Source organism: Sorex araneus, chromosome 6 (genome assembly GCF_027595985.1).
Source record: "Sorex araneus isolate mSorAra2 chromosome 6, mSorAra2.pri, whole genome shotgun sequence".
Taxonomy (NCBI): domain Eukaryota; kingdom Metazoa; phylum Chordata; class Mammalia; order Eulipotyphla; family Soricidae; genus Sorex; species Sorex araneus.
The window spans coordinates 1,023,192-1,165,726 of NC_073307.1; the positions used below are offsets into that span (position 1 = coordinate 1,023,192).

Below are 142,535 nucleotides of genomic sequence, written 5' to 3' on the forward strand. Positions count from 1 at the left end.
AGATCTCATTCCCCTGACCCTGAAGAGCCTCCAATGCGGCACCGTTGGGAAGGATGAGTAAAGAGGCTAAAGAGGCTGCTAAAATCTCAGGGCTAGGACGAATGGAGACATTACTGAGACTGCTCGAGAAAATAGATGATCAACGAGATGATGATGATGATGATGATGATGATGATGATGATGATTGTATTCTTTTCCATAAAGTTCTGTCAGTGACTTATATATCTTGCTATTAACCTCTTAATCAGGTTAGTGTTGGGTAAATAATTTTTCCTATTCCATGGGCCATATTTATGTTTATATTCTGGTCAATGTCTCCTTTGAAGTGCAGAAGCTTCTCAGTTTAATGTTGTCCTTCTTGTTTTGCTCCATTTGCTTGGCCAGTGGTGTTTCATCCTTGAAAACACCTTTAGCTTCGATGTTGTACAGAGTTCTGCCTCTGTTTTCCTCTCTGTACCTTATGGATTCAGGTCTCATATAAAAGTCTTTAATCAATTTTGATTTGATTTTTCTTTGTGGTGTTAGAAAGAAGTCTGCCTTTATTTATTTATTTTTCACATGTAGCTGACAAGTTTCTCAGCACCACTTGTAGAAGACAATTTCTTTACCCTCTTTTTTATTTTTTGATTCTTTATCAAAGATAAACTGATCATATACTGGAGGGTCTGTCTCAGGATATTCAAATCCATTCCATTGTCCTGAAGGTCTGTCTTTATTCTAATACCATGCTGTTTTAATTCCTACTGCTTTGTAGTACAGATTTAAGTTGGGGAAAATAACGCCTTTCATATTTTTTTCCCCTCAAGGACTGCTTTAGCTATTCAGGAAGGTTTATTGTACCATATGAATTTCAGAAGTGTTTGATCGATTTCTTTAAAAAATGACATGGGTATCCTTATGGGGACTGCATTAATGTTTTGTGAAGTATTGCCATTTTGACAATATTAACCCTTCTAATCCACGAGCAGGGAGTGTCTTTCCATTTTCTCGTGTCCTTTTTTTTTTTTTTTAACTTTTTGGGTCACATCTGGTGTGACCCAAATTTCATTATTTGGGTCACACTCCTGGCTCTGCACTCAGGAATTACCCCTGGCAGTGCTCAGGGGACCATATGCTAGGAATAGAACCCAGACTGGCCGCATGCAAGGCAAATGCCCTACCCGCTGGGCTCTTGCTCCAGCCCCTCTAGTGTCCTCTTTTATTTCTTGAAGGAGTGTTTTGTAGTTTTCTTTATACAAGTCCTTCATCTCTCTAGTTAAGCTGATTCTGAGGTACTTGATTTTCTGAGGCACAACTTTGAATGGGACTTTTTTTCTTCTCTTTCATTATTTGTGTCTATGAAAGCCATGGACTTTGTGTATTAATTTTGTAGCCTGGCACTTTGTTGTACAAACCTATTGTTTTTAGGAGCTTTTTTGTAGAGAGTTGTTAGGATTTTCTAACATAGTAATCACTATGATGATAGTGAGAGTTTGACTTCTTCCTTTCCTATCTGGATGCCCTTGATATCTTTCTCTTGCCTAATTGCTATGGCAAGTACTTCCAGTCCATGTTGAGAAGGGTGGAGAGAGAGGCCAACCTTCTCTTGTGCCTGATCTGAGCAGGAAGGCTTTAGTTTGTCCCCATTGAGAACAATGCTTGCTGTGGGCTTGTGGTAATTGGCTGTGACTCTATTGAGGAAAGTTCTTCAGTTCCCATTTTGGCAACCCAGAATGGTGACTGAGTAAAATGCAGTGTCCTTCAGGTCGCTGAACTTCGTCCTGCCTGGTAGTTTTTGGCCAGCCCGACCAGTGGGTCCGTGCAATTGCTGGTGGATGCTATGTTGTTTGGCTTTGCAGTTCCAGGGATTACTTGGACAGCCCAGCAGTGCTCTGGGCCTCTGGGGCTAAACCCAGCACTCTTTGGAGACCATGCAGTGCCAGAGACTGGACTAGGCTTGGCGAATGAAAGGCAGGTGCCCTAAGCCCATATTCTCTTTCTGGCCCCTCTTGTTTATAGTTCAAGAGTGTGAAGTTTATCTTGTCTTAGTCAAATGCCTTCTTGACTGGTGGGACTCAGGATAAGGGTATCTTTCCTGACCTTTGGCTGAAGCCAGATCTAAAACAGACCAAGGGCAGGAAGTGCAGCCCTGGGTTCTTGAACTGTCCCCCGAAGGATGCCCGACCACACCATAATCGCATATGTATGCTTTTGAAGCTGTTCTTTATGGGATAAGTTTTTCCTGTTATCTTTATTTGAAAAAATAATTTAAAAAGAAAAAGGAAAAAGATCTGTCCAAACGGTTCCTTACCACTGTAAGATATCACTTGGCTGAATGATATTTTGGGTTTCTTCATTGCTTATAGAAAAGGCGACAAGACAAAGCTTCTCGGGATGTGCCTTCTCTCTGTGCCTCACATGTGCACCATGTGTGTGTGTGTGTGTGTGTGTGTGTGTGTGTGTGTGTGTGTGTGTGTGTGTGTCTGAATCAGTTCTCTGCTACATTTAATTTATTTTGTTTTGAAGTTTTTGTGTTTGCATGTTTTTTGGCTATGCATTATGCTAGATAATTTGCGTTTGTCATTTTACTCTCCTTTAAGCATTAGTACTGACATTTTAGAACTAAGAGAACAAGCAGGAGCCCGTGCTACCGCCTCGACTCTTCAAGTTCATCTCGTTCTCTAGACGCTTGCCTTCACTGTGTGCTGACAAGCAACCAGCACTGGCTGCCTTGTAGCCTCCCGGGATTCACTGCATCTGCCCACACAAGCAGTCAATAAAAGCAGCTCTGCCCCAAGACCCACCCGCTGCCTTCTGTGCCGCCAGCAGCTCTTGAAAGGGAGTGTTCACTCAGGGTAGCATTTTGTGATCCCTGGGCCTAAAATATTACCAGGATTCATAAAACTTTATTGGTGATGCTGCTGGTGATGATGAAGGTAGCTTTGGGTATTAATAGAGGATTTTAATTTCGGTTCCTTCCCACACACCTTCCTTAAGCCTTCAGCGTTTGAGTGCTTCCCACACTCCCTATCCACAGTTTGACTCCAGCTCTGCACTTCACACCCGGAGCCTCCACCGAGTGGGATGTTCAGCTCTCAACATTTTGGAACTACTGTTCTACTTTTAAAAAATGAGCATTTCTGCCAGACCCCGGGAGAGGCCTGGGCATCGTGCCAGGGAGCACAGGGGCTGTGTAGACCGCGGACACCAGGGTGAGGTTCAGTGCTTTTCTGAGCTCTGTGTAAAGGGACATTCATTAAAGTCTGCCTCTGTCACACACATGGCAAGCGGTGGTCCTGCACTCCTCGGACAAGTGGGCTTTGCTTCAAAGCCAGAGAAAGCATCATTTGTGACTCTTCCAATTTATTAAATTGTCTCTACTCGTCAAGACAATAAAATGGCATTGCAGCGGGAATAACAATGTCATGGCTGACAGTTTTTGTCTGGAAAGCTCTCATTTCTTGCTTTTAGTTTCAAGCACAGCAGCACTGTACCGTGCTTACAGACATTGTTCAAGTGCACACGAACACTCGGCAGCCCACAGCACAGGCAGGGGGAGTCGTCTGCTGGTGGGTTTCCGGCACGCCAAGGAAGCCCTGCTGTAACCAGGACACACACGCAGGGCTGGCGTGCCTCAGGAGAGCACGGCATCCCTGGGAGCTAGGGAAGGCGATCAAGGCCAGAGAGACCTGGGGAGGGAAAGAGAAGCGAAAGTATACAGATAACGATAGCAGACCGGCAAGCTTCTGCACAGTGAACAAGCCACAGTCTAAGAAGGCGGCCCAGTGAACGGGAAAAGGTGCTTGTACATCGTACCCTTGATACGGGACGAATGTCCGGAATATTCAAGGAGCTCATCAGACTCAATAAAAAGACAAAGAATTTGGGCTGGGGAAATGGTTCAAAGCGCTGGGTGCCTGGGCCGGATTCCGAGTGTGGCCCCCCAACACTGCTGGGTATAGCTTCCCCAGGTGTCCCCGAGGTCTGTGAGCGTCACAGGATGGTCTTGTTGGGTCCCCCGCATCCCTGGGCCTCACATTTGAACGGTCTGGTCCTTCTGGCCAAGTAGCTCCAGCGGAGGCCCTGAGACCCCTGGGCACTGCTTTGGCAGACCAGGACAGTTTGACTACGAAATGGGCAGAGTGTCTGCACACTCACGTCTCCAAAGAAGGTAGCTCTAGGGTTATTTATTGTCTTAGTTATTGATTCACTATTTATTTGGGGATTTATTTTTTTTTGCCAGATACAGCAGTGCTCAGAGCGCCCTGGCTCTGTGCTCGGGGTCTGCACGTGCCCTGGGGTTGAGTTTGGGCTGGCCCCCTGGCAAGGGATACCGTACCCCTCTCATGGCCCCAGAAGTAGTTCTTTGGTATCGTGTTTTATTAAAGTGGAGTTTGGCCTTGGGAGGACTTTACATACCTTGTGGATTAGCACCTGTGTTTTTTCAAAGTTGCTTCCGTGCTCCTTGGGTTCATCTAGAATGTTCTTTCCTCTTGGGGGGTTGTTCAAGCACAACTCTTCAAGTGAGACTCTCCTGGTGATCAGTGTGGGTTGCCCAGTGTGGCCGGTCAGACCCGCTGGTTTCTATGATCCGGGTGAAGTCCAGGCCCTCTCGGCATCCGCTCCTCACTGGCTTGTTCTCTCCGGCTCACTTGGCTCCGTCCCCTTCTGCGTGGCCTCAGCGTACTACCACATCACCCACAGACCCCAGTTTCCCTGGAAGCTCTAGGAGGTCTTTCCCCTGATGGCTCTCTCCCACCTACTGACTCCGTGAGTTCCAGCCTGCGTGTTTCCCTGGTCCCATCTCGCCCTGCTCAGCTCCGGGGGACACGGCCCCCTCCCGCTGCCGGTCTGAATGTCTCCACCTCAGTCCTATTCCCTTTCTCCTGGCCACCGCCCGGACATTGTCCACTGTCCGAAACATTCTCACTGCTTCATTTAGTGGGATGACGATCCAGCCAGTGGCTTGCTTTTCTTTTCTTTTCTTTTCTTTTCTTTTCTTTTCTTTTCTTTTCTTTTCTTTTCTTTTCTTTTCTTTTCTTTTCTTTTTTCTTTTCTTTCCTTTTCTTTCTTTTTTTTTTTTTTTTTGCTTTTTGGGTCACACCCAGCGATGCACAGGGGTTACTCCTGGCTTTGCACTCAGGAATTGCTCCTGGCAGTGCTTGGGGGACCATATGGGATGCCGGGGATCGAACCCAGGTCGGCCACGTGCAAGGCAAACACCCTACCCGCTGTGCTATCGCTCTGGCCCCTTCTTTCCTTTTCCTTTCTTTTCTTTTCCTTTCTTTTCTTTTCCTTTCTTTTCTTTTCTTTTCTTTTCTTTTCTTTTCTTTTCTTTTCTTTTCTTTTCTTTTCTTTTCTTTTCTTTTCTTTTCTTTTCTTTTCTTTTCTTTTCTTTTCTTTTCTTTTTTCTTTTCTTAACTTTGACTAGGAATAAAATGCTTTCATTTCTTTTTATAGGTGAATTGAGCATGGGGAAATCTAAGAACGGGGATGAAAAACAGGGATTGGAGATTTGGAAACCAAATTTTATCATCTATTCTGCTTGTACACACTTGGCTTTTATTTACTTTTTGGTTTGGTTGATGGCCAAATAGTCAGACAGTGTGCACCATTAGGGACGGACCCACTGCCCAGCTCGACTGTGACCTGCATGGTGACTGCAGGCTCCGCAGTGCCTGGAAGAACAAGCCTTTGACATGCTGCTCGCAAACTAGCCATACTAGCGGGCTCGTTGTGGTTTTAGCCTTGATTGCAGGAGTGTAACAGCTATAGGTACGCTGGATTTCCCCCATTACTTCACAAAACCCCTTTTCCTCTAAGTAGTGTCCATAACAGAAACAGATATATTCAGGTCCTTCAAAGGAAGGACAAAGTCTGCTTAGTAGAACATAATGGTTGTGCATGTATGTGTGTGTGTATGTGTGTGTGTATATACATGTGTTTGTGCATATGTACATGTGTTTATGTGTGTGTGCATGTGCCTGTGTGGGGGGCATTTTAAAAGGGAATATCTGTATAATCCATACAGTTTACGTGTTTAATCGTATGATGAATGTCTGTTAGCTAATAATGGGAAGTTTTGTAGTAGTAAGACTGTCATTCAGAACACAATATTTTGAAATGAAGGTATCTAGTTTTCTTTTTAGATCCCCAGAAAGCCTTGAATGACCACGTGTACAGTCGGAGAAACATGGGGGAAAGAAAGAGTTATCCTGGAGCCTCTCTGACATCCTCAATATGGCAGGTGGAAAGATGAGACTCATCGGCTATGGAATGGCTGTGACACTTTAGCTCAGCACAGGGCTCACTGCCTGTGTGTGGCCACCACCACCACTGGCTCTCAGCTGGCAGCGGGGCCACTTAATTAGCTCTTGCTTTTATTTTGTTTACTGATTGACATAAATTATATTTATATTGTCATTCAGAGAAATTAAAAAGGTTTGCCCTTGATCTAAATTAGTCATTCAGTGACATTTAAATTAGATATCACACACCAAAAAAAAAAGTTATAGTAATCCAGGCCAAAAAAATAACATCTTCTGATCAGATAATTTAAGAGATCTGATTAAGGATAACTTTGGCTTGGAGACAAATTCTTTCTTTTCTGGGGGTGGGGGACATACTCTCAGAGATCACTCCTTGGGGGTTTGGGAGCCAGGGACCAAAGCCAGCCGGCCGTGTGCAAGGGGAGGGCCCTACCTCTTGCCAAAGCATATTTCAATAGAAGTTTACTTATTTATAAAAATGCATTCATCACCTCTGGGACTCATGGTTCAAATGCTGCGACTATCTCTTAAATTCCTCGATCCTCTCATTCCTTCATTCTTTAAAGATTGAGTCCCAGTTGCTCATTAAAAGAATATTACTTACGTACAATTCTCGAATGGAATACTTTTCACATTTATACACCACCAAAAAGCTTTTTTCTCTTCCTGATTTTTATAAATTCTCTCTATAAGACTTAGGAAAGGCTGAAAACTGTCTTTTCTAAAAGGTGGGATGGCACATCATGTTGATAAGCGGGGTTGGTTTCCCTCTGAGGCTTCTGTGGGGGCCCACCCAGCACGCTCGAAGCGCTGACATGTTCCCAGTGGGGACTGGCTCCTGCCTGGCATGTGTGCCAGCCCCGCCCACACCAGGGACTGGCAGTGATGTCCAAGTTAAACACGGGCAAAGGGGGCTGATGGGGGCTCCACCTACTAAAACAGTGTGCATGTTTTAGTTAGCCCACCCTCTTGCTTTCCTCCCCAGCCCCCAATTCTCTTAATTCTCTTCTCAAAAAAATAATAACTAAAGAAGAAGACACTGTTCTGAAGTTGACATCTATAGGATAACATGGGGTTTGTCCTTTCAGCCTTGCCGCAGGGAACTCAGTTTACCTTAAAGCAATGGCCTTTCTGTATGGACACAGGAAGACAGTTAATATTATGCTTTGTAACTTGGGAGCTGATTGACTCCAATAATACTTACTTCCAGGCATCTGCTTTCTCGACTCAGTTGCCCTTAGTTCCTAGCACCCCAAAAGCAGGATTCTGATGAGGGACAGAATGGACCCAGGGTAAGCTGTGAGCTACCCTGGCATTGAAATGGGTGAGGACAAAGTGCCACAATACTCAACTATAAGTTGAGAGCATGGTCATAGACAAATGCTGTCATGATCCAAAAGTTACGACGAGACTAGGACCCTGATGGGGTTAGGAAGACTAACCTGGCCTGAGGACTATGGTCTGGAATATATAGCGAGATGTTCCCAGGAAGAACCAAACTTGAAGTCTGATATACCTCTTACTGTGCTCATACAGAATGACATTGCTAGAAATATTAGAAGTAAATTTACTATAACTATTTAAGCGGATTACTAGCGGAGGAAGGAAGAAAGGGACACATCCTGACACATCTTTGTTTGGACCCCACCCTTGAATGGATTTCCTAGTAATCTCCTTAGATGAGATTTTGTTAATCTCCTCGAGAAATGGTCTTACCCTTCTTTACTGATTTGTTAATGTTCAACCCACCTTTGTGTCACCACCCTATGTAATTTGCTATACAAACTAAGACTGTGGGGGAAGATGGGGGAGACAGAAGAAGAAGACAGAAGAGACAGAGGGGAGACACACGAGAGGACACGGGAGAAGAACAGAAAGACACATGAGAGGACATGGGAGAAGAACAGAGAAGACACAGAAGCAGGGCAGAAGACACAGGGAGACGACACAAGAGAAGACACAGAAGACACACGGGAAGACACAGAAGCGAAGGAGACAACACAGACAGAAGGAGACACAAGCAGAGACAGAGAGAGGTCGGAAGAGACCAGAGGAGAGACTACAGAGGCAGAGACAGACAGACAGAAGAGAGCACAAGGAGGAGCCATCCCGACCTGGTCCTTACTCAGCGGCTCGAGAACACCGAACGCAAGTGGTGCATTCGAGAAACAACAGAACAACACGACACATCATATCGTCTCTCCCTCCCGCACGCGCCACCTTCGTAATTTTTTACAGATGTCCTCTTGCCTGTGTCCTTCATTAAAAGCAGTCAAGGCAGCAATAAGTTAGAACCAAGAGGATCATTTGTGTGTTTCTTACAGTTGCAAGTTTTCAAAAACATTTCAACAAAATAAGTGTTCAAAAACTGTACTAACACATTGTTCTCTCTTCATTCTGCTGCCATTGCACGTCACTTGGCTTGGAACCCAGCACAGGTCACCATGAGATCCAGTATAGGTCACCACAGGATCCATGGTAGGCCACTGTGGGATCCAATGTAGGTCACCATGAGATCCAGTGTAGGTCACCACAGGATCCATTGTAGGCCACTGTGGGATCCAATGTAGGTCACCATGAGATCCAGTGTAGGTCACCACAGGATCCATTGTAGGCCACTGTGGGATCCAATGTAGGTCATCATGGGATCCAGTGTAGGCCACCATGGGATCCAGTGTAGGTCACCACAGGATGGTCACCACGGGATCCAGTGTAGGTCATCATGGGATCTAGTATAGGTCACCATGGGATCTAGTGTAGGTCACCACGGGACCTAGCGTAGGTCACCACGGGATCCAGTGTAGGTCACCACGGGATCCAGTGTGGGTTACCATGGGATCCAGTGTAGGTCACCATGGGATACAATGTGGGTCATCATGGGATCCACTGTGGGTCACCATGAGATCCAGTGTAGGTAACCATGGGATTCAGCATAGGTTATCATACATGCTACATAGGAAGATTATTATCTCTGAAGCTTTCCACAGAATCTCAACCTTCTGGGCATTTTTTTGTTTCTTTTTGGGTCATACCTGGCGATGCACAGGGGTTACTCCTGGCTTTGCACTCAGGAATTACTCCTGGTGGTTCTCAGGGGACCATATAGAATGCTGGGAATCGAACCCGGGTTGGCTGCGTGCAAGGCAAACGCCCTCCCCGCTGTGCTATCGCTCCAGCCCCCTTCTGGGCATTTTGACCCTATGCACAGGAACTATTCAAGGGCTCCTGGTCAGTGTTCAACAAAGAATTTGCTTCTGACGGAGAGGCAGCCTCGTCCTAGGGTACCTTTAGGAAAGGGACTTTCTGGAGAGTAATGGGACAGTCCTGTACCGCAAAGTACGGGTGCCACAAATGGGAGATTTAACAACGCTTGCTGGAACAGATAATCACATTTTAAAAATTATACATAATACAAAGAAAGTATCGACCAAACGGACTGTGGAACACCCAAATCCAGGTATGCTCTGGCTGGAGCATCCGCTGTGTCTGCAGGCTGGCCCGGCGTGCACACGGCAGGCAGGCAGACACAGGTGGGCTTCCGCCTCCCCTTCTCAGGCCTCAGTCCAGCTCCTAGGGAAACGCTTACCAGCGAGTTCTTAGTTCACAACCAATCCCTTAAGTGCCCTAGTAATGGGAAGACGAAACATCTCCAGGTTCACCGTCCTACTATGATACTTTTAGCCTGTGACTGTGGTAATCATCAAAAGTAGCACTTGAAAACAGAAAGAAAAGTTTGTACAAAACGACACAGCATAAAGTCCAGAATTTAATCACACAATTGCAATTTTTCTCCTGCATTAACATAGTGGAAAACAATAAATACAAAATTTAGGTGATCTGAGAACATGAAGAAGGTCCGGGTTTCTGAAACTGTGGGCTCTGGGAACGTCTGTGTCAGAGGGACCTGCCCGCTCCCGGGCGTGAGGCTGCAGTGTGCACACGCCCCAGCAGAGACTCCCTGTCGGGGGCGGGAGGTGCATGCCGTGGGATTCTGTGCAGTTACCACAGACCTGAGGAGCACTTCCCTGGACAGGAGGCCGGTGTGGGCGGGCGAGCCTGGGTGCCTGGCAGGGTCCAAAGGGCCGTCTCCCTTTTTACCCCGGGACCAGAGGATCTGAAAGTGTTGCCTGTGGAAAGAAGGAAAACACAAAATTTCAGATCCCCCGAAAGTGGAGAAACAGATGCCGGGGACACCATTTCTCAGGAACGTGTCAGTGACACTGAATTTTCCACTTGGATGTTTCACAAGCTCTCGAGTCTCGGCACCCTGGGGAGGAGAGGAAAGCCCTCCCTGTCTCCTGGCCTGCACCCCTCCTCCTGCTCTGGCCTCAGGCCCGTCTACACGTGAGCCCCCAGGGGCGGCTGGCCTCTCTCCTGCACGCCCACCCCTCTACTGTGTCGTCTCCAGCTGGGGCTGCACGTAGCCCTTTGTTAGTATGCTGCACAAAGGAAACGGGGATTGAGTACACCTAGAACTTTATTTTGAGGTGGACATTTTTAACGAGGTGAATGTTTCTGTTTTAGCATCTGCTGTCGGATCAGACCTAAGACCTCTCAGCTTCTTTCCCCAAATCTTCTAGGCCTAGTGACTGCATGCCTACTCGTCTGAATATGAGGAGATATATAATTTCTAGCTGACAGTCTAGAAAGTAATAGCTCACTGGCACTCCATTTCAAACATAATGATTGCTAGGAGAATTTTATTAGAGAAAGCAAGAAAAATAGAGTAAAATTGGCAGATGTCAAACTTGCTTTTTCTTACTTTCCCCTTCAGAACATTGTTATGTAATTCCAAAATTATACAGAGGAGCCACAGAAGTTACTCACCTCTGTAAATCAAAGACATAAAATCGGAGGCAAGGGATTTTTTTCCCAAGTACAAAACTGCAAGGGGCTGGGCGTCGAGCAGAATTTCCCTTCCTGAGTGTCTGTATCCCCTCTGCCCTTTGCCCCTGAATCACTCCTCCCTCTTCCCCACTCAGCAGAGGGCCAGTTCCTCCAGGCTGGCAACTGGCTGTTGACGCTGCAGCATCCTGCTAACCTACAGAGAATTATTTCCCGAGCTGCAGGGTTGCAAGGAAGTCATAACCGGTGCCGAGGGAAGCTTCAGGGGTCCTTCTACGGGCTGGGGGCTCCATGTCCAGCGCTCCTGTGCCCACCATATGCCCACATTGTGCTCGGCCCCAGCCCGCGTGGGCACTGACTGGTTGTTCTGCTTTCGTCACTATTCATCGCCAAGGGATACATTCTCCCTCAGGTTTCGAAGAACATCACACCCTTCACTGTGAGGGGCACTTAGCCAACGCTCCTGTGACAACTCAATTGGGTTCAAAAGGAAAAAATCACCCAGTTCTTGGACAAGCAGGGGCTACCCTGTGCGAGAAGAGGAGGTCTGCATGCGTGGAGTGACCCGGGCTGGGGGTGGGTGGCAGCCGTGTGACCCAGAGATCCCCGAGCCATCACGGCAATGAGATGGGCTGTTCCCTCTGATGCTGCCACGTGTGGCTCTGTGCAGGACTGTGCCCAGGACCCGTGTGCCCAGGGTGTGAGAGGCCGTGCTGAGGTGCGAGTTTCCACGGGAGCCGGTCCCTGTGCAGCCGTGCTGAGGTGTGCGAGTTTTCATGGGGTCTGCTCCTCTGGACACAGCTCCTATTCCCGGGCCCAGAGAGAGAGTGCTCCCTGCAGTGCTCCTCTGAGAGGAGCAGCTCACCCTCCCCCGGCTTCTCTGGTCCTTTCTGACGCTTGTATCTACTCTAATGCAGATACTCTGTCATTTCGGGTCCCCTGGAGACACGGCCCCGGGAAGCAATGGCACCTGGCGCCTCCGAGTGTTTTCGGGAAGTAGGTGTGCCTGGGTGCCCTGCAGGGAGGGCAGACCGGCCAGGGAAAGGCAGCTCCCAAGGAATTTCATCGCAATCCTGTCTTCTCCGAGGTTGGCAAGGCAACAGGAAGAATCTCTCGCAGCCCCCGGGACATTCCTCCCTCTGCAGATGCTAGCAACTTGTTTTTAGATAAATGGACATTGATGGTTTCATTGACACAACCCATTAACTTTTCCGTTTATGGGTTTTTAGGAGGAATCTAAGCTGCAGCAGGCTAATGAAGCAGATATTAACAAGTATCTGGGTGAATGAAATGGGGAAACTTACGTATTTATTGCTCGGCTGTGGGAAGCATTTATCAGGCTGTCAGTTTTTGCTTTTTCCTTGTGCGGAGTGCTCACCTAAAAGCAGAAGAGACGTTTTCATCTGTAAGCTGAGAGTGAATAAAGATGAGTCTAAAGTTGTTGGCTTGCTTTATGTTTTTCAAGGAAAGTACAATTTCTCTGCACGAATGTCATTAGAGCTACAATTTGCCTCTTGGTATTGCCTGGAAACTGTTCTCCAAGATTTATGAGCTTTTTTTCCCCAATCATCATCTGTTTTTGCTCTAAAGGAGCAATGCAGACTCTCTCCCTGGGGGTGGGGATGTGCACTGGGAGGTGATAACGAGAGAATAGTCAGGGAATGAGTTATTGATCCCAGCTTGTTCCGTGAGCTGGCTCCCCCCAAGCTGACTGGTGCCATATATCTTAAGTGTCATTTTTATCATGGAGACATTCTGTGGTCCTCTGCATAGAGACTCGGTGAGAATTTTGAGAAAATGAATTTACAGGGCAACTTGAGTATTTTGGTGACTTAAAAGCAGCATGGGCATCACTCAAAATAGCAGTGTTATATTGCCCCCCACCCCAAGTTAAAGATAAGGTGCAGAGAGACCCTGAATTTCTATGTGCTCGGGGTGTGGGCTCAGTGCAGTTCCTGTCAAGTAAAAAAACGTGTCATAGCAGCCACCCAAGAAGACTCAGGGGCCGTGGCCAGCTTTCAGAAGAAACCTCTTCATTTTGTCCCAGCTATCTCCTGCTGCTTGCTCAGCCTCAGTGATTAAAAACAGTGCCAGTGACCGCCAACCCAAACAGAGCACGTGCGAAGGCCCGGGGTCCTGGGCTGGAGAAGGGGGCGTAGAGCCCTGGGCATGGCTGTGCAGTATGGGAGGGAGAAGACCCCTGCGTCACAGCAGCAGGCACGAAAGCCGTTTCACCGTGAGTATCTCCCCTCAGGCTCTGCCCAGCAGGGAGTGGGAAAGTGTGGGAGCAATCCCGGATGATCGGGAGTTCTGAAGCGGCGTCTACGGACGAGACAGAGGGAACACGGGAAGCCAGGGGCCGTCTCGCTGCTTCTATCAGCGGTGCTTGTGCAAGTGTTTAGTTTTCATTCTCCTGCCCTCTGTTCCTCACCACGCCTAATTCGGACCGTGGTCAGGGTCCTGTTACTGTCCAGGGAGCAAACGCGAGCCCGTTTGCTCTCCCCAGGACGTCTGCCCCGTGACTGGTTCCGCTTTGAGTTTCCTGCCTGAAGCCTTTGGTAGCTTGCTCTTGATTTTGAACAATAGAGCATTTTTGCTTTATGAGCTTGTTTTTACTATCTATTTATAACAGGTCTCACTCCCCTGACCCTGAAAGAGCCTCCAGTCGTTGGGAAAGATGAGTAAGGAGAGGCTGCTAAAATCTCAGGGCTGGGACGAATGGAGACGTTACTGGCGCCCGCTCAAGTAAATCAACGAACAATGAGATGACAGTGATACAGTGATTTATAACGTGGTTTATCGTCATCCAGCACAACTTTCATTTGACATAAAACCTTCCTGGGACTATTTGTGGGTTAGAATTGGACGGGGGAGCTGGGTACTGCAATTGCACTCAGATAACTTGATATTTCAGTTAGAACCTTGAATGTTGCTTTGTAAAACTAACTGTCGCTAATCTGTGTAGAGAGAGCAATGTTTTAAATATTCAGTGTAGTCAAAATAATCTGCATTGTGATTTTAAAAAGCTATCTAGAGTCTTTTCTCATTGCTCTTGGTAGAGATGTACAAATCAAAGTGGTAAGATCTGAAAAATAAATTCTCAGATATTTGTTTTCCAAATGAAATCAAGTCCTAAGACATTAGAGAAAAACAAATGTAAGTTTTACCAATGAGAAATTTTTGTCTTCTTCGGAAGCTCAGTTGAAATGATACAATGTGATATAAAATATGATTCAGATGATGAACCCTGATGAACTGATGAACCCATTTAACTGATGAACCCTGGCTCCAGCTGGCCATACACAGCCATCCCTAACATACAACAGACCACAATGGTAATAAAAGTTACACAGCCCAGTGGCTGCTTCTCTGCCCCTAATGCGGAAGGAGAAGCTCCAGCCCCCACCCCCAGGGCCTCGTTCCTAGTTGGTCACAAACCCAAGTAGGTTGTGGAGCTGAATGTGGGACTCAGGAAAAAATCATAAAATTTTGTTTTAAAATAAATTACTTAATGATTTGTTATCGGTAAGTGTTTTACTTATATGCTTTAATTGCCTATATATGGGGCTCACATAATAATTCCTCAGGTGAAAAGAGGTCACGAGTGAAAAACAATGAGAAGTTCTCTAGAGGGTAGCTGCACCCCCACCCAAATCCACAAGGTTCAGTGATCTTACCAAAAATATTATTTCTAGAACTAATTTTTTCTTCATCGGAGAACTTTGCATTAATTAGAAGTTACTAACTGATGACTTCAAAAGAAGTTGCACTTTTCAGTTACGTTTCACATGAGCATAAAATAACCATTTCACATAAAACAACCCTTTTTCCCCTGATCAACAATTTGGGACCTTACCAGGCTCATGAGAAATCGTCTTCACAGTGAGAAGCTTGACGCTCTCCTTGTCTGACTGAGGTCTGTGGGAACAGAAACATCAGGTCAGCACCGAGATCGTTAGCGGCTGCGGGGAGAGAGCAAGCCTGAGAGAAACAGGTGAAGACACCGTGCACGTATGGTCCTTCCTCCCTCCCTTCCTCCCTTCCTCCCTCCCTCCCTTCCTCCCTCCCTTCCTTCCTTCCTTCCTTCCTTCCTTCCTTCCTTCCTTCCTTCCTTCCTTCCTTCCTTCCTTCCTTCCTTCCTTCCTTCCTTCCTTCCTTCCTTCCTTCCTTCCTTCCTTCCTTCCTTCCCTCCTTCCTTTCCTATACCCAGACGTATTAGGGCTTGCTCCTGGCTCTGAACTCAGGGCCTCATTTGGGTGCTATGTTTTCTATGCCACTTATCCCCTTGACTTAGGGTTGCTTATCTCTCTCTCTCTCCATCTGGGTTTCTAATTTTATCATTGTGTATAGGTCTTTGTTTGTTTGGGGGCTGCACCTGGCAATGCTTAGGGCTTTCTCCTGGCCTGCACCCAGAAATTACTCCTGGCGGTGCTTGGGGACCATATTGGGGTGCCGGGGACGGAGCCTGGGTCGGCCGCGTGTAAGTGGGCACCCTCTATGCCCATTGTCTCTCCAGCCCTTTCCACGGCTCTAAGAGCAGCTGCCTTGCTTGGTGCCTGGACCCTCCTGACTGGCCAATCCTAACCCGCTGGTCAGCCCCAAGCCCAGGGCTTTGTGCACAAACTCTCTGAAAGGAGAAAGGGGGCGAGTGCGGCAGAGGAGAGGTGCTTCCCCGTGGGAAGGGTGGGGCCGAAGCTGCGTCAGAAAGGCGAGGCAATACTCACTGGTCGTTTCCGTTTTCCTGAGTGCCTAGGAGAGAGGGATGGTTAGAGCTGCAGGGAGCACGTCACAGAGCCTGTCGTGACACGCCCGCCTGCATGTGTCTAAGGCCCGAGGCTTCCCTCCGTCTCCCCACGCCTGGCCAGCCGCCTCCCCAGGAGCCCTGTCGGACCCGGGCCTGTCCTAACGCCCCCCCTCTGAGCTCAGTTTCCCACCAGCTGTCTTAGTCACCTGTCGCTCAGGGAAGCCGCTATCCATTTTGGATATCCTAGAGACCGACGCTGGGAAAAAATCTTGGTTTATCTTAGTATCTCTATTAAAAATTCTCTCAAAGTGGTGAGCCACCTTTTCACGTCAGGTGATTGAATTTTAAACCTCCCTTCACACTTTTCAAATTTCAATCCAGTGCTTGACTTTTTCTTTTCTCGAGACACAAGTCCCTTGCTGTGGTTAGCTGGGCTGTGTCTACAGCTCCTAACTGCACCTGGCACCCACAGACTCGCCTCAAAGAGGCTGCAAGTGTCCTGGGGCCCAGATCAGCTCCTGCTCCTTCCCCGGTGCTCGCCGGGACAGAGACGCTCCTGGCTTAGGGTGGGATGCGGAGCCACCGTTTGCATGGGGCAGATGTTGGTAGCAGCCCCGAGCTCATCTGCGCCCTGCATGTGGAATGCCAGCTCTGTGCCCGGCTTCCTGGCCTCACTGCTGTAGAGACCCGCAGTACCCACCCTTGAGTTTTCTTTTTCTTCTTCTTTTTTTTCTTTTTGGGTCACACCCGGTGATGCTCAGGGGTTACTCCTGGCTCTGCACTCAGGAATTACTCCTGGCGGTGCTGGGGGGGGGCATATGGGATGCCGGGGATCGAACCCGGGTGGCTACCTGCAGGCAAACGCCCTACCGGCTGTGCTATCACTCCAGTCCTCCCTGCATTTTCCTTTATCTTTTATCTATCTCTTGTCATCAGAATATGACCTTTAATAGAATTCTTCTAATTTTAACAATCTTTGCTTTATAAAGATCTCAATTTTTAATCTTTGGCTATGTTGTTTCTAGTGTCTTGGCTAAGAGACCTCATCATGCTTCCGAATCCCTGGGGTTTGATTCAGGCGCCACGCTCACCACCGCATCTCCCCTCCACTAGTTAGGAAGGTCTTGATAGTGCTTTGAAATTCCTATTTTAACAGTCAAACATAATATCATCCATGATGCTCATAAGCCTGTTTCAAAATGTCTTTCCCTTTGGCTGGCCTGTTTCTCCATTTTTGCTTCAGAATGTTCTAGAATGGGTGTGTTGGCGAATGAGGTGCCGTATCAACAGGTCACAGATCACTTTCTGCACCCAAGCCCTCCCATTTCATTGAACATTCAGACTGCCCCTACCCTCAGTTTCGTATCAGGGTCCGATCCACGTAGCCTTCCACGGCAGGGCGGCCCACCCATCTTCTGAGCCTCACAGAGTCTCACCCCCACAGGAAGAATGACTAACTGCGGGGGTCAAACCTTGCAGATCTAACGATGGGAAGGTAGGTTCTGTTTGGAAAGTGAAGCTGACAATAACCAATAGACTCGGATCCTTGCATCACTTCCATATTAGATAACGGAGTACTGTTTGCCTCCGGAGTAGCTCTCAAAGGTAGGAGCTTCATACGCTTCATTTTTCCTGAATGATCTAAATCATTCATAGGGTCCTCTTTAATAGAAATTGTTAACTTTTCTGTTTGGGATTCTTGGGCACATCCAGCAGTGCTCTGGACTTACTCCTGGCAGCCTGGGACCATGCGGGGTGCCAGGGAAGGGCCCTGGTCAGCCCTGTGCAAGGCAAAGCGCTTTACCCACTGTTTATTACTCAACTTTTAAGTGACTTATTTGCAAACTTTCTAATGCAAAGCATTTTTTCAGTATAGAATATTTTCACAGATGAACTTAGCCCACCAAATTTTTCCCATTATATATTCTCAAAATCCACAGTTTTTAACTTGGATGGTTGGTTTCCTCTAAAAGATAGGATTGCTGATTTAGAAACTAAAAGAAATGAGCGGATTTATGAAAATGTTAAGACCTGAATAAATGGTTTGAGGCTCTTTGTGTTCCTGGAGTGAGCAGACGCCATTGGGCTACACTAGCACGGGACAGGGACGAATGGTGAAGTGACATTACTGGCGCCCGCTTGAGCAAATCGATGAGCAATGGGATGACAAGTGATACAAGTGATCAAAGTGCTACTCCGAGCCTGGAAACTAAGAGAGCAAACAATCTTTGGGCACTACCAAGAAGTTTCATTTACTAACTCCTCGGGGGGAAAGATGTTGATTTGCTCTCATTTTCCGTCCCGGCTGACATGGACAAGGCTCCTCATGTCTCAGAATCCTTCTCTGCACGGTCGACTCCTGTGCCCGCCTGTGTGTGCCCGGGCTGGCTGAGGGTTGACCACGGGAGCTGTGGTCACTAGCGCTGGGGGCATATTGTCGGGCAGGAACCAAGAGCAGTGTGACTTACGCGATGTACAAAACAACGGCTCGCTTCTTTGATGCTGTTTGAGACTCAGTGTCCTGTTGGTGATATCTGAGTTGGACGGGGAAGGGGATGTTTGGTCTTACTGAAAATTTAAATAAATTCTTGTGGTGTTGACCACACCAGGCTATGCTCAGGGCTTACTCCTGGCTCTGTGCTCAAGAATCACTCCTGGTGGGCTCAGGTTCGGGGGCCATACGGGGTGACGGGGCTTGGTGGACCATGCGTGGTGCACGTCAGCTGTGTGCAAGACAAGTGCCTCATCCGCTCTACGAATCCGGGCCTGAGAACGGAAAATTTGTAACTAACTCAACAAGTCTGTCTGTCTGTCTGTCTCTCTCATATATGTGTGTGTGTGTGTGTGTACACATATGTGTATTTTAAGGCTCTACATTGTGATTTATACAAAGTTAAGTGACATTATGTGGCCTGGCTTAGAAAATCTTGATGCTATGGATTGAACTTTGGTCCCCCCAAACTTGTATCTTAAATCTTCATGCCTCATGTGATTCTATTAGCATGTTAGCTTGGGAGGCAACTAGGTGCTGGGGCTGGGGTCCTCCTGAGTGGGTTAGTGCCCTTCTAGAGAGACCCGGGCCCCCTTGGTCCTCTGTGAGCACACAGCCAGGAGACAGCCCTCTGCGAGCCGGGCGCAGAACACCACAGTGCCTTGGTGTTGAGCAGTGAGAACAAGATGCTAGTGGTGTGAGTCTCCCCGGGTGCTTTGCTATGTAGCCGGGACAGACTCTGCACTCGGCCTAGTAGCCATGTAGAGAACTGCCCCTGTGTGCTGAATGGGTCAGGAAAGCCGGAGGGGAGGTAAGTGAGGAACCCCGGTCTGCTGGAAGGAACTGCATGTTAGGAGAAGATGCATGAAACCGATGTTTGAGTCTCATCCTAATGTGTAACTGCAGAGCCACTGGGTGGGCTGAGCACTGTGGAAGGGGCAGCACAGAGGGAGGGCATAGGCTGACTTGGAGAGAGAGAGAATGTCAGGAAGCGGAAGATTCTGATGAAATGGTGACGGAAAGAGGGCTCAGAGGTACTTGGGACGGAAAATACCGGAAGGAGCGTGAGTGAGTCAGGACCCCACCAGTAGCCGTGTGCTGCCTTGTCTCGCTCGTCGTGACGGATGTATGACAATGGGCCCTAAGGAGACGGGTGGGCTAGATGGGCACTCCTGAAGCCTCTGCGTCTGTTCCTCAAACCTAACTCGTAGGGTGTTAGGAAAGAAAATTCTTAAAGAGGCATGTAATCGTGGGGCCCACGGCTGCTGGAGAGGCCGAGAGCCAGACGCACACATGAGGGAGACAGCTTCCCTCTCACAGGGAACAGACCCTGGCTAGGGACACGCAGACACTGAAGCTCTTCTTCCTGCCAACGTCCCACCACACACAAAGCAGAGGCTCTGCATGAAGGACTTGCTTGTATTGGAAAATAACCTGCCACTGGTGGTCCATCCCCCCCTCACCACTGGGAGTCCATCCCGTCCTCACCACTGGGTAGTCCATCCCACCCCTCACCACTGGGAGTCCATCCCCCCTCACCACTGGGAGTCCATCCTATTCCTCACCACTGGGAGTCCATCCCACCCCTCACCACTGGGAGTCCATCCCCCCTCACCACTGGGAGTCAATCCCCCCCTCACCACTGGGAGTCCATCCCCTCCTCACCACTGGTGGTCCATCCCCCCTCACCACTGGGAGTCCATCCCCCCCTCACCACTGGGAGTCCATCCCCCCTCACCACTGGGAGTCCATCCTATTCCTCACCACTGGGAGTCCATCCCACCCCTCACCACTGGGAGTCCATCCCCCCTCACCACTGGGAGTCAATCCCCCCCTCACCACTGGGAGTCCATCCCCTCCTCACCACTGGTGGTCCATCCCCCCTCACCACTGGGAGTCCATCCCCCCCTCACCACTGGGAGTCCATCCCCCCTCACCACTGGGAGTCCATCCCCCCCTCACCACTGTTAGTCCACCCACCCCTCACCACTGGGAGTCCATCCCCCCCTCACCACTGGGAGTCCATCCCCCCTCACCACTGGGAGTCCATCCCCCCCTCACCACTGGGAGTCCATCCCGTCCTCACCACTGGTGGTCCATCCCCCCTCACCACTGGGAGTCCATCCCCCCCTCACCACTGGGAGTCCATCCCCCCTCACCACTGGGAGTCCATCCCCCCCTCACCACTGTTAGTCCACCCACCCCTCACCACTGGGAGTCCATCCCCCCCTCACCACTGGGAGTCCATCCCCCCTCACCACTGGGAGTCCATCCCCCCCTCACCACTGGGAGTCCATCCCACTCCTCACCACTGGGAGTCCATCCCCCCCTCACCACTGGGAGTCCATCCCCCCCTCACCACTGGGTAGTCCATCCCACTCCTCACCACTGGGAGTCAATCCCGCCCTCACCACTGGGTAGTCCATCCCCCCTCACCACTGGGAGTCCATCCCCCCCTCACCACTGGGAGTCCATCCCCCCTCACCACTGGGAGTCCATCCCCCCCTCACCACTGTTAGTCCACCCACCCCTCACCACTGGGAGTCCATCCCCCCCTCACCACTGGGAGTCCATCCCCCCTCACCACTGGGAGTCCATCCCCCCCTCACCACTGGGAGTCCATCCCACTCCTCACCACTGGGAGTCCATCCCCCCCTCACCACTGGGAGTCCATCCCCCCCTCACCACTGGGTAGTCCATCCCACTCCTCACCACTGGGAGTCAATCCCGCCCTCACCACTGTTAGTCCATCCCCCCCACCACTGGTAGTCAATCCCCTCCTCACCACTGGTAGTCCATCCCCCCTCACCACTGGGAGTCCATCCCCCTCACCACTGGGAGTCCATCCCACTCCTCACCACTGGTAGTCCATCCCACCTCTCACCACTGGTCGTGAATCCCACTCCTCACCACCGGTTGTTAATCCCACTCCTCACCACTGGTAGTCAATCCCCTCCTCACCACTGGTAGTCCATCCCCCCCTCACCACTGGTAGTTCATCCCACTCCTCACCACTGGTAGTCCATCCCCCCCTCACCACTGGGAGTCCATCCCACTCCTCACCACTGGTAGTCCATCCCCCCCTCACCACTGGTAGTCAATCCCCTCCTCACCACTGGTAGTCAATCCCACCCCTCACCACTTGTAGTCAATCCCCTCCTCACCACTGGTAGTCCATCCCACTCCTCACCACTGGGAGTCCATCCCACTCCTCACCACTGGGAGTCCATCCCACTCCTCACCACTGGGAGTCCATCCCACTCCTCACCACTGGTAGTCCATCCCATTCCTCACCACTGGTCGTGAATCCCACTCCTCACCACTGGGAGTCAATCCCCTCCTCACCACTGGTCATTAATCCTGCTCCTCACCACTAGTAGTCAATCCCACTTCTCACCACTGGTCATTAATCCCGCTCCTCACCACTGGGAGTCAATTCCCAATCCTTACCAGGATTGATTTTCTCCTGTCTTTTGTGATTTTTTTAAAAGTGACATCTTAATTTTCTATAATTCCTTCCTTTAAGAGTTTAAATGCAAGTTTAAACTGAGCATATATTATAATTTCAGCAAAACAAAATGAAGGAACTGCTGCCTACCTGGGTCTGTCTTCCTGCATATTCGATATAAACCCACCAGAACAAACACGGAAAGTGTTATTACAATCAATGCAATAACGACTGGCAAAATAACACCTGGAAAGAATTAGAAACATTGTCAGCTGTCAGCGTACTGAATTTCACAGCACATAACTTACTAACTAGGCAGAATCAAGTGTGCTTCTTTTCTCCTTTTAATGTCATTTCATGAAAATACTGTGTTTTGAGCAAAGAATATCTGATTCACGGGTTCTCCTTCAGGGGTAATTTCTGATGTGCCCACTTGATGTCAGTCTTGTAGCCTTTCTGAAATAAAATGCCCAAATTTCAGGGAGAGAGTTGCCCACTTGCTGAAGACTGGGAGTGGGAAATGTGTTCTGGAGCTGTAGTTCAACCCACGTTCACATGGAATATTCTGCAGTACTTTGTAAGGAAGTTGATGGAAAATGACACCCCCCCCCCCACCGCAGGGCACTGTTCTAATCAGAACACCGATTTTTACCCCAAATCACAAATGTCTTAACAATACCTTAAACGAAAAAGAATGTAATGCCAGTGGGTGCCACGGTGATGTGATCTGAAACCAGATGCCCGGTTTCAGAAGGGCTTGTGCACCAGTGAGCTGCATGCATGCAGGCCCTCATGTTTGGCGGACGAGGAGGATTACTCAGCCGTTTGCTGGTCTGTACTCACACTGGCTGTGCAGAGACAGTCCTGCCGACGCTATTGGATCTGAGAGAGCCTGTTCGTACCTCCCAGGGAAGAGCCCACAAGGCGGGCAGCGGCCGGGTGCCAGTCAGCGGGGTGGTTTTACCCAAGCGATGGTCTGCTAGCACCCCAGCCCATGGAACAGTCACCTGGATATTCATTTCTGGGGACTAGTGGCGGCTTCTCTCTCTCCTTCTCTCTCTCTCTCTCTCTCTCTCTCTCTCTCTCTCTCTCTCTCTCAGGATCCATGCATATAACATGCATTGCTTTCTAAAACGGAACCCTTTTAAAAAGGCCATCTTCCACATTGGGATCAGTTCTTTAAAGGTGAACAGGTCTTGTTGGGGGGTCTTTGCCCTATACTGTGGTCTCCAGTCCCACCAATTCCCTTTGACCGTGGTGGGAACTGCTGAGCACTGTGGGAAGAGCAGAATGCCCGAGTTGTGTCCGTCACGGTCAGGTTTACTCAAGGGGTGAGGTGGGCTCCGCCGGGCTGAAGCGGCACTGTGGTCTAACTGCTCCCCCGTGCCCTGCGGCCCCCGGCAGGCCTGCTGTTGGGCGCAGCCTGTCCGCTACTCACTGGAGTATGACGGGCTGGTTGATGAGGGGCTGGCACTGCTGGCGTCCACAGCGTCTGCCGGGTGGAAAGTGGAAAGTGAAAACCGTAAGTCACCTCCATCAGTGTGTGCCGTCCTCACCCCGTCTCCCTGGCACCCTTCCCGCCAGCTGCGACTTACAGGGAGGAAGTTCCCAGCCCAGAAGCCTCTTCTGAAAGAGCTTTGCTTTGTGGGTTAAGATTGTAAACGGAAATATCTATTCTTGACGAGTCTGGATATTTGCACACCCTTGAAACCAGCATCACAAATGATGGCGTAGGCCTGGCCAGTACCCCCCAAAATGTGTGTTCCCCTTTTTATGGGTGTGCAGTTTTGGGGGTGTCCCCTCCAACCATGTTCAGAGTACTGTGTAGTGATACACAGCCGACAGGCCAATTTTTCAGTGCTGGGCCTGAGGCTGTTAGGGCTCTGGCGCCAGGGACAGCTAGGGGGTGAGCCATTTTTTATGTGTGTAAAAACTACACCTCAATAAAATTGTTCTAAAGAAATACTAGTGGGACTTTCTTGGTGAGGAGGGGTTGTCAAGCAAAGCCAGTCTCCACTCAAGCACATGGAGGTCTCACCTGGAGGCTGTGAGGTATTCTGTGGAACTGTCCCTGCTGTTGAGAGTGACACACTGACTTCAGAAACTGGTGCATCTGGTCGCGAAGTGCTAACTGTGGGAAAATCACAAATCCAGTGTCAGACTGGCATTCGCTGGTATTGGAGATCTTTGACAAGTCAACTAATCCTGATGCCGGGTTGCAGGCTCATCTCCTCCCTCTGGACGGCGGGTCCCTCTGGGCGTCTCTCGCCTCTTACGGGAGCTTCCCAGGCGGTGCAAACCGTGCAAAAGCGTCTCCTCACACCTCCTCTACTGGGGCACAGTGATTGTGTTACCATCACTCTTACTGAAAAGGGGCATCAGTGCACAGGACTTCGGGGCTGAGAGTATTTTTGGTGCTAAAAGAGAGAGACTGCAGTCGAGGCATTGGTGGTTCTCATCACTGGCCCAGCGGGGCTCCTTGACTGACAGCGAGTGTCAACGTCAGTCCTCAGACCTGTGGCAGCCCACAGATGTGGAAGTTGAGCAAACTGCCAGTGCCGGGGACCCCTCTGGTTCCTTGCCTCTCACGCTGGAGCCCAGCCTGTCCAGCTGCTTGCTGTAGCTAGAGCTAGGGTTAGGGTTAGGGTTAGGGTTAGGGTTAGGGTTAGGGTTAGGGTTAGGGTTAGGGGTTAGGGTTAGAGTTAGGGTTAGGGTTAGAGTTAGGGTTAGGGTTAGGGTTAGGGTTAGGGTTAGGGTTAGGGTTAGGGTTAGGGGTTAGGGTTAGAGTTAGGGGTAGGGTTAGGGTTAGAGTTAGGGTTAGGGTTAGGGTTAGGGTTAGGGTTAGGGTTAGGGTTAGGGTTAGGGTTAGGGGTTAGGGTTAGAGTTAGGGTTAGGGTTAGGGTTAGGGTTAGGGTTAGGGTTACATGTCACACTGTCGGAGCTCCGGGTCCTATGGGAAAGGGGCCTCCTTCACTTATCTTCATTCACTTGCTTAAACTGATGCCTGCCATCCTCAGCCAGAAGGATTGAAGCAGAAAGTTGCAAGTGAAAATTCATTTGGAACCTACGTCCCTCCGTGTCCTAAGGAATATGAGAGTTTGATCAGCTGCAATAGCTATTGCGAGCCTGGTGTGTGACGTGCATTCACAAAGATCTTCAGTGAAACAGTGCCTTGTGACAGGAGGGACTGATCCACCTCTGTCCCCCGCTCGCCCTGCCTCTGCAGCGGGGAGCCCTGGGGGCTGAGTGCCGGCGGCAGGGTGGGCTGCAGACCCCGCCTACGGCAGCTGGGGCCATGGGTAGTCACGTCACTGCGCTGCCGGGCCAGGCTGCCTCGGATCACCCTCCGTGCCTCCCACAGCCCTGCGCCCACGGCGAGCTCCTGCGTTCCTGACATCTGTGGGGGCGGCTCAGGGCTGGGAGTCTGTGCTGTTCCCAGGCAGAGGGCGGTGGGAGGAAGCCAGATACATGCCCAGAAGCTAAAAGGGAAACATCGGGCCAGAGCAGTGAGCAGGAGAACAGGGAAATTTTGGCGAACGAGTGGGTACGAGGGAAGCCGGCGCTTTCGGCGGCTCTTCCCAGAGTCAGATGTGAGCGAGTCTCCGTGGCCGAGTTGGCCGAGAGCAGCCTAGCTGGTCACAGGATAACCTTAGTCCACTCAGTGTTCCCCGTCTCGTCCCCTTCTCCGTCAGAAGCAGCTGAGTGGTCGCTGTCGTTCTGAGCATCATCTCTCAGATTCAGATAAAACTCTGCGTTTTGCAATTTAAAATACACTGACTGTCCAGTGCTAATATGCTGTTGTTAATAATCCACAGGCAGGCAATAGTACTAACCCTTCCTAAAAGGAGCATTTATTGGCTGCTTGATCTAATTTTTTTCTTTAAATGATTAAACTTCAGTTAATTGTTTCAGAGTGGGTATGTATAGACATGCACACACACTTAATGGCTATTGCATGTAATGCCTTCTGCTGTTTTCCTATTTCTCTAACTTCCCTTTTAAAAGCACTGATGAGAATTTTGGAATTTGAAAAGCCCTCTCTACGAGTATGACCGCCTTGATACAAGGAGAATGCTCGCTTGGGTCCATCAGCCGAGAATCCTGGGCTATTCTGTCTGTGGCTAGGATCCTGGTGTGTCTGGAGCTGATGGCCTCTGTGGAGTTGTGTGGTCTGTTCTACATCTCTGTCTAGGGAGCACTGACTGGGGAGCAGGAAGGGGGGCTGCAGACAGTGAGAAGGCAGGTGCTTGGGACAGTCGGAGCAGGGAGCGATTTGAAGCCGGTTTTCTGCAGGATTCTTTCCCACAGCTACTAATGGTGACTCAACAGATGTATGTTCATATTGTCGTGAAAATTAAATGAGTGAAAATAAGCTAATCTTGCTCAATAGTTCTTGATACAGACAAGCTTGTGTTGTATATTCTATTATTGTCGTGTCGTGGCCCAATGTCATGTTAATATATTATTTTACCAGATAGGCATTTCACCGTGAATTTAGAATAGTACATTCTAGTGCTGATTTATGACCATGCACACCTGAGCTTTATCTAGTTTTATAGTATAATGCTACTTCTTAGGACCTTAAAATATGTGTATTATTTTCTAAAGTGCTCTATTATGCTGATTGTGTCTCTAGAGTAGCCCCTTTAACCAAAGACAATCTGTGTAGTTTCCTCTAAAATTCAAATACCCAAGTATCTTTGGTAACAGATAAATGATGGAAGGAAGTTTTAGCTTATATGAAGCAGTATAACGATGCCCTTCAGAGACTTGCTATTGTCTCTGGGCCTCTGGCCCCCATGTCCACTGAAGCGTGGCATGCTTGCCCAGCTGTCCTGTGGCTTACGGACGACCCACGTCTCTCTAGTCCTTTGTTGAAGCTAATGCTTTGTCTATAAATCTCGTTTTGGAAAGTGGGTTTATATAACTCGAAGTAGTCTAAATGAGCTTTTCACTACACTTAAAATAAGCTGTAAAGATGGCATTTGCAAATACAACTCCTTTAAGGGGAATCAAAGATGTTTCCATTCTTCCTTGGGGGGCAGTTCTTCACCCCAGCCTCTCCGTGACCTCTCAGCGTGAGTGCTGGACTGAGGCCTGGGCGGGAGGGCCCAGGGCCAGGCACGAGTGGTCAGCTGGCCTCATACTCACCGTTTGGTTCCCCTTGTTTTCCTAATGCATTTTTTTTTCTTTTTTCATTTTTTTTTGGTTTTTTTTTGGGGGGGGGTCACACCCGGCAATGCACAGGGGTTAATCCTGGCTCTGCACTCAGGAATTACCCCTGGCGGTGCTCAGGGGACCATATGGGATGCTGGGAATCGAACCTGGGTTGGCTACGTGCAAGGCAAACACCCTCCCCTCCGTGCTATTGCTCCAGTCCCCATTTTCCAAATGCATTTTCTAGTGGATTTTGAGGCTTGTGGGCAGAAGTAAGAATTAGAATATGGCAATGAGGATAAATGAAAAGAGTAAGAGAAAACTGACTCTTAATGAGGCACAGTACTTGGAGATAGTTAAAATTGAAAAGCATAACACTTTTAGTTTGAATTAGGCAGAAGGTAGGCTATATGTTTACTTAGGAAAATGGATTAGTATCACCCACAGTTTCACGACTTTATTTTTTTAAATTTAATTTTCTAGATTTATTTCAAAGGTGGTGACAACTATGAATTAGTGATTTGTTAAAGTGTCATGTAGGATGTAGGAAGATAACAAATGTCCCCAATAGAAAGAAGCTAGGCACAAGTATCTTTGTAATCTTGTGATTCACGGTGAAAAGAAATGAAGCGAAGCCTGTGTGGCCCCAGGCGCAAGGGTCTCCAGAGGGAACACCGGGGGCTTCTCAGCTCCCCCCCCCCCACGGAGGGGCCAGCTCCACTCCCGCCTGCTCAGGACGCCGACAGCCGGGCAGGGACACGGCAGCCTGGACGGGGAAGCCTCACAGACGCCCTCGGCGCCCAGTGAGCGAAAGGAAACACAGGAGGCGCAGGCAGCGCCCCGAGCCCAGGAGGGCCCCAGTGACGCCGGGGGAGACACAGCAATGAGCACAAACTCGCTTATTGATCTGCTTCCGAGGAGACATAGCAATAACCACAAGTTCCCTTATTGATCTATTTTCTGATATTTCCATTTGCCATTTCGTTGTCACAAGCAATACGAATAAAATTAGTTTATGTTTGCTAGGGGGTGGGCTGGGGGCGGGCGGGGAGCTGGGGGGCTGTTGGAGTGAGGGTCCCGCTGCAGGTGGGCTGGAGCTGGAGCACTGGGGGCCTGACACACCTGCACAGGAACAGCCTCGCAAGCCGTCACGTTTACATTTAAAAAATTCCCCAATAATTAGGATTTTGAGACAATTCAGCATTGCCCTCTCCATTTTCCCTGTTGTTTTCTCCAATTTTTATTGCTACGTTGTATAAATACTGGAGTGACAGCACAGCGGGTAGGGCCTTTGCCTTGCACACAGTCGACCCGGGTTCTATTCCTCCATCCCTCTCGGAGAGCCCGGCAAGCTACCGAGAGTATCCCGCCCGCATGGCAGAGCCTGGCAAGCTCCCCGTGGCGTATTAAACATGCCAGAAACAGTCACAACAAGTCTCACAATGGAGACGTTACTGGTGCCCACTCGAGCAAATCCGATGAACAACAGACGACAGTGACAGTGCAGTGTTACGTTGTATAAAATCCACCGCATTTGTAACCAAGGGATGGCAAAATGTGGGCATTTGCTGGAGCCGTCTTTGTTAGCTCCACTGGGGCATGCGGAGTCATTCCTGGGTGCCAGGGCCAGGCGTCGTCAGGAAGCAAGGGCAGGGCACGGGCCCTCTGTCCCCGAGAGCCCCCTGACCACAGGCAGAGCTGGAGACTCCGCCCGGCTCGCACCCTCCCCCCGGTGTCCCGTCTGCTCTCCTTCAACTCCAGGGCTCCCAAATATTGTCCAGTCTCCCGTGAACCGTTTCAGCCCGACGCAGATGGACACATCTACTGGTCTCATTCCTGGGTTTCATTCCTGAATATTCCCAGGGAAAACCCGGAGCTTACCTGGACTTTCCGGTGTTGGGACTGCGCTCTGGTTCTCAGCTAGAGGAGAAGGAGAGAAAGGGAAACGTTCACGTCAGGCCCGCCCCACGGGCCCTGCGGGAACGCTGAGGCTGGGGAAGCCCCTGGGGGTAGCGCCCAGAGGGGCCTGCAAGGAAAACCACTAGGGAGTCAGCCTCCAGCCCCGGGTGCGAGGAGCTGAGAGGACACAGCATGAACACAATCTGCCTGAGAAAAACAGAAAACAAATTTAAACAAAGCAGAGCAGTGAAGTTTCAGAACCGTCCACTCGCCTCGGACAGGGCCTCCTCTGCCCAGCTCCTCCCCTCCCACGCCTCCGCCCGCCGTAGGCCAGGGCCAGCCTTCTCCTCTCTCCTCACCCCCGTTGGCCCTGGCTACAGATTATACTCCAGGCCGATGCCCCGAGTCCTGGCCGCCGTGACACGCGCCTGTCCGCTCCTCGTGAAGTTGGCGTCAGTTGCCTGGTCTCTTCCCCCGCTTACAGGGCTGGGCTTCTGCGGTGGACGGAGCTGGGGGCTTCTCCTCCCGCGGACGCCCCTGCCTCTCTCCCTTCTGCTCTCCTGGCCGGGCGGGCTCCTCCCGCAGGCCACGGCTTTGCTCAGATGTCGCCCCCAGAGACATCTCCAAGTTCCTGGTCCACTCCTTGCTTCTCTCCAGAACCCTCGGGAGGCCCCGAGGGCAGAACGCCTGACTCTGAGCGGACTCCAGGCCCCTCCATCCCACGTGGCAGGGACGGTCTCAGCGAAGACGTGCGAAATCGGGGAGCGACAGGAGAGCACGGCGATAACAAATTGTACTAGCCTGTCTGTGCCTGTCTGTCGGATGGAATCTTACGGGGAAATGAATGTTTTATTTATACCTGAGAGTTGGGTGGTGGGAGCTACTCTCTGGAAAGTAATTCATCTCAGTTCTATGTGTTATTTGCTGAGGTCTCAGGGGAAGTCTTCCTCATTCCCATCTCGCAAATCTGCAACTATTAGCTGGGAGGAGTAATCCTAGTTCCTCAATGGGTTGGTGGGCATGCCTGTAGTTCAGATCTCTGGCCCTAGTGCCCATCCCTTTCGATTGAAATAGACGGTTTCCTCCCACTGCAATGCTCTGAATGGAAAGCTTACGTACGTAATCCTTACTTATTGTGACTAGTGAAATCACTTGAACATGACGTAACGCTATAGTAGGAAGATGCAGTTGAAATATTTATCAGCTGCGAGATGAGAGGAATACAAAGAAAATGAGATCCTTTGTTGCACTTGCATTAATGTCAGGTCCTACTATTTCTTTCTAATATAAATTGTTGAGAATGAAAAATAATTCAACTCACTCAAACAGAACTTTCTGACGATCCTTTGAGTTTTTTTCCCCACCCTTCAAAAATACAGAACAGCTTCAAAGGGGCAGAAGGAAAAATAGAATAAAAATAGAAACTGTCTATTTTAATCGAAGGGGATGGGCACTAGTGCCAGAGATCTGAACTATAGTCATGCCCACCAACCCACTGAGAAACTAGTTTCAAAGGGACATGCAAAAATAAATAAATAACCAGTTCTCAAGACATGCTTGAATCTTAAAACCAAAGAACATAAAACAACTTAAGGGCTTGGGGTACTAATGCAGGGTCTGACGCTCATTCCTTGCCTATGCTGACTCCATTCACCCCCAGTGGGCCCCAGCCCGGCTGGCTTAACCCCAGAGACCCCAAAACTGCCAGGGAGGGGCCGTGGCCCTGGTCCTTCAGGGCCAGCTGTGCCCTCGGGCTGGGCCTCCACGGGTCAGCCTTGATGGCCAGGATTCATCTGGAAGGTTCGCCTGAACACCACCTGGGAACCCCCCTCCCCATTACAAGTTAAAATCCTTACCTTGGCTATCCTAAAAGATCTAGGCTTTTATATGAGAAGAAATCTATTTTCATCAGGGGACAAAATGCTACAGATTTTGAGTATTTAATCAATATGGAGTTTATACCTTTTAATCTGTAAACAGGAGATGCAATTTAAAGCTAGAGATGTGTTTTCACAGGGCATACTACTTCCACCATAAATTTAGTTTTCTGGTTATTAAATCCTGGTAGAGATGAATGTTATACAACATGAAGTTGTGGGAACTGGAACAGTGAAAATACTTGTGATTACTTCTGATTTTTATTCATGATGTTTGTGAGACATATGTGTTTCTTTCTTTTTTTTCTTTTCTTTTTGGGTCACACTTGGTGATGCACAGGGTTACTCCTGGCTCTGCACTCAAGAATCACTCTTGATTAAGGATCACTCCTGGTGGTGCTCAGGGGACCATATGGGATGCTAGGAATCGAACCCGGGCCAACTGCGTGCAAGGCAAACACCCTACCCACTGTGCTATCACTCCAGCCCCAAGATAAGTGCCTGGTTCACATCTGTTAACACACTGTGATTAAGAGACTTGATAAAGACACAAATCTTGGTTTGGGTGAACAGCAGCAAGCTTGTTGAGTTTGATTCACTGCAGAAGGGAAGTCTCAGGAAATTCAGACGAACTTAACTGCTAAAGTTTAACACATATGAATCCAAAGCTGAACTTGACAATTTGCTTTTAAAACAGTAAGCATAACAATACAACAACTAACTTTGCCAAATACATAATCTAGCTATACATACTTAATCATAGATCACGAAGTATTGGAGTATCATTCGTGGATCTAGGAGAGAGAAAGTATCAGCCATTCCTCTACCTGACTTCCCATTTATGTAATAATTATTTGCTATGACCATTTCAAGTCTCCCTCCAACCCACAGAGGTGACAGAGTCATGGCACCACAAGGCGATTTTGGGTCCAGATGTGACTTGTAGCTAAGTTGTGATCCTGATGGCTTCTCTTGTACCTACCCCACGAATCGATTGAAAATAGTTAAATAGCACAGAAGAAATGTTAGGACAGTATTCCCCAATAAACAGTGCAGAGAAAAGAGGAATGCTGAGACCAGCAATCAAATAAATGGCCATTTTCCTCAGAGCGGGATGTGTAGCTTGGTCTGAGGGTCAGCTGGGGGGACCGAGGTGGGTCATGAATAAGATTGCAGCACTCAGTGAGGATGTTATTTTGTGCTTGTTCGCTTTTTCATTTATTTGATCATTTCAGTGAGTTGTCTCAGATTTTTTATTTGATGTGAACTGTCATGAATACCTAGCAGAATTTATCTTGATTTATTTTTTAATCCTTCCTCAAAACTCAGAGCCTTTGGCAAACTAGAAAATCTAACTAGAATTTCATTTAGTTTGTTTTCCTCATCGTGTTTTTTACAGAGACTGTTGTGCTAAGTATAACTGGTTTTTCACTTACGGTCTTTTTTTTTTTTTTGCAAACACGTTTAAGAGTGAGAAGTGCATCAATTTAAGGCAGATGGGATATGTATCGGGCAGCACTCATTAAGTATTAGGAAATCACCGTATCACTGGCATCCTGTTGCTCATCAATTTACGTGAGTGGGCGCCAGTAATGTCTCCATTCGTCCCAGCCCTGAGATTTTAGCAGCCTCTCCTTACTCGTCTTTCCCAGTGATTAGAGGCTCTTTTCAGGGTCAGGGGAATGAGACCTATTGTTACTGTATTTGGCACGTCGAATAAGCCACAGGGAGCTTGCCAGGCTCTTCCGTGGAGTCGTAGGAAATAGGAACATGAAATATCCCAGGGGTCCTGAAGGACGTGCAGAACTTGAATAAGCAGTAGAGGAAGGAAGAAGGACCGACGTCATCCTGATGAGGGGTACAGGGTGGGGACAGCCGAGACAGGCCTGGCTGATGGCTGGGGGAGAGGGGCCCTCGCAGGGGGTTCTGTTGGAATCACGCACTGACCTCAGCTCCCCAGGCCACTGGCACCCTGGTCTCAACCTCCGGACACCAACTCGTACCTGTACGGTAGGCACAACTGAAGGCTAGTTGTGTCTTCATCCGCTAGCTGACTCATGCCGCTGACTTAACGTGCACGATAAAGGGAAGGGACATGGGGCCGAGCAAACGCCAAAACCCAACAAAGAGGCCAGAGTTCGAAGGTCACCTTTTCATTCAGCCTTGCCAGGTCATGCAGCCGCTCCCACCCGGATTCCTTTCCCAGTGGCTGTGGACTCTGCCTGGTTTTGAAAAGGTTATTGCAGTAACAGCTAAAACTTACTGTCTGCCTTCCAGGCACTCTTTCAAGCTTAGTATATCTTCTCCCAACTGTCACGAGAATTCTGCAGGGCGTGGGGTAGTCTTGGAAGGACCCGGGAGGAAACGGAGGCGCGAGAGTGGATGCAGCAAGTCGCGGCCCGAGCCCTCTGACGCCCGAGCAGGAGGCTCCGTCCACGGCCCCTGGGCGCCCCCCGTGGGTTTCAGGAACGCCGTGCAGCTGCGAGAGGCACAGCCCTGGACGCGGGCGGCTCTCCCAGCGACTAATAACACAAACGCCACAGAGACTGCAGCACGCGGCACAACAGGAAACAGATGTGACACGGCGTGTCACGTGGAGGCATCGTTAGCTCTCCGGCAACCTCCCACCGACTCCCCGTCTCGTTTCTCCTCGGTGAAGCAGGTCTTCCCGTGGCCGTGATGCTGCACGCTCTGTGCCAGCACAGTGTGCCTCAGTGGTGCTGTGGCCTTTTGTCGGGCTCCCCTGTCTCTGCCCGGGCTCTCACCTCCTCCTGCGGCCAAGGCCAAGTGGCTGCACTGTCTCCACTGCACCCCGCCCTGGTGCTGGGTCTGCGCCTGGAGCTGGTTAGAGGTTTGGAAGGGCCGGACACCAGCGGGAAGGGCATCTACCGACTTTCTCCCTCCACACTCCTGCCCTGCTCTTGCCTCAGGAACCAACAGGCAGCAAACAACGGGAAGCCTGAGAAGCTGCCACGTCCACAAGCCGTCAGCAGAATAGGGTTCGAGAGGATCTGGAGTTCTAAGCCAAGCCCTCCACAGGTCAGCTGACACAGACAGCAAGTCAAGGCCAATGCAGTCTCACAAAGTACAGTATGGATAAAGCTTATCAATGAACGCCAGGCTAAATCTTAGCTGGCTGGACAGAGAGGGGCTGTGCTTGGCATTGCCCGGAGGTCCTGCACAGATGGACACGAGCGCGTGGCCTGGGCTGGTTGGATGAGAGCCCCCTCCCCAGAGATGTGTGTCCCTGGGACAGGCCCCCACAGCTGGAGGGGAGGGACACATCTTCAGTGAGAACGTCCTAGATTCTAGTGGCCAAGCGTCTTCAGGAGAGGAGAGTCCAGGAACAGAGACACAGAGACCGTCTGCATGGAGGTGGGGTGGGCGTTCCAGTGACCGCTGCAAGCCAAGGACGGCCCCCTCCCCCAAGCTGGGGAGCGGGCACACTCGCCCTCCCAAAGGGCCGCAGTGAATAAACGATCCATTCACCAGCTCCAAATCCCTCGTGTCTGGATACGCTCAGAGCACTGAATGGATGGGCACGTCGAGCGTCGAAATTCTAGGATTCTAGGAATTTGTCTCTTTCAGGCAGAATGAAAGAGTGAGACAGGGAAATCAGATAGGAAAGGCCTAGAAAGAAGTATCTCAGGGAGGCGCTTGTCTTGGGAACCTCTCCCACATCTCGAGGGAGCAGGGCAGTCTGCCGCCGTTAACGCTCCTTCCTAGCCAGGCCTGCAGGGGGTGGGGCATGGTCTGCGTAGGCAGCGCCCGGTCTGCTCTGGGTTGCGTGTGTGATGCCCAGTGCAGGGGCTTTCCCAGCGGACCAGGCCCCAGCGAGACTTAGGGCAAGTTGCACAAGTGAAGGTGCTGGCAAACTTTTGGGTTCAGGGTCCATGAACCCGTTGTCCACGCCGGGCAGGAAGCGGAGGGGCCGGCTGGCTGGCCGGGGAATGTGCTCATAGAGTCTGGCTCGGGCCTGGGCAGAGCTGGTCGATCAGACACCGGCAGAGGCAGCAGAAAACGCTGGATTCATTATCTTGCTTTCCAGGGTGTTTTCATTTTACAAGGAGTAGCTTCGGGGATGTGATTTTAAAGTGCGTAGGTGAAAAGTCACTTTGGACTGCGTTTGGAAGCCTGATACGCGCAGTGGTCCCCAGGATGTGTGTAGCGGGCATTTGACTGCACGGATCAAAGTAAAGCTGATTTTCTTGATGCGCCCACACACACACCGCTGTGTGGGTCCTCCTGCTGAGAGCTTCTGGTCCCGGAGTGACGTTTCTCTTCAGTCACTGAGTGGCCGTGAATGCAGAATATTTGCACTTAACCTTCAACTTCCAGAGATTCTGCAGGTGAAAGGTCACATTTCTGCTTGCTTTGATTGGGGTCTTTCGTTCTATGAGAAGGTTGGGGGTTTGGTTTATTACAGGTTCATTTCAGATATAAGGCTCACAGAAAGGTGTTCTGCTTGTCAGAGTGGAAAACACAGGCAGGAGAACACTCTTCAGATGGAGGAGACCCCCTCCAGACCCTCCTGCTGGGGAATGTCTTAAGTCAGAGCACCATCGGGCGGTTGCGGGTGAGAGCTCCTTCTAGCGGACCCTGGTTAGTGACCTACTTTAGACACTCACCACATGAGGTTCTGATCAGAGGCCGTTCCTTCGAGACTCGTGGACAAGCGCAGGGTGTGTCACCCCTCCACACAGTCTCCTGCCCGGGGGGTGTGTGCCGAGGGCCGTGGGTGTGCCGGAGCTCACCCTCCGCACAGCCTGACGTCTGATGGGCACAGAGCAGGCCGCTGACGTGGAGAGGACGGGAATGACTCCAGTGGTGGGATGGGCTGTAGCAGGGACGCGCCCGGGAGTCCAGGGGGTCATTGCCTCTTGGGCAGTGGGGTCCTGTCGTCTCTTCACTACCCCAGACACGGTCTCCAACCCTCCCCACTAGCCCTGCTCACCAGTGCTCCCTGCCTCATGGCCCTCCCCCTCCCTCCCCCTTTCCCTCCTTCTTTCTCCCTCTCCCTCTCCCTCTCTTTCCCTCTCACTCTCTCTCCTTCCCTCTCCCTCTCCTTCTCTGTGTCCTTCCCTCTCCCTCTCTCCCTCTCCCTCTCCTTCCCTCTCTCTTCCTCTCCCTCTCTCCCTCTCCTTCCCTCTCTCTTCCTCTCCCTTTTCTCTCTTCTTCCTCTCCCCCCTCTCTTTCTCCCCCTTCCTCTCCTTCCCTCTCTCTTCCTCTTTCTCTTCCTTTTTACTTTTTCTATTCTTCCTCTCCCTCCCTCAGCTCTCCCTCTCTCTCCCTCTTTTCCTCTCTCTCTCCCTCTTCCTCCCCCTTTTTCTCTCCCTCCTCCTCCCTCTCCCTCTCTCCCCCTCCCTCTGCCTTCCTCCCCTGAGTCTTGCCACTTGATCCCAATAGCCCAACAATTACTCTGAAAGTTCTAGGTCAGTTACCCAGGCAGGACTTTGATTGACCTAGCTCAAGAGTTTATTTCCTTTTATTCACAAACAAGCTTTATAAAGAAGTTCAATACTAAATCCACTTCTTTGAAGTATATAACTCAATTTAGGGAATTGTGCGTCCAACACTATCATGCAGCCTTAGGACATTTTCCTCAATGCAAAAGCATTTCAGTCTCCACACCCACTCCATCCATGGACTTATCTTCTCTCTGTACCTGGGCAAGTGTCCTTTCTGAATATTTCAGATGAATGCAATCATACAGTATGTCACGACTAGAGAGATAGCACAGCAGGTAGGACGTTTGCCTTGCATGCAGCCGACCCTGGTTCGATTCCTCCATCCCTCTTGGAGAGCCCAGCAAACTGGCCATGGCATATTTGATATGCCAAAAACAGTAACAACAAGTCTCACAATGGAGATGTTACTGGTGCCCACTCGAGCAAATCCATGAACAACTGACGGCTGTGCAACAGTGCTACAGTACAACAGTATGTTACGCGTTGTGAATGGCTTCTTTAATAGGCATGATTTGTGAAGGGATGTTCATCCTATTACCCCAATGTATCAATATCTTTCCCCTATCCTAAATTCTGAAAATTTAAAATGTTGTCTTATTATATGACTGTTCCATGTTTTGGAACAATCCAAATTTGTCCCCCCCCAAAAAAAAATCTCACAGAATATTTCATCTTACCAGCCAATGAATTTGGAATTGTTTCTAGTGTTTGTTCAGAATGATGCAGCTATTAACATTCAGGCTATGTCAATAGCAGTCTGTATTAATTCCTATTGAAATTCTTCAGATTAAGATAGCTTTAGAGTAATTTTGAAATTAGCTTATCTAAGTTCCTCAACTTTGTTCTTTGTTTTCAATGGTAAATGTTTTGGTTTTCCTAAGCTCCAAAATGTCTATAATAATTTTTTGTATGAGCCTGTCAATTTCTTTAAAAAGCAAACACTTGTCAGGATTCAGGTAAGGTTTACATTGAATATACTAGTAAATTGTTGATAATCTTGAGAACTGCCACCTAAATACTGAGTCTCCAAGCCATGAATATATAAATATCTATTCATATAGACATTTGCCACGGAAATGCCTTGTAGTTCAGTGAACAAATTTTGCACTTGTGTTGTTAAGTTTATTCCTTAGTTTTATTCTCTCTAATGCTGCAGTGAAAGGAGTGCTTTGTTTGGGGGTACACCTGAGGGTGCTTCGGGCTTAATCCTGTGTGAGGGGACCACTTCTGGTGGGTTTTGACTCAGGAAGAAAGTCTAAAAAGACCAAAACAATTAAAAAATACTGCATTCAAGTATTTGAATGAAAAAGCTATGTTTTTTTTTTTTCATTCAAATACTTGAATGCAGTATTTTTAATTGTTTTGGTCTTTTTAGACTTTCTTCCTGAGTCAAGTTTTAGAAGTCTAGAATTTTCTAAGAATTTTCTCATTTCATTTAAGACTAAGCTTCCATTTTTGCAGCAGTATATATCCCAGGTTACTACTTCTTAGCCTTAACCTGGTCACCCTTGGTACCTACCCATTTGTGACTGTATCACCTGTTCATAGCCAAGCTGCCAAACAACCATCCCTGTTGGTGGAGGCGGGGGGGGAAAATATTGGTGGAGCACTGTTTCTGGGGGCTGGGGGCTGGAGGAACAGTGGACTGCCTGTCCAACACGCCGCGCTACCGTTCACACAAGGGCTTGTACTTACTCTTGGGGTGTGTGCTGGGTACTGTAGAAGCAGTGGGTGTGGGTGTCGGGCCCGTTGTTGCTTGAGTTACCAGATCCTTCAGGGCTTCTTTGGTTGTGGCTCCTGGTCACGGGAGAAGAGTGAATAGGCATCCTTTGCTAGTCTGACCAGTCTTAACACCCCGTCGCAACGTGAAAATCACTGAGATCTTAGTATTTGTATGTCCAGAATCGGATGCCCCACGCTAGGTGGTCCATGCAATCATAGCAAAGAAAGTGGCGGGACCCTTGGGTCTCCTGTGCTGCTACGGGTCCCAGCGCCCCCGTGGGGCTCAGGCTGGGGGAACAGACGGTGTGTTGTTAGCCCAAACCCCTCCAGGATGGGCGAGCAAGGAGAAAGGGAAATAAATCACAATGTAGGGGCGGCACCAACACTAAAGGTGACAGAGGTTGGCACAAATGGGCACACACGGGACCCGGAGACCTGTGAAATTGAGGGGACAGACTTCAGGAACACAGGGGTATTTTACTGTAGTGGGAAGCTGGGTTGAAGCGTGTGGTGGCAGGAAAGGTGACGGTCATCCAAGGGCAGGGACTCGGCCCTTGAAGGCAGAGGCACGTATTCGGGGAAAGACTGTGGTGACAGAACCCCAAGAACACACAGAAAGAGTTTCCTCTGTGGAGATCTTTGGAGAATACCGTGCTAAGCTAAAGCTGGCAACCACAGCAGACAATCCTGGTGGCCCCAAGGACCCCCGCCAATGACGCCGACCCCACAGCCTGGCGGGAGGGTGGGAGTGGGTGTCATAAAGGCGTGGGAGGCCGGGCTAGAAAGACTGCGGGCAGGAGAGCAGAGCAACAGGAGAGCTGAGAACGAGGGCCAGAGACCCGACTGGAGCACTGCCCTTAACTAAGACCCTAATGAGAAATAAATCTAACATGAATGTGGGCTATACTACACGGATGAGAGCAGAATTAGAGCGACATTTATTCAGGATAGCCTGTCAATTAGGCAACAGAGGGACCATTGGTGCTTTGGAGGGAATACGAATATTTAAAAATATACATCGTGGACCTGAAGTGATAGAATGAAAAATATAGAGCTGGATTATACTGTATACTACATTATAGATTTTCAACTTTTACCAGTGTTACTGGAATGTTCAAATTCTAGACTTCGCTGAAAAGAGCCTGGTGGCATTTGCTACCATGCGAGATTCATGGCCTTTATGTCTTAGGGAATGTTGCATAAATATCTTTGGGACCACAGAGAGTAGATTCTGGGCTCCCGCCGAGAAGTGACTGAAACCTCAAGGAGGAAGGAAATGGGCCGGAGTGATAACAGAAAAGACCAGGGCCTGCCTTGCACGGAGCCAACCCGGACTCAACGCCTGGTGTCAGGAGTGTGACCCCCGAGCACCACCCTCTGTGTCCCCAAACAACAGCAGCAACAACAAAGGAAAACAGTCTTGAAAGACAATGAAAAGACAAGGGAGTGGGAGGCAAGATCTGCAGGTCACTTCTCCGGGGGCGGGGGTGGGGGTAGTCTCCGCAGCATACACAGAACGGACAGCTGAACGGTAAAACGGCAGCCCCGTTAACAGATGTGGACAGGGGTTTTAGTAGATGATGTCCCAGTGGTCACCAAGCACACGAAGAGTCACGACACCAGGAGACACCGTTTCACACTGACAGGAAAGGCCCCAGTGGGAAAGACGAGTGTCGGGCAGAGAGGGGAGCTGGTCCATTTCCTTCACGCGTCTCGGGTAGGAATGAACGATAGGCAGCAGCTTTGAAAACTGGTTCTTTAAACAGTCAGGGCGACCATGTGACTGGGCAGTTAGTGCCAAGGTGTATGCATGTGCCCAAGAGAAAGGAGAACGGCTGCCATACCCAAACGTGTGATTGACTGTTCACGTGGGCAGCATGTATGCCCGCCCAGAGCAGAGCGGCCCCCCAGAGACTTTTCATGAAGAAGCACTCAGACACACGCTATGGTACCGATGAATCTGACAATGGTATGCCAAGCGAAAGAAGCCGGGCATACAAGGTCATATGTGACTTAATTTGTGTAAGTTTTCTAGAATAGGCAAATCTATAGTTAAAAAAGGTTAGTAACTTCCAGGGCCTGAGGGAAGGGGAGAATTGGGATTCATTGAAAATAGACAGTGTTTCACTTAGGATTGGTGAAAATGCTGTGGAATTAGATAATGGAATTAGATAATGGAAATAGAATTAGATAATTTACAGGCATATGAATGTAATCATTGGACTGGAGCAATAGCACAGCGGGTAGGACATTTGCCTTGCACATGGCCAACCTGGGTTCGGTTCCTCTGCCCCTTTTGGAGAGCCTGGCAAGCTACTGAGAGTATCCCTCTCACACGTCAGAGCCTGGCAAGCTCCCCATGGCCTATTCGATATGCCAAAGACAGTAACAAGTCTCACAATGGAGACATTACTGGTGCCCGCTCGAGCAAATTGATGAGCAACAGGATGACAGTGATACAGTGATATAATGCTATATGGAAAAATGGTGGCAAATGAATCATCATTACTCACCTTCCTCTTTAGCTGTTGCATTTAACAACTGATCTGTTGGCTGTTGAGACACATTTGAGGGTTTTGTGGTGGTGGTTCCTAGTTTGATAAGAGAGATGCATTATTATTTATTAATCACAATCTCATCTCACCTGCCATGAATCAATGAAAGTCAAATCTGGACTTAGACTAGTATCTCTCCTTAGAGCTATGCTGGGCAAGCTTGTCCAATGTCATATTCCAGACTGTTTTATCAAAAATGAAAATATGAGTGTTGACTGCTTAGGTGGTTCAATGAAAACAGACAGACACACACACACATACACACACACACGCACACGCACACATGCACACACGCACAGGACACACACATTTTATATTGTAGGTCCAGAGAAAATTTTCACTGCAGATTGTTACCTTGGTATCTTTAAATATACAAATATATATTTTTTAACTTTTATTTTTTATTAAAAAACTTTTATTTGGTTACTGTGAGATACAGTTACAAACGTGCATGATTGTGTTTCATTCAAACAATGCTTGAGCACCCATCCCTCTACCAGTGCACATTTTCCACCACATTGTTCCCAGTGTCCCACCCGCACCCCCACCCTGCTCCACTCCCTGCCTCTGTGGCAGGTACAGTCCTTCTTACTCTCTTTCTCTGATTTGGGGTACTGTGATTTGCGATCCAGATACTAAGAGGTCATCGTGTTTGGTCCTTGGTCTACTTTCAGCACACATTCCCCATCCCGGAGATCCCTCAACCATCATTTACTTAGTGGTTCCTTCTCCATCCCAACTGCCTCTTCCCCACACATGAGGCCGGCTTCCAAGCCATGGTGTGATCCTCCTGGCCCTTACCTCTACTGTCCTTGGGTGTTAGTCTCATATTATGCTACTTTTTATTCCACAAATGAGTGCGGTCATTCTATATCTGTCCTTCTCTTTCTGACTAATTTAACTTAGCATGATACTCTCCATGTCCATCCACTTATATGCAAATTTCAGGATTTCATCTCTACAAGAATATTTTTAAATTACTAATTTAAATAGCTTTATTTTCTAGTGGACAAAATACCCCGATCTATAAATAAGACCCAGCAGTAGAATTTTTCCAAATTTATGCTTCATTTTGTTGATCTGGCCACGGTTGAAGTTTCATTTGATGATGACACTGAGTGTCTGCCAGAAGTCTGCAGGGGTAATCACTGGGCTTTTGAAGGAAAGAGAGACTGTGGCTGATACACACTAGGATCTAATTCAAGCGCTCCTGAGAGCAGGGCTCAGCCGCCTTCCACGTGGGACTGTCCACAGAACCCCCAAGCTCAGCTACACGTTACCTGCTTTTCTGATATCAGCGTTTCTGCCACTGTCAGGTGTAAGACAATTGGCACTTTGAGGAGTACTAAATCAAGTGCCTTTTTTTTTTTTTTTTGCTTTTTGGGTCACACCCGGCGATGCACAGGGGTTACTCCTGGCTCTGCACTCAGGAATTACCCCTGGCCGTGCTCAGGGGACCATATGGGATGCTGGGATTTGAACCCGGGTCGGCCGCGTGCAAGGCAAACGCCCTACCCACCGTGCTATCTCTCCAGCCCCCAAAATCAAGTGTCTTTTGACCCTTAAAACCCAGAAAATTTGACTATAACCTTAAAATGAAAATTAAGTTTCCACATTGTACTGGGCCAGAGGTCGGACACAAACGGCTCTGTTGTGTCGAGAACGACTGTTCTTGCCACAAGGAAGAAGAATGGGAGATACTTGATTATAGAAATGCCTTTTGTGCTCTTACTGGCAAATGGGAAAATGAGTATTTTCGAGGTTGGGACAACATCAACCTCCCCTAACCTTCAGCCCCTGACCGGCGGGCAGCTGGAAACCTGTTCATCCCTACTGGTACACTTCTGCAAACATGCCAGTGGGGAGGAATTTTGCACTGTTTTCCCTGTCTGTGTATTCTTTGCCCGAGGGAGCATGGCACCATCCTGTGTACAGACCAAGTCACACTAGCACACACGGGCCAGTCAGCAGCTGGCCGAAGACACCCTGGCTTTCTCTCGCTTCCTCCCTGCCTGGTCCTCACCTCCCTTCACACACCATGACCCCAGCGGCCTGCGGGGCCTCCTGGCTCGGAGCCAGGCTGGTCTTCATTTTCTGGGCAGCTCAGCTTGAGGGGCCCGGCCTGCCGTTATTCCGACGCTAACTGCTGCTCCTCACCGCCCTCTCCTCCCGTCACCCCACCAACACTCGCCCACCCGGGCCCATCACTGCCTGAGTCCTTCTCCCGCTGCTATATACAAGATGAAACTTCCATGTCTTTTAAGATGCACATTTGGCGTAGAGATAAATGATATGAACTCTATATTCTCTTTAAAATACTTTGACAACCAAATGAAAAGAGAGAAAACAAAGGGAAAAAAGAAATGATGGTAAGAAGGAAAAGAGAAATATGGTAAAGTTCTGGCTTTTATTGGTTCTGGGAGAAGAAGATTAACTACAGTACTGCATTTTACACATGCGTGAACATTTTATTACAGTAATAATGGAAAGGAAAGAGGTTCAGGCTTATTATGCGTTCTATATTTGACAGTGAATATTTTAAACTCATCTGGAGAATCTTGGAAGAACAAGAACTAGAGTTTTTTTATGACTTGGAAAGAATAAAGCAGTGGAAGTTCCCTGAACATTAATTAAGAGTAGTGTGTGTGTGTGTGTGTGTGTGTGTGTGTGTGTGAGTGTGGTGTGTGTGTGTGGTGGGGGGATGTACATATAATCCCAGCTACTTGCTTCAGAGAATGGTGCTTCCAATTCCATTCCAGAGGCCCCCAGTGTCTGTCACTGTCACTGGAGAGATTTCCTAGTTATACCTTATATACTCAGACTGAACGTCATGCATGAGTGAAACCCCACAGAACTAGAAAGCAGAACTTTGTGACTTTGGACTCCAGCTCAATGAGACCCAAAAACTAGATCCTCTGTCTGCATCCTCCAATCTCCAGCACCCCAGGAATCAAACCCAGACAACCCACCCAACCCACGCCAGATATATACCTCATCGGCCGACCTCCACTACCTCCACTACCCAGCCACGACCATGCTCCAGGCCACTTTCCGGACCACACGACATACTAGACGACACTTAATACCCATTTTCCATAATTTTCGCACCATATTTGATGGGGTTCAAATCTGGTTTGAACCACGGGAACACCTGTAAGGGCAGTTGGAGGCCATCTAAAAGCCTCCATCCCTCTCGGAGACCCCGGCAAGCTACCGAGAGTACTCTGCCCACACGGCAGAGGCTGGCAAGCTACCAGTGGCATATTCAATATGCCAAAAACAGTAACAACAATGGGCCTCATTTGCCTTACACCAGCAGAGCCCCCAATACCGCAGCGTTAAGAAGGAAGAGCAAGGAGAGGCTGAGAAAATCTCAGGGATCAACTAGACTGCCAAAATGAAGAAGAACTAAAATGACTGTCTGTACTTTCAACACACGTTCACTGGCATCGGAAGCATCCATCTAGGACCTGATGGTGCAAGCACAGAAGATCAAGTACAACATCATTTGGCTTGACCTAAAAGAGAAGGCATCGATCACATATGCCATTTCACCACTAGAGAAGAATTGTTCCTCAGAACATGTGACAACAGAGGCGTTGGTGGCGTTGGTGTCCTTGTCAACACGAACTTGGCCATGAGCATTGATTCATTCCAATGCCTAACAACCTGAATCAGAGGATTACACTTGAATAGATGTGGCTCACTGCTGGCAGTTTCTATCTTTGTCGTCTGTGCACCAACATCCAACTACGATGAAGAAGAAATTGAGAAGTTCTACACGGAGCTATAGAAGTTCTATAAAGAAGACCACACCTTCTACAAGATCATTGTCGGTGATTTTAATGCCAAGATAGGACTGAGAAGGTCGCCCGAAGAACTCCACATTGGGACCCATGGCCTAGAATGGAACGATCAGGGTGAGAGACTGTCTGAGTTCATCATATCGACCAAGACCATCCATGGTAACTCACAGTTCCAGAAGGCCAAATCTAAACGTTGGACATGGGAGTCTCCCGGTGGACAGTTCCACAATGAAATTGACCACATCATATTCAATCGAAGATTTTGCCTGACCAATGTCCCAAAATTCCAAATGGGAATCAAACCACCATCTTCTGCATGAAAAATTCTACTTCACAGAGTGGGGAGAGAGGACTGCAAAGTTTAAGAAGAGAACTCCCAGAATGACCACCAACTGGGAGCTCTTTGGCACTATTGCAACAATATGGAAAGATGCTGTAGTTGACAACATCAATGAGGAATATGATCAACTGATTCAACACCTCCATGACTGTGTGAAGAATGCCGAGAGTGGGAAAACCACAAACTGATGCCTGTCTTCGGAAACTCTCGAGCTCATTTGCCAACGTGGTTTGGCGCAAGCCTCAGGCAACCACTAGCTAATGTCCCAGCTCACAAAGCTGTGCAAGGAAGCGATAAAGGAAGACCTCAGAGAGAGAAGAGCAGCAGTGTTGGCCAATGCTGCAGAAGCCGGGAAAAGTATTCACAACACTCTCCTGTCCTTCGCCAACTACTAGACCAAGATGGCTGCCCTCCGACATCCTGATGGATCTATCACATCTTCCAGAAGGGCAATGGAGAGGATTATTCACGACTTCTACTTGGATCTCTTCGACAGCCATGTCCACCTGCCCACATACCAAATTCCGCAGGATGGATATGTCGTTCCCAACGTCCTCCCTTCTGAAATCCGACACGCTGTTTCATCGGTAAAGACATGTACAGCACCCGGTCCAGACAAGGTCAGACCTGAACACCTGAAGAATCTGCTGCCAGTACTCATCAATACGCTGGCTCGGCTCTTCACACGCTACCTGTCTGAATGCAAGGTTCCATCCCAGTGGAAAACCAGCAGGACTGTTCTGTTGTACAAGAAGGGAGACATCCACAACATCAGCAACTATCACCCAATCTGCCTGTTGTCCTGTTTTCAGAATGCCTCTGCTTAAGGCCTGGAAGCACTGATGGAGAAAATGTAATTGTACATAGCACAGCGGGTAGGGCGTTTGCCTTGTATGCAGCTGACCTGGGTTCAATTCCTCCGTCCCTCTCGGAGAGCCCGGCAAGCTACCGAGAGTATCCCACCTGCACGGCAGAGCCTGGCAAGCTCCCCGTGGTGTATTTGATATGCCAAAAACAGTAACAACAAGTCTCACAATGGAGACATTATTGGTGCTTGCTCGAGCAAATCGATGAGCAACGGGACACCAGTGCTACAGTGCTACATCCAGTATGTAGGACGCGGCTGGCAGAGCACCCCTCGCTGAGCTGAGCTTTGTAGGATACGCTGAAATAACTGCCCCGTGCTTCCTTCACTAGGTGGAGACGTTCTAAGAATTGCCTTGGTTTCCATCTCAGATGGAAACATTTCAGAAATCAGGGCCTGGTTGCATCACCCCCTTTTAAGTAATACCCAGTTCAAGCTGGACGAACTCCCTGGGGTGGGTTCGGCCGGGGTCTGGCTTGATGAGAGCAGAGTTGAGCGAAGGACAGAGGTGAGGATAGTGTGTCAGGGTGCATTCTTTTCATGCTTTCCCATGACCTTAACTTCATAGAATTTCTGTCCACAGGTAATCAACAAGTAATTCAAATGTTCCTTTCCATTGCAAGATGAATGGTGAAATATACTTCAGATAAATTATCTGGGTTTTTAGTTAAGTGACCCTAGTGACTCGGATGGTAAAGTAATCCTGGGATGGTGAAGTAATTCCCCTTTAGGCCCAGCGATAGGAAGCAGTGTCCAATCACTGTCATTAGTCTAGCAACAGAAATGATGACATTGTTATTTAAAGCTGCAAACTAGATCCATCATCAGTCCAATGCAATGAGTGTAATGGGTCTGTATTTAATCTTTCAGCTTGTTATCTGTACTACATAAACGTTGAACTACAGTAGTTAGGGAGACACCTTTATAATTTAGAAAATGGGTATTTTTTCTTTCTATATATAGACTTTGTGTCGATACATAACATCTGCAGCTGGGTCAGTTCTGAGAAGGAGAAGTCCCAAGGGAACCCCAGGAAGGCGAGGGGTCCTGGGTCAGCCCGCACACACAGTCTTTAAACTAGTGAAAGGCACTGACCTTCGTAACAACACATACGAGACCCCAAACGATTTTCCCCGTGGTGGAATTATAAAGGGACTATCAGGGACGGTAGTGTCATTGGTTGACGTGCGGGAGACATCACTGGCACTGTCCCTACCGTCAGAAGCCGCTTTAGTTGTCGATTGCGCAACAAGGTCTGGTGGTGATGTTGCAGTCGACGTTGGTTCAGATGCTTTTGTTGAAGAATCTGGTGATAAAACTGTGGGAGTGTCTTTCTTTTCAACATCTGAAAAAAAGCGCAAAAATTGTTGCATTAAATTCAAATTTATTTTGGCCAGTCAGCAGATTACAAAGTATGTAAACAGATTACCAAGTGTGTGAAGATTTGCGAAGTTTGCACAATCCTCTATAACTCAGTGGTAGCTCCTGGGCTTGCAGTTAAACCCTTTTCATCACTGTTACTTCCCAGATGATGTCCTTGGCTTCCTCGTCACACGCGCGGAGTCTCCAGCCAGGGACCACCGCCTGGTTCTCGGCGTGTGGCTGGGGGGGCCCGAGGGGCCTCGCACACACCCTGCTGGGGTCCTAGGGCACAGGGACACTGGGACATTTGTCTTTGCCCAGATCCTCCTGCTGCGGTGAATGGTGCTCTGAGGACACCCTGCCTCCGGCCCCTCCCGTCTGTGTCCATCTGAGGGACGAGCACGGCCACCGCGCCTGGCCCTGCCCCTTCTCCCACAGGCCAGGCTGCTTCCATGGCGCTCGTTACTCTGGCTTGCTGCAGGGCTCAGGGTGCTGGCCAGACGGTGGCCGGCTGCCGTGGCTGACCCCTCACTGTCCTCAGCGCACCCCTCAGCCTCACTGCCCGCCTGTGGGGCTGGGCACGGCCACTGCTGAGAACTGCTTCCGGTCAGCGACCGGACAGGGCTGAAGGCGCTTCCAATCCTCCCGCTTTGAAACAAAGTAACATCGGACAAACCTGGCTAGAAAATGTGTCCATTTGAAATTTAACTGTTGTTTTTCACAATATTTTTAAGTCAAATAAATTAATTTCAGTTGAAATAACCGAATTTCTGGGCAGTAGATATTTTACTAAATATTTGCATAGCACTTAGAGGCCATTAAATGCTAAAATGTCAGTATTCATCCATATTTTCTTGACATTAGTTTTACTCTCACCCCCATATACACACACGTGTAAAATATGCTGCCGTATAGTTTACGTAGTGTATTAGAATAGACCCACATATAATAAGATTTATTATATAGACATTCATCCCCTGATGCTGAAGGAGCCTCCAATGCGCCATTGGGCTACACTAGCACGCGGCAGGGGTGAATGGAGACGTTTCGGCGCCTGCTCGAGCAAATCGATGAACAGCGGGATGGCAGTGTTACCGTGATGCAGACATTCAGCAACTGCAGTTTGCCTGAATTTTGCAATAAAGCGCCATAAATCTGTCCCTTCCCGTGTTTTCCTGTTCCCCGTTGTAAGAGCAGAAGGCTCGGTGGGGCGGGAGCAGGCAGGAAGCCCAGACTCCGTCCCTGCACACATGGTCCCCTGAGCACGCCAGGAAACCCCAGACCCCCGACCCCAGTGCCAGGGACACCCCCTGAGCACCGCGGCTGTACTCCTAAACCAAAACAAATGGCACGAGAGTGAAGGAAATACACATCTAATAACAACGACAACAACAACAATAATATTTATTCTTATTATTATATTGGGAATAGAAAGATTTCTCGGAAAGGAGAAGGGAAAGGAAGAGAAAATCCAGGGAGGAACTTAGTATAGGACTAAGTTCTACTTACATATCATTTAAAAATATTTTTTGGCAATAGAAAGTCTAGTCAGTAATAATTCTTAAAAATCACATTGAAATGCTATCAGTTTTTCAGAGAGAAGTGTGCAGGATTTAATCCTCAGTCCTCTAAGGAATAATGTGTTTCAGGTATTGTCACAATTTACTGGCCCTTGCGTAGTCTTTCTCGTCCTGCATTTCGTTGTTCTTGCCTGAGTAGGATAAGATACTCACTATTTCGGGGAGTGTCAAAGTGGGAAACCAACTCCCGAGAAGGCTTGTGAGAATGTCCTGTGTGGGGGGGAGGGTGCTTGTTCGCGCCCCTCCGGAGTCTGCAAAGGGAGCGTGTTGGCGGGAAGGGTGTGAGGGGCACGGCCCGCTCGGGCCCAGCACGTGTGGTCCCAGGGCAGGTGATCGTGTGGATCCCTGGAACCAGGTGACGTGCCAGGAGGCAGGTCCTGTGGCACCGAGTGTCTCTGTGACTTCCCGGGCGCTGCCTCCTGGTTCCCGAGGGTCCCTGCTGAGGGGCCACTAAGCAGCTGCCCACGTTAGACCCCAGGCAGGACCCTGGGAGTCCACCCCACCTGCTCCCCGTGGACGGGCTGCACTAGGGGAGGGACAGCCGCCCTGCGGAGGTGACGGCCCTGCGTGCCTTGGGTGATGAAGCACACAAACACATTTTTTCTTAAAAAAACAACAAACACTAAGACAATGATATGATGGCTGGAGGAACCAGTCGGGATGGGAGATGCCGAAAGTAGGTAAAGACCAAACATGCTGACCTCTCGGGTCTGTGTTGCAAATATGATGCCCCAAAGTAGAGAGAGAGTATGGGGCATACTGTCGGCCATGGAGGCAGGGGGGGGGTGGGAAAGGGGGGGTATACCCGGGATATCGGTGGTGGGGAATGTGCACTGGTGGAGGGATGGGTGTTTGATCATTGTGTGATTGTAGCTCAGACATGAAAGCTTGTAACTATATCTCACGGTGATTCAATAAAATTAAAAAAAAAAAGCCAAACATTCATTCTTTTGTACGTATATAGACACTTGGATGGAAAATGTTTTCGTCCTGGATTTAAAGCTTTGAAAGGGAAATTTTCAATCTTCTGAAACTGTATCTGAAAAGCAAAGCTTTTACTCAGGTAGGGAAACCACATGGGCAGGAACTTCCTCCTGAGGTGGTGCTGGAAAGCTCCCACGCCCCCCTCCCCCATCCTCATCCTCCCCCCTCCACCCCCTGGTGCCCTTGGCCAAGTTATCTCTAAGCTCCTCCTAGGTTTTATCTTATCTCAGAGTTAATTATCGAGCAAGACGGTTATCCTCAAATATTTCCACACGGCATGAAAAAGCGACATTTTCCCTCTCTTTTTTCCCAAAGTGATTAAAGATAAATTTATCAGGGAGACCCGTGCTCAGGACACGTGCCCAGCTGGATAACGCTGCTTTGGAAGTGCTCCGAGGACAGATGGCATTTTGTCCTGATTCGACCCTGTCCCCGCACCCCCCTCCCCAGACCATATGACGCTGCTTGCCTTGACTAGGTAGGTGAAACATGCACTGGATTTTGATAAAATTCCTGTTTCGTTAATTTTTATTATTTAGACCTATAATTTGCATTTTTAATTTCAAGTTTATTTTTATTGATGTAATGTAATGTTGGTTTTGGGCTGGAGCAATAGCACAGCTGGTAGAGCGTTTGCCTTGCACTCGGCCAACCCAGGTTCAATTCCTCTACCCCTCTCGGAGGGGCCGGCAAGCTACAAAGAGTATCCTGCCCGCATAGCACAGCCTGGCAAACTACCCAGGGCACATTCGATATGTCAAAGACAGTAACAACAAGTCTCACAATGGAGACATTACTGGTGCTCGCTTGAGCAAATCCATGAGCAATGGGATGACAGTGACAGTGATATAGAATGTTGGTTTACAAGAGTGTACAACTTTATATTTCAGGGGTATATATGTTTTTGGGGGGATTTAAAAAATTTTTTTAAATTTATTTCTTTTATTGAATCACCATGTGGAAAGTTACAAAGCTTTCAGGCTTATGTCTCAGTTATACAATGTTCGAACACCTGTCCCTTCACCAGTGCACATATTCCACCACCAAGCACCGCAGTATACCTCTCCCCTCACCCCCCACCCCCCACCCCTGCCTACGTAGCTGATAAATTTCACTTCACTTTCTCTTTACCTTGATTACATTCCCTATTTCAACACAAAACTCACTATTGTTGTTGGAGTCCCCCCCCCAAAAAACAGCCCTACTCAAAAGGAAGCATTTGATAATTAGTTTTCCATTGCTGAGAATGAAGAGATACAAAGTCGCACGGCTGCAATAGCAGCCGCACGGTTTAGGATTTCTGTATTTTAGTATTTTAGTAATTAAGTGCAGGGAGATTTATGTTAGAAATTGCATCATTTCCCTTCCTGGGGCAGTGTGGGGCTATGGCTTAGTTCACAGTCTAGAGACATTTCTGCAAGCAGCTGCTGGTACCAAAAGTAGTCTAGCTGGCCTCTGGATCGTGGTCGATCAGCAGCAGAGCAGCCGCACATACATGCGGCCACCTGGGTCGCATCTTGGCGGAGGGCATGCCGGTATCGCCTTGGGGGGATTTTTTTAAAAAAGAATTTTTAATTCTATTGAAGCACTGCGAGATAGTTACAAGCTTTCATCTTTGGGTCACAATTGCACAATGATCAAACACCCATCCCTCCAGCAGTGCACACTCCCCACCACCAATATCCCCGCTATAACCCCCTGTTTTCACCCTCCCCCATCTCCGTGGCAGACAATATTCCTCAGGGGTATATGTTAACACACACAGTAACTGAGTTATAGAAGTTTTGTGATAGAGGGAACACACACACACACACACACACATATATATAATTTTTTTTTTTTGCTTTTTTTGGGTCACACTCGGTGATGCTCAGTGGTTGCTCCTGGTTCTGCACTCAGGAATTACTCCTGGTGGTGCTCGGGGACCATATGGGATGCAGGGAATCGAACCCGGGTCGGCCATGTGCAAGGCAAAGGCCCTCCCTTCTGTACTATGGCTCCGGACCCCTTAGAGTGAGTATATTTCTGTGGGTCCTAGACAATCATCTCTGTGGTTCAGAGAGGACACTCTCGGTGGTTCCCATGCAGATAGAAACTGTCGTGTCATTTGCCTTCTGGAATTCCAGTTTCCTTGGGACCAAGTGATTCCAGTCTTCTTAGACACGCCTTTTGCTACCCATTCCCAAGCACTTGCGAGTAGTCTCAGGGTTCGGAGGAGAGCCTGCCCCTCTGCTCTCTTTCCCTCGACAAGCTCGTGTTGAAAGTTCAGTTCAGATGAGTCGGGGCCTGGCTGCCACGAAAGCTCGGTCTCGCCTTTCCGTCCTGGCACTGTGGAAGAGTCTTCAGGAGGCCCCGGGAACAGCCTCTCCTGGTCGCCAACGCCAAGGGTCAGTGCTCAAGGCTTCTCGACTGGAAACCTGCAAGGGACACTTTCCGTGTCTTCTCCACTTCGCAGCTTAGCGAATGCCTGACTTTAAGGGAGTCGCAGGAGACCAGAGCAAGACCAGAGCACCAGCTGCTAAAATCGCTCCTGGGTCCCGTTCTGCACTCTATTACGTAATGACGAAAATCTGCTTCAGTTTCTAATTCTGTTGGTTAGGCACGAGGAACGCTCCTGCCATCCAGAGACTGTGAGGTGTCCCTGTGCGCTCTCTCTGGGAAAATATTTACTCTGCCAGTCTTCAAATGAGGGCTTCCCTGAGAGGTGCTCAGCCTGGCAGTGCTCAGGGGCCAGCAGGCCACGGCCAGCCGTGTTCCAGGACCTGTGTTGTGCTGGGGAGGGGTTTTGGGCTCACCAGGCCTGAGTTCTGTTGAGCCTCAGCCCCTGCGCTGCCCATTTTAGCCATAAGCACAATTTCAGCAGGAATACTGAACTCTCTAGGGAATCAGGAAGCGCAGTTTCATTAGCGATAAACAGTTCCTAAGTGTCTTCAGCCCTGCAGAGCACCGCTGTCTGCCCTAGGAACCGCAGGGAGAAGATCGCCCTGTTTCACCAGCTTCAACTCCTTCCTGTCTAGCGGTTCCCGGTTCTGCCTGCACTCAGGCTTACAGGATCCTCGGAGCTATCACTGTATAACTGTCACTGTCATCCCATTGCTCATCAATGTGCTCGAGTGGGCACCAGTAACGTCTCCACGTGAGACTTGTTGTTACTGTTTTGGGCATATCAGATATGCCACGGGCAGCTTGCCAGGCTCTGCCGAGCAGGTGAGATACTTTTGGTAGCTTGCCGGGCTCTCCGAGAGGGGCAGAGGAATCAAACCCGGGTTAGCAACGTGCAAGGCAAATGTCCTATCGCTATCGCTCCAGCCCCTCAGAGCTTTATCTTGAAATATAGTCACGCAACAGCCTGCCTGGACGGCCCCAGCCCCACGATGGCCACCTCCTCCTCCCAGCTCCAGGGAAGGGGCCCTCCGCACAGAACAAGGCTACTTTCATCCCCCAAAGACCCAGTTACTTTTGATGTCACCCTTGATAATTACTTCCATGTGGATTGCTCCAAAACTTCCTTCTTGTTGACTGATCTAAAACCTTAAATGTATAAGTAATTTATTAGCTCAGCAAACATTTGCCAGGCGTCTGTTTCAGTGGCAACCGACGGAAATAGAAGCAGTGTTTTCTCTCGAGCCCGACGTTAGCTAGCAGCGCGACTATGCCAGCGGGCCGCTCACTGTGCTGGGCAGGCTGGCCTCGGGGGCCTCTGCCCTGGACACGCAGCCCCGGCCCGGCACTCAGGGAGGCAGTACCTCTCCCTGCTCTCACACAACAGAGAACTTCCCCGGAGGAGAGATCTTTCCGAAGGGGCGTCGGTGGCAGCGGAAAAGGCCCAGGGCAGGGGAGGGTCTCTGCACAGAGCGGGGGCCAGAGCGAACAGGCGTCCCAAAGCTGAACTCTGGGGACAGGAAAGCTGCATTTTCAGTGAAAACATATGAGCAACGGCAACTCGTGAGAAGAGAGTTTTAAGTTTGGAAAACAATTTGACTGAAGGCGGCAAAACTATAGCAAGCGCAGACCACTGGGCTTCCCGGTCCCTGGGTGCGGGGCTCTGGGAGAGCGACCAGTCTCATCCTGAGCAGAGCTCAGAGGCCAGGGCTGTGGCCCGGCGAGGCCTCTCCTGGGGGCCAAAGGACAGGCCAGCCCAGGGCGCCCCTGCCGACTGTACGAGGGGCCAGGAGGGCGAGGCAGCCCGCCCTCCCCAAGTCTCTGGACCAGAGAGGCATTTTTCTTCACAGAGTGACCCTGTTTAGGTCCGTCACTTCTCTCTCTCCCTCTCCCTCTCCCTCTCTCTCCCTCCCTCTCCCTCTCCCTCTCTCTCCCTCTCTCTCTTTCCCTCTCTCTCTCCCTCTCTCTTTCCTTTTCTCCCTCTCCCTCCCTCTCCCTCACTCTCTTCTTCTCTCTTTCCCTCTCTCTCTCCCTCTCCCTCCCTCTCTCTCCCTCTCCCTCCCTCTCTCCCTCCCTCTCTCCCTCTCTGTCACTCTCTCCCTTTCCCTCACTCTCTCCCTCTCTCCCTCTCTCTCCCTCTCTCTCCCCTTCCCTCTATAGCTCTCCACACCCCCCCCGCTCCGTGTGTGTGTGTGTGTGTATGTGTGTGTGTGTGTGTGCGCACACATGCACGCGCGGTAGAGAAATGTTTTTGGAGGACAGGCGTGTTTGAAGAGCACAGTTTGAGGTGGGGGTCTCCTCCTCAGGGAAGGCCCCTGGAGCCACTCTGGGGGATGGGGCAGGACAAAGATTTGGTCCTCAGAGCCAGCAGAGACCCCGGGATCACGTGGTTCCAAGGACCAAACCCAGGGCTGGCGTCTGCCAGATGTGTACCCCACGACTTGGGCCACGGCAGTTGACGGACACTCCAGGGTGCAAGCCTGGGAACAACACTCGCTTTCACGCACAGCGGCTCGTTCTTAAGAGAACTTTACGGCTAGTTCAGGAGACAGCACAGCCCCCTCCTCTTTACAGGGGAAGGGACCCGCAAAGGCCCCGTCTCTGTGACGGCCTCACTGGCATCCACGGCCCGACTCCACCATGCGCCTTTCCGTGAGAGTATCACGGTGGGGACCGAACCCGAGCACGCTAAAACTGGAGACACTGGCTTCTCTTACACTGTTGCAAGTTGTTATGAGAAACATTGTGACTCAAAGACAGGAGGCCTGTGGCAAGGTCGGATCTGCCCATCAGCCCCACTTGCCGTGTCTGCATCTCCCCCGACCTCATACATTGGAGATTATTTAATAAATCAAATGAAAATTATTATCTCACAGTTTCATCTCTTCTTTTGGTCCATTTTTAGGACACTAATGTGAAGTAACTAAAAAATTTCCAAGTAAGATCAGCTTTTATTGTAGTAGCAGCTCAGAAAGCGAAGGGAGGGCTTTGTAAGAAATGACTTATTTTAGCATCCTTTTACTGTAGCTGGCGCTTGTTCAGGACTTCCAACGAGGGGGCAAGAGGAATCTTTCCTTCCTTGTTCTGGGCTAAAGCCGCCGTGGTGTGGTGTGGTCTGGTCTCACTTTGGGAAGAAAACTCACCAATTCCTTAGCCTTGAGGACATCAAAGAACTGCCTGGTACTCTTCCATTGCATTCCAATAACTTTTTAATTTGAACGTCCATGTGAGTGCAGGAGGAGACAGTGGGTGTTGGAAATGACCTACGCGAGGAGCGGCGGGTGGGACAGACTGCCCGGTGAGTCAGCCCGATCCTCAGTCACAGAGCCAACAACTGTCTCCGCCTCTGCAGTTATAACCTCTCAGATTTGGGGCAGACCAGACGGAATAAAAAGGCTCAACTACAGGTAATAATTGAGTTGGATTTTTTTTTTTAATGAACAACTAAAATGAGGAGTACTTTAGAGTTCTCAGATTAGGTCTGCCAGTTGTGTGCCTCCTACTTAAACTTTCCTTAAATACTTGATTTGCTGCTCCCGGGTCGGGCTGGTGCGTGAGTGACCACGCAGTCCACTGTCTCCTACAGAAACCGAAAGTGCCCCGACTTTATCAATGATGTCTTAACTTGGACACCACTTTGCCCACCTAGATGAGTCATTTCCATTGTTTTTTCTTCTATCTTTATGCCATTCCTTTCAAGAAATCATGATTATACAACAGAACAGAAATAGGGCAGGGCATGTCCCTAGCCCCACGGCGGGGAGTGCTCCCGGAATAGAGTCTCTCTGTGGGCAGGGAGGAGTGGTTTCTACCAGGGGACTTCAGCGCTACAATTGCACTTCATGTAGCCCAAATATGTTTTCTAAAAACAATTCACACATGTCTAATAAAATGCAATTTTAAAATTTCTTATGTATTTATCAGTCTGATAGCCTCAAAGAATGGACATAGTTATTACCTTACTGCGAAGAGTTTTTCATGTTTTTTGCTAGTCAATGACAAATTTCAAAAAGCTCAGGGGCTACTCCCATGTGCATTTTAATGTAGTGATATCAGTAAAATTCTTTGAATTTGAAGGATTTAAGGAGATGCCACCATAATGAGACAGAACCTGAAATCTCAGCCGTTCTTGCAGCTTTTCAGGCCCGAGTGTGAGAGGGGGGTGGGGGCACCCGTGGATCTCCCCCTGCCAAGCTCCCCTCTGAGGTGGACACCGCTGGGAGCCACACGGCCAGTGGGAGCCCGCCTGCCACCGGCCGCTGCCACGGACAGGGAAGCAGCCCCGGCTTCAGAGGCTGCGTGTCGGGGCTCCGCATCCCATCACACGTCCCCAGAGGAGCCTCTGGTGGGGCTGAGAGAAATCTAACGCGTCTAAAAATAACTCTGCATGCTGTGGGCAGAGGAGGCACCGGGAGGACACGGGTGCTGACCGAGGCAGTTTGTACCCCCCCCCGACAGGCAGAGACACGTGTCCAGAACATGCCCTCCGGCCAGCTCCCTAATGGGGAGGGATCAGGAAACTCTGATTAAAGGGAAGGGGAGCGGGAAGTGGATTGTTTATGTCGACTTTTCAATCAACTCACATTTACCACATTATTTTAACGCGACTGCATGGTATCGTTCAGTTTTAACTGGACGACAGACAATTCCTGAGTGCCCCCAGAAATCCCAAAGCAGAGACGGGAGTGGAAAATGTATTCTCACCTAAGATCAAAGGGCCCAGGACAGCCTTGCAGGAGGGAATATGGAAATTCTAAAGGCTGTCCAGAACTATGAGACCTTAGACAAAGACCGGATTGCCCTGCCCAAGGAAGTGAGGACAAGTCTTGGTTATTGTTTGGTCCAATGAATGAATGATACACGTTTGGATCAAAAAATTTGCTTATTAAAATTCTTTGGTTACTTTGGGTTTTTTTATTGAATGACCAAGAGAAAAGTTACAAAGTTTTCAGGTTTAAATCTCAGTTATACAATGATCAAACATCCATCCCTTCACCAGTGCACATGTTCCACCACCAGGAACCCCAGTATACCTCCCATCCCACCTCCCACCTGTGTGGCTGATGATTTTCACTTTACTCTCTCTTTACTTTGATTACATTCAATATTTTGACAGAAAACTCACTACTGTTATTTGGAATTTCCCCCCAACAATCAGACCTGCTGAAAAGGCATCATTTGATAATTTGTTTTCCATTGCTGAGAATGGAGAGCACATGAGGTCACGTGGCTGCTGTTGTGGCCACGCGGTTTTAGATTTCTGGTATTTTAGTAATTAAGTCCAGAGAAATTTCTGCCAGAAGCCATGTCACTGCAAGCTCGTACCTCTGTCTAATGGGCTACAAGAGATGGTGGTCACCATGCCACCACTGCCGCCACCAAAGGAAAGGCTGAGGGACAAAAACCTTTCCCCTCCCGGGCGGCATGGAGCCATAGATTAGTTCACAGTCTAGAGGCACTTCTGTAAGAAGCTGCTGGGTTCCGAAATTGGTTAGTGGGCCTCCCGGATCATGGTCGTTCAGGAGCAAAGGAGCCGCAAAGGAGCTGTCATGTGGGGCTACTCAGGGTCTTGTCTGGGCAGAGCTTGGTTACTTTTTAATTCAGACTTGTTGTTACTGTTTCTGGCATATTGAATATGCCACAGGAAGTCTCACAATGGAGATGTTACTGGTGCCCGCTAGAGCAAATCGATGAGCAATGGGACAAGAGTGCTAGAGTGTTACTTTTTAACCCATGGTGTGTGTGTGTGTGTGTGTGTGTGTGTGTGTGTGTAGAGGAAGAGAGAGGGAGAGAGAGGGGGGATAGGGAAGAGAGGAAGAGAGAGGGAGAGGGAGAGAGAGGGAGAGGGAGAGAGAGGAGGAGGGAGGGAGGAGGGAGAGAGGGGGGAGAGAGAGAGGGAAAGAGAGGGGGAGAGGGAGAGGGAGAGAGGGAGAGAGAGGGAAGAGAGGGAGAGAGAGAGGGAAAAGAGGAGAAGGAGAGAGAAGGAGAGAGGGGGAGGGAGAGATGAACAGGGAGGGAGAGAGAGAGGGGAGGGAAAGGGAAGGAGAGAGGAGAGAGAAAGGGAGAGGGAGAGGGAGAGAGGGAGCAGAAGGAAGATGAGGTGGGGAAGAGGAAAGACGGTAGGTGGGTGCCGAGGCAGCTGTGAGACAGAGCTGTGGCTCTTCGGCGTCTCCTTAGGGAGACCCTCTTCCCTCAGTGGGTCGGCCCCAGAGTCCTGCCAAGACGCCCTGGAACCTTGGCGGATTGGGATCGCGTTCAGTAGGGGTGAGGCGGCACGTGGTTGTTGCCATGAGCAGCTGAGGAAGACACAGGGAAGCAGGAGGGCGGCAGGACGGTGCGGGGGAGGGAGTGTGGAGGGCCGGGAGCATGGGCCGGGGCTCCCCAGAGCCCGGGCGTTTGGGGGCTCTGCCCTAGATGCACTTTCACGTCTAAGGCAGGGAGGGCTGAGTTTTCAAAATGACTTTTTTTTCTTTTTGGGTCACACCCAGCGATGCACAGGGGTTACTCCTGGCTCCACACTCAGGAATTACTCCTGGCGGTGCTCAGGGGACCCTATGGGATGCTGGGATTCGAACTCGGGTTGGCTGCGTACAAGGCAAACGCCCTACCCGCTGTGCTATCGCTCCAGCTCCGACAAAATGATATTTTTTGCCTTTATAAGATCCTGTCTGTTAAGTCAGAGCTGGGCTTGCTGGGTCGGTCACACGCCTGCATGCTGCGGAGTACCCGGGATGCCCTCTACGGCGGCTCTCCCGGCCTAGGGCCCACATCTCACTCACAGGCCATCTGAGGGAACGGGTGCTTGGAGCCACCGTGACTTACAACAAAGTTAAGTAACTGGACAGTTACTTAAACCTAACTAAGCAACGAAATGTTCCTAATTGTAAAAGCCAACAGCAGATTGCAGCTGACATTTATTTGTAATTGGATTTTTTCTGGGTTTGAAAATGAATTCATGCCACAACACTTAAAATCTCTTTCCTGAGTGACAGAGATAATAGAGAAAAACCAGTAGATGTAATAATAATTATTATTAATAGGTAATTAGTTTTTTAAATGCAGAATGTCCAAGAAATACTGGGCTTTGTATTGTTAAACGGTTCAGTTCGGAAAGATTATGCAAAGTACCCCACAAGAATCAGTTTCAAGCCTTTGGAACAATAGCATTAAAATGTGTCTGTTTACCTTCAGCTGCAGTGCAGTTTCTGAAAATAGCCCTTATCAAATGCTTATTAAATGCCAAGTACAAATAAAATTTTCACAAAGACTGAGGATATTTTCAAATATAATTATTCTATCATTTTAAATAGATTTACCACTGGATAGAAATATAATTACTTGGGTCCAATTTATATTGGCATATGATATACTGGTGGGTTGGAGCGATAGCACAGCGGGTAGGGCATTTGCCTTGCACGAGGCCGACCCAAGTTCAATTCCTCCACCTCTCTTGGAGAGCCTGGCAAGCTACTGAGAGTATCAAGGGTATCCCACCCACACGGCAGAGCCTGGCAAGCTCCCTGTGGCGTATTCGATATGCCAAAAACAGTAACAAGTCTCACAATGGAGACGTTACTGGTGCCCGCTCGAGCAAATTGATGAGCAACGGGATGACAGTGACAGTGACAGAGGATATACTGGTGAAATTTGTCAGTGACATAAAATTGTTGCTAAACCATTATTGCTTACGCCTCATGACGACCTACAAATATCTCTCTGCTCTCCTATGCTGTCTGTCATGTGGAATGTTGGTAAAATGTTGTTTTGCTGGGGGGGGGTGAATTATTTGGGTTATTCCTGGCTCTGTCCTTCAGTAAACTCTTGGTGGGGACCGAACAAGGGTCAGTCACATGGGAGACAAGTGTCCTACCCTGGACTATCTCTCTGGCCTCGGGTGACGGTGAAGTTTGGGTTCGAGGTTATTTTGATCCAAGTTCACTTGGGGCTAATTTGTGAAATATTCCTCATGTCCTTGGCGTTTTTCCAATCTCCACGGAGAGTTTTGTAACAAATGAAAGCACAACACTTCATATCCTGTGTGACAAAGGTAAAGTGAACTCGCTAAGTTTAGAGCTGTCACTGACTGACTACCAGAGTGTCTGCCAAGCTCCTGTCGCTTTAGCAGCCTTTTGGTGAGAAAGCCACAGGAGTTGCTGGATTTGGCTGCAGTGGCCACCTCAGATTTAATCCCTAGACTGAAGTAAGGAAAGTGTGTCGGAATTTCATTCACTCTTATGCCACTCTGAGTTTTTGTATCCCATCTCTCCTTATTAGTTCATTAGTCATTTCCTCAAAAGAAATAACTTCAGCTCGTTTTTCAAAGGGAATAATGATCCCACAGAACAGAGTGAGGCCACTGGTCCTTAATTAAAGCACCACTAAATATTGCCCAAAAAAATCCCCAAAAGCCACGTTCTATATAGACAGCAGCAACCACGCCCTTTCTCTGCGAGCTGGCTGACATGCTGAGAAGTGGACTCAGCTTAGGGCAGAGTGATGCTGGACTCTTAGACGGCCACAGGGGAGTGAACCATGTCTCTTGGCTCCCAGACCCCTGACCCTTGACCCCTGAGCTTATCGAGACGTTCTGCTGTCTAACTTCGTCATTGCCGCGGCAGAACCTTGTGAGGATGGCGTCCCTCCGCGGCTGGCCGCTGAGACGGGCTCTGCTCGGGCAGCCCGCCCTGCCCGGTGCTCCCACCTTCTTCTCCCGCCTTCTTCTTTGAGAACCAGAGACCCGAAGCTGGGCATTGCAGGGACTGACAGAAAGGACAGCAGCTAGGGCCCGAGTATGGGACGCACGTCTCCTGTGACGTTTCAGACACCACTGTGAGCAGAGCACTGCAGAGGGAGGATTAGGCAAGAGCCCCTGGGCTGGGCTTGAGTGGGCGCCTGGTTTCTGCCTCGTGCGGTACGACCATCACCAGACTTAAGTCTACAAGTGATAGAACCGGGTTTTTTAAAGGTGTATTGTTCTTCAGGAAAATCTGACTTTCACACCTGCCAGTGGCCCAGGCCAGGCCTCGGGCCCCTGACCCCCGTCCCTGTGCGTGTGAGAGGGGGTCTGCCCTCAGCACGTCCACCGGGAGCATCGCCGGAGCACTGTGGGCGTGACCCCGAGCAAGGCAACAGTAAGTAATCCAGGCTAAGATTCCAGATGGTCTTTGCTTGTTGTTTTTTTTTTAATTTTTAAAATTGTGGCACCAGGGTTTACAGCACTGTCAGTCATGCGTCCACGAATTCGCTGTTCCAACTCCAGCCTTCCCCAGAGAGACGTCTGCCCCCCGGCCCCCACTGCCACCTCCCCTCGGTCCAGCAGGTCAAGCGTAGAAACGGCAGGACGTTGGTCTGTGTTATTTATATCTTGGCTAACACTAAGGTGACTAACCTTAAAAGGGCGATGATCAGATGAATTAATGTTTGTTTACAAGATAACGTTTATGAGGAAGAACTATAAATAAAAGAACTGTATCACTGTCATTCCATTGTTCATCCATTTGCTTGAGCGGGCACCAGTAATATCTCCATTTGTCCCCGTCGCGTGCTAGTGTAGCCCGATGGTATACTGGGGGCTCTTTCGGGATCAGGGGAATGAGGACCATCATTGTTACCATTTTTGGCATATCGAGTACGCCATGGGTATCTTGCCAGGCTCTGTTGTGTGAAATAAAAGAACAAAACCAAAAAATACACAAGTTTGGTGAAGCATTACAGGATTAAATGCATCCAGAAAAAGTTTAAAGCCAAAAGAAGTCCTGAAAACAAAGAATGAATTTGAATTCTATTTTAAGATCTTCCTCAAATGGAACTGCAGGGATGAGATTATGAAATATACTTAAGAAGTAACTGTTACTTTGTTCGCCAATGATTAGATTTGTATACATTCATTCTATTTTTTAATTTTTTTTTTTTGCTTTTTAAGTCACACCCAGCGATGCACAGGAGTTATTACTGGCTCATGCACTCAGGAATTACTTCTGCCGGTGCTCAGGGGACCATATGGAATGCTGGGAATTGAACCCGGGTCGGCACATGCAAGGCAAAAGCCCTACCTGCTGTACTATTGCTCCAGCCCCATGCATTCATTCATTTTGAACCACTGTATCCTTAGGCTAGCGGTCAAAGACGTCAAAGAATAGAGAAGGACATGAGTGAAGATGTAAACTGGATCTCGGAGAGGAATAAAAAGGGCTTGAGATAATTGACTACTGGATTTGAGGGAATATGGTCTGAAACTAAATTGAGTACCTTTCAAATTTAGGTTTCTACAATATAATTTCTTTCTCTAACTTAATATTATATTTACTGAAACTGAAAAGAACAGTGTCTTAAAATTACTGACCTTATAGTAGATGAAAAAAATAATTATTTTACAAATATTCGAGAAAATAAATGGGCAAGTGCACTTTATTCATGAAGCCCATCAAGGAAAGTCTATGATAACTTGAAGTAAAATGCATCAACAAAGTACATGAGCTATGAAATAACATAATAGAACCCATAATTATCATTTATAAATTTTTAATTATGTTTGTGGGGACACTGTAGGAAAGCTGTGGTACTTAGAAAATTTCCTCTTCTTATTCCATTACAAGAAAGATGATAAAGCAGCATTTTAATTCAGTCTACATTGGTTCTTTTATGTCTGCTGGCTTCTTTTGTTCACACCAAGCCATGCTCAGGGCTTACTCCCGGCTTTGTATGCAGGAGTCACTTCTGGCCAGCTTGGGGACCATCCTGGGTGTAGGGGATCAAATTCAGGTCAGCTGTGAGCAGGATACGCACCTTATCCCTGTACTATCTCTCTGGCCCCAAATTCTTAATGTTAAGGTAAAACTCTGAGATTTAAGACTTTACTAAGTCTAACTGAAGAGTATAATTGTTAGTATGCTTTTGTCTTTATGGAGCAAGCAAATAATGGATTGATTAAATATATCCAGCCAATATTGAAATTTTTACTGTCACTGTCACTGTCATCCCATTGCTCATCGATTTGCTTGAGTGGGCGCCAGTAATGTCTCCATTGTTGGACTTGTTGTTACTGTTTTTGGCATATCGAATTCACCACGGGTAGCTTGCCAGGGTCTGCCGTGCAGGCGGGATACTCTCGGTAGCTTGCCGGGCTCTCTGAGAGGGGCGGAGGAATCAAACCCAGGTTGGCTGCATGCAAAGCAAATGCCCTACCTGCTGTGCTCTCACTCCAAGAAAAAGTAATTTACCCTGCTAGAAATGTAGAAAAATTCCTTCAGTACAGTGTGTCCTTCCATTTCTCCCTTCTGAGTGTCAAAGTTGGGTTCAAGATTGCATGTAGGGCGAGCCTTTAGCTGATGGGTGGTCTTAGCTCCGCATTGCCCTGTAATACCCCCCCTAGCACAGCAGGCCTGCCAACAGCTCTTACATCTCGGCTTTCTGCAGCAAATTCAAGCCTGCAGCGAGTGGACAGTGGCAACCCCCGTGAGAGCCTCAGCAGGCAAACCTGGCTGGGCCCCCGAGGGCTGGGTGCCCCCAGACTTAGCCACACGCGGTGCTGGCAGCGCGGACGCCCTGAGACGGGCCGACCCCAGAGGGGCTTCAGGCTGGGCTGGCAGCTTTCCCGCCCCCTCATCCTCAAAGATCAGGCTTTGTTGCCTGTCCTGTAGTTTCGCTTCTGCTTTTCTTTCTCCTTTTTATTTAATAATCCTCCACAGAATATGCTGGGTTCTATTTCTTAAGTTCTCCTGAGGGTGTAGCACCCGCAGGAAGCCGTATCTACCCACGGTGACCATCTTCCCTCCGGAATTCCTCTCTGCACAGCTCAGTCCTCACCATGAGCACTGGGTGACCGAGCCCTTCCCGCAGCACAGACCCAGGCTGAACGCATCGTCTGCTCCACACTGCACAGGGATGGCATAGCCCGTATCTTACGTTCGTATAGCTAATACTTAAGATGTGTTTTACCAACACTTTCTTCAAATTGTAATCTCTTTCCTTTGATGGAAACTTTTTGCAAAATTGTCCCCAAGTGTATACTTTGTTTAAGGTTTTTCAAATATTAACTTGATTTTGAAAGTTAATATTCACTTTTTAAAAATTCACGTTATAAGTAAAATCAATTTTACCCTTACACTTATAAATTTGATTTACAAATATTATTATACTATTGATTAATGCAGAAAATTTAGCAGTTACTTTTAGGGCGTTTTAGTATTTAATTCCACTTTTATATTTGGTCAATTAAACACCTTAAGTATTTGAAATTCTATCCATGGACCAGGGAGATGTCTGAGAGTAGGCTTGCATGCAGGACCTTGCCTTCGGTTCCGGAAGCTTCCCCTGGGCATTGCCGAGTGGCCCCTGATCCTAGTAGACTCATGAGTTGAGCAGGTTGGCATGTGCCAGTTTGCCCGCCCTCCAGGTTTTTATAAGAGACTCATAACGCATCATTGTCACCAAATTATAGCAACAGATGTACCATCCTATGAAGAAGAGCATAATATTTGCTTACGAATACTTTAAATCAATAATTTATCACTTCTAAGATGGCTAATCTTTAAAAAAACTTTTATTAGTGAATCACCGTGAGGTACAGTTAGAGACTTACAGACTTTCATGCTTGCATTTCAGTCACACAATGGTCGAGTGCCCATCCCTCCACCAGTGCCCATTCTCCACCACCAATGGTCCCAGCATCCCTCCCACCACCCCCACCCCGCCCTCCCCCCACCCCACCCTGCCTCTGTGGCAGGACACTCCCTTTTGCTCCCTCTCTCCTTTTGGGTGCTGTGGTTTGCAGTAGAGGTATTAAGATGGCTAATTTTTCAGCACTGTCTTAACCCGAGTGAGATGGAAGAGGAGGAAGTCGAGTTCAGTTGAGATTGTCACCCTGGGGCCGTTAAGCATTCACGCCTGCCTCAGCAGAAGCTCTCAGGTGGACCTCGAAACCAGAACCCGAACTCGTGGAGGGGACCCGGCAGATGGGGGATGGGAGCCCATGCATCTTCATTAGCCTTCCCGGAGAGGGACAGACCAGTGGCAAGTGCAAACGAAAGGTGACGGATGCCCCCGCTGGCTGAGCACATCAGAGTGGCACCTCGCAGGACCCCGCGGTGGCACTGAGCAGAGGTGAGTCCCTCTGACGTCTGACCCTGCATGGGGGGCGCCCTACAGGGAAGGTGGGAGTGTGCTGACGCGTGATTGTGCCTTCCTGTCCAGGGCGGGCTGTCCTAGGCCCCGGATAGTGTCCTCCCAATAAAACAGAGACTGGCTTCCAAAGATACTGTTCCTGTCACACAACCCTCAGGGGACTTGGACATTTCTTTCCATCACTTTTTTTTTTCCTCCTGGATGTGTCTGGATTCCACGGGACGTCAAAAGACCGAGTGGCCGCCCACCTACGAGATGGTCAGACTTCTTCGTCAAGACCCTGAATGAACCAGTTGAGGCTCCTCGTGTTCCTGGAGTGAGCAGACGCCACTGGGCTACACTAGCACAGGACAGGGACGAATGGAGGCATTACTGGCACCCACTTGAGCAACTAGATGAGCAACCGGATGACAAGTGATACAAGTGATGTCTTAACAAATTCTAATTCAGCGCATTCAGCCTTCCCAGGTGCTTACTAACTGTGGCTAAGTACTTGAAGAGTCTTGTCATTACCGTAGATTTCCTTTGGAATAAATTCCTGCTTTCGCTGTAAGTTTCTTCAACCCGCATCTATATTTTATCGCTTTTCTCAAACTTTGATTGCAACTGTAAAAGTTAACATAGACCCCAAAGTGAAAAATCCTAAGACACGCCTGGAGGGCAGGCGGGCCTGAAGCAGTGCTGTGAGCCAGCCTTGGCTGGTGAGTGGCAGGTGCTGGGGGCAGGCTGCCTCCCCTGCCCCCTGCCGCACGCACCAGGGCACAAGCACTCGGGGTACTGACTTACTGCCTGGCCTGAGAGACTTGCTGTCAGATATTCCTCTCGCTATAATGGGCTTGATTTTGACTTCACACAAAAGGTAATACTAGCTAAATCTGTTTGTGTAGCTCCATGTTCTAATTTTTTAAATTTTATTGACGATAGCTACAGAATGTTTATTGTTACTACTGTACATAGTTTGTTGAATGAAAATGCCCGTCATGGGGCCAGCAATGGTACAGCAGGTCGGGCATTTGTGTTACACGCAGCTGACCAGACTTTGGTCACCCCCAGCACCACCAGGAGTAATTCCTGAGAGCAGAGCGGGAGCAGCCCCTGGGAACTGCCCCTGTAGCCACAAAACAAAACAAAATGCCCATCACGCATTTTACAATCCAGAGACATTTGAGTTGCTTCACAGACTAGTTTAGAGATAGTAGGCACTACTAATTCTCATTGTCAGCATATCATAAACTAAAGAATTGTATAATAGCGTATTCACTGTATTACCGTATCACTGTCATCCCATTGATCATCGATTTGCTTGAGGGGCACCAGTAACATCTCCATTCGTCCTAGCCCTGAGATTTTATTTTATTTATTTTATTTTTATTTTTATTTTTTTTTTTTTGCTTTTTGGGTCACACCCAGTGATGCACAGGGGTTACTCCTGGCTCTTCACTCAGGAATTACTCCTGGCAGTGCTTGGGGGACCATATGGGATGCCGGGGATCGAACCAGGGTCGGCCACGTGCAAGGCAAACGCCCTACCCGCTGTGCTATCGCTCCGGCCCCAGCCCTGAGATTTTAGCAGCCACTTTACTCGTTCTTCCCAGCAGTGCCGCATAGGAGGCTCTTTCAGAGTCAGGGGAATGAGACCCGTCATTGTTACTATATTGGCATATTGCATACGCCACGGAGAGCTTGCCAGGCCCTGCTGTGCGGGCAGGATGCTCTCGGTATTATACACTATATGTTATAGTTCAAAGGAGCATGTTACAAAAATGATGCTATAAGAATACTTATTTTTTCATTTTTGTGCAGAATTTGAAGAGCTTATGTCAATCTGCTATTTTTTTCTTTTCCTTATGAATGCAGAGTTTTTAATGTGCGTTTCAGATGAGTCTTTTCATTTGCATAATGTAAAACAGCTTCTCATTGTGCGGCTGTCTGGACTTTCCCACCGTGCCTTTTGATAATAATCTGTTCTAGTGCAATAACTTTGTCCTTTCTTTTGTGGCTAGTCTTGGTGTGCACGTTCCAAGCAAAAAAGATTATCAAGATAGTCTCTCTTTACTTCTTAAAGGCTTTAAGCTTGCATTTGCACCTAAGCCAGCATTTCACCTGGGGGTGCCTCTGCGGACAGCGTGACGCAGGGCTCCTCCTCAGTGCTCCCCAGCACCCGCCACTGGACGCGGAGTCCTCTCAGAGTCCTCTGCTTTCCCGCCCGCTTACTGTCCCCTCAAAGACCCGTTTTGGCTGTGGCTTCAGAGCTCTCTGCTGAGCTCTGCCACCCGCTCCCCCGTCTCCTGTGTGAGCTGCCTCCACAGCCGTATCTTTCCATGCGCCCAGTAACTCGCACAGCACAGTCTTTGGGGATTTTCACTTCTGACTCCGTGCTCAAGGATCACTCCTGGCAGGGCTTGGGGACCACTTGGGGGCACCAGAGATGGAATCAGGGTCTGCCATGTGTGACGCAACTGCCGCCTCACAGTACTCTATCTCTTGCCCTCTTGTTTTTGTTTTTTTTTTTGCTTTTTGGGTCACACCTGGCTATGCACAGGGGTCACTCCTGGCTCATGCACTCAGGAATCACTCCTGGCAGTGCTCAGGGGACCATATGGGATGCCGGGAATCGAACCCGGGTCGACCGAGTGCAAGGCAAACGCCCTGCCCGCTGTGCTACTGCTCCAGCCCCCGCTTGCCCTCTTGTTTTTAATTCCTTGAGAAATACTTAAATTTTATTGACTTGATTTATTTTCCATCAATATATATCAGCTTGTCACATTCTACAATCGTCTATTGGTAATTCTGTTTAAATTATATTAGATCTACAGATCCAGTAGGAGAAAATGAGCACCATTCAATTACTGAGATGTCTAGTCAATGAACATGTTGTATTTCCACAACTTTGGACATTTAAAAAAATGTCACTCAATAAGTTCTTATTGCTTTTCTTATAGAAATTATGCATCTTTATTAGAATGTTTTGTAGGTATTTTATGTTTACTGATATTTCTATAAATGGAATTTTGAAAAATTGTTTTTTAAATATGTTGCATAGATAGGAATAAAATTACTGTATTCTATATTCAGGAATGACTGGAGCGATAGCACACGGGTAGGGGTTTGCCTTGCGTGTGGCCGACCCGGGTTAGATTCCTCCATCCCCCTCCGAGAGCCCGGCAAGCTACTGAGAGTATCTCGCCCACACGGCAGAGCCTGGCAAGCTACCCCTGGCCTATTCAATATGCTAAAAACAGTAAAAACAATCTCACCATGGAGACGTTACTGGTGCCCGCTCGAGCAAATCAATGAACAATGGGAAGACAGTGCGACAGTGCGATATTCAGGAACCTTGATGAACTCTTTAGTAGTTTGTTAGTAAATTCTCATGGAATTTCTATTTTTCAAATCACCTATGTAGCCTATTTTTGTCTACAGCCATACATATAAGTTTTCCCTCTAAATTATCGTAATATTTTCTTGTTCCAAATATGCACATGAGTTTGCATCTTTAGCATTCTCCTTGAGAAAGCATGTCCGGACTAGACTGCTTCACCCCGTTCTCTCAGGGGAAGCTCAGGCTCCGGCCTGGGGCGTGAGGGTCGGCTAGCTTCTGGAGCTGCCTGTCGGGCCAGGGGAGTCTCTCGGTCCCTAACGCAGCTCAGAAGTTCAGTGAGCACAGGCAGGAGGTGAGCAGTGAGCGGGTCCCTCTGTGGTTTCTAAGGAGAGCGTTGCTGCCCCTGCTGCCGGACTCCAGCCCTCAGCCTCTCCTCTCCTCTCCTCCCCTCCCCTCCCCTCTCCTCTCCTCTCCTCTCCTCCCCTCTCCTCTCCTCTCCTCTCCTCCCCTCTCCTCTCCTCTCCTCTCCTCTCCTCTCCTCTCCTCTCCTCTCCTCTCCTCTCCTCTCCTCTCCTCTCCTCCCCTCCCCTCCCCTCCCCTCCCCTCCCCTCCCCTCCCCTCCCCTCCCCTCCCCTCCCCTCCCCTCCCCTCCCCTCCCCTCCCACAGACTCGCCTTCCCAGCCTCTCCCGCCTGCGCCAGGGAATGCTGCTGCCTGGCCCCACTGCGTGCTGCGGGGACACGGTGGCCGGGTCCCTCTGCAGCCTGGAGCCGGAGGGGCCCGGCTGCCAGCACTCGTGGAGGCCGAGGGGAGTCAGAAGCAGCCGCGAGTGAGTTGCCAGCCGCCTGCCCTGGGGATTTCACTGCTTCCACCAATATTTGTCTTGGCCAAGCCTTGCTTCCCATTGTGCTGAGTAGGGCAGGAAAGAACGACACTGAATTAATGGCAAGGCCGGTGGGGCAAGCGGAGGGGCCAGCTGAGGGCCTCCTGCCGGGGCCGGGGGTCCTGGGGCGAGCGCTCAGGAGAGGGTTCCTGGTCCTCAGGGTGTCGCCGGGAGCCAGAGTCGGGCGTCGGGCTGAGCAGACCACACACCTGCCCGTGTTCCGGCCGGAGCAGGAGAACGTGAGGCCACGGGGGCTGCAGGGGGAACGCTGATGAGCACGAGTGCTCGGGGGTCTGCCCATTCCCGGGTCCTGGGGCCAGGGGGGTCTGCAGGCCAGAGCCCGACCCCCACGGCACCCCTCCAGCTCCTCCGTCCCTCCTTCCCACCCGGGTCTCCCCGTCCGGCGGCTCATTCTCCTGGGCCAGGCCCCTCCTCGGGCTCTACAGCTCCCTCCTCTCCCCCTCCCCACCTCGGTCTCCCCTTTCCGTCCCCTCCCACCGTCAAATCTCTTCAGATCACATACAAGCAATATCACCTGGGAAACAGGAGGAAATGCCTTCTGGTAGCTGCCGGCTGAGAAATGTCTCTCCTGGGAGAGAATCGGCCTTTCCTACTCAGAGCAGCTGCTTTCCAGCAACCCTATCTGCAAATTCCCGAAGGAAGGAAACGCGAGGGAGTAGAAGGAACTCTCCTGCCCAGAGGGGACGTATCTAGGAATAACAGGATGGGGGCCAAGCTCGAGCACTCGAGGTCAGACGTACAGAAACCCTTTGTTAGGGTCCATTCAAACAGCTGTACCAGTGCCGCTGGGGTGACAGGCGGGAGATAAAGACTGAGAGGTCGACCCTTGCTTGGCTCAGGATGACAGGAAGCAGGACACGTCAGCAAGAGGGAAGTCGAGGGCATTATTATGCGACACTTGTCTGTGCATTTTATGTAACATACGGGGAAATAACATGTTGATGTGTGTTGGAGGGTTTGACAAAGCAACTCGACTATTTCTCAGGTCTCCTTTGCATAAGACATTTTAGTTATTTAATGATGAATGACTCTTTTTTGAAACTTTTTTTTGGGGGGTCATACCCAGTGATGCTCAGGGATTACTCCTGGCTTTGCATTCAGGAATTACTGTGGTGGTACTTGGGGGACCAGATGATGCTGGGGATCAAACCTGGGTCGGCTGCATACAAGGCTGTGCTACCGCTCCAGCCCCAGTGAATGAAATTTCTGAAATCATGGGACTAAGTGAATTGTCTTATACTTTGTTTCTGGACGGAATTAGAATAAAGTGAGTTGCCCGTCGTTGTAGGAGCTTCAGAGAAGAGGCCTGCCTAGGTATCTTCACAGATGCTTTTCAGGGTTGTTCCTGTGCTTGAGTCTGACTGGGCGAGGGCTGGTCTGAACTCAGAGGCTCACGGTTGCCTCACAAGGATGCAGAGAGTGAAAGCGTCTCGCTCACTTTCTTGTGAGGCTGATTCAGGAGAGATTTGCTGCTCTGTTCAGGTATCTGGCCATCTTTGTGACTGGCCTAGGTGAAAGGAAGCTTTCTTGGCCACCACACGACAACGGACAGCACGTCAGCGTCACAGGGCAAGTCGGGTCCGTTAGCGAGCCAGGAAAGATTCCCCAGTGACACTGGCACATGCCAGCCGCAGTCTTGGGAGGAACCCCGAGGGCTCCCAGTCACGGAGACGAGCCAGGGGAGCATGGGGGTGTCCAGCTCTGGCTTCCAGAGAAATAAGCGTCTCCAGGTTAAACCAGAGGCAGTTCCTAGGGGTCACCACACGTCCGAGATCTAGGAGGAGGCTTGTCCCAGAAAGCCTGTTGACTCGTGTAGTTTAACCCTAGTGGTGCAATTGCCGAGAATAAATGTTTAAACAAGTAGATTCTGAGCACTGACTTTGCAGGAAAGAAATGGTTGGAGGCATTGCAGGCTGGTGGAGGGGTCACACGAGGCGAGTGGACGGGGCACGGCTGGCCACAGTCTCGACAGTGTCTTCACATTTCTGAACACCTCGGAGGACAGTTTCACAGCTCAAACCACAGGAAGGCAATTTTCCCTGCTGCTTCAGTTAAAAGCAAATTCAACGTGTGATGCAAATAACGTTGTGTTCTCTGTGCCTGCCCTCACTCCTGACGGGGGCAGAGAAGGCGTCCATTGGCGTGGGCAGGTGAGGCGGTGGTCTAGTGGGCGGGGCGGGGGCCGGCCGCGGCCCTGCCTCAGGGGACGCGGGGGGGGGGGGGGCAGAGCGCCTCCTTTCCCTCCCGGGCGAGAGAGCTCACACACGGTGACTCACTCGGAGCACTGGTTTCTAACTTACAGGCCCACAGCAGGCTTGTTCCGGTTCTCACGTAGCACCAACGTTGTATCATTAAGGTTTTTCCCCTCATTTAAAAATTAATGAGATCGAGTCTAGGTAACATTTAGTGTCAGACTCAGTTTCCTTATTGTACGCGGAGGAGCTACACCCAAGCCCCGCTCTCTCTTTAACACCCAATTCCCCCATGACCTGAGGGGGTTAGAGACGGGAAGGAAGGAGGGACTGTGTGCGGGCAGCTCAGCGCTGGAACGCACGGTAGGTGCCCAAGCCCTGGTCACCGCAGCGCTGAGCACTGCCCAGAGCACCCCGCCCACGACACTCCGTAAGTGCAGACACACTTTCGAGTATCAGCCTGGGCGATTCATCGACACAGTGAGTCAGATGCGTGAGGCTTTCGAGGAGACACAGGGTCTGCATGGGCTGGAATACGCCTGCGTATACTGCGGCTAAAAACACACTCGCCCCCAAGACAGTCACCTTCCCGCGGCCTGTCCCCAGCCTGATGTGGAAATTCCCATGTGCCAGTCTTTCACCTGGGATTTAAATATTTGCCAGCTCAAGACGGGAATCTGGTTTAGCTTTTGCTTTTGTTTTGGGGCCACACCTGGTGGTGCTCAGGGCTGACTTCTGGCTCTGTGCTCAGGGATCAGTCCTGGCGTGGCTTGGGGGACCAAGTTCAGGTCAGCTGCATGCAAGCAAGTGTCTAAATCTCTGGACTGTCTCCCCAGGCCAGGAGTCAGTTTTGAAATAGAGCAATTTACTTAAACAAGGGATGCCAGCTGTCACAGGAGTAATGAATCATTAGGTCGGTAAGACCGAGAGTTCGCTCATGCGAACACTGTTGCCGTGTTCTCTCTGTGTGATGGGCTGGGAGGGGACGGCTCGCCCATCCAGCCAGGGGCCAGGAGGCGGGAGGAGAAGGGCCCTGCCAAGTCCACTCAGATAGCACGTGGCAGAGCTGGGGTCTGAACCCAGACTGGCTGGCTCCAGAGGAATTATAAATAGGATTCCCCAGTGATTAATTTCCTCGTGGCCACTTTCTCTCCGTTTCTCTCCTTCTCTGAGCCCGCGGCAGCCGGGGGCATTGCCAGGAGACCCCACACAGCTTTGTCCAGCAGCCTAACACCGGGTGCTGGTGCACGCTGACCCTTCCAACCGGGTACTGAGTTCAGGAAGTGACACAGGCCACCCTTCGTGAACGAGGCCATTCGGAGAACCACGATCTTACTGGATTTAGTCAGAGGTGGGGGTGGGAGGGGGCATCAACGCCTGAATCACTGAAGTGGCAAATCTGGAGCCTTCCCTTTTTTGATCAGTAAAATTTGCTTTTTTTTTCCCTTTGGGTCACACCCGGCGATGCTCAGGGATGACTCCTGGCAGTGCTCAGTCAGGGGACCGTATGGGATGCTGGGAATCGAGCCCGGGTTGGTCACGTGCAAGGCAAATGCCCTACCTGCTGTGCTATCGCTCCAGCCCCTAAATTTACTTAATTTCAACACAAGTTCTGGCTTAACGGAGACACTGCAGGAGAAGGGTCCAGAGAACAGCCCGCAGTGTGGCTGTGAGCACAGCCTGGTGTCAGGGATACGGTGGCCTCTGAGCCTCTTTCACCTGATTGGGAGACGGAAATGATCAAGTCCCCAGAAACGGGGTGGGGGGCTCCACGGCAGGTTTCCTGAGGCGTGGCGGGGACCAGGGCCCTCGTGACCTCCACTGTGGCTTCTGCCCTTTCCCTCTGCTGAGTGCTTGCAAGGCCTCACACTGTGGTGGCACCAAGGGTGACCCCTTGGTGAGAGGGCGGAGCTCACAGGGCCGTGGGGAGGGTGCTGGGTGGCTGGGTGTCACCGAGGCAGGCCTCCGGGGGCAGGACCACAGCCCAGGTCCCGACTCAGGGTTCGGCACTAATAACGTGGGTCAGGCCAGACTCTGACCGGTTACAGCAGGTTAAAGGAGGTTCCCATTTCAGAGGAGAGCACAAGTGCCTCCCCAGACAGTGCTCGGCCAGCTCACTGTCAGCTGCCCCTCTCGGACTCAGGCCACCCCTGCTCATTGCGGGGCCCGGACTGTCCATCCAGAGTCATGATCATTGCTTGGTTTATTTCTCGAAGGGCTGGCGCTATCGCACAGCGGGTAGGGTGTTTGCCTTGCACGCAGCTGACCCGGGTTCGATCCCTCCGCCCCTCTCGGAGAGCCCGTCAAGCTACCGAGAGTATCCCGCCCCCACGGCAGAGCCTGGCAAGCTCCCCGTGGCGTACTGGATATGCCAAAAACAGTCACAACAAGTCTCACCATGGAGACGTTACCGGTGCCCACTCGAGCAAATGGATGAACAATGGATGACAGTGACAGTGACAGTGACGGTGATTTCTCGAACGAAGAGAAAGACATGTAGTGAACATAAATCAGGAACTGGCGCTAATCGTTAGCTCGCCATCGCCATCCAGATAAGAATGTGCCTAACGAAGGAAGGAAATCCCGCCTGCCCCGACGGTGGGGGCTGGGAGGGCTGTGCGCGGGGGTCCTGAGGGGATTGCTCTTGGATGGGGATGCAGGCGGGCAGCAGTGGCCAGGGGAGGACAGGTCTGCAGCCGTCCCCGCTCCATCCGGGCCGGTCACTCTCCAGCGTCACCGTCCGAGTGACCCCGGAGCTTCTCCTGGGGAGGGCCTCGTGGCCGAGTAACTGAGTCAGGGGCCAGGAGAGCACCCTGCAGTACAGGTGCTGTCAGGAGGGGCAGCGGCGTCAGAGGGACGGAGCAAATGAGGCGGAGAGGACCCAAGGACAGCCACGCAGACGGCACGCACCGTCCCGTCCCCAAGAGAACGTCCTTCCCGCGGGTGCCGGACTGTGGCCCTGGGGCGGCCTTTCTCGGAGTGACCGACCCTGCGTGTCCTCCAGGCTGGCCTGGGGACGGGAGCAGCAAGGGCTCCTCTCGGCACCCGCCGACGGTCCACCGGGTGACACGGCAGCAGTGACCTGGGGCTCGTAGTGGGAAGGAGATGCTGCAGGGGTGAGTGCGGCTCACCGGCCTCCGCCTTCACCACTGCACCTCGGGCCGCGCTCAGCGGGGAGGAGGAGCGGAAAACAGGGACTGAGGAAAAATACACGCTGGCTTGCAGGGCCATCATCCCGCGTAAAGCACGTGCCGGACGCTTGAAGTCTAACCAGCCCCTGGAGGAGACAGAGACGGCGCAATGTCCAGACGGCTCAGGAACGCACAGCTAAGGAACGCACAGCTAAGGAACGCACAGCCTCAGAGGGACTCGGGCTCAGGATCTCCTCGGTGTCCTGGGTAACACCGGCAAGCTGAGAACACCAGGCACTGGGTCTCCGGGCCTCTTGGGCCGGGGCGTGGGGAGGCCAGGGCGCAGGGCTGAGTAACTGCCCACTGGACCGGCTCATGCTGCACCGTCTTCCCCAAAACTGATCATTCGATTTGGGGAAATCTGTTGACAGTGAGTCCGAGAAACAGAAGTAATACATAGAAGAATGAGCTCTGAAGCCGCTAATACGTTACCTCGGATAGACCGTGAATGAAGCACGTGCGTGATTTATTTACATTTTTTCTGCCATTTTGCAAACTTTACTTTTTTTAAATGACAGGTCATTTTTGTATTTTTTTAGATGTGAAGAAGATACCTCTGACTATCTCAAACTATAAGATAATATGTAGCATAGTCCTAGCCCTAAAAGGAGAATTACATTCTGTGTAGCTATTCTTCACAATGTTTCTCTCTCAGCTTCACTTCCTGTGTCTCTTCCTATGGGTTTGGTATTAATTGGGCCTGATCTTTCCCCTCCTCTCTCCTGCTGGAGTTGGGATCCGGCCAACCTTTGATATATCTTTTCCTTGTATCTAGTGCCCAATTTCATACCAGGAACCACAATATTCCACTTTTACCATGTTATATGCTATGACATGGCTGTCCATAAACTTTTTACAAGTACAAGGTAGAGAATTGATAAGTAAAATAACACAGAGCAACTATTTCATTCATTTATGCATTCGTTCACCTAACTGGCTTTGCTGTGTGTTTAGGGCTATTCCTAGACAAGTAAGCCCTAAAAGCAGCTCCTTCTTTCTTTCTTTCTTTCTTTCTTTCTTTCTTTCTTTCTTTCTTTCTTTCTTTCTTTCTTTCTTTCTTTCTTTCTTTCTTTCTTTCTTTCTTTCTTTCTTTCTTTCTTTCTTTTTATTTTATTGAATCACCGTGAGATAGTTACAAGCTTTCATGTCTGGGTTACAATCACACAATGACCAAACACCCATCCCTCCATCAGTGCACATTCCCCACCACCAATATCCCCGGTATACTCCCCCCTTTCCCACCCTCCCCCTGCCTCCATGGCAGACAATATTCCCCATACTCTCTCTCTCTCCTTTTTACAGCCCCTACTTTCAAGGCATTGATAGTGCTGCAGAGAGAACACACACACACACACACACACACACACACACACACACACACACACTTGCTCTCTCTGTTCCTCTGCTAGAGTTGGAAAATTAATGCTGGAAGAGGGTTAGAAACACACGAAAGAAGCGAATTGCTTTTCTACCCTAATCTTGGTGCACAGGATGAAGAACTATAGGGATCAAGAATTAAGAAATGCCTCTCAGCATCCCCTCGTCTCTGGGGCATTTCAACTATTTCCCGTAGGGTTTGATTCACCAGTGGATACCTCCAGTTGAGTAACTAGGACATCAGACTTATCATGTTCAAAAAGATCATTATTTTTCGCTCCTAACGACATCCTCTTCTCTTCCCCACGTCAGCCTGCGAGCCATTCTTCTTAGTGATTGAGATAACCCTCTCTCTAGCAATCTCTCTTCCTCTCATTGCAGTCCATAACGTGTCAGATTACAGACTTCCTGCTTCCTTCACCCCTTCCCCAGACCTCTCTTTTTCATTTTATTGACAGACTCCTGGGCTTGCAATAACATCTGAACTATTTTCTTAAATTTTTATCTCTCCTGACAGCAATAGTCTAATCAATATCCTGCTGGAAGATTGATTTCCCGCCTCCTAGCTGGGTCTTGGAATTCCTGTACTCACGCCGAGGGGTAAACTAGCAGGGCGGGGGTTTCTCCCCCACCTGGAGGACCCTGAGTGGCCTGGGGAACTTCCACCCCACCTCTGACCTTCGGCCACTCTGACCCGAGGCGGCCTTACAGCCCTCGCCCCTGCTGGTCACCTTCCTTGTGTTTGTGCCTCGTTTCCCTACTCGGGAGGTTCCTCTCCTGCCGCGTCCCCCCCCACCACCACCACCTTAGAGCCCCAGGCTCGTAGGAATTTCCATTCTTACATGAAAGTCTTTCTTGTGTCCTTACACCAAAACACCCCGAGAGAACTCTCCGGATCTCTCCCGCCAGTAAGGACCAGCCAATCAGGACCAGCGGCACTGGCTCACCCTCCTCCGTCCCTCACTTCTGGGCCAAATCTTTCTCACTCTTTGTTTTCCAGTTTGTTTGCTTGTTTGGGGGCCACACCCAGCAGTGCTCAAGGGTCACTCCTGGCTTTGTACTCAGGAAATCCTCCTGGCGGTGCTCGGGGAGCACTTGGGGTGCCTGGGGTTGAAGCTGGGTGGGCGGCGGTTGCCACAAGTGCCCGCCCCGCTGTGCCATCGCCCCGCCCCCGACTGCTCTGGGGCTTGTTTGGTTTGGGGCCACACCCGGCAGTGCTCAGGGCTTGCTCCCTGCTCTGCACTCTGGGGTCAGTCCTCGGGGACCTGGAGGCCCGAGTGGGGTGTCGGGACTGAGCCCGGGGTGGCCGCAAGCGAGGCTCTGCCCGGTCTGTGTTCTCTCCCTGGGGCCTCTTCGCCTTCCTGCACCCCGGCATTGAGCAGTGTCTGTGCACGGGCAGTTTGCTCTCTCTGCTCCCCTGTTCCACGGGTTCCCTGCACGAGCTGGAAGGCTCAGTCACGAACAAAAGAATTCCTCTAAACAATTAAACTCTCATTCAAACCCCACAGAGTGATGCTTTTTCCAGCTTGCAAATGACTAACACATTTTAATCTTTCCTAAATTAATGTGAAGTTCAAAACTCAATGACACTTGCAGAATAAATCACTGCCAGAGTCTCTCTCTCTCTCTCTCTCTCTCTCTCTCTCTCTCTCTCTCTCTCTCTCTCTCTCTCTCTCTCTCTCTCCTCTTGAAACCCTCCTTCTTCACTTCAATTATTTGAGTCCTGACAGTCAGGGGGAAAATAAAATAAAAGCTCATGGCTCAATCCAGACCTAACGGCCAAAGGGTCTTGACAGGCACTCAGGGGTCTGCTCAGTGGAAGCTAGAATTAAGTAACCTTTCTGGAAAATAGAAGGAAAACCTCCTTCCAACAGTCCCCTCCCCATAAGTATTATGTTGGAAGAACCGTTTTCTAAGCTGGAGATGGTAAGCGTTCTAGCAGCAACCAAATAAGAGAAGGTCTCTGCCACGTGCAAAAAAGATCCCCTTGGTTTTCAGAGCACAAAACAAGATATTGTGCTTATTTAAATCAAGACTTACAAAAACATCAGGCAAAAGAAAAGGAGTCATTTATCTAAAAGATTATTATTTAGGAATAAATCGGTATGCAGAAAACGTAGATCTTCCAGACAACTTGTGAATCTAGGGGAATGAGAACCTCAGTACTCAGCTCTGCGGATGAAGTGTGAGGAATTCCGAGCTGGGGGAACATAGAGCACTGCAAAATCAATGTGTTTCCGGCGCAAGGGATTAAGAAAAGAGCTTAATAAATCAGCCCAGGAAACGCTTCATTTCCGTGTGGCATCTGGGAAAGACACAAAGCAGTCAGAGCCCGGTGCAGCCCGGCCGTGCCCTCGGGGGAGGCTCCTCCAGCCCCCGGGCCCTCCAGGCCCAGCCTGTCCTTTCCCGAGCGACCCTGGGTCGTGTCTACACCGCAGCTCGGGTGGGGGCAGAGGTGGGGAAGCCACAGCACTGCCGCCTCTGCCCAGGTGGGCCGTGATCGAGGTGACGCCCCAGGCTGCGTCGGGAGACAATGCCAGGGAACACGGGCCCCGCTGCCGGCAGGGCTGGACCAGCCGCCGTCCAGAGCCTCTGCCGCCTCCGCGGGCACGTCCGCCTAGCCCGGGCATCTGCCAGTCTCGAGATGCCACTTAGGGTATCAGATTAACACGTCATTCCCGAGGCACTTCATATGTTTATTTCTTTCCTTTTAAAAAAACCAGTTTCCAAGTAAGTCTGTTTGTGGGGTTGGAGCACATCAGACAGTGCTCAGGGGACCATACGTGGCGCCAGGGACTGGGCCCGGATTGGCTGTGTGCAAGGCAGCGCCCTACCCGCTGGGCTCTCCGGCCAGCCCCCAAATACGGCTCCTGAGTTCAGTGTCCTGGTCCGAATGGGCATCGCGAGCTAACCTCAGGGATTCTGCAAGGGCCTGGGGTCAGGCCCAGCAGCAAGCCACTCGTGAGAGGCCCTGGGGTCAGTCAGGAAGGGAAAGAAGGGCGGGAAGAAAGAAGAGGGAAATCGAGACAAAGGGAGAGAGAAAGGCAGAAGAAAAAGACGTAGAGAAATAAAGAAAGGGGGAGGGAGGAAAAGAGAGAGAACGAGAGAGAGAATGAGACAGAGAGAGGGAGAGAGAGGGAGAGAGAGAGGGAGAGAGAGAGAAAGAGAGAGAGGGAGAGAGAGGGAGAGAGAGAGAAAGAGAGAGAGAAAGAGAGAGAGAGAGAGAAAGAGAGAAAGAGAGAGAGAGAGAGAGAGAGAGAGGCAGCCCTGGGGTGTGGGCGTCCTGGTTCCCGGCCGCCCAGGGACCTGTCCTAAATCTGCACACGGACGTGAGAAAGTGGCGATAAACCCACCCGCGGAGAGCGCCGAGGCCCTGCAGTCTCCCTGCACGTTAGAACACCGCGGACAGCACCCCGTGATGGTGGGTGCTGAGATTTGCCAGGACGCCGTAGCGTCCGTCTTCCCCGCCTGGGTTCCTTTGTGGCAGGCTGGGGTCGCTTTTCCCTCACTGAGTGCGTCTTGCACTGGCATGCTTTCAGTAGCGCAGCGGCCACTGCGGAGAAGGACAATATCTCCTTTATTTCTGTATTCCCCTCGCTGCTGAGTAGGTATTAGGAACCTAATAAACTCTGATGGAATTTAATTGCTTGCTGTGAATCCCCCAGGAGGAGTTAAAAGCCGCACGTAATCGTTTCTTGCATCTGCCGGCTGGCAGAGCCGGGCGCTGTGGAGCCGTGAGAACGCGGCGTGTCTCCGGGCTCTGCCCGCTCAGTCCCCGCAGTGTGCCGGGGGCCGTGTGGGTCAGAGACGGTGACGGTGACCCCGCTCCACCCCGCCTGCCCCCGAAGATACTCGGTGACAGAGCCGAGACAAGACAAACAGACCCTGGCGCTGACGGACGCCTGCCTTCCACGCGGCGGGGACAGCGGCGCCCAGTCCAGTGCAGAAATCCCGAGGCCAGCGCTTTCGGGGTCTTTGTATCTCTCCGTCCCGAGGGGCCCGGTGCCGGGGACACAGCACGGCCGCGGCAGAAGCCGACCAAGAGGACGCGTCTCACCCTCACTGTCCGGCCGGGAGGCCCCGCGCCACTCAGCTGCCCCCGGACACCGCCAGGCCCTGCGCCCACAGCCCACTTCCCGCCCCCTCGCTTCCCCCCAGCCCCCTGCCCCCCACCAGGGCATCGCCGCCTCTGGTGAGGGTCCCGGGACCACAGCTCCCCCACATGACCCACCTGCAGGGGGGTCGGAGAGCTCAGTGCCCGAGTCCTGCCCGCTGCTCAGGCCGGCCAGCAGGAGACAGACGACGGCCACGCGCTGCATGCTGCCCCGGAGCTCAGCCGGGGCCCGGGGAGCACTGGAGAAGGTGTGGGACTGAGGAGGTCTGCCCAGCCCGCTTGTTTCGGGGCCCAGATAAAGTGTGGAGGAAACACGCCAGTCCCGGGGGAGCCGGGCAGGGGGAGTCATTGTTCCAGCCCTACAGGAACTGGTTTTTTCTCTTCCTTTGGCAGCCACTGTGTTTTTGTTACTAAATTATTTTGTTCTTCAACAAAGAGGTCAGGAGAGTTTCGGACAGAAACATCTTCCTAGAGGAGGGCGCCCGCGGCTTCTCAGCTCCTGTGTCAAAGTCCGAATTGGAGGCTGGGGAAGGGGCTCACTAGGCAGAACCCGGGGCCGAACCTCTAGAGCTACTCTCCCAGGGAGTCCATACCCCGGGAAGCCAGGCTAGTGAGGGTCATCTGAGACGAAATACAACACAGGAAACGTTAATGCAGGTTGCAAGCCTCCTAGATAAGCCTAGAGACCTCTTAGACATGGAGAGAAAGATATTCCAGGGTATTCCCAGTAGAAATAAGCAGACAAGGGAATGCTCACAGAACATTCCTGGTGATCATCAGTGGAATTTGATAAGAAAGAAAGGAAGAAAGGAAGGAAGAGAGAGAGAAAGAAAGAAAGAGAGAGAGAGAAAGAAAGAAAGAAAGAAAGAAAGAAAGAAAGAAAGAAAGAAAGAAAGAAAGAAAGAAAGAGAGAGAAACAGAAAGAGAGAGAAACAGAAAGAGAGAAGAAAGAAAGAAAGAAAGAAAGAAAGAAAGAAAGAAAGAAAGAAAGAAAGAAAGAAAGAGAGAAACAGAAAGAGAGACAGAAAGAAAGAAAGAAAGAAAGAAAGAAAGAAAGAAAGAAAGAAAGAAAGAAAGAAAGAAAGAAAGAAAGAAAGAAGGAGAGAAAGAAACAGAAAGAGAGAAACAGAAAGAGAGATAGAAAGAAATAAGGAAAGAGAAAGAAAGAAGGAAAGAAAGAAACAGAAAGAGAGATGGAAAGAAAGAAGGAAAGAGAGAAAGAAACAGAGAGATAGAACGAAAGAAAGAAAGAAAGAGAGAAACAGAAAGAGAGACAGACAGAAAGAAAGAAAGAAGGAAAGAAAGAAAGAAAGAGAGAGAAAGAGAGAGAGAGAGAGAGAGAGAGAGAGAGAGAGTCCAGCGAGGTGCTTCCCTTGGGTCACCCTGAGTGCATCAGCGTGGGCAGGAGGGTGAGGAAACCCCTGCATCAGGGGAGAGGAGCTTCAGTGACATCAGGGCGTGCCACAGCCCCGCACCCCCAGGCCACTCTGTGCCTGCCGGCCGCTCCCCCGGTCCCGGGCGCAGAGCCCTCCCCGACACAGCCACACCTCAGTGTGGGCCCCGGACACTGCCGCACTGTCCCAGGTCTCGGGGAGCCTGGGGTCCCCCTGCGTGGGCGAGGGCCTGGGTTGAGCCTCGCCGTTGATTTCGGAAAGAATTGCCTTTGGAGTTGCTGCTTGTTTGGCGTATCCTGGAGGTACAAAGATAGCAGCGCATGTGAATAGATGTCCCCAGAACTTTCCAGAAATAAGTCAGGGAGTGGCGGAAGCCTGTGAAGCTTCACTTCCTGCCCTCTCTGTGCCGGACCCGGGCTCCGAGCACAGGGCCTGCCTGAGGCCCACCGTCCTCCGTGCCAAGGGGCTCAGCAAAGTTCTAGAAGGCTCCGCCCTGCTGAGTGCAAAGCCCACACCCTGGCCCCTGTGCCCTTCCCCTCAGGATGGCACCTTACAGCGAGAGAGTCTGTGGAGACAGCGATGGTCACCAGAAGAGAGAGATCAACGGCATAAATGTACAAAGGTAAACGTTTCTATAGTGACCACCTACACGTGGAATAGAGAGAGCTGTATAGCTGTATATGTATACATGCATATGTTTACAAATGTTTGGTGAGATTAGTTTAAGTGAATTTAGCATAAGGGAAGTGTGATAAGCAGGGTGTATTATAAAATGATTTTTAAGAACTTTTTAATTGAATCACTGTGCTATAGATCATTGCAAAGCTGTTCGTGATTGGGTTTCAGTCATGCAGCATTCCAACACCCGTCCCTCCACCAGGGACCATTTCCCGCCTCCAGTGACCCCCCTTTCCCTCCCATCACCCCTCCACCCCTGGCAGGCACTTTTCTTCCTTTGGGGCATTGTGGTTTGCAATATTGATACTGAAAGATTAGCAAGAATATCCCTTTTACCTATTTTTATTTATTTTTTAAAATAAATTTATTTATTGAATCACAGTTACAAAACTTATGGCTTTAAGTCTCAGTCATACAATGATAAAACACCCGTCCCTTCACCAGTGCACATTTTCCACCACCAAGAACCCCAGTATAACCCCCATCCCACCCCTACCCCTACCTGTGTGACAGATGATTTCCACATTACTCTCTCTCTCTCTACTTTGATTACATTCAATATTTCAACAACAGACCACATCATTATTTGGGATTTTCCCCCAACACTCAGACCTGCCAAAAAGGCAACATTAGACAATTTGTTTTCTATTGCTGATTGGAGCAATAGCACAGCGGGGAGGCTGTTTGCCTTGCACGCAGCTGGCCCGGGTTTGATTCCTCCGTCCCTCTCGGAGAGCCCGGCAAGCTACCAAGAGTATCCCGTCTGCACAGCAGAGCCTGGCAAACTACCCGTGGCGTATTCGATATGCTAAAACAGTAACGAGTCTCACAGTGGAGACGTTACTGGTGCCCGCTCGAGCGTATTGATGAACGGCTGGTGACAGTGCAGTGCTATTGCAGTAGTGAATTGCGTGGCTGGAATTCTGAAATTCTTATGATTAAATCATTTCTGCCCAAAGCCGCTGGGTTCGGCGATTCACTTGTGTGTCTCTGGGATCGTGGCCATTAGGCAGCTTGATCGGTAGCTGGAGGGGCTGTTTGTGGGCAGTGACTCGGGGTCTCGTTGGGGCGGGGGAGGACAGGGCCGGCCCCACCCCCGCCCCGTGAGGCCCTGCACGTCTCGTCTCTGCTGTCCAGTGGCTCCTGGAGGATGGGGCCAGGGGCCGGCCGGGGGAGTAGGCGGAGGCTCGGCGCCCTGCCCCCCCTAGGCTGGCCCAGCGCCAGGAACCTCATGCAAAGTCCAGGTGCGTCTCCGCCAGAGGCCGCTGGGTTCCGAGATTCGCTGTGTGTCTCGGGTCATGGCCATTAAGCAGCTTGACCAGCAGCCGAGGGTCCGTCCCCGCTTACCCACTTTCCATCCCCAGGGCTTGTCCAGCACGATCACTGTGCGGTTTTTGATAAGGTGCTGACCATGTTCTAAAAATTACAGTTGGCTACGTCATGCCAGCACCTCTCTGCGGAGCACTGGCCTGACTCTGCACCCAGAGAACAGAGCAGACGTGCCCCACGGTCTGCAACTTGCTTAGGAGATCGCTGCACCGCAGTGACAGGGTTCTACACAGACTGTGTTCTTTCGCCTCCAAACAGTGCTCCATTCCCCCGCTGCAAGAGAACTTGGAAAGTCCACTCTCCGCAGGCCTCCCCGTGGTGACCACTCGTCTATTCCAGTGGTCTTCTCTGCCCTCCTGAGCAGCCGTGTTTAACCCTGCTGAGACCATTCAAATCCACGCAGAGGAAAAACCTGGTTCTCGCTGAGGGAACACAGGGAAGACGCTCCCTGCCCGGGTGGAGAGCTGGTCTGATTCAGTCACGGAAGGGAGCGGCTGGGCCCGGAGCTCAGAGGAAGTCCCGCAGCTGGACATGTGTGACCTCGCGGCTACCTGAGGAGGCCTCCTCTCCGGTCCAGCACTCACACTGGCCTCTGGGTCCCGGAGGGCAGGGCCAGGAGGGGGCTAGCCTCTAACCCGAGCAGCTTCCCCAGAACTGCTTGCGCCCCCCGGGACTGTGGTGGTGAGCTAAGGCCCAGGTGACAGAGAGTCCTGCTGAAGAGGCCACGGGGGCAAGGCTGCGAGCAGTCTGCAAGCTCAGAGTGACCTTCCCTAGAGTCAAGTACCGTGCAGCAGCTTACGAAGATCAGCCATCATTTGCTTGTCCAGAAATTTCTTTGAGAGTTAGGGTCCCAGCTGCTGCTTGGGGACCAGCCATGAAACTCTGCATGGCGAGTACTTGCCCTAAGGGTGTCTCGGGCACAGGGAAAATATTAATTGCCATGAATGTTTCTGTTACTTTGCTGCATTAATCTTCTTAAGCTGCCATAGAAAAATATGACAGACTCATGGCTCAGATTTATTTTTGCAGCTCTGGAAACAGGAAGTACAAGGCCCGGCTGTGGATGAGAACCCCCCGGCTGTGTGCAAAACACAGTGTTTTCTCGTGAGTGTCGGGAAAGTGCTGTGTGGCTCCTGCACTGACCCCAAGGCGGGGCTCGGGGGTGTGAACTCAGCTGAACCATGTCCCTCTCTAAGGCACCACCCAGAGACATCACGGGGGTCGTGACACTCAGGGATGGGGCAGAATTCACCCCATGTCACACAAAAGTACAAAAGCACAATTAGAAATATTTCCTCAAATTATCAAATTATCTGGACTCCGCACCAGGCTGTTTTCACCCGGGGCACCCCAGAGGGGGGCGGGTGAGAGCCCTCCCCGCCCCAAGGGACCCAGCCCCGGCAGCCGACCTCCACTACCCAACCACGGCCACGCTCCAGGCTGCTTTCTGGACACATTATAAGACACTTCCTCCCCATTTTCCATAGTTACCACACCATGTTTGATGGAGTTCAGACAGAAGGCAGCAAGTCATAGAGAGAAATATATATATATATATTGCTGTATTAATCATATATATATGCATATATATATACATATATATATATATATATATATATGGAACTGATTTCACTGCAAGTTTCCTCCAAAGCAGTCATGGACAGACTAGTGCAGGACTGGCTCATAACCAAGAGAGGGTGAGTCAGTGTCCAGGCTGCCGCTGAGGCGGAAGTTAGGCGCTGAGGTAGCTCCCACGGGAGACGCTCTGTGTGCCGAGACCCCTGTCCTTGCTCCCCAGGCCCTGTGCAGTGTCTGAGTTCTTGGGTCCATCTGCTCGAGGGCGTGCGGGTTCCCTGGAGACGGCTCGCTAGGAGGGAAGCAGCTCCCTCACCCCTGCTCTCCCCCTGAGGAGCCGGAGAGGGGCCCGGGGTCTGCCCCTGCAGCTCCCTCACCCCTGCTCTCCCCCCGAGGAGCTGGAGGGGGGCCCGGGGCCTGCCCCTGCAGCTCCCTCACCCCTGCTCTCCCCCCGCGGAGCAGGAGAGGGGCCCGGGGTCTGCCCCTGCAGCTCCCTCACCCCTGCTCTCCCCCCGCGGAGCAGGAGAGGGGCCCGGGGCCTGCCCCTGCAGCTCCCTCACCCCTGCTCTCCCCCCGAGGAGCTAGAGAGGGGCCGGGGCCTGCCCCTGCTCCTCTGTGCGCGATGGCGTTGCCGGGGCCCTTTCATCCCGGAGCCTGTTTCTCACCCGGGGACGGACACCAGGAGCGTCTGTGGCAGGTGGGTTTCCAGTGGTGTGAGCAGCCCGTCTCCCAGGACCAGTGGCCCACAGCTGTGCCCTCCTGTCTCTGCCCCGGGAGTGTCAGCGCCCCCGGCATGACTGCACCCGCCCGAGAGCCCTCCGGAGAAGACGCGAGTGCTCCCATCCTGAGTCTGCGAGGTGAGGGTGCTCAGAGCACCAGCCCTGCCGGCCGGGATCGATCGTGGTGGCGTGTCTGGGGCTCTCACCCGCTGCTCGGAGACTGTTTCCAGCCAGAGCTGAGCACACAGGACACGGCAGAGCCGTTCCCCAGCCCCGCGGCCCTGCTCAGAAAGGACCTGATTCCCGTCAGCCTGCACCCGTCCTCCAGGGCTGCCCCTCCCCCGTGCGTCCACCCATCCCGGCCTGTGGGGTCTGGGGCAGAGGGGAGAGGTGGTCTCCAAGGGGACTGTCTGGACTGTCCATCCCAGAGATGGTTTGTCCACGCCGCCTCCTGGGGGGAGGGCGGCCTCGGCAGCTCCCTCCCGGACGCAGTGGCAGGGGGCCCTGGACGCCTGCCCTGCCCGTGTCCAGCAGACGCCGCCCTCTCCTGAGGCCAGCCCCGAGCCCGCTGCGGTCAGCAGCTCCCGCTTTCTCTGGGCCTTCAGGGCGGGGGCAGGCGTCCAGGTCAAGTCCAGGTAAAGGAGTGGCCACCTGTTGACTTGACCGCTGTCCTCCTCAGCTGTGGCTGTGCCCAGGGGCCAGTGCTGACCCCTGCCCTGCCCCAGGCCGGATTGGGAGAGCAGCTGTTTGACGTCATTTGTCTGGCAGGACTCGCTGGTAGGTAACGACAACCAAGGTGTTTGTTCACGCTTAAGTCAGCCTTTTGGGCCCACAGTGGCAGTACTCAGACCCAGCCCCTCCGCGTGCTCGGGGATCACTCCTGGGGGTGCTCGGGGGACCACGGGAGGTCCTGGGAACCGAACCCAGGTCAGCCGTGTGCAAGGCAGCGCCCCGCCCCGCCCTGTCTCTCGGCCCCTGTCTTGTCAGGCTCACCCTTCATATGGTGAGGTTTTCCCAGCCAGTTTCCAACGTCTTTGTGTTGTACCTGGATTTCACGTCGACACTGCCTGGATGCTAAAGTCAAGCTGGATCTCACACTGACGTTTCAGGTGGTGTTTTTCTTGCTTTTCACAGTCAAAGCCCCAGTAACTCGGGAAAGCAGTGCTCTGACAATCTCTGGTGAACTGGGCATCCCCAGCTCTGCGCGGCCGGGGAGTGCTGGGCCCCGTGCTGCAGTGCTCCGCACCTCCGTAGTCAGGAGCCGCGGGGCCATGCTGCAGTGCCCCGCGCCAGCTCCCACGGGCCCGGCTCCCCCCGCCCCTGCTCCACCGCTCTGGCTCCACCTGGGCCCGGGTGGCGGAGGAGGAGGAGACGTCTCCCCGGAAGTGGCCTCCCAGCTTCTCACAAGCATTTCCACCGAGAGTGGAAGCGAGTTGTCGAAGGGGTTGTCGCCTGCAGCTCTGAGCGTCCAGTCGGAGAGAGCGACTCCGTGGCCCGCCAGCTTCTCTCGCGCTGCAGTGCCCCTCGCCACCCCCATCCTGGCGTGATGAAGACTCCAACTGGCGGACACCCATTCTCCTCCCCAGTCCCCCAATCTGGCCAACGCCCACCACGTCCCGCTCACGGCCTCCCACTGACAGCTCGGGTGCTCCCCAGCCCTTCCTGCCAGCACGCTCCGCCCACTGAGCCGTCTGTCTATCTCTGACTGTCCATCATCTGTCCGTTTACCCGCCCATCTGTCCACCCGCCGTCCATCTCTGGTTGGCTCGTTGGGCCTTTCTCTCCTCTCTAGTCTCACCCTGTGAGCCAGGAAGGAGTTTACTCCTCATTGTTCTCTACTCCTGCATCACAAACGCTTTAGTCTCCTCTCCCGTGAGGATCTGACCGTATCTTAACATCATCATCAGTAACACACACTGGAGATGTTGAAAACCAGCACATTAGCCACATTAGCGGTCCCCATAATTTTACCGTGAGACAAAGGTTAGTGTTTTCGAGTTTTCAATGTGTGTCGATGTGATAGGCTGGTATACGTGATGACAGGAGCTAAGAGGGCCCTGCAGTGAACGGATAAATCTAGGTTAAGTTTTGAATAAATTTATGTTTATACCATTCTGGCAAAAACATCGTGCCAGCCAGAAGTAATCGTGCACTGAGCACTTCATAGCAATTTGCATTCCTCTCGCGGTCCTGCTGTAAATACCACTTTGAAATATCTCCAATGGTTTGAAGGAAGAAATCACTATTTAGAATCCCTGTCACCGTAGTAGGCTCTCAAAAATGGTTAAGTCCAGACAGAAGGCAACACACTATGAAGCCCCAACCGAGAGGACTGGTACACAGCTGTTAGGGGCTGATAACGTCAGAGGCTTGTCTAAGAGATGTGCCGCTGAGCTGCACAGACACGGTGGAGTTGAAGGATCTTGGGAAATAAGATGGATCTTTGCAAACAATTTCATTAAATATTTAATCAAAACCTGATGATCTGTGTTGGGAATTGAAAAGACTCCCTGAGAAGTCATAAAAATTAATTTGGAGGGGAATTAAAACGGGGACTCCCAGAGCCACTAAGCGGCTCCGAGCCCCCGAGCGTCCCGAGCATGTTTACGAACTAAGCATCCTGGCCGAGCTTGCGGAACAGGAAGTGATGTGTCAGGCTTGGCGTCTCCTGCGATGTGAGATGCTTGGAATTATTGTCTCATACTCTTGGCTCTCTCAAAGGAAACAGAACAGAAGTGTCCGCTGGGGTCAGGCTTTACTCTTCCAGAAACCTGGATGGTCACTGCCGGCACAGCTCTCCCTTTCTCCTGGAGGAGGGGCTCGTCCCTGGCTTTGGCCCAGGCGCGGGGGCACCTTCCCCAGAGTTCCTCAGCGCCAACGTCTCACTTCCTCTCTCCTGCACCCGCTGCACTCTATGGCGGAGGTCGCCACTCTCTGGCCTCCCTATTTCATTAGCCTCGGTGGGAATCCTGAGATGCTGAGTGACGTTGTCCAGCGGAGGGTCCGGCCACAAGGACAACAATAGCTGGAAATGATCACTCTGGATGAGAACGAGTGCTGAAAGGAGGTAAAGGCAGGTACAGGATAACCTTTCGGCACCTGTATGGCAAACCACAAGACAAAAAGGAGAGGGAGGGAGAAAGAGGGGGGAGGGGGAGAGAGAAACAGGAGACAGAAACAGAGACACAGAGACAGAGAGACACAGAGACCAAGAGACAGAGAGAGAGACCGAGAGACAGAGAGGGAGAGGTGTCTGCCTTAGAGCCAGGCTGGGGGAGGGTTCATGAAGAGAAACTGGGGACATTGGTGGCAGGAAATATGTACTGGGGAAGGGATGGGTGTTGGAATATTCTGACTAAAACCTGACCATGAACAACCTTGTAACTGTGTACTCAGAGTGATTCAATAAAAAGGGAACTAATGAAGCGTCTGAGTCACCAGAGGAAGCTCTTTGAAGCCCAACACTCAGACTGCATGAAGTATACCAGGGGGAAATATTAGCACAAGAGATTTCCTCAAAAAGATGGAATAAAAAATGTTGATATAAAAATAAGTATTGCAGTAATATCAACATAATATCACTTGACTATCAGATTATTTTATATTCACAATTTGTATTCACATAATAAAAGAAGTTTGTTATGTATGTGCATTGTAGTGTATCAGGATCTCAAAAGTTGGTGTGAGAGGAAAGTCTTTAAGAACAGTCAAGTATGTACAAGATTCTGGCCTCTTACCACTGTACAGTGTCTTAATGGCAAGAACATGACTTAATAATTACTGCAGCATGTTAGGTATTAGAAACTAGGGATTTAATTCAAAGGAGTTGGTAATTGTTATGGTTTTCCAAAGTTATCTATAGAAGAAAAGAGGGAACCAGGCCTGAGGGAGTCTCAGAATCCATTTAATCACCTGAAATACTCCGGGTAGTCTCTGGCCTCAGCCAGGAGAGAACAAAGAGCCACAGGAAGCCTGAGCCCAGGACTGAGAGTCGTCACATTTCCTCAGATTCTAGAAGTTTCTTGGATCGAAGCATTACGGTGGTAAAGGATACAGTCTAGCTGGGTTTTGTTTAGAAGGAGAAGGTAAGAAGCTTTTTATCCAAACTTTTCAATGCAGTGGCTCGAGGAATTAATCAAAAAGGAAGTTTTGGAAGACAGAAAGTACGCAAACTTAGATAGAAAAATAGAGTTATTCAGAAGAAGAAAACAGTTCGGAGGAGAAATCAGAAAATGCATATCAGGTGTCCATACATGTGCTTTCAGGTCCCAAAACTAAGAAGCTGGTCTAGTTTCCCCTCTGACTGACGAAGGCTGAGGCTCAGTGTCTAGCTTGGCCGGTGCTGTGTGACTTAAACACAAGCCTGCATGTCTGGCTCCCGAGCACAGTTCACTGCAGTCGTTAAGTAATTTCTGGAGGGTGAAGAAAAAGCAATATTCATTCTCCCAAGAATAATGAGAAAAATAGCTGCTACTCTGTTTATGCGGCAAAGACTGGTGGTGGGGTGTCTGCTCAGGGACCCCGAGACAGCTCCTCGTGTGTGTTTTGTGACGTGTAGTTTTACGTTACGAAAGGAGGGGTGGAGAGAGATGGTAAACCCCTCAAGTCTCTTGATGCCTTGTTGCTTTACCTGATCCCAGTGTTTACAAATGACAAACAAGGGTCCTTAACGAATCAGGCACGTGCGGAATAAATCCAAAGCTTGGGAAGGGAATAAGGTACCTGCACAAGGAGTTTTGAGATGTTTAAAAGGGCAAGGAAGAAAAAGAAATTATATGAATTGTTGAGAGAGTGAGAGAGAGAGAGAGAGAGAGAGAGAGAGAGAGAGCAGGGAGAGAACAACCAGCTTCCCTAAGTCAGTGCTTCCTGAACTCTGCAGTCCTGAGCCCTGCTTGCCTCAGAAACACCACATGAGAGAACCCTGCCAGACACACCTTAGGGTCAATAGAATTGATTTTCCAATTAATGTTTGATTGTTGCATAATCAGGAAACTTTGACTGTTGCCCTAGTTTTTCATGCCCACCACATAAGTGACCCCACCGGGACCATGACCTCTCAGTTTAAGACGTCTGCTCTGAAGGCTTTAGTGGTAACTGGAAGTGGATTCTGTTGGGCAGGGGCGCCTCATATTTTCGAGAATGTCCAAGGTTTCGTGTTTCCTCAAACACTCAATTCCATTCTCAGTCCCTTTAGCCGGTGTCTGTGTTGAATTCCCTCCAGCAGATCCAGGTGAAGACCCCCCCACCCCCGCCCACCTGGGCCCAGACGACTGACAGGCACACAAGTTCTTCCCACTCACAGCGGCCCACACTGCCGAGGCAGTCAGGGCGAGGGGCCAGCCTCAGTCTCAGACAAGGAAGAAGAAGATAGACCGTCAGTAACCCGTGTCGTAAGAGTTAACCCCTTAGCCTAGCCAGCTGGGGCAAAAGGCAATCAAAATACAGGCATCCAGACATGTACAATTAATGTAGGAAAGACACAGAAATGTATTGATGCCTGTATGTGTGTGTTGTAAGTTTTGTTACATATAAAAAAATAGAAATCTAGATACTAGATATATTATTGACTTTCCTCAATAAAAGACTCGTTTTCTAGAAGGTTATGGAAGCAACTGTAGGGATTGATACTTTGAAGCCGGTTGCAAAAAAAAAAACAACCAAAACCACCACAAGCTGATTTTTGATGTATAAGCATTGGCATCAAATCAAAGGAAGAATATATGCAGGGTGCAGTCTGATGTGTTCACTGGCCTTCAGGAAGGCAGCTTCAAAATAGTCACATAAAACACGAGCCTGTATTCAGAAGTTAAAAGAGAGGTGTTTTTTTTTTTTTTTAAAAAGACAGGAATCTCTAAGAAAACAAATCCTGAGCACTCAATCATAAATAGTCCCCGAAAATTAGAAGAAGCGGGTGGCTTCTGAGGAACGTCCTGTGGCAAGTTATCTAAGAAAACAGAGGGTGGGGGAGCGTTTCTGAGAGAGAGAATGGCATCTCCAGGAGACCCTCGCACAGTTAGTGAGGCCCAGAACGAGTGAGGGTTTGCAGAGTACACCCAGGACAACAGAAAGAGTGGGCCTCCTGTTTGTCTGGAGAAACACCCAAGGAAGACTGAGCGTTGGCCCCACGCTGGCCTGTCAGGGCAGGGGAGAGCGAGCCCACGTGTCCCTCCCTTCCACTTTCCGCATGAAGCTCAACACTCAGTGATGAGTGCAGATCCAGCCATGCCAAGAAACATCAGATTCGAGGCGACCGAGGAGGTGAGCTTAGACCTGTTGCTATCTGCTACGTGCTATGCATTTATTCACAGTTACTTTTTTTTTAAATGGGTGCATGGACCCTTCCAAGCTCTAAGTATATATAGATGAATAAATTGAGCATCTGAGTTCAAGAAGCTTTGATTACCATTGACTCTCTTTAAAGACCAACTTGTGTATCAATAGGCATTTATAAGGTATTTTACCTGTAGAGAAGAGAAGATTGAGCATCGGGTTGCCCAAGGACATAAATTATACTTTATACAGATCCCGGAATGTTCTCTGACCCTGTTTGACTTAAGATGCTAGCCTGCCACTTTCTACTTGATTTTATGTAGCTTTCAAAGTAGACGTGTTCCCATGAGTTAAACTCAAGCATGCAAAATCAATTGCAGGTGTAGGTTTGGAATATATCAATATACACTGTCATTTGGCAACATTGGTAGCAAGTCCTAGAATCTTACAAAAATTGGATGCATAAAATTATGAATAATAGCCAAAATGCTGGGTTTTTTTAAAATAACAATGACAAATATTAAAAAATATATAACAACATTTTAGAGAGAATGTAAACTTTTACACTGAGTTAAGGACATATTAGCAGAGGAAAGATTTGTGGCTTATCTCTTCTTTATGAAAAAGGCCCAGAAAAATCTTAATTATTACAAATCCAGTTATATGCAACACTGTAAACATCTTTTTTTGTGAAGATAACACCATCTTAACCACATTTCTTAGCCCTTGTCTGGATACAGAAAATACACTGCAAGTAGATGGTGCCACGATTGGGTGCACCCAGGGAGAGAGAGACCAGGACACAGGGAAGACCAATGGCCCTGAGGGGACCAGATCTTCCCAGGGATCCGGAGCCTCCCAGGGCCAGGGGCGGTCCTCGAGACACTCCACCGAGCTGCATGAAGCACTCACGAGCAAACTAACGGGATCGTGATGAAGTGACAGCAGGTTCTGTCTGCCCAGGAGAGGACTTTGAGGGTGACAGCAAGTGCCTGAGTAAAGGCAGGGGAGTGGTCAAGTGAGATGATTCTCCAGCAGTTTCAGAGAAAGCAGAACGTACTGTTTTCCTGGGGCCAGATGAAATCTCTGGCGTGAGTAGAGGACCTGGGGGTTGGGTGAAGCCCTTCCAGGGCCCTGCAGGGTAGGTGGGAGTGGGGTGGATGTCCCCCGGCATGTCTGATGGAAAACTCCCTCTGGTTCTGTGAATAAACAGGGTTGCATTGTTTTGTTTTGTTTTTTTTTAATTATCTGGTGCAGTTTTTTTCTTCGCTTATCCTAAAAACGTTTTGGGGTTTGCTGTGAAATGCTTTATTTCAAAAGCGCTGGATATTGTGTGGGCTGTTTTAAGTTAAAAAATAAGGTTACTTTTCCAGTCGATAGAAACGGAAATCAGAACACACACACACACACACACACACACACACACACACACACACACGCACACACTCAGAAAGCGATCAGAGCTAAGAAGGGTAATGGTGGCCAAAAGCAGAAGTTGTAGGCCCTCAGCCCTGGAGGGGTGTCAGTAGCAGTACCCGGGGGTCTCAGGTGCTGGAAGCAGGCGTGAGCTGCTCCCCCTTCCTGCTGTCCTTCAGCTGCCACCTTGGCCCCCAGGCTCCCGTGGCCCTGACCCCCGTGGGGCAGAGACACTTCGGGGCGTCTACAAAGGCGTGAGGAGACCCGGGCTCTGCAGGGCAGGGCAGCAGCGGCTGGTGCTCTGGGGTGGACCTGCACGAGGTCGGGCGGGGCAGGGTCTCAGGCCGCCGAGGAATGGACGACACCGACGAGGGGAAGAGTGTTGGGGACGAGGCTGCCGGCTCCCTCCCTGGGAGCAGGGCGGGGGCGTGCCACTGAGCCGGGAGCAGGGGCTGAGGTCACTGCTGGCCTTGGGGAGAGGTGGCCGGCCCAGTGCTCCCACACGATGTGAGATTCATTCACTTGAGACTGAAATTCTGAGGCTGAGAGAAGTTAATGGATCAGTCCAGGTTGTCTAGGCCCCAGACGACAAAGCCGCAGCCGGTACGTAGCACGTCTTTCTTCCATGCAGTAAATGAATATTCCATGCACATCTCTCGCTCTGTAAAATAACTCCGAGTTCAAGGATTTTCTGCATAAAAAATTCTACCTCGCTCTGACAGATAACTTTCACGTGGCGACATTAATTCAACACAGAGACAGTCCTGCCGCCCACCTTCTCTCCGCCTGCAAAAGACATCGCTCACACTGCGAGCACACAGCTCTGCCAGAATGAACGGGACGATCTTCCCTGCCGCTTCCTTCCCTTCCTTCCTTTTCTTTTATTCAAAGGACCGAGTATATGGCTTTGTATCTTTTTTTTTTCTATCATCGTGATGGTATTTGGAATTTATGCCAAGACAGATTCATTCTTTACCCTAAAAAATAATGATACTCTCAAGGCAAGCTGCTACCCTGTGCTGCTGTTCTGGACAGACTGAAGAGAACAGCAGCAACGGCTATAAACATACTCGCCTCTGGGCTCAGAACGTCTGTAGGAGGGCGGAAATCTTGATTAGAACCAGAGCAAGCTCCAAGCCTTCTTCCCATATAGTAGTTTCCATTTCTGAACTTTTGGATGTTTGGGTTTATAAACACAAACCAAATTGAAATTATCTCTGTACTTTAGTATTTAATGCTTTATATTAGCCAGAATTATTAATGATGGTACTAACTTAGACTTTCAGGTAGGGCAGTCTTAGCTTTCTCTCTCCACTTATTAACAGTGTGACACTGAACAAGAAATTTAGAATTTCCTTACCTCACGCTCCTTATCACGAAGTAGACACACTGAAATCTTGGAGTTAGGGGCCCAGAGAGCTAGAGCAGTGGGATGGCTTTTTCCTCACACATAGCTGGGCTGGGCTCAGACCCTGGCACCCGAGATGGTTTCCCAAACCCCACCGGGAGTGACCCTGAGCACAGAGTCCGGAGTCAGCCCCGAGCATCCAGGTGTGGCCCACTCATCTCCCGATTTTAAATTAAAGTGATTAACATGATGATCAGCATGTTAATTACTAAACATTATCTATTGTCGCTGGATGTCAGGAAGAGCCTCAGAACTGAACATTCTGTCTCATTTTAGCTTCCTCGTAAAATACATTCCACAAATTAAAATAAACTTGGTCAAATATGCCCCGTGTTGTGTCATTTTCATCAGTAGTTTTCTTTCCCTTGACGAGCAGTGTTCCATTGAAGGCCCAGCCCCGGGTCACCCAGTCCCACAAGTTGGGCGTTGGGTGTGTCAGCCTGGGGGCTCTGGTGAGGGTGGCCCGTGTGTCACAGTCACGGGAGGTTCTGCACGGCCTTTCCTTTGGGCACTTGTTCCGGAGCCTTCTCTCAGGCAGGGCGGGGGGGGGGGGGGGGAACTGGGTCACCCCAGCCTCAGAGGAAGCCTCGACCCCGGAGAGTTGCCTGGACACTGGTTTTGCTAACAGTGCCCCAGGACTTGCCCCGAGGCTCCCCTGGAATTTGGGCTGAGGGGCGGCGTGTGGTGCCTGCCAGCAGCCAGGGTGCCCAGGAAGGCTGCCAGGTCTGGGAGGTCGAACAGCATCATCAAGCCGGCGTGCAGTTCGCTTGGTGCTCCTGGGAGTCACCAGGCCAGGAATGTACCTGAGAGCTGTGAGTGGATCAGCACAGTGAGACAGGGCAGGTGGGGTTGTGGCGGGGAGACAGGATGGGGGGGGGCACACCTGGCCCAGGTCAGCCCCCCGCGTGGCAGAGGGCTCCCGAGCACGGCCGGCTGTCACCGGGGAGAAACGTGAAATCAGCACGTGCCGGGGACACTCGGGGAGTTGGGACAGAGATGGCTCCTCGCCTTCTTTCTGTGACTCTGGGTTTGGAATTCCTGGGACTCTGCTGGTGAGGCGAGGTCCCCGGGCAGGCCGGGCCGCATGGGGGGGAGCTGGGGGCTCTCCAGGAGGAGCGGGACGCAGTCCCTGTGGGACCCAGACTCAAGGGGCCTCGGACAAGCCCAGGGTTTCCGTGGAGACTCTGAGAGGCCGGGAAGGGTGCGGGCCCGGCTGGGGCCTTCCCGCTTCCAGGACACTCACGAGGAAACTTCCGATGGGCTGGAGCTGGCGTTGCCGTCTCTGACCGAGAAGGTGCGCGTGAGCCAGGACCCACACGGTCAGCCAGTGCCAGCCATGGCCCGCCCACTGCACTGGCCCTGGCCCCGGCACGGGAGTCCTGGAGGTCATCTCGTGCTACGACGGTTCCTTCTGGCCCCCCTTTGTCTCGCTCCTTGGACTCTGTAGTGCACACGTGTGCGGTTTCAAATGGAACCTTTTCCTCATTCTTTATCATGCCTGCCACCAAGGTGAAAGTATAATGATATTCCTGTATCCCTGTAGCACTGTCGTCCCACTGTCATCCCACTGTTCGTCAGCTTGCTGGAGCAGGCACCAGTCACGTCTCCATGGTGAGACTTGCTGCTGCTGTTTCTGGCATATGGAATACGCCACGGGGAGCTTGCCAGGCTCTGCCGTGCGGGCAGGATGCTCTTGGTAGCTTGCCGGGCTCTCCCAGAGGGATGGAGGAATCGAACCCGGGTCGGCCGCGTGCAAGGCCATCGCCCTATCTGCTGTGCTATTGCTCCAGTCCTGTGGTCAAGAATAAACCTGGCGTGAACTGGCCACACCAACACCTTTGCTTTCTGGCTCTGTTTGGGGAAGGCAGGACCCTGCTGCTCTTCCTTCCTTCCTTCCTTCCTTCCTTCCTTCCTTCCTTCCTTCCTTCCTTCCTTCCTTCCTTCCTTCCTTCCTTCCTTCCTTCCTTCCTTCCTTCCTTCCTTCCTTCCTTCTTTCTCTCTTTCTCTCTTTCTCTCTTTCTTTCTCTCTTTCTTTCTTTCTTTCTTTCTTTCTTTCTTTCTTTCTTTCTTTCTTTCTTTCTTTCTTTCTTTCTTTCTTTCTTTCTCTCTTTCTTTCTTTCTAATGGAATCACAGTGATATGCACATTTACAACGTTGTTCATGACTGGACTTCAGCATATAATGTTCCAACACCCGTCCCTTCACCAGTGTATTTTCCCCACCACCAATGGTCCCAGTTTTCTTCCTGCCCTGTCCACTGTCTGCCACTATGGCAGGCACTTTTCCTCTCTGTCTCTCTGTCTCTGTCTCTCTGTCTCTGTCTCTCTCTCCCCCCCCCTTTTGAGCCTTATAGTTTGCAGTACAGGTAGAGGTTATCAGGTATGTCCTTCCCCCACTTTCAACACTCAGTTCCTGCCCAGAGTGGTCATTTCCGACTATTCTTGTCATGCTGGCCCCTTCTCTGTCCCAACTGCCCTTCGCTGCCCCCACACCCTGGCAAGCTTCCACCCATTGGCCAGTCCTCTTGGCCCCCGTTTACCCTCAGTTTGGACATTAGTCTCATACTATATATATTTTTTTATGTCCCACAGTTGAATGCAGTCATCCTATCTGGGTCCTTCTGACTCACACTCAGATGACACTCTCCATGTCCATCCACTTATAAGCAGATTTCATGACTTCATTCTTCCTAACAGCTGCGTAGTATTCCAATTGTGTAGATGTACCGTAGTTTCTCTGTCCACTCATCTGCTGGCCAGTCTCTCCTGAGGGCTCCTGGCTGGGAAACCTTGGCTTCGAGCAGCGTGTCTGTGGAAGGCCACGGATGACGCTGCAGGAGCGGCCCAGGCCTCAGCTGGGGAGTTGGGGCTCCCAGAGAGCCAGCGGTTGCCGGGGCGTCCCCGTCCCTCCCGCGTGTTCTCTGCGTGAGTTCTCCGTACATCCGTGTTCTCATCAATCCTGTTCCAGCCTGGAACCGCCCCATGGAGCCTGGCCGCTGCCAAGCCCCTGACAGACCCCAGGATGGCCAGGACGGACCCAGCCCAGCCTGGGCTCCGGGCGGCTCCTCCCCGGGCCGTGTCCAGCCGCGGCTCCTGCCCCGAGCCGTGACCGGGGGGAGCGCAGGGGCCTCTGCTGGGGCAGGGCAGACCCGGGCCTCCTCCCCGCTCGGACAGGGGACGCACGGCACTTCACGCCCCGCGTCGTGGGGGCTCACAGGATCTGGGCCCAGGCCCGGAACTTTCCACTTAGGGGCGTGTTTGCCGCCTGAGGTGAGCTGGGGGCAGAGGGTGGCTCCACAGTGCCCTGGGGGGGGGGGCGTCAGCTTCCAATGTGCCAAACAGCCAGCCCCGGCCTCAGCCGATTCCCAAAGCGGGGCGGGGGGCAGGGGGGTCTTCAGAAAGTGAAGAGCGTGACCGGCTCCGACGCAGCCCCCAAGTCCACGTTTGAGGGCCTGGCCGAGCCCGTGTGTCACGTGGCCCAAAGGAAACTGGGACCCGTGCCGGGGGTAAAGTCACCTCGCAGAGAGTCCACACGGGACCCCTTAAGGTTCGGGCGTACACACACGCACACACACACACACACATGCACACTCACAGGCACACACACATACACGCACACACACATGCACACACACACACTCACACGCACACACATGCACACACACATACACGCACACACATACACACACACACAGCCCTCACTGCACATACATGTACACACACACATACACGCACACACACATGCACACACACGCACACACACACGCACACACATGCACACACACACACACGCACACACACAGCCCTCACTGCACATACACGTACACACACACGCACACAGAGCCCTGGACACAGGCCTCCCATGGAGGCAGGAAGTTGGGGGCTGACCAGGCCGCAGGGATGTGGGCGGTGAGAGGGAGGTGGAGGGAGGAGTCAGGTCCCACTGTTGCCCACCAGGGGCTTTGGAAGGCGAGGACCCCCTCCCCGGGGCCTGGCCGGCACTTCCTGTGCCAGGAAGGAAGGAGAGAGTCTGTCAGAACGGGATGTGACGTCGGCTCCAGGGACACACTGACAGAGGGGCTTTTTATTCAGCACCTTGGGTGACACGGGCAGTGCTGGGGAGTGACCCGCGACCGGGGGCTAGGGGTCGCCCAGCAATGCCCCTGGGGGTTGCCCGGCAATGCCCCGGGGACTGGGCCCTCCTGGGGGTCGCCCGGCAATGCCCCGGGGACTGGGCCCTCCTGGGGTTGGGCCCGGGCCTCAGCATGTGACCCCCAGACTCCCACTGGGCTGAGCTCGGGGTCAGCGTCCCACGGTCGGGAGCCGGAGGCCGAGAGATGCCTTCTCTCTCCAGCAGTCCCTGAGCTGAGACGCCGGCCCTGGGCGTGACGCCCGGCTGCCCACACTGGCCGCGGGAGGCTGCGGCTTGGGGGCCCTGGCCGCTGGCCACAGCTCAGGCCTGTCTCCCACAAGTGCAGGGGCGGGGGGCGCTCAGGTGGGGGAGGGGCGCGTGCCCTGGCCAGCGGTCAGCTCCAACACTCGCTCGCACGCCCACTTCCCGTCTCACCCGCTCCCGGCACTCACTGACCCCCTGGGGAGTTTCACAGTGCTCGTCCCGAGGGAGCACGTGGGGGTCTCTGCTGCTGGGCCAGGGTGCCTGGGGCAGCCGTGGGCTCCCGCCACAGACTGAGCCTCCGGAGCCGCCCTCCCGCAGACGCACTTGCCCTGTGAGGGGACCTTGTCTTGGCTTCGGGGTTGCGTCACCTGCGCCGCCAGGCCTAGAGCCACTCTGAACCCGAGTGCGAGGAGGCGGGCGCCCGGGACGCCTGGTCCCTGCCCCCCTTCGCTTAAATCCACACTGGCCGGAGGAATCCTCAGCCCGCCCCGGCCACGGACGTCCCGAGTGTCCTGACGTCTCCGTCTGCGGCTCAGCCTTGGGGGACACGGCTCCACGCACGACACGCAGAGCGAGGGCAGCGCCACGCCCTCGCCCACAGTGGCTGCAGGTCCCCAGGAGCCCGGCCCAGAGACCGAGCGCTTGCCCCGGCTACCCAGCAGCCCGAGGTCGTCCCCGAGGCCTTCCGTGTGCGAGGACGCGGGAGTGACGTGGACAGGGCTCTGGGCAGCCCGTCGCTGGCCTCACAGTGGAGTGAGCCCCAGCAAGGGTGGAGCCAGGGGGGCACAGCATCGGTGCGGGGTAGCGTGGCTTACGGCGGGCGTCACGCGGGCGACTCCCGGCTCTGTGCTCAGGAATGGCCCTGGGACTCTGGGCCAGTGCCTTATCTTTGTGCTGGCCCCAGGCCCCTGGGAACAGCTTTCCCTTGGGCTACGCCCTCCTGCGGCCTTGTCTGGGCTCGGAGACCCTGCGGGCTCCTTGGCTCTTCCTCGCGTTAGGGCGCAGGGTCCAGCAGGGTCCAGCAGGGTCCAGCAGGGTCCAGCAGGGTCCAGCAGGGTCCAGCAGGTCCAGCAGGTCCAGCAGGTCCAGCAGGGTTCGCGGGAGCAGCAGGTGGGGGCCAGGCCCTCCCTGCCCGCCGGCCGGCTGGAGCGAGGGAGGGGCCCTGCCCCCTCCCCGGGAGAAGTTGGTGCTGACCACGCGGGCTCTGGAGCCCGCCAGGCGGAGACCCTGCCTTCGGTGGGGCCGCGTGGGGCCTCGCGGTTGGCTTGGTTCCTCCATGCGTGACTTTGCTGTTTAACGGGAGGACACGTTTCTCACCAGGTGGTGTGTGGCTTCGTGGAAGCAGCGTGTGCGAGGTGCCTTCCTGGGCAGCGCATGGCCATGCCTGGGCTCCTCAGGGCTCCTCCCTGCTGCTCACCCCAGGGGCCGCCCCCCCACAGGCTCGAGTGACGCAGGCTGGGACTCGCACGTCCTCGGAAGCCGAGTCGCAGAGGGCTCGGCCTGAGCTCGCCGGAATGAGACGCTTCCCATTTCTCGAAGGGCTTATCTGCAGCCCGACGGCGTCCGTGGGCACCTGCAGACACGGGGAAGGAGATTTCAGAAGCGTCCAGTGCCCCCCACGTCCCTGCCAGAGTCAGGCCATCCTACTGTCTTCCTAAAATTATCATTTGCAGGAGGAACCTGCGCTCCACAGCTTACGTGGAGCAAGGAGAAAGCCCACCTGCACGAGCCCAAGCTTCCGTGAGCGAGAGAGGGGAGAACTCAGCTGGGCTGAGTGCAGGGGTGGGGCAGCAGGGCTGAGTGCAGGGGTGGGACAACAGGGCTGAGTGCAGGGGTGGGACAATGGCTGAGTGCAGGGGGTGGGACAACAGGGCTGAGTGCAGGGGTGGGGAGAGCAGGGCTGCGTGCAGGGGTGGGGAGAGCAGGGCTGAGTGCAGGGGTGGAGAGAGCAGGGCTGAGTGCAGGGGTGGGGAGAGCAGGGCTGAGTACAGGGGTGGGGAGAGCAGGGCTGAGTACAGGGGTGGGGAGAGCAGGGCTGAGTACAAGGGTGGGGCAGCAGGGCTGAGTGTAGGAGGGTGGGGCAGCAGGGCTGAGTGCAGGGGTGGGACAACAGGGCTGAGTGCAGGGGTGGGGAGAGCAGGGCTGAGTGCAGGGGTGGGACAACAGGGCTGAGTGCAGGGGTGGGGAGAACAGGGCTGAGTGCAAGGGTGGGGCAGCAGGGCTGAGTGCAGGGGTGGGGCAGCAGGGCTGAGTGCAGGGGGCTCAGAGACTAGGGCTGGGTGGGGACGCTGGCAGGCGCCCTGCGCCCCCGGCTGCCCTTGTAGAGGTGGGGCTGTGCTGGCTGCCCTGACCGCAGCCCGGCTCCTCACCGCTGCTCAGCCAGGGCTCGTCCTGCCACCTCCCTTCCCGGGGCCCAGCCCCTCGCCTGTTCCCAGGGATTTCTTCCCAGTGTCTGTCTTTAGCCGTTTGTTTTCCCTAGTTTTGGTCTCTGATTATGTTCCAGGTTTTGTCTGGCCTCACCTGCGATCTGCTAATTCCTTCTTTAATTATATTTGTATAAATTTAATTACTTTGAAGTTTCTAATTTCTGTTTTCATTCTTGTCAGTTTTTCGGCTCTGAGGCTCTTTAAGTCTCTCACCTTCCCGCCGCGAGTGGGCTCCTGGGGCCGGGCGGGGGGGAGCCTGAGGCTGCAGGTGAGGGGCTGGCCTCTTCCTGCCTGCCCAGGGCCCCGCGGTGCCTGGCGCCTTCCCGAGGACTCGGGCCCCACGCAGTGCCCTGCCCGCCCCAGGCCAGCGCAGTGAACCCAGGAGCTGTTTCCTGAGCTTTGGAGTCACTGAGTGTGTGCGCGTCCTGTGTGGGCTCTCTGAGCACTGCGTTTCTGAGTCCACAGTCATCTCCTGGGCTCAGGGCGAGTGTGGACTGTGTGTCCCAGGCCCGAGGGTTCTCAGTCACCGTCGCCCTCATGGCTCCCAGCCCTGCAGCCCCTGTCCTTGGCCTGCTGGGCGGTGCTGGGCGTGGCCACGGCACGGGGACCACCAGGGAGCCCCCTGAAAAGCAAAGCCGGTGATTTGTTTCTCCCGCGGTTGCTGTCAAATTCTTTAATCCTCTAAAATGCGCTTTCGAGGAATGACCGTATTGTTTTCCAAAAAGGCTCGCGGTGATCCAATAAGATATTTTTAACGTGCTTTCCTTTTAAAGTCTCAGGTTGCACCTCTTACTTCCCCTCCATCCTCTTAAAAACATTCTCCCGTGCATCTATAGATCATATGTGGTCTTACCTGTTAAGCCGTGAGGTCAGTATTCTCCTCTTGCAATTAAAACGCTAATGCCACTTCCAACTGTTTTCCTGTGTTGAGTAGTCTCGGTTTAGCACGCACATTATCATCGTTTCTAAATGGCTATAAATTGGTATTTTGAAGGAAAGCTCAAACTGCTCAGGTCTGCTTATCCTGTGAAATGCAGATTCTCGCAAGAAGGGCTTGCACTTTCCAAGGACACCCCTGTAAAGACTGTCGCAAGGAGAAACGTCGCTGATGGAATGTCCAAATCTGCAAAGATTAACTCAGGCAATCACTTGGGGCTGAGGAACACACCCGCCAGGTAGACGTCTAATTTAATGCCCGCTGCAGGGTTCAGCCCATGAATATGGAGCTAAGCTGAACTCCACTATTCCCCGAATTCCACTTCAGCGTATGTGCTCTGAGTTTCCTTCTCATCTTTTCCAGACAAACGTAAGGCCCAGATCCAAGCCAGAGCGTGAGAGCTCAGTCAAGGCAGGAGAGCGATCAGTGTGGGTCACACGCCCGCCTGTGGCGCCAGGCTCCCGGGCGGAGAAGCCGGGGGCGGGGCTGCTTGCACCGGGGGTCTCGGCGCTGGTTTCCCGCACGGGCACGCGTGGTTTTGACATCGCACATGGGCTCCGGCACGTCCACACTCTCCTCATTCCCCGGATCCTTATCTGTGCAGGCTGGAGCACTGTGTGCCGAGCTCTGTGTCCCGGGCCAGAGGTGTCGGCCATGATGCTGATCCCGGGCAGCCTAAGGCCATCGGCCAGCGACTGCCCTTCTGAGCCTGTAGGTCTTCGAGAAGCTTTGCCCTGGCTGGGGCCGGTGGCTGCAGCGGGGACGAGGCCCACCCTGGCCTGGCCACCTCCCGGCCACCCCCCGGCCGCACTTGGCCCCTCTGTGAGGGTGAGTCCCAGAGGCGCCTGGTTCAGGTGCGCTCGGGGGTCTGGATGCCACCTTGGGGGTCCCACTGCCTCTGCCCTAACGTGTCCCAGAGAGTTTTCTCGTCCCAGTGAGCCTCTGGGGCCTCCCAGCTCCCGAATGACTGATCATCTTCCCTGGGCCTCGGGACCGAGTCTCCAACTGGCCCGGTTGTGGCTCTCTCCGTGTTGGGTTAGCTGGGGGTGCCGAGTTGGCTCTCCGGGTTAGCTGGGGGTACTGAGCGGCTCTCTGGGTTAGCTGGGGGTACTGAGTGGCTCTCCGGGTTAGCTGGGGGTGCTGAGCCAGCTCTCTGGGTCGGGTTGTTTCCAGGCCTCACCCAGCAGTGCTCCTGGCTCTGCACTCAAGGGTCACTCCCGGAGGCTCAGGGGACCCTCTGGGTCACTGCGTGCCAGGCCGCTCTGCCTGCCGCACTCTCTCGACCCTGGATAACCTGTTCTTGAAAGTTACTTTACTTCTTGTGTCTATTCCCCCTGCCACCATTAGCTTATTCCAAATAATTTTTGAATGTGTCGGATTTTAATTAAGAAATACAGAATCTCCTTCACCTGGGGTAAAGTCTAAGTCAACAATACATGTTCCTTTGATTTGGGCACCGTGACATTTATACTCTCTATCTTTCCGTCACGCCCATAAGCCACCTCCTGCCTCAGCTGCCAGCCTGGGTTTGGCCCCCGGCACGTTGTTTGGTCCCTCGGGCCCCAAGGAATCACCCCTCAGCACAGAGCTAGGAGTCACTCCGGAGCACTGCTGGGTGTGGCCCCCGAACCAAAAACAAGCCAAAAATGTCCGAATGCAAGAAAACGCTGTTCCCTCCACTCCAGTCTTCCCTAGAAGCCGCGGTTCTCACTCCGTGGAGGCTGAGGCTGGGAGCGTGTGGAGCTCCGGGGCCAGTGACTCACTCTGGACCCCGCTGCCCGCTGCAGCTGGTAAGCAAGCACGTGTCCCGAGCAGCCAGGCAGTGCCGGGGAGGCAGGGACCCGCCCGGGTCGCCTGTGCCTTCTCTCTCAGTCGTGACAAGCTCAGGAGCCGTGAGGAGGCGCCTTTGCCACCCGCTCGGGGCCTGGGGCAGGGCAGCGCGGCCGGGACTCTGTTTGCTGAGGAGACCGCGGCCCGCTGAATAAATAGGGCTCTATATTTACTCCTGACAGGCGCACGCTGGAAAACAAATAAAACTATTTTTCAGAAACACGGTCGGCCGGGTCTTCTCGAGTGCCCGGAACTGCCCCGGGCAGGTTGGACGGGTGAGTTTCCTCTCGCCCCTATTTTAGTCGCTTCCTCCATTCCCGAACAGGACCCGGGGGGAGTGGCGGCTTCCCCTGCGCCTAACCCGGGCCTGACCTCGGGGACGAAGCTTCTCTTCACCGCCTCCCGCGCCCCCCGCGGGCTTCCTGGTGAGGGGCTGCGGTGAGGACGCCCGTGTCCTCTTCCGCAGGAACCGGTGGCTGGGGTGCAGGAGTCAGGGTCCGCCAGCCCGCAGCCCCCCCCCCCCACCCCTCAGGCTCACCGGGCAGCCCCTGAGCCCGCCAGGATGGAGAAAAAGCCGAAGATTCCCTGTGAGAACAAAGAGAAATAGAAATTGAGTCGCTGCAAATGGCTCCGAGAATCACCACTCGAATAAGGGATTTTCTGCTACAGCCGTGAGCCGGAGAGACGGCACTGGGGTCCCTGAGGAGCTGGCCCCGCATGCTGCCGGGCGGGGCTGGACCCCAGCAGCCCATGTGGTCCCCTGACCCTGCCGGGAGTAACCCCTGTGGCCCGAAATCCTGGGAGGTTGCTTCACCTGCCGGTAGAAATCTCAGGACACAAATGGGAAGAATGAAAACTCCGTTACTGGAGGACATTGGGCCATACCTGGCAGTGGGCTTACTCCTGGCTCTGTGCTCATGGGTCACTTCTGGCTCAGGGAACCCTATGTGGGGCCAGGGACGGAACCCAGACCACCTGTGTAAACCTGAGGCCTACCCTACCCACGACACTGTCTTTCCAGCCCTGGAAGGGTAAGAGATTGGGAGCAACAGAGGCTAGCGATGCAATAGTCGTTGAAAAAATGTTATTACATGATGTCACAGTTGAATTTTTTCAATTTCACGAACTTTGCTAAGAAATCTTTTGCTTTATTTTCTTCAGAAAAAAATTGTTTCCTGAATTCTTTCAGTTGGGATTTAGAGGGAGCACTGTCGCACTGTCGTCCCGCTGTTCATCGATTTGCTCGAGTGGGCACCAGTAACGTCTCCATTGTGAGACTTGTTGTTGCTGTTTTTGGCATATCGAAAACGCCACGGGGAGCTTGCCAGGCTCTGCCATGTGGACGGGATACTCTCGATAGCTTGCTGGGCTCTCCGAGAGGGACGGAGGAATCAAACCCGGGTCGGCCGCGTGCAAGGCAAATGCCCTACCCACTGTGCTACGGCTCCAGTCCAGATCTAGAAGTAAACTTTCAAATAATGTCCAATGGGTAGAACTGGAGGGTGAAGTCAGCCGGCTGAAGGGGACGGACGCAGAGCGGCCACATCAGGGGACCTACAGCAGCAGCGACAGATCCAGCGGACGTCACGGGAGCTGAGCCACCAGCGGAGTTGGGGACGGCTGAGAGGAGGGAGGGCGGCAGTGCGGAGTCAGTATGACGTGCAGGAGGAAGTGTTGTTAACAGTCTGGGAAGGAGAAATCAACAAGGACCATGATCTACGGCAGCGCGTGCCTGAGCTGAGCTGAGGCTCGTTGGTAATCCCAACCCCCCTGGAGTGGGGACGAGGCTCCGGCTGAGTGGCCGTGCGGGGCTGTGTCTGCTGGGAGAGGTGGTGACTGGGCTTGGGGCTCAGCAGGGCCCGAGGCTGCTGGTCAGCCTGGACTGTCCGGAGCACTGTGGAAGATGGCCCAAGTAGAAATACCTTTAACTTGCACTCAGATCTAAATGCTAAAGGGTACAAACACTGACCACTGCAGTGAAATGTGAGGCCGACCGAGGTCACGCCGGCCCGAGGAAGGGCTGAGACTCAGCCCCTCACCTGCGTCTGTGAGTGGGAATCTCGGGAGAAACGTCTCTTCAGCCGCCGCATGAAACCTCAGGAAATAGAAAAGTTGGCTTTTCCTCCCTTCTCCCGAAAGTGGGAGGCTCAGTGAAAGCTGAGGGGAGGGGTGGGGCGTGGCGGGGCCTGGGACTTCAGGGCCACGTCAATTCTGCCGTTGTTGCCAGAGGAGATGAACTCAAGACTCGTGAATTAGTTCTGACTCAGTCTGCTGCCCGGGGAATCCACCCCAGTCTGTGTTAGCAGAGCGTCGGGGTCCGCTCTGCGTCCCCCGGGAGCCAGGTCCCATGTGCCTGTCCCGGGGCAGCCCTGCCCGTGTGCCCGCCCCCGCCTCTCCTGCAGTCCCCCCCGCCCCTGCCCTGCACCCCAGCTCCCTGACGTGAAAGGAGCACCGTGTGGGATTCGTCTAGCTGGCGTAACGTCCCTTTCTCACTGAGTGGACCTCCCAGAGCTCTTGGTTCTCTGCACATGCCTCTCTTACCTATTTTAGGGACGAACTACAACGAAGCCTAAAGCCAAAGGTCCCTAAACTTACTTGACCTCCCACCCCTGTTCCGGGAAAATTTGATCACTCAGCATTTGCCTGGAAACCAACTTTCTTTCAGCAAATAAAGAGAAAGCTCCGCAGTATGCCCTGGGCGACCAGTGGCCCCTGGACTGTTCTAGTGACCGGGGAGAGGCGAGAACATTATCACTTACTTTTGGGAAACACTCGCTTAAATTACGAGGGGACACTTTTGAATTGAATTCACATTTTGTGATGGCTTCGCTTTTGAACATACTCAATGATCATGAGTCGAGTAGGGGAACCGCATGGTCTCACCCCTGCAGTGCCGAGCGAGGCCGGGAGTATACAGAAAGTATCAGAAAATAATTTTACTGAGGACTCTGGCTGCTGACCGCTTTCTAGGGGCAGGCCAGACCCGGAGCCTCACCCACGTGAGCGCAGAGAGGGACGCTTCCTCCACGTGGCTAGACCCCGCTCTCTCGCTCCTGCTCGATCACTCCAGCTTAGAGCAAAGGCCCCTTAGTTCAGGGGGAGCACTGTGTGTTCAGTCTTACACAGGTGGGTGCCCACCCCTCCCGCCTGCAGGACTGTGTCATGTGGGCTTCGGACCAGCACATACAAATCCCGGCTGTGGAGTCGGAATGACTCCTTGGCCAGGATCCACGCCGAGAGCCTTTCGTAGCTCGGTGCCGGCTCATTCCAGAAGGGGGTCCGGAGCCTCTAGCAGCTCCTGACAGGAGCACTAAGCACCGAGCACCAAGCACAGGTTTGCTCGTCAGAGTTTGCGCGTACACACGTTTCTCCCACCTCGTCCTCACATGCACCCAGGTCACCGTGCGTGTGGGACGGTCATCAGGCCCTCAGCACACCGGCAGGGTCAGGGGCCAGCAGGGGGGAGCAGGATGGGCCTTGGTTTCACTCTCAGCGTATACCCTCCTCCCAGTGCCAGGTTTTCCACGACGGCAACGGCAGGTGGAAAGAATTTCCTCGTTGATTCTGACGCTCAAAGCACCCGGGCTGTGTCTGTCACCCGGCACAGCACCAGGCCAGCCTGGCCCACGTCACAGGCTCGGCCGGAGACCCCGCGGAGTCCAGGACACGACGTCCCCTTCTCCCTCTCTCTCCTTTGTGCCGAGACGGCACCTGTGACCCATTCGGCCACGCACAGCCCCCCCTGCATTCCGTGTGAGGGCAGAAACAGGACGCTGCTAAGAAAGGTTTCTGTTCACATGGAGAATTAACGCCAGGTAAATCCTGTGCTAATTAGAATAAAAATGCACGGCATTGTTTTATGTCATTTAACTTTCCTCTTTGTGAAATTAAAACCACAAATATATTTGCACTATCTCCATTATTTGTCATTTCTTACCTGAGGAGACTGAATTCTTTCCTTCTCATTCTGCTGTATTTCACGGGAAAATGAAAGTCTCACAAAGGTCACTTTTGTTATCATTATAATAAGACTTTAACTTGAATAGTTTGGAATAATTCACTGCCGAATCATCATACTTTTTACCACACCAGATAGCATGTACCCATGCCTTTAGAAAGTCTATACATTTCGAAATTTATCTTGAATTTTTATGGACAATCTGTTTGAGGTTTTGGCTTTTGTTTTGCTGTACACAGAAAGATTATTCGACAGATCAGCTCTGTTAACTTGAAACACAAAGATTCTGCCGAGGGCTTAGCTGAAAGTCACTTATTTCCATCTGCCTCTGGCAAAGCCCCTTCCCAGAGCCTCCAGGTGCTCCATCTGCTCTGGGTTTGTCTCGTGTTCCCGAGGAGGGGGACGGCAGCAGAGTTCAGGCTGGGGGGCGAGGGGGGCATCCTGGGCTGGCCCCTCCCTGTACTGCCCAGGGTCACGCGTGCTCCCGGGAAGCTCCTCTGGCACGTGTGTCTGTGTGGCTTCACGCGGGTTCCTGATGCAGGCGCAGGTCGGAATAGTGGCCGCACTGCGGGCGCCCGGGCTGCGACGTCCCTGGTCTCCGGCGGGAGGAAGGAGCGGCCATGTCCTGTGAGACCGCGGCCGCTCGAGGCCCCTGGAGCCTGGAAGGGCCTCACGGCCAGCAGCGACCCTCACGTCGTCACTCAGCACGCAGGCGGGAGCCGGGGCCTGGCCGGAGCAGGGTGGACAAAGCCGGCGGGAGGCCGGGTCGGGGGCCAGCTGGGGCTGCTTGGTGGCGGCCAGGAGGAAGCTTTGACCGGAGGGACTCAGGCAGGGTTGCTCCGGGGGAGGGGGGCGTCAGGAGAGCTCGCTGAGGAAAGGCAGCGTGTGAGCGAAGGCCTGTGGCGGCAGGGCAGGGTGGCTGGGGGGATGGGGGCGGGGGAGGGGGGGCAGCCCGGAGGCTTCAAGGAGGAGGAGCCGGTGCAGCCAGGGGAGCACCCAGCAGGAGTCCACGTCCTGTGTGCAGAGGGAGCTGGTGCGAGGCTGAGCGAGGGGTCCCGGGAGGCGATGCCGGCCGGGGGCAGAGGTGAAGCCACACAGGGACACGGGTGGGGGGGGCTGGAAATGAAAGCCGCCAGCACGTGACCTCACAGTATCTCGGGCGGCAACACGCGGGGACGTCTCAATCCGAGGAAGTGCCATTTCCTGGAAAATCTTTATTGCCCGGTTGGTGGGGAAAATCCTTTCAAGTGGCCCCCAGAGCCTGTCACTCGCCACCCTCAGCTGCTGCCGGGAACCCGGCCCCGGGCCTCCCGGCAAGGGTGGCACGAACAATGCCCTCCCCCTCCACGCTCTCTCGGGGGGTCGCGCTTGGCACGCGGGCTCCCAGCAGCCCTCCGCCGCTTCCTCCGGTCAGCAGCCGCCTGGCAGCCCCACAAAGCCTCCGCTGGTGACCCTGGGGGACCTCGGCCGCTTGCACAGGGCAGCCCAGCCCCGGGACCGGGGAAGTGTCGAGTTCACACACCGCGGCCCCTCCTCGGAGCTGTCCCCACTTCAAACAAGGGACAAAACAGCAACCAGAGGGGCAGACGGACCCCCGGGTCCTGGGGGTGGCCCCCGAGCCACACGTCCACGTGCCTCTGCGAAGGCCAGGGCCTAACGCCCAGGGAAAAGGCCTCTAGGGGCCCTCCCTGGGGAAGCCGCCCGGCCGTTGTCTCAGTGCCCACTGGGCTGAGTTTGGGTCAGTTTTCTAGGGTCGATGTTTTAATGCCGGTGTCGCCTCCCTGGTCTTCAGTCCTGGCCCGGAGGGTGCCCAGGGCACGTGCTCCACCCCCTGGCCGTTCCCTGTCCCATCCGCTAACCCCAAGGGGCGTCAGGGTAAACATGTCACAGTACAGTTTGTGAAACAGGAAAACAACAACAACAACAACAACAACCCGCCAAGTGCACACCCCAGAGTCACCCTCAGGACAAGGGTCCTGGTTCCCAGCGTGTGGTTGCCGTGGAGTTGGCGTGTTCAGCGTGGCCGCGCCCCAGACTGACGGCGAGAGGCGGGCGGAGTAGGAGAGACTCGCCGACTGTGGGTCCCACGGTCAGTCCTGCCGCGGCCCCTCGCTTGACTCTCAGATGGTTCCCGGTAGCATCTGCGAGTTATGGCCACACACGAGTGCATTTAAGGATTTCAGCAACGCGAAGTTATAGGCAGGAACAGGCCTTAGTGACCGGCCTGGGGGCATAGGCTTCTGCCCAGAAGCCAAAGCTCCCGGCTTCGCTGAGCATGACAAACCCGCGAGGAATGAAGCGCGTCTCTGAGCCGCTGTGTGTGGAGATGAGTCTACAGGCCCCTCTCCGCTGTCTCGGGAAACTGCTGGGCCGCGTGTCTCTATCCATCGGTAACCACAGACTCGGAATTCACGGGCTCTGGTTGGGAGTTCCCTGCCCTCCTTCATGCTCTGGGCAGGCGAGGGGAGAGGGCTCGGCTCTGGGCAGGGGAGGGAAGCAGAGGGCTTGGCTCTGGGCAGGGGAGGGGAGCAGAGGGCTCGACTCTGGGCAGAGGAGGGGAGAGGGCTCGGCTCTGGGCAGGGGAGGGGAGCAGAGGGCTCGGCTCTGGGCAAGGGAGGGGAGCAGAGGGCTCAGCTCTGGGCAGGGGAGGGGAGAGGGCTCGGCTCTGGGCAGGGGAGGGGAGCAGAGGGCACGGCTCTGGGCAGGGGAGGGGAGAGGGCTCGGCTCTGGGCAGGGGAGGGGAGCAGAGGGCTCGGCTCTGGGCAGGGGAGGGGAGCAGAGGGCTTGGCTCTGGGCAGGGGAGGGGAGAGGGCTCGGCTCTGGGCAGGGGAGGGGAGCAGAGGGCTCGGCTCTGGGCAGGGGAAGGGAGAGGGCTCGGCTCTGGGCAGGGGAGGGGAGCAGAGGGCTTGGCTCTGGGCAGGGGAGGGGAGCAGTGGGCTCAGCTCTGGGCAGGGGAGGGGAGCAGTGGGCTCAGCTCTGGGCAGGGGAGGGGAGAGGGCTCGGCTCTGGGCAGGGGAGGGGAGCAGAGGGCTTGGCTCTGGGCAGGCCTAGCTGGCGGCCACAGACACACCCAGGTGGAGTGTGGACACCCACTAGGCTCTGTCCACGGGGCATTGGTGGGCAAGGCCACTGCCCCTCCACAGAATTGTTGGCCGGCCACTGCCCCGGGTCACCTAGGCCGGCCGGCCCTCCCCGCCCTCCCGGCCCCCTGCGGCCTCGCTTCTGCTGCAGAGCCCGAGTGCTGCTGTCATTCATCATTCCGGAACACTCCGGAACAGCTGACATCGAGACGGCACGCGTGAAGGCAGGGAGCTGCTGCAGGGGAAAAGCACTCTCGGACCGTGGGCCCGAGAGCTGGGTGGTGGCTGGAGCTCCGCAGTGACTCAGCCTCTCTGTTGGGAGCGAGTAATTAAAGACCGAGCTCAACACAGCTCAGCCTAACCGGCCAACGAAGGCTATATATTAATATTTTTCTGTGTAAAAATACCACAGTCTCAGGGCCGTGCTGGACCGTGTCGGGGGGAGGGTCACCGGGCAGGGAGAGGGGCAGGACCTGGGCCTTGGCATGATGATTAAAGCTCGTCATGCGTGTCCAGTCTCGAGTAACGGGAGTGGCCTGAGCCGTGCCCAGGAGACGCAGAGCCAGCCCGAGCCCTGACCCCGTCTCCAACCCCAGGCCTGAGATCTGCCAGCTGCACCAGCGCCCACCCCGAGCGGCTCCCGGGGGGGCCTGCCCTGGTCAGCACACTCAGGCGAGGACCCCGTCCCCTCGCCCGTCTAAGTGTCCCAAACGCCAGCCCCAAGGGCCACCCCCCACCCAGCCAGCTGTTTCTTTGGACAAATATGTAGCCAGTTTGGAAGGGAAAAAAGGACAGAAAACAAAACAATGCCAGTCTGCTCCTTAGAGGCTTTCAGAGTGGGACTGAGCATCTGGGGACACGGACGCGACTCGGCGGAAACAAGCGAGGGGGCTTCCCTGCGAAGGGCTGCTGTCTGGCTGTTTTCAAGGAAGCAGGAGGCTTCGGAGGCAGGTCTGATAAAGACAAGGAGCCGGCATGCTGTGACCTCAAGGTCACGTCCTCCGCACCGTGACCGGTGTGTGGCTCGGCGAGTCCCGGGTCCTGGCGCCGAGAGGCATCGGGTGGTCCTTGCCACACGTGTTGTCCAGTGAACACACGGAGCACGTGAGAATCAGGCCGGGGACCGAGTCCGAGAGCTGATTTTCTACTCTAGGCCCGGGGGTCCCGGCTTACTGGCCCTTCAGAGGTCACACAGGGCCCTGGGGAATCTGCCTCCAAGTGAGCACGCAGAAGGCGCCCCCAGACCCCCCCCCCCCAATCCTCCCAGCACCACCCGGGGAAACACTGGACAGGCCAGCGAGTGAAGAGACGAGTCGGTAGGGAAGAGAGCGGGGGCCAAGGCAGACAGGCTGTGGTGACGTCCCCACGGACACGACCCTCCTCACCCTGCCCTCCCCACCCCGGAGGGGAAGTGGTTCTTCCAGATCTGTCTTAGGAGGCCAGAGTCGGGTGTGAATAAGCAAACTGAAGACCAGAATCTCTCACACATAGCCACCGTGACACTCTCGGTACAATATCAGCAAGAGCACAACAATGGTTAGTCCCCATGACCAAGGGGAGGGGATTTTGGAGTGCAAGAAGGTTCAGTCAACACAAATCAATAATCGTAAATTATCGCTTTGGTAGGAGCAAAGTGGCAGCAGCCGCAGACAAAGCACCTGGCAGAACAGACACTTCAGGAGGAAACGTCCCCGCAGAAGGGCCCGCACGTGGCCTGATCACAGAGCGCCTGCCCGGCACCTGTGGCTGAGTTTGATCCCCACCACCCAGGGCCACCCGGGGCCACTCCGGCAGGCCGCAGCCACGCCCACCCCCAACACTGCGGGAGGGGCAGCGGGCCAAGGGGCGGCAGACGTGCTACGGGAGGAAGGACCAAGGCGTTACAGACCCACAGACATGGGCGGAGAGAGCCGGCAAAGTGGGAGGAAATCGCTATGAAGCGTCCGTCTCATCAGCAATGAGGCAGCATAAAATGTTCCATAACAACAATAAAAAACTTGAAACTGAATTTTTTAAACAGGCAAAAGATGTGAGCAGTAGTCACACTACTTGAACGAGATATACAAACGGCCAGTATGTCTCTGAAAAGTGTGTGTGTGCATGTATGTGTATGTATGTGTGCACGTATGCGTGTGCATGCACGTGTGATTGTATGTGTGTGTGCATGTGTGCACGCGTATGCATATGTGTGTGCGCACAGGTGTGCATGTGTGCATGTGTATGCGTGCACGTGTGTGCATGTGTGTGCATATGCGTGTGTGCATGTATTCATGTGTGCGTGCGTGCATGAGTGTGAGTGCATGTGTGTGCGTTTTGTGTGCATATGCATGTATTCATGTGTGCGTGTGTGCATGTGTGTGTGTGTGTGTGTGTGTGTGTGTGTGTGTGTGTTGGGGCCGGGCCTCACAGAGCAGAGCCAGCACTTGCCACTGAGCTCTCTGCCCCAGCCCTGAGAAGACTCTTCACGTGCCTTAACTAAAGGCGAGTGAGAACGCTCACTGCACACGCCCAGTAGGACGACTGTAGAGGGAGGGGGAGGGGAAGGAAGAAGAGAAGCAGCAAGTGTCGGGAGAACATGGGGAGACTGGAGCTCTGTGAGTGGGAGTGAAAGCGGCGTGGTCATGGGAACAGCATGGGCGAGCTCCGAAAGCCGGAGCTACAAACTAGGTCAAACCTAGCAAGTCCGGAGCCTTCAACACAGGCCGTGAACCAATGTGCGCTCATGTTCGCAGTGAAAGTATTCGCCAGTGAATAGACATCCTTAAAAGCGAAGACTGTGACATGCTAGAGCATGGATAAGCTTTGGGGACATTATGCTACGTGAAATAAGTCAATTCCACAAAAACATTGTGTGAGCAACAAAATCATGGAAAACTGTAATCATTTTCTAAAATTTAGTTTTTCATTTTTTTTATGAAACTCTCGAGCTCATTCATCAACGTGGTTTGGCACGAGCCTCAGGCAACCACAAGCTAACCTCCGAGCTCGCAAAGCTGTGCAGAGAAGCGATAAAGGAAGACCTCAAAGAGAGAAGAGCAGCAGTGTTGGCTGATGCGGTAGAAGCCGGGAAAAGTATTCTCAATGCTCGCCTGTCCTTCGCCAACTACAAGACCAAGATGACTGACCTCCGACATCCCGATGGATCTATCACATCTTCCAGAAAGGCAATGGAGAGGATTATTCACGACTTCTACTCGGATCTCTTCAACAGCCACGTCCACCTGCCCACATACCAAATTCTGCAGGATGGATATGTCATTCCCAACATCCTCCCTTCCGAAATCCGACACGCCATTTTATTGGTAAAGATGCGTACAGCACCTGGTCTGGACAAGGTCAGACCTGAACACCTGAAGAATCTGCCGCCAGTACTCATCAATACACTGGCTCAGCTCTTCACTCACTACCTGTCTGAGTGCAAGGTTCTGTCTCAGGGGAAAACGAGTGGGACTGTTCTGTTGTATAAGAAGGGAGACATTCACGACATCGGCAACTATCACCCAATCTGCCTCTTGTCTGTCGTCTACAAGTTGTTCACTCATGTAGAACAACGAGTGAATAGAATAGGCAGAACACTAGATGAAGGACAACCATGCGAGGAAGCTGAGTTCTGAAAAGGATTCAGCACGATCAACCATACCACACAGTGACCAAACGCGTTGAAGTCTTGCAAGAGTTTAAGATGCCGCTCTGTCTAACATTCATTGACTTAAAGAAGGCCTTTGATTCTGTTGAGACTGAAGTGGTCATCGAAGCCCTGGCCAAACAGGGCATTCAAACTCAGTACATCAAAATCCTCCGCGAGCTGTATTGTGGATTCACCACCAGGATCTCACCATTCTACAAGGAAGTGATCATTGACGTAAAGAGAGGGGTTCGGCAGGGTGATACCATTTCACCGAAACTCTTCAGTGCCGCCCTTGAGAACATCATGCGACAACTGAAATGGAAAGGAATGGAAGTGAAGATAGACGGACGGCAATTACACCACCTCTGCTTCACTGATGACATCATTCTCATAACGTCAAACATTAGCCAAGCGGTACAAATGCTGGCTGACTTTGACTGAGAGTGTGCAAAGGTTGAACTGCAGCTGAACCTCAACAAGACAGTGCTCATGAAAAATGAACTAGTCCCTGAAGCTCCATTTGCTCTCAATGGAATGAACATCTCCGAATGCAGCAGCTATGTGTACCTGGGTCGAGAACTCAACATGAGGAACAACTTGGTGCCAGAACTGCGCAGGAGGAAGAAATGGTTAAGAGGACGAAGGACCTCAGGCTCCAAGCACATCTTTTCAATTCCACCATTCTTCCTGCACTAACATATGCCTCAGAGACCTGGGCCCTATGCAAACAGGATGAGAATAGCTATTCGGGTATCCTAAAGAGGAATCAAAAGAGCTATGCTGGGAATATCATGTCTCACTCAAGTGAGAGAAGGAATCTGGAGTTCCGACCTCCATTGACGGTCAAGAATCAGGAACATTGTCTCGTTTGTCAAGACATCAAAAATCAGTTGGGCCGGACACGTAATTCGATTCAGAGACGACCCCTGGACTAGAGCTGTTACCAACTGGATTCCATGGGATGTCAAAAGACCATGTGGCCACCCACCAACGAGATGGTCAGATTTCTTCTTCAAAACCATGAGTAAACGGTTCGAGGCTCTTCCTGTTCCTGGAGCGAGCAGATATCATTGGGCTGCACTAGCACGTGACAGGGACAAATGGAGACGTTACTGGCGCCCGCTTGAGTAAATCAAAGATCAAGGGGAAGACAAGTGTTACAAGACAAGTGATTTTTTTATTGCATCATGATGAGATACACAGTTACAAAGTGTTGATGATTGTGTTTCAGTTATACAGTCCTTCACCAGTATACATTCCCATCACCAATGTCCCCAGTTTTTCTTTTTCTCTCTCTCTCTCTTTGGGCATTATGTTTTGAAATACAGGTATTGAAAGGTTGTCATGTATATCCCTTGACCCATTTTCATCACTCAGTTCTTGTCTGGAGTGAAATATAACAACCTCCAAAGGCCTTAGGGCTGTGCTTGACAGACATCTGCTCACTATCAGCCAGAAGACACAGCTAGAAGGTTTAGTGACCTCCAGATGGGCTTCCTTTGCTCTCTGCGCTCTGCCTTTTGTTTCATAGTGATGGCAGAGAAGCAGAGTTGTGTGACGTTTGTGTGACTGTTTATAAAACCACGACAGAGTTCCGTTAAGTCCGCTTCCGTGAGCTCATGTCAGACGGCAAAGGTGAGCGAGGAGATGATCGGGACCCTCAGAAAGAAGGGGACTGTGCTTGCTCCACGAGCTGGCTGGGTTAGCACCCCTGGCCGCCCTGGGCTTGCTCTCCGCATGCTGGCCTGGCCTCCGCCTAGCCTGAGGCTGCAGCACTCCAGAGTAACCCGCTCCTCCCCACCAGGCCAAGGCGAGAGCTGACGCTCCCTTTCCCATCTGCAGCGGGGCCCAAGGTGTGCCCTAGACACTTTCCCTTATTCCCGGGACAGTGTGACCTCTGACTTTGCTGATGGCCTCGGTCAATCCTGGAGGGCTCACTTAGGAAGGAAACTCGGCAGGCAACGGGCAGCCCCCTTGGGCCTTGTGGATGAGACGGACGCCGTGGCCTCTCCCTGCGTCTAGCGAGTTCTCCCAGCTGAGCCACGCCCCTGTGCACTGTGAGCAAGTCGTCTGTGATGAAGACTCCGTCGGCTGAGACAGCCCAGTCGTTGGTGTTTTACGACTCTGCGCAGTTCAGCCCGTGAGCTCCCAGCCTCGCTCCACGCTCCTCGCCCGGAGCGCTCACAGTAGGTAGATAAACTAAAGACGTTATGTTCAGACCCGGGACTCTTCACGCTCCCCCTCCCCCCGGGAACAAAGGAGGGAGGAGGCAATGAGAACACAGGGCACCGTATCCCGGGAGCTGGGAATTAAGCCACCCGGGAGACGATCAGGACCAGATCAAACGAGTCATTGCCCTGTCACGGTGGAGCGAGAGACGAGCAAACAAGCGTGGGTTAGTGCCAGGCTGAGACTGCGAAGACGAGGGGACAGAGAGGGGCTCTGGGGAGGCCGAGGACTGTCCAGAGCAGACAGGGCCACCTGCAGAGTGGGAAAAGAACTCTGTGAGTGGGCTCGGAGGTCAGAAGGCAGGTGAATGAGGGGGAAGAGTCGAGGTAGTCCGTGTGGGAGAAGCAGGAGCTTGCTGTTTTCCAGGAGCCCTCACCAGCAAGACCAAGTGTTCTAGGAGGATTACCCTGGGACAGGCAGGGGCTGGCTCAGTGTTCTGGCACAGGGTTCTAGCATGGTGTTCTAGCACGGTGTTCTAGCACAGTGTTCTAGTGTAGTGTTCTAGCACAGTGTTCTAGTGCAGTGTTCTAGCTCAGGGTTCCAGCACAGTGTTCTAGCACGGTGTTCTAGCTCTGTGTATTATTAGCTCAGTGTTCTAGCTCCGTGTTTTAGCTGATGTTTTAGTGCTAGGTTCTAGCTGAGTTGTTGTTCTAGGTGTGTTGTTCTAGGTGTGTTGTTCCAGCTTAGTGTTCTAGCTGATGTCCCAGTGTTAGGTTCTAGCTGAGTGTTCGGGTGTGGTGTTCTAGCTCAGTGTTCTAGTTCAGTATTCTCAGCCACAGGTCAGGGTGGAAAAATGAGAGCCATGTTTTGAGCACAACACATTGATTTAAAGACAGTTTGAAAGAAATAAAAATAAGATTTTATTTCTTGTTTGAATGATGCAGAAAAATAGCTCTAAAGTAAGTGTAAGTGATTTTTTAGAAACATGATTTTATTGTTTTAAAAGTAAATGGGGAAAAAGTAGTGGGAGGGAAACTGGGGACATTGGTGGTGGGAAATGTGCCCTGGTGAAGGGCCGGGTGTTGTGACATTGTGTGACTGAAACCCGATCACGGACATCTTGGTAACTATCTCATGGTGATTCAACACTATTTTTTTTTAAGTAAATGGGAAAGAAAAGGTTAGGAGAGAGTGTCTTATAACAGATACATAAAGTAGTTACAGCTTATGGTTGGCTACTGGTCAGACATTGAGTGAGGGCATTCGGAAGGTGTGGACGTGTCCATATCCCCCACATCTGCATATACGTGTTTCTATGTGCGCATACAATGCACCTCCCGTGTACACCCATATATGCACTGTGTGTCTGTGTATGCACGTGCCTCTCTTGGATTCTGTGTGGCTCTCTGTGTGGAGAAAGGGGCTCAGCCCAGGTCCCTGCGTCTGGCATGCCTGATGCCAAGCACACCCCTCCTGACCCAGTCCGTGGAACACTGCTCGGACAGACACTAGCGCCCGCGAGAAGAGGCTCCCAGGGGACCGCCCCTCCCGACTTGCTCTCGAGCACTCAGATGAGAGCCTCTCCCTCCCCGGGAGCTGAATGCAGAGCCGAGGGTGGCGCCGCAGTGTGGAGAGACAGAGAACTCGGCTCTCTCTGGCAGCGGGTGAGGCCGGGAGGCCAGGCGAGGAGGAGGAGGCCGAGGGGGCAGCTCCTCAGCCCCGGGGTACAGGCAGCGGGACGGGGAGGCTGGTGCCCGGCTGGAGCGTGCGTCTGAGCCCTCACACTCAGAGGGGCAGCCCCACGCAGCCAGAGGGCAGCTCCCGGGCAGACTGCGGGCCAGCTTGAGCCGGACGGGAAGGAGCACTCGTGGGCGGGGACCCTCCAGGGCCGGCCGAGCTGGCTGACTCCTCAGGCTTCCAGGGAGACACCGTGGAGTGTCCCAGAGGGGCTGGAGGCCTGAGCCCCTGGGGGCGGGAGGCCCAGGAGCGGGCAGAAAGGACACACTCGGGAGGGCCGAGGGAACATGCGTGTGCTGCGTCCGGGCAGGCCCGAGGCCGGGTCCCCTGGGGCTCAGGGGGGCGGCTTCTCCCCGCCGTGCCCAGGCAGTGGACACACCCCAGCCCCCTCCCCCACCCGCTGCACCCCCATCAGCTCCAGGCACTTGCGGGGTCCGTGTGGTGTGTGGACGGGCTTCTCGGGCCCTTGCGTGCGAGTGGTGAAGGCGCCACGCCTGACCCGTGTGCCCGCGGGAAGGAAGGGCACGCGGGCAGGGGGGCTGCAGGAAACAGAACAACTATTTCCCGGTCCCCTCTGGCTCTTCATCACAGCTCTGAAGTGGAGAAGCACAAAAAAGTACAGTGTTTTTTTTTTTTTGACCCGGGAATCAAGTCTCTCGGGGCCCCTGGGGTGTGAGGAGGGGGGTTGAGACGTGGACCCCCAGGGGCCCAGGCACCCGCGCGCTGACTGGCCCCCACCACCCGTCCATCACCGTGCACACCGGTCCTAGGAGGCCACGTTTGCAGGAGTAACGTCTCGGGGGAGCAGCTGTCCCAGGGCCGATGCTTCCTTGGCCTTTGTGCAGACGGCCCCGTCTCCTAGCAACGCGCAGGGAAACCCACCGGGTATGGAATTAGACGGCCGTGTGGGCGGAATACCTGTAGAGTGTTCAGCTTTGTGAGAAGCCTTCTCTAAAGACTATATATATTATGCAAAACGCTACAGTAATGTAAGGTTAGGGTAGAAGCGTCTCCCTCTCCCACGAGCAGCTCAGGGTTCCCGGCGTGCCTGCGGCCCCCGGCCTCCAAGTACCGAGGGCGGGTGGCTGGGGGCCCCGCGAGCTCGGCTTCTGGACCCAGCGGCCTTCCCGCCAGGAGGGAGCCAGCCGGGGCGTCCGGCCTCCTTTGTGAGGACCTCCTGCTGACCGTGGATGGGGAGAAACTCCCCCGTCTCCCGTGGGCGGGCACCAACGTCGGGACACGCCGTCGCGGCTGTACTGGGGCGTGGCCTGGAGCCGGGCTCCTTGTGGGAGGCCCCGCAGAGGGCAGGTTCGGGGTGAGCCCGGTCTCTGGACTGGAGAACCGGGGCCCCGGCCCGCAGGGGCGAGGCTGCCAGGGCTCTCGGGGACGAGGCTGCTCTAGGCCACCGGTCAGCCCAGACCCCACTCCTGCACTCTCGCTGTTGTCTCCTGCGGGAGGTAAGAAACCGGCTTTCAGGGAGGACCTGTAGCATCTGCCGCGAGACAAGCACGCCTCGTGTGAAACCCACGTGAGCCTCAGGCTGGAGGGGCACCGGGGTCTGGCTTGCAGGCGGCCATTGCTGGTTTGATCCCGGCCCCACACAGGGTCCCAGGCACTGCCAGGAGTGACCCCCGAGCATAGCCAGGAGGGTGGCCTGATTGGTGTCACTGGATAGAGCCCAAAACCCAAAAAGAAAAAAAAAATCAGCAGATTAATCTGGCAAGCTGCCCGTGACGTATTCAATATGCCAAAACAGTAACAAGTCTCACAATGGAGACGTTACTGGCGCCCACTCGAGCAAGTCGGTGAGCAACGGGATGACAGTGATACAGTGAATCTACGTAGGTATTTCCCCAAGATCCTTCCAGCTAATTTCATCATCTGCTGGGTGTCTGCCTGTGTCACTGTGTCACTGTCATCACTGTCGTCCCATTTGCTTGGGCGGGTGCCAGTAGCGTCTCCATTCATCCTAGCCCTGGGACTTTTACGGTCTGCCTTTATGCGCAAGGCAATCGCTAGGTGGGAATTGGCCTTACTGCCAACACGCATCCCGGATTCTGGGCTCTGAACCACCTCTGGGCGTCCAGGGGCTGCGGGGTCAGCGTCTGGGGGCACGAGCAGCCTGTGGACAGTGAGGCAGGCAGGTGCCCTGCGGCCAGGCTGCGGCTCTGCAGGGTCCTGTCCCTCATGCTGTCCCCCCCAAGGGACTTCTCGTGCCCCACAGCCTCTCTGCCTCCTGGGCCAGGCACAGAGTGGCAGCGTCCAGCAGAGCAGCGTCCAGCAGAGCAGCGTCCAGCAGAACAGCAGTGTCCAGCAGAGCAGCAGTGCCCAGCAGTGCAGCAGTGCCCAGCAGAGCAGCAGTGTCCAGCAGAGCAGTGTCCAGCAGAGCAGCAGTGTCCAGCAGAAGCGCGGCCTCTGCGAGTGAGGTGGGGCAGGCCCTGCAGTGTCATTCTCCTTCCGAAGGACAATCTGTTCCGTGCAGTGGGACTCCTCTAGCGTACTAGCTAGAAATGTGAGATACTGTCCTAAATCCCCGTGCTTGGGCGAGGGTCTTACTGGGGGCTGGAGAAGTAGTGCGGGGCTGAGCACACGCCCTGGCACAGCCCAGTACCCCACGATCCCCCCAAACATTGCCGAGGACCCGAGGTGGCCCCTGAGCACAGAGGGGAGAGTCTCTACCCCCGGAAAGCAGATGTTCTGTTACACAGGTCAGTGCTGGGGGAATCTCCCGCCACCCCGGCTCTCCGTGGCGCCCACTGCTGTTGGTGGGTGAATCTGAGAAGTCTCGTTTATCCAGGTGATTCCAGGGGCACAGAAGTTGTCCCCGGACGTGGCACTCCTGTTGACTCGGGTGATATGTGCCCAGATGCCCCGTGAGGGGTCCTGGTGCTCACGGCGGGAGATCTCTGGCCAGGAGGTCATGTGACTATTCATGGATGAAACTTGTTTTGTTTGGGCACCACTCAGCAGTGCTCCGGGGTCACTCCTGGTGAGCTCAGGGGACCTCATGGGGTGACGGGGATCAGACCCGACTGCCCTGTGTGAGGCAAGCGTCCTGCCGCTGTCCTGCCTCTGCGGCCTTTCATGCAGGAAGCCCCAGTCGCCAGCCCAGGGAGACGGCACAGGGTGACCACTCTGGTCTATGCAGGAAGCCCCAGTCGCCAGGGCCAGGGAGACGGCACAGGGTGACCACTCTGGTCTATGCAGGAAGCCCCAGTCGCCAGCCCAGGGAGACGGCACAGGGTGACCACTCTGGCCTGGCAAGCTGCCGACCCCAGCTCACGCCCAGCACTGCACACAGTTCCCCAAGCACTGCCGGGAGTGACCCCTGAGCACAGAGCCAGGAGTAAGCCCTGAGCACCACTGGCTATGCCCCTCCAGACGCCCCAGAAGGGGGACCCCAGAGAGGGACTGGATGGACCCAGGGCAAGCCGTAAGCCACCCTGGCCTGGAGAGGGGCCAGGCCAAGAGCCATAAGAAGTGTAAGCTAAGAGCACGGTCACGGACACACTCTGTCCTGACCCAGAGAAGTGGCTGCAGCAGGACCCGCTGGGTGAGGAGAGACCAGCCCGGCCCAGGCCTGTGGTCCGGGTGAGGAGAGACCAGCCCGGCCCAGGCCTGTGGTCTGGGTGAGGAGAGACCAGCCCGGCCCAGGCCTGTGGTCTGGGTGAGGAGAGACCAGCCCGGCCCAGGCCTGTGGTCTGGGAGCACGGTGAGGCGTCCCGGGTGGCGCGGGACACTCCTCTGCCTGAGAGAGTCCTGTCCACACTGACCAGGCTGGTTCGCATCCGTGTGCTCCTTACCTCGGTTTCCAATTGCTGAATCGTGGTCTGTATTATTAGGGTGTTCGACGAGTCATTGCACATTTCTCTCCTTTTGGGCCTTTGTGTTATTTCCAGATTTTTTTAAAAAACATAACTTAGAGACATGCATGCTTACACATCTTTATATGCATTTTAACATGTTTAAACATAATTTTCTAGAAATGTAGAAATACTCCAGGTACCACTTGCAAATGCAGTTTCACTGATAATTATTGTCACAAATATTCTACTTCTTTCTTCAGCAGTTTGTGATACTCTCTTCTCAGCACACCTTTGTAGCTTATTAAATCAAAAGAAATTCACCCAAAATTTCAGTTCTTGAATTAATAGCTAAACATTTACCCTTACCCAAGAACACTTTGAGAATGACACATATCACTAAAGTTAAAAAAATAAAAAAGGTAAAAGCAAGCACAAGAGGCACAAATAACTTAAGATTTGGAAATTTACTGAGTGCAGATCAAGTCTTGTGCTAGACCCCAGCGTTCTGTAGTCTCGGCCTCAGCACTCAGTGTCCACCAGCCCAGCACCTTCCATGCCAGTCTGCTCTGCACCCTGGTGGCTGAGCGCCTCTACACAGAGAACAGCTGGAGAGAGCTTTCTGGAGCACGAGGCCGGGTGCTGGGCCCGGGCCTCTCAGCCCGCCCCCTCCGAGAGCCCTGTCTCTGGGCGGACAAGGAAACCAGGGGAGCAGGCTGGGTGGTTCAGCAGCGGCTCGGGCTGAAACGCCTCGTGCCCACAGCGCTGCAGAGCGGGAAGGTGGGGGACGCCATGGGAGCACTGTCGTGAAGAGCAGTTCCACGGCGCCAAGAAGGGCGGCTGCTGGCCCTGAAGCCAGCCAGACGTCACACTCGGGCACTGTGACGGGAGCCACGGGCTCCCCAGCCCCTGCTCAGGCATCAGGGGAGCTGGGCTCAGGCGTCCCGAGGGCAGAGCCGACTGACCTTCTGGGATGAGGTGCCCAGCCCCGCCCGGGCGGGGGCAGCTCCCTGGCACCTTGGGCTGTTGGAAGGCTGTAAAGGATGAAGCTTCCGCACCTTCCGGAGAATTCCTGAGTGCTAACGTTCCCTTTACTCACTCTATGAGACTTGTTTTAGCCAAGCCGTGTCATGAGCGTCCTCCCCCGTGGGTTTCCTTCCCTCAGGCGCTATCTCCCTGCAGGACAGCAAACACCATGGACCCGTTAGCTCTCCCGCACAAGACACCGTTCCGGCTTCCCCTGGGCGTCCCTCCCTCTGCGGGGAGCAGGGCCCTGGGGTCCCCGGGCAATGGGGCACGTTCTGTTCTGAAGCTCAATTCCAGGCGATGCTGCTGAGGGATTTTTTTTTTCTGGAAAGGGGGCAGTAGACTCAGGAAACTCAGAGGTGCCTGAGTTTCATTCATTCATTCATTCATTCATTCACTCACTCACTCATTCATTATGAGGCCTTCTTTGATGCATATAACACTGGGATTCTCTTTCTTCTTCCTAAAACTTACAATTTTATTCTATCAAACATTTTTAAAGAGACGACTGTCAAGCTTCCTAACAGTTTGATTCCGTCCCCAGTCACGTGGTCTGTGCCTAGAGCCTCACTCCGGGGTACTGGACAGAGCAGGAGTGGAGACGGGGAGCATGTTGGGGGGGGGGGATGCAGAGGCCAACGACAGGTGGCCTTGGTTCTCAGAACCCGCTTCCTGTCTGGCGCCTTCCCTGGGTGAGGGGCTGTGGGGGGAGCGGCCAGCAGGGGGCCGCGTCACAGTGGCCGCTGTCCGGCCATGGCAGGGCACAGAGGTCCTGCTCTGGCCTCAGGGCCGAACCAGAGACCTCCCGTGGAAGTTTCCGGAATGGAGACGGAAGGTGGGTGTCTGCTGGGGAGACGGAGACGGGGCCGAGACCCTCCCCCGGGGATGCTGGTGTGCGGCCCCCAGCCTCGCCCCACTGAGGGGGTCGCCTCTGAGCCTGAGCTGGTCTGTCAGAGGGACTGAGACTGAGTCGGGACAGCAGGCATCGCCCCACGCTCTGGCGTTTGCATGGCCAGGCTCCGGCCGCCTTCCCGGGGGGCCAGCGCGGGCAGCACCCACACTCCCCACACAGCCAGTCACCGAGGCGCGCCGGCCGGCCGGGCCCAGGCCTCTCCCGCCCTATGGCCCATGGAGCCAGGGCGGCTTTCACGGGTGGAGCCCGAGTGGCTCCCTGTCTGTCCGTCTCTGTCTGGGGAGGGGCTGCGAGGCGAGGCCTCCCCCCTTCTCTGAGCTAACGCTGGGCAGGGCGGCGGCCCCCCGGCCCCTTCTGATTCCTGGGAGAGACCCTGAAGGGAAAGAGGGACACTGGGCTTGAATTTCGAGTTAACGACCAGGGCGGGGGGAATGCCAGCGGGCACGCACCGAGAACGGCGCCCTTGTGTGCGGGCACAGTGCGCCCCAGAGATGGGTTCCTGGTGGGGCATCTGCTGAGGGGACGGGTGGCTTTCACCGGTGACAGTGTCTGGACAGCCAGTTCGCTGGAGGGCTGGGAGCGCAGTTTGCTCCGCCCGATGCCCCCCAACCCCGGCTCCCGTCTAAGGGAACTGCACAGGGCCCAGTGGACAGCGGGATGGACTGTGTCCAGCCAGGGGCTGTCAGGGAGCGGGAGCGTGCGGTGCGGCCCGGGGGCTGGGCTGAGAGCACCACCGGCCGCTGCAGCAGAGGCAGACGTGGCTCGAACACGACCGCGAAGGCCCCCACTGGCCTGGAGGGTCCGGCCCGGCCCCTGCAGTGCTCAAGGAGGGCTCTGCCTCGACACGCGGATCCGGGTTGCTGAGCCGTGCCAACGCAGTGCGGGTCGCGTCGTGGGGGTCGGGACTGCAGACCCGACGGAGGGCGGGGGGAGCCGTGGGCATCGCCTCTGCCCTGCCCGAGTGCCCAGGAGACGTGGAATTGAGGCGTGGGCAGGGACGCCCCCTGCAGTGGCGAGAGTGCATCTGCCCCCGAGACCGCCGGCCCCACCCGGCCTCCTCCGCTCGCCGGGCGTCCCCCCGGGTCCTCGTCTGCTGGTTCCCCCCTTTGAGGAGGAAATGGCGGGGCCAGAGCCAGCGGGAAAGTCATCCCAGCCGGATTCCTGCCCAAGACCCTCGCCGACATGCGCAGAGACGTCACTCAGCCCAGGAAAGCCCAGCGCCCAGGTCCGCTCTCGCTGAGGGAACGGGCCCCCTCCGGAGCCCCCTGGCACACGGTGCTTCGGGGGCGGTGCTGGTCTCTGGGCAGCCGCAGGCGCGGAGGGGCCCTGTGCTGACCAGAGCCGGGCCTGAGCTGTTCCTGAAGAGACACTCTTGTCTGAGGAGGGGCTCCTGCCAGACCAGGCCCCGGGCCGGAGAAGAACACAAGCATCTCTGGGACACGGGTGTGGCCGTGTGAGCGCATCTGTCTACACCAGCGTCCGGCCGGCGTGGCCACCACTCCTGGCCAAGGCCACTGGTTCCAGCCCTCCACGCCTGCGGACCCACCGGCGTGTTGGAGCTGCAGACGGTCTACCCTGTCCACTCCCGCAAGGTCGCTCGCCTGGGAACATGGCCGTGTCTGGAAGTGAGGTAGGCGGATTCACACATACACACACACACACACACACACACACACACACACACGCACGCACGCACGCACGCACGCACGCACACACGCACACACGCACGCACGCACGCACACACGCACACACGCACACACGCGCACGCACGCACACACACGCACGCACACACACACACACACACATACAGAGCTGGAAACACACAGGGGCCCTGACTCTGCAACCCTGACCGACGGTCGGCGTGTCCTGGGTCAGTGGCTAAGCACTGAGGAGCAGACTTTCTCCTTAACACTCATCTCTTACCATTGCTGTTGTTTGCGAGTCACACCCAGCTGTGCTCAGGGCTTACTCCTGCCTCTGTGCTCAGGGGCCACTCTGGTCAGTCAGCCGCATGGACGGACACCCTCCCCGCTGTCCTGTCTCTCTTCCCTGTCCTCATCTTAAGAGGAGGCAGATCCTGTAGCACTGTGTCACTGCCATCCCGTTGCTCATTGATTTGCTCGAGCAGGCACCAGCAATGTCTCCATTGTGAGACCTTTATTACTGTTTTTTGGCATATCAAATACGCCACGGGGAGCTTGCCAGGCTCTGCCCTGTGAGCGAGATACTCTCAGTAGCTTGCCGGGCTCTCCGAGAGGGACGGAGGAATCGAACCCGGGTTGGCCGCGTGCAAGGCAAATGCCCTACCTGCTGTGCTATCGCTCCAGATCCTAGAATAAGAAATGAGGGAACTGAGGAAGAAACGCAGGTAAGTTCCTGCAGTGCTGGGAGGAAGCAGGGAGGCGGGCCGGGCCGGAGTCAGGGCACCCCTGGCACCAGCCACCCTCCCAGCTCTCAGACTCACCCTGCACACAGGAGCTGCCCTTGGGGCCCTGCCGTCAGCATCTGCTTTTCCCAGTCTGAAAAATGACAAACTCGGGGCCCAACCAGCTGAGCCAGTTGTTTGGAATTAACCGTTCTTAATAGGATCAAGAAGTCTGTTTCCATTCCCATTTTTAGGGGTTACTTTTTTAATTTAATTTTTCCATATTTACAATACAGTTAATAATGACGTCTCCGGCACACTGTATCACAAAACCCCAGCCACCAGCCGGAGACCCTCCCCCCTAGCGCCATCCCCACCCCTCCCCGACGGACTCTCAGGGCCCGTTGCCATTGGTCATCTCTCGTTACTGTTTTTCGTGATATTCCACATGTGAGAGAGATCGTTCTGACGTTACGCCCTTCTCCTGGCTCTGCTCAGCATGAGGCCTTCTCGTTCCGTGCACAGAGCACGGGGCAGGGAGTCACGCTTCATCTCTTCCCATCGCTGAGCAGCTCCCATTGTGCAAACAGTCTGCAGTCTGTGACCCACGTGTCCACTGCCGGACACTCTGTTCCTTTCCAGACTTTGCCTCTTGTGAACAGCACTTCAGTGACCATATGAGTAAAATGTCTTTCGAAATAGTGTTTTGAGGCTCTTGGAGCAGATTCCAAATAGTGGAATTTTTGAGTCACAGGGAGACTCAATCCTTAATCTTATTGAGAAGTCTTCACATTTTCATTTTTTAGTTGTTTTTTTTTTAAGTATGTGTGTGTGGCCCTGACACGCATAGTTAGGGACAGAGAGATAGTCCAGCAGGTAAGTGCTTGCTTTGTACATGGCTGACCCGGGTTCGACCCCTGGCACCTTCCATGGAGCTGGGTTCCACCAGGCGTGGTCCAAGTGCAGTCAGGAGTAAGTCCTCAGTAACTCTGAGTATGGTTCCCAGCAAGCAACAAGATTAAAATTACACTTTTGCAAAAATGCCTTTGCTCTTTGCATAAGAATTTCATGTATTTTCCAAATTTTTCTGCAAAGAAGCAATAACATGTCAGCATTTCTCTGTTACCACAGAGTTTGAATCATGGAAATTTAGTAAATTTGAGTACAAAGCAGAGAGTCTCTGGCCCTCGCGCCTGGCTCTCTTCCCCGGGGCACCTCAGAGGGGATGGGCTCCAGCTTCCCACCCCACCCCGAGCAGAGCTCCTGGGGGCTATAGACCTCCAGAGCCTACCCACAGCCTTGCTCAAGGCCCCTCTCCATACATTCGGACAAGCCTCACGCATGAAGGTACCAGCAGAGGAACCCAGGTGTGTAGGACCCGGGGCTGAGACCTCCAAGGCTGCTCAGACCAGGACTGGGCCTCCTCTACCCAGATTTCCCATTTCCCAGTAGCTAGGCGGTCACACCCAGGGACTGCCCCCGGCGCTGTGTAATCCCACCAATGGCCAGCATCCAGAGACTTAAAACCAAGCTCCCAGTTTTATAGACATCTTATAGCCTGCATCTCCCTCTGGGAGAACCTGCAGGCTACTGAGAGTTTCCTGCCCACACGGGAGAGCCTGGCAAGCTCCCTGTGGTGTATTCATACGCCAAAACCAGTAACAAGCTGGGTCTCATTCCCCTGACCCTGAAAGAGCCTCCAATTCGGCATCGTTGGGAAGGACGAGTAGAGAGAGGCTGCTAAAATCTCAGGGCTAGGACGAATGGAGACGCTACTGAGAGGCTCGAGAAATTCAACGATCAACGAGATGATGAGATGATGATGATGATGATGATGATGATGATGATGATGATGATGATGATGATAACAATGATGAGTAGAAAGGACCTAGAGACCAGCACAGCCACTTAGAGGCAGTGAGGCCGGAGCTGAGATGCAAGAGGCGCCAGGCTGGAGCCCAGCTGGGCACGGTGGCTGGTCTCTGAAGGTGCCGCCAGGCGAGACTGGGTTTGGGAATAAAATTATTTAAATGCTTAATCCTCCTTGGATTTATTTTATAGCTTTAAACTATCAGAAAACATAGAAGTTGGTACCTATTTTCAGAAGTAAATGGGGAAAATCGGTTATAAAGGTTGCCAGATAAGTTATGTAAATGCTCTCTGGGATGCTTGCAGCCCGTTAGGGAGCGTGTGCCTCAAAGGGCTCCGAGATTCTCCTAAGGGTAGCAGGAAAGGAAACAGAGACGCAGGAATGAAGAGAAGGGCGCACAGAGCTGCCGCCTCTGGCTCCGGCAGCAGGCGGTGGCCGCAGCCTCTCACGGAGAGAGATGAGTGGACAGGTGGGGCTGAGGTGTGGTCACTGGGACCCTGGACAGGTGAGGCTGAGGTGTGGTCACTGGGACCCTGGACAGGTGAGGCTGAGGACATGGTCACTGGGACCCTGGACAGGTGAGGCTGAGGACATGGTGGTCACTGGACCCTGGACAGGTGAGGCTGAGGTGTGGTCACTGGACCCTGGACAGGTGAGGCTGAGGACATGGTGGTCACTGGACCCTGGACAGGTGAGGCTGAGGATGTGGTGGTCACTGGACCCTGGACAGGTGAGGCTGAGGACGTGGTGGTCACTGGACCCTGGACAGAGGCTAACGTCAACTGCAAGACACACTGAAGAGGACAGATTCCTTTATTTTTTAATTATCGGTGAAATATTTTTTTAATTTAATTGACTTTTCTTTTTTTTAGGACAGATGCCTTTTAATCAAGAGATTTATTTTTTTTGGGGGGGGGGGCTGGAGCAATAGCACAGCGGGTAGGGCATTTGCCTTGCACGCGGCCGACCCGGGTTCGATTCCCAGCATCCCATATGGTCCCCTGAGCACCACCAGGAGTAATTCCTGAGTGCAGAGCCAGGAGTGACCTCTGTGCATCGCCGGGTATGACCCAAAAAGCAAAAAAAAAAAAAAAAAAAGAGATTTATTTTTTTTAAGTGAGATTACTTCAAACTCAGATGTCCAGAGAAAATTCTTGAGAAGCTACTCCGTGAGTACTTTAGAAATATCCTGCTCATCCTTTCCGAGTTCTCAGTCTTCCTGTTAAATACTTTTGTGCTGCCCTGGATAATTTATGGTGACCTTTTGCGAATTTCACTTCCTACTCACAAATAAAATGAGGAAGGAGGCCAGCTCTCATCTATTTATTTATCTGATTTCCTTTAGCCGAAAGCACACTCCTTTGGGGGTGGGGAGGGGCCCTGCGGGAGGTGCCCAGGGTTCACTGCTGGCCCTGCGCTGAGGTTCAGCCCTGGCAGTCTCAGGGGACCGCCGGGGGTGCCAGGGCTTGATCCCGGGCCGGCCAGATGCCAGGCGAGCACCCCACCTGCTGTGCCAGCACCCCGGCCCAGGAAGTACGTTCTCAGCTACCACAGCGAACTCAGTCCTTTGTGGAAGGAACAGTCTGGGCACAGCCGAGGCCCCGACAGAAGCTTCCCTGGGCTCTGTCTCCGCCAGTGGCGAGGGCTGTGGGCACCAAGTCCTGTCAACTCGGTGCCACTCACAGGCGCAGAGCTGGGGGAGGTGCAGATCCTGACTGGGTGGGCCATCGACTGACAGGCACCCGGTCTGGACCCCGCGCCCCGTCAGACCAATCCTGGCAGTGTCCATTTCTGCACCCCGCGTCCGTGGACCAGGAAAGAACAATCGCAGGAAGCCACGTGTTTCTCCGGTCAGTTCTTACTGAGCAGTGGAATGTTATTTCTGGTCCGCTGTGTATTGTAGAGCTGAAACAAGTTCATTCTCAGAACCAAGGATCGCAGATTGCCAACTATCTTATTTTTCTCGCCTAATGTGAGTTTAAACAAATAGATGAGGTGCAATGTTGACAATCCGCAGCCCTCCTGACCCCCGCAAGAAAAACACTGTTAAGAAAGGTCCTCTGAGGGCCCCTTGTTTACGAACGTAGTCACTGATCTAACATTGACATGGGTGTGTACGGAATAGCAGTAAGCATGTGAATCATGTCACTTGCATGTATATGTGTCTCCACCCCACAAAATGTTTCAATAACTCAGAGGTTTTCACTAACACTGAAACCTGCTTGGAAAGGCGTGGGGAGATTATTTTATTTTTTTGCACAACAGAATTGCCTGATGACAAAATGTTCCTTAGAAACTGTGGGGGGGGGGGGTGGGATTGGAGGCCGACTGTGAGAGGGGGCTGGGGCTTGGGCACGGGAGCCCCGGGCTTGGGGCCTGAGGCACAGATCAGAAGGAAAGTGCAGGGCGGGAGGGGCCGAGAGGGCTTCCTGGAGACTGTCCGAAGGAAGAATCTAGCACTGGAGTGGAGAGGAAACTTCCTCCTGCACGAAGGAGCGTGTTGTGGTGGTTGCTGTTTGGGGGCCACACCCGGTGATGCTCAGGGGTAACTCCTGGCCATGCTCAGGCCATCCCGACAGGCACCTGGGGTCATCCCAGCTGGCCGGTGCGAGGCAGGCGTGCCCTCCCTGCTGCGCTGTCTCTGCAGCCCCTGGGACATTGCTCCTTGGGAGAAAAAGGTGGGTTGCTTGGTGGAGAGAGCTGAGTCCAAACACTTCAGTGATCTTCACTGGGTCTCCGTGGGTCTCCCTTCAGCCCTGCCCCCTTAGACCTGACAAGGAACACGCGCAGAGATGGTCAGGCACAGTCCACAGCCGACTTCGAAGCCAAGACAGCGCCCTCGCTCTGTCCTGCTCGGCCGTGCTGCCCGCCGCTGGGCCTGGGGGCGCCTCGTTGAAGAGGGCCGAGTCGGCTGTCAGCTCTGCAGAGTGGCCGCTCTCTGCCGGCTCCCAGCTGGGCCCGGTCCTGACGGCATGGCTGAAGGCGTGGCTGGTCCCAGGAGAGCACATGTCCCCAGAGGCCTGGTGAGGTCTGGGCCCGTCAGGAGGCTCCTGCGGGCACTCGCCCCACCACACCGCAGGCTCGCCTGCTCGGGCTGTGCTCAAGCCGCACCGATTCCTCCGCACCTGAAACCCATCTGAGGCGCAGGAAAAAACAGCCACAGAGGAAAGTATTTGGTTGCAAAATCGGCGATGCCCAGGGGGTGAGTGTCTGCAGTGTAAGTGCCGGAGGGCGTCTGTGCTGGCCGCGCTCTCTCAGTCTTCAGGAATGTGCGCCCCGAGAGGGGGAGGAAGGCGGGGGGGGGGGGGGGGGGCGAGGGGGGGGCTGCCAGAGCTGTTCTCCCAGAGCGCCAGTTCCTGTTTTGTTAAAAGGCCCCCGTGGACCGAGAAGGGGCCGGCTCACGGAGGCTGCGTGAGGCCTCCCGCACAGAAAACAACTCCTTTAACTACACCATCTTTAAATTATTCGACATAGGAAGTAAAGGTCAACTACAAAGCTGGCCGCTCATTTTCTGACACAGTTCCGTTGTTAATATGCAAAGCACCTATGGAAAAAAAGAACTTTGCTAAATGCTGAGATAAACAAGCCCCATGATGAGATAATTCTCAGGGGAGAAAATGCACAGAACAACCTTTCTCCTTTTTTAAAGTTCAGGAATATTTCTAATCAGAAGAATGCAAATTGGAACCTCTTTCCCTATCAGGATTACCAGGGAGTGTTTCAAAAATAAGAGTTCAGGAATTAGTCATGCTGTCTAATCAGGAAAGTGACGAGCAGGTTTCTCATCATCAGAATAATCTTCGAGATGTTCAGTTTTGCCTTGGTCTCCAAATTTCTGCCTTTTCTGGGGTACAGCCTTCCCACGGCCCTGGATTTGCTTTCCACTGTCTTTCCAAGTTACCGCCCAGCTCCTGGAACCCTCGGCTTCCGCAAGGGCCCTGCTGAGCTCTCACCTGTGTCTGGTACCTGCCGGGGTGCACGCCTCTGCCCCCTGGGCACCGTCCAGCCTTCGAGCCTGGGACACGCATTGCACCTGGCCTACCTGTGTCTCGCTCCTTATTTTCTCCATCATTCTCTCTCTTCTTACGCCAGACTTCCGGCAGGAGAGACGGTGCCACGACCAAGTACCAAAAGCTGATCTTGCACAGGGGCTTGGTTTGATTCCGTACCTGATTCTCGCACAGCCCTTGGTCCTTCGTCGGGTTTCGAATGGAGAATCGAAAACCGGCTTCGAATCGGTTTTCGCTGGAAAGCCCGCGCCTGTGCTATGGTGGGGCGGGCGTGGCAGGAAGGGGAGTGTCCTGGGAGCTCTGGTGCGGCTAAGCTGTGGGGACTGCGAACGACGGTGAAAACTGCGGAGCCACAACAGCTTTGGGCACTGGAAACGTTTCAGAGAGGAAACTGCTTCCTGTATGGGCTTGACGCCTCTTGGATCCCTGGAAATCAGCTCATCTCGTGCTTCTCGGGTCCGTGGGAAGGACAGTCTTGTCGCTCTGTGCCCTCTCTCCCTGCCTTCTTGTCCTGCCTGCAGCTGGCCGCAGCGTCCACTGCCTGAGCCCGAGGTGCCCGTGGGCGAGCCCTGCAGGCAGGTGAGGCCCGCGTGAGAGCACAGGTGTCCTGGGGAGGAGAGGCGGGGAGAGTCCTGCGGCCTGGGGGCTGCCCCCTCCCCAGCCGCCCGCAGGCAGCCCTGAGGCCCCCTGGCAGTGGAGGGCAGTGCTGGGCACCCCAGCGGGGAGGTAGGCGGACGCTGACCCTTGGGTGTGTGTGTTGGGGAGGACGGGGCGCTCAGGGCAGCCTCCGCCAGTCCCGGCCAGAACCTCAGTTTCTCGGCCCGGCAGGCATCAGGGTGGGGTATCCCCAGGGCCCTGCTCAGAGGCCTAGATGTGCCGTAGCACCCCGTCTCTCTCGCCGCGGCAAGAAGCAGTGCCGTATCCTGAGCCTGCGTGTCCCCACACCCGGGAAGCTGGCGTCCTCACCGCGTGCAGCGGGCGAGGAGGCCTGGGGTCTCGGACGCTGCACTCGGCACCATTACCGCCCAGCATCTCGCTGCCCCATCGGCCAAACGCCACTGAGCACCCCAGGGCCATTCCCCAGCAGACGGGCGTCTTGCAGTGGGGACCCGGGTGCGAGCTCAGTGCTCACAGGTGCTGGGCGTCAGCTCAAACTCCAGCCCCGCGTGGCCCCAGCACCACCCAGCCTGTGCCTCAACCCCGGCCCGGCCAGAGCCACCCCTCGGCCTCGGCTCGGAGGCGACAACCCACCCCACCCGGGTGTCCGAGAGCCTCCAGGATCTGTTCCCGACCTCTGGCTCCCATCAGGCAGGCCCAGGGGGAGAAAACCTGGGGCGTCTCAGTTTGAACTTGGGGGTCATCACCCCCCTTTCTTACCCATCACGGCCATTCTGTGGCTGGGCTAGGATACTGTTATCATACTTCTATGCATTTTTCTTTTATTTGTAATCATTAAAATTTGCTTTATGCTTAGTAATTCCTTTTCTGCTTTCAGTTTTTATTCACTTTTTCTACATTTTTGGAATCAAATGCATGATTTATGTTTTTATGTTTCTACATGTTTCAGGTGAGTTTGAGCAGGGTTTTCATGGCAGTTTCTGGCTTTTTTTTTGTTTTTGTATTTCCCTCGGAGTCAAGTGTCTTTAAAGTAGATCATTTGCATTTCAATGAGGAACCTATGTATTGTGGTTTCCGGCTTTATGTTGCAGTAAAGTTGTCTAATGTTTTTTGTTCTTTGAGGCCCAAATAGTGGCAGCCTGCAGAGTGTGTCAGGCACTGTGGCAGTGCCCGGCGCTGGTGGAGGTCCGGGCTTCCCTCTCTGCAGCTGGTGATTCCTTTACGCAACAATGTGGGTCCGGAGCCGCGACCCAACAAACTGAAGCTGGGCAAAGCATTTTGTATCTTATTGATCGGAAAAATTATGACTTGAGAGACTTGTAGCCAGATTGTTGCAAAACTCCCTATTTGTTATACTTCTTTGGAAGGAAAATTACAAAAATACCGTCTAGTGGTGTCGTCGCTGGCTGGTGCCCTGCCCTCCCGCTGGGAGCAGCCCGAGAGGCGTGGACGTGACCGCCGTCCTGGGGGTGCTCCTGCTCCCGTCCCCTCCTGCCAGCAGCCTGGACCCTCGCCCGCCGCCGTGGGTGGGCAGCTGTGCCTCTCCATCCTTGGCCGCGTGGGCACGCTCGCCGGTCACTTCTTGACGGCTGACTTCCGTGGAGCAGCCTGTGGGTTGGTCCCGGGAGACCCTGGGCGTGTGAGGTGAGGCACACGCACAGCCCTGTCACCAACGGCCTGGGCAGCAGTGACGTGACCGACCCTGAGGGCCCATCTTGCAGGGAAATTGAGGGGTGCCGCCAGCCGGGGGGTTACTCTTTGATCACTAATACACCGGCAACAACGAATGCACCCGCCATTCTGGACCCTGGGAGCTGGACTGTGTCAGGATCCCCGGGGCAGCTGCAGGGGCGCCTCCGCCAGCTCTCCTGCGGTGCCCCCTCCTGGCAGCCGCTCTGCCTCGAAGGCGGTGCCACCCTCGCTGCCCTCCGCTCGCGCCCGGGGCAGAAGCCTGTGTCTCGACACCGGGGTGGGTTCCACTCTGTTCGCATTTTCTACCTAAACCTTTATCATTTAATTTTTAGCTTTTGTATGCTCCTCTCCACACACAGAATTCAACTTTTCATTTAATTGAATTTTTCCTAGTTTATTGGGATACGATTCACATGCATTAATATATGCATCTCAGATGTAAACACAGTGATTTCATGTTTGTGTTACAGATCATTTCTTCAGAGCTTTTTTCTTTTTTAAAGCTATAAGGAGTCCCCCCGAGTGTGGCTGACCCTGGTTCCTTCCTGGCGCTGCCAGCACAGGTCCAAGAGTCAAACCCCACAACAGCGCCACGCAAGGCCCCAAAGCAGGCAAAGAGAATTGTCTCTTGACCTTCGGCTGTGGTCACTTTGCTGTCAAGTTAGTCGTACTTTTATTTCGGCCACTGAGCTCTTTGGCCCATTTTCCTGTTCGGGTTTCTCTGGCACTTTCTCCATGGAGCGTCTTGCTCAGAGACGTCCCTGGGCCGGGGGATGACCTCCAGGCACACTGCAGGAGCACCTCCCTGGGGCCTGGCTCCGCTCTGAGCCTCGGGGCTTCCGGCTGCTCGTTCTCCTCGTTCTGCAGGGCTGGGCTACTCCTGACTCTGTGCTCAACGGTCACTCGTGGTGCAGTGTGTGGCAGGGATCACACGTGCACACACAGTAAGCACCTTTCTCACTCCCCAGCACTGCTCAACAGATTCAATTGTTTCTTTTTGGGTGACACTCAGCGATGCTCGGGGGTTACTCCTGGCTCTGGCTCTGCACTCAGGAATCCCTCCCAGCAGGTGCAGGGGGCCCTATGGGACGCCAAGGGTTGAACCCGGGTCGGCTGCGTGTAAGGCAGACGCCCTGCCTGCTGTACTATCACTCTGGCCCTTCAACATAGTTTTAAGGGATAACTTGGCAGCCTAGTTCTGTCTCCGCCCAAAGGTAACGCAGCTGGGACTCTGAGGAAGAGCAGGAAAGAGGACCAGGAAGGGTCCTTCCGACTGAGCTAAGGGATTGTCCACTAAATTCAGACCACACAGCACTCTGGTATGGACAGCATGGAATTTATTGTTTTCTTCCATGAAAGACAAAAACCAACTCACAGAACTCACGGGACACGCTGGGACACACTGTTGTCTCTTGGCAAACGGGTGGTCCATCTGTTTGTGGAGGCTGACGGCAGCTTGGTGAAGGTCTGGCAAGAGCCTGGCGGGTGAGGGAGAAAGCGCGATGCCCGTTTCATAGCCCTGCTTAGCAGACGCCACAGCTTGGCCCAACTAATAATCGCTCTAGGCATTTCATACCCTAATGACAAAGCGAAACCCGTTACTTCGAATGTCCTGGTCTTGCCAGACAGTACAACCGAGTCTGCCTCTGTTTACTTAAAAGGGCTGACGATGAGCCACGGCAGGTCATTAACCCACCGTTGGATCAGATTGGTGACTTGGCTGGGGGTTGTCAGGACAAACGGAACCACTAGGATTTCGTTTCTTTCCCCCGGCAGTAGTGATGAGAGGGCACGGGAGAGAATGAGTCCCCTGGCCTCGCCGAAAGGTCAGGGCACCCCGGGCAGGCACAGGGAGCACCAGTGCGAGCACCTGTGGGGACAGCGTGGACGTTCCCAGCCAGCCCCCTGGAGTAAATTGCCCTTTCTCAGCCCCGCTGCCATGCGACAAGGCCTTCCTTCCAATGTTTTACTCTGGAAGGACGGGATCGATCAGCCAGGGGCATAGATTAGTGATTCCGAGTGAGGTATGAGGTAAGCTAATTTTATTTAGTTTAGCTGTACACCTTAAATGAGCTCCAAGTTAAAAAGCCCCATGTGTACATAAGTATTTTACAATGAGTTTAGATTTCGTATTATTATGGGTTCTTAAATGTTTCCTGATATCCTTCCTGAGAATATGAATAAAGCCCAAGGCAACCCAACTAAATAACATGAACTAATGTAGAATAATGAAGAATTCATTTCCTCGGCGTATGTTTTATAGAAACAAAACCAATGCAGTGTCACACAGAGGGCATTAGCACTTGAGAATTCCTTAAATATTCTCTTTTAAGTCAAAATGAGGTGAAGAGATTAAGGAGGCATGTAAGAATAGCAAAGTCAAGAATTTCTTCCCGGTGCAGTGGTGAGTGGGCACACAGACGATGCCCATGAATGAGTGCTGAGTCCTTAGCCAACGCCTTCTGATGCCTGACGGTACGTGATTTCTGCTTTTCCTTTCATGGGTCATAGTGTACTACCTTGATTTTCATTTGTTGAAGTCAGTCACAGAATGGACTCCATGTGGTCATGCATGATCCTTTTGATGTTTTGTTAAATCTGATTTGGCAGAATTCGGAACTTTTGTTTCCAGCTCATTAGATATTGCTTGGTCTGTCCTTGCTGTCATAGTCTTGTCTGGTTTTGGCATCAGCAAATTGGTAAATATTATTTCATTGTGTAGGATAACATTGGGTTTGTCCTTTCAGCCTTGCTGCAGGGAACTTAGTTTACCTTAAAGCAATGTCCTTTCTGTGTGGACACAGGAGGACAGTTAATATTATGCTTTGTAACTTGGGAGCTGACTGACTCCAGTAATATTTACTCCTGGGCATCTGCTTTCTCAACTCAGTTGCCCTTAGTTCCTAACTCCCCAAAAGCAAGGTCCCGACAAGGGACGGAATGGACCAGGGCAAGCTGTGAGCTACCCTGGCATCGAAATGGGCCAGGCCAAAGCGCCACAATACTCAACTATAAGTTGAGAACACGGTCATAGACAAATGCTGTCATGATCCAAAAATAACAACGAGGCTAGGACCCTGATGGGGTTAGGAAGACTAACCTGGCCTGAGGACTGTGGTCTGGAATATATAGTTAATGTCCTCAGAAAGAACCAAACTTTAAGCTGATATATCTCTTACTGTGCTCATACAGAATGACATTGCTAGAAATGTTAGAAGTAGATTTACTACAACTAATTAAGTGGATTACTAGCTGAGGAAAGAAGAAAGTGACACACCCTGGATGGGATCCCGCCCTTGAACAGATCTCCTAGTAATCTGGAGTAATCTCCTTAGATGAGATTTTGTAAATCTCCTGGAGGAGTGGTCTTACCCCTCTTTGTTGATTTGTTAATGTTCAACCCACCTTTGTGTCACCACCCTATGTGATTGCTGTATAGACTAAGACTGTGAGAGAGGTAAGAGAGAAGACACAGCAGCAGAGCACAGAGCGAAAGAGAATCATCGGAACCAGAAGAAGGGGAAAGAAAGGGCACAAAGCGAGTGAGAATCAGAGTCAGAGTCAGAGTCAGAAGTGAGAGTGAGTGGGCTCCAGAGAGAGAGATCAGAAGGAGAGAGATCGGAAGAGACCAGAGGAGAGACGACAGAGACAGAGAGACAGACAGAAGAGAGCACAGCGGCACACACAGGAGCAGAGCACAAGGAGTACTAGGACCCTGCTAGATCCGGTCCATACACAGCAGCTCGAGAGCACCAAACACAAGCAGCGAGAGCCCAAGAACAACACACACATCACCCCCTCCCACGTGTGCGTGTTTGTATTTTTTTACACATTCTTTGATTTTATTGAACTCAGGAGTAGGATGACCTTCTTTAAGGGTATTGCAAGACTGGTAACATTACTTGGTAAGTCTTTAAATTAGTATTTCAATTTACATAGTGATAAATTATTTTGGTCAGTGTCCATTTCAGTCTCAGTAGGTTGTACTTATTAAAATTTATCTCGTTCTTCCAAGTTTTTGAATTTGTTGAAATTACAACCTTTTCATCTTTTCTAAAATAAATTCATTTCTCTTACTTTCGGCTCGCCTCGGGACCTTAGTTTTGCATTTATTTCTTAAGGCCCAAACTACTGCTAACCTCCATTATGGTTTTGATAACTTATGTTTTCCTTTTCATTGTCACCAGGTATTTGACAGCATCTACCTTCATTTTCCCAATGACCCATTTCGTGAATGCTAGACATACTGTTTTATTTCTGATTTTCTTTTTGTGATTGGTTCTAAAGCATTGAGATTAGAAAAAGTATTTGGTATGATTTATCACGTACCGTTATTGATAATCTGTGTCCCTGCATATCATCTAGGGTATTTTTAGGAGCTGCAACAGGGGGTACCTGGGCTCACGGGGCCATACGGGTGCCAGGGACGTGCGCTGGGTTGTACAAGCATCGTGCCCACTACACCGAGTCTCCGGGCCCACGATCTACTTAAAAGTTCCAGAGGAGGGGGCGGGAAAAGATCTTAATTCATGACTTAAGTTTTTTCTTATTTTCTTTAGTTTCTGTAGTTTTGAGTGGGATCTTGAAAACCCGTATTATTGCTGCATTCTCCCAATATGTCTCTTTCTATGAAGCGTCTCCATTTGGTGCACATGTTAGGTGTGAACCTTCTTGGTGCATTAAGCCCTTAGGTAAGTCTGTCCTTATCTCTTTGACATGGTAAATATGAGTTGCCCTTTCTGGTTTTTCTTTTTTTGGGGGGCCCACCCCCAGCAGTACTCCAGCCGACTCCTGGCTCTGCACTCAGGGATCACTCCTGGCGGGCTCTGGGGACCACATGGGATGCTGGGGATCCAACCCAGCTCGGCTACGTGCAAGGCCAAGTGTCTTCCCTGCTGTCCATCACTCGGGCCCCAACGTGCCCTTTCGAAGTTACCGTTTGCCTGTCGGACTTTTCCCCAGCCCTTGAGTACGGATTTACCTGAAAGGTGCAGGCAGCACCAGGCAAAGGGAGACCCTGGGCATGTCCTCCCACGCCAGGGATGAGACGGCTCTTCCTGCCCCTCACCACACGCACGGTAGCGTTCTCTCCCGGATCAGGCAAGGTGGTCATTCCAGCTACACGGGGCCCCAGGGTAGCTCAGGGGGAGCCGTGGCAGGGGGTCCAGGCACTAACACCCTCCGCAGCACCGCTGAGGGATTCGCCCGATTGCCCAGCACGGTTCTCACTGGCATTGGCCAGTGTGTGTGCACAAGAAACAGGGTCTTAGATTTGGGTGCTTGATAGCCACACACGGTCACGGCTACCAACCACACTCCGTGGGGCAAGAGCGGAAGGAAGGAGGAAAAAGCATGTTGTCCTACCCCGGGGCTTTTGTTTTTAGCTTTTGGGGTCACACCTGGTGACTCAGGGGTTCCTCCTGGCTCTGCACTCAGGAATTGCCCCTGGCGGTGCCTGGGGGGACCACAGGGGAAGTCAGGATGGAAGTGGGTGGGCCGTGTACAGGGCAGAGGCCCTCCCACTGTACCTGGCCCCACCCTGAAACGGGATTCAATTTAGGGTTGAATCCCACTGAAATCCCATGCCCAGAACCTACAGGTGGATGTGGTCTGAAAACAAGATCATCCAGAGAGCCGGCTTAGGGGGGCGTAACCCTGAGGCGGCTGGGTCCCTTGGAGAAGATGCCGGGAGTCTGACGGGGTGGAGGGAGCGTGGCCTGGTGAGCTTGAACCCAGAGCTGTCAGCATTGTGACCACAGAGTCGAGTTTTGCCTAGAGCTACTGTAGTTCCAGGGACAGGGCCACAGACCCCTGGCCGCCCAGCGCGGTCTGCCAGCCTCTCTCGGAACCAAGCGCAGGCTTGAGCTGTGCTGAATTTCCCCCGACTTCTCCAAGAGTCAGTTATCATCAGTTATCGTCTTCCCTTTCCCACGTCACTGGGCCCGTACACCAGAGTCTCTCTCCACCTCCTGGTATGTTCGCTGATTCTTACTCTTCTTTTTGGTCATTGTTGATTTTAAATTTTAGTTTACTCAGGCACCGTGATTTGCAATGCCTTTAATAACATTCTGGGTTCTCGTTCCCTCCTTCTCCCTAGCTGGGCTCCTCAGTAAATTCATTAAAATTTCCATACCAACCCCACACAGTGTGACCTTCCCTCCGCCACTGTCCCTAGCTTCCCATCCGGACCCCAAATCTGTCCCTTAGCAGACACAGAATAACATATTCTATATTGCTTGTTACAACGAAATGGCTGATGGGTTATTGAAAAATAAGTCAGTAAAAGAAAATTTGCGAAAACTGTTGTCTCACCATGGGGTCATTAAGCATTTTGTCGCTAGCTTCTGTGTTATTTTCCCTCGCTGCACTCCTACCGGGTCGTCAGTGTTGTGGAATTGGGGGTGTCTGCAGGACCGGCTGCTGAGCTGTGGGATGGGGGCTGCCTGTCCCCCTTCAGAGAAGACCCCGGGGTTTGAGCGCGAAGAGCTGGTGGGCCTGGAACTTCATCAGCTTGCTGTCCGGGCAGGCCAGGCAGGAGGCAGTGGGGTGGGAAGGGGCGGTCCTGGGTCCCGGCGTCTCAGCTCGCTTCTGCTCTGAGCTCAGTCACGCCCCTGCAGCGGGGCCCCGAGTCTGTGGTGGCGCTGTCAGTCCTCCTCTCTCAGTCTTCACTCTGGAATTCCCTGGGAGAGCCTGAGGCCGAGTCTCTCCGGGTGACCTGCACCCCTGCAGCCGTGGGCAGCCGCCCCGGGAGACCCCTGGCTCCCTCCGCTCAGGGAGGTCTCGATCTTGTTCTATTTCACTCGTAACTGCCTTTTGCCCATTAAACTTCTGCATCGTTTTTTGCTCCCTGGGGGCTTGTTTTCTTGAGGCGTGTGGTGTCCCACGCTGGCGTGGAGGCCACAGCTCCTGTGCCGTCTGTGTGCAGCGCCCACACGCGTGTCCCCGTGCGCCTCCCTGCCCAGCCCCACTGTCTGTCCGGAGCACCGGGCGGTGAGCTGTCGAGGGTTTTCTGCTTTACTGCTGCCTTCTGGCTGGCCGGCCGTGGAGAGTGTTGTGTGCTGAGCCCGGTGTCGCGTCTCCACAAGGTGCAGGGCCATCTCAAAGCCAGCCCGAGGGCGCGAAAGGAAGCCTGTCTTCAGAGGCGAGTCCGCAGAAACTCCACCATCGGGAAGCTGTAGGTCTGGTGTCCAGAGGATGACGGAATAGACACTGACAGAACTCAGGAGGAAATGGGAGGGAAAATTATTTTCAGAGAGAAAGTGACCCCACCATTGAGAAGAAAATGATGAAGAATT

At 52.6% G+C, this 142,535-nt stretch overlaps 1 protein-coding gene across 1 annotated transcript; it reads right to left on the bottom strand.

The window, feature by feature from the left end:
* Window positions 1-10,007: 10,007 nt before the first annotated feature.
* EMCN (endomucin) lies at window positions 10,008-80,257 on the bottom strand. Its single transcript, XM_055142748.1, has 12 exons — window positions 80,112-80,257; window positions 46,682-46,810; window positions 40,413-40,490; window positions 37,873-37,974; window positions 28,815-28,853; window positions 23,815-23,907; window positions 23,215-23,268; window positions 21,927-22,022; window positions 15,818-15,842; window positions 14,950-15,011; window positions 12,398-12,471; window positions 10,008-10,375 (listed from the first exon to the last, which is right to left on the bottom strand). Exons 1-11 carry the CDS (start codon window positions 80,197-80,199, stop codon window positions 12,437-12,439), a joined length of 801 nt encoding a protein of 266 aa, XP_054998723.1. The 5' UTR covers window positions 80,200-80,257; the 3' UTR covers window positions 10,008-10,375; window positions 12,398-12,436.
* Window positions 80,258-142,535: the final 62,278 nt, after the last annotated feature.

Coding starts and splice junctions, on each gene's coding strand:
- EMCN (XM_055142748.1), bottom strand. CDS start 80,199: ATGCAGCGCGTGGCCGTCGTCTGTCTCCTGCTGGCCGGCCTGAGCAGC. Junction 23,269..23,814: donor GAATACCTCACAGCCTCCAG/GTGAGACCTCCA, acceptor TCCACCCGGCAG/ACGCTGTGGACGCCAGCAGT. Junction 15,012..15,817: donor CAGGAAAACGGAAACGACCA/GTGAGTATTGCC, acceptor CTGTTCCCACAG/ACCTCAGTCAGACAAGGAGA.